The sequence below is a fragment of the Bubalus kerabau genome, chromosome 3 (genome assembly GCF_029407905.1).
Source record: "Bubalus kerabau isolate K-KA32 ecotype Philippines breed swamp buffalo chromosome 3, PCC_UOA_SB_1v2, whole genome shotgun sequence".
Classification (NCBI taxonomy): domain Eukaryota; kingdom Metazoa; phylum Chordata; class Mammalia; order Artiodactyla; family Bovidae; genus Bubalus; species Bubalus kerabau.
In genome coordinates, this window is record NC_073626.1 from 116171205 (window position 1) to 116315383 (window position 144179).

The 144179-nt window shown below is 41.4% G+C and overlaps 1 protein-coding gene across 2 annotated transcripts; it reads right to left on the reverse strand.

Moving 5' to 3' along the window:
* Positions 1–292: 292 nt before the first annotated feature.
* On the reverse strand, positions 293–61733 carry ACMSD (aminocarboxymuconate semialdehyde decarboxylase). Of its 2 annotated transcripts, XM_055572761.1 has the most exons (10): positions 61580–61733; positions 54210–54254; positions 44098–44194; positions 39400–39449; positions 37811–38047; positions 32697–32790; positions 30036–30131; positions 28770–28942; positions 5336–5434; positions 293–388 (listed from the first exon to the last, which is right to left on the reverse strand). In XM_055572761.1, the coding sequence occupies exons 1-10, from the start codon at positions 61634–61636 to the stop codon at positions 326–328; spliced, it is 1011 nt and encodes a 336-aa protein (XP_055428736.1). In that variant the 5' UTR covers positions 61637–61733; the 3' UTR covers positions 293–325. The 2 variants fall into 2 exon arrangements, with proteins under 2 accessions (XP_055428736.1, XP_055428737.1); XM_055572762.1 differs by lacking the exons at positions 39400–39449; positions 54210–54254; positions 61580–61733 and having other exon boundaries at positions 44098–44172.
* Between the last annotated feature and the right edge of the window lie 82446 nt (positions 61734–144179).

Consider the following 144179-nt stretch of genomic DNA (forward strand, 5'->3'; position numbering starts at 1 on the left):
CTCAAAGTAGAGAACCTACATGAACCCTCTAGGATGAATCTGTTATTTTTTTCATATGAATCATTAATGGCATTTTGCTTTTTATTTCTGCCATTAATTTTAAAGGCTGTAGGAAAATAATTTTTGATTTGCACATGAAATAATGTACTGCTTTTCAGAACAAAAACATGAAAATCATTTTTGTTATGAATAGTTTAGGGTATTTGGATATATTCTATTTCTGGATAAAAGAGTTCAAAATAGGATTTCAGTAATGCATATGTGATATGTATTTAAAAGCAAAAGTAAAATGTCTTCTTGAAATTTGCCTTTGTAGTAAATTCAGTCATTCAAATTGTTTCCTTTCAAGACCCAAAAATTCTAGGGCATTGCCAGCTTTGAGTTTATCCTGAAAAAGAAAAGAAAAGGTTTTACTTTAAAGCATTATTTAATGGCTGTTTTAAAGCTTATTAACTGTCTTCAGGTTTTTAAAAACTCAGTTCCCCAATGTGAGAGAAGAATATTAGGTGTTTAAACAATGATCTCTTGACCCATGTTTTGCCGTACTATTTTTAAAATTATATTCATGTATTTGTATTGAGCAATATTTTAAAAGCAAAAATATGAATGGTGGGTGGCATATTTATGCTTTAATTATTTTCTCTACTTCTCAAATATGTTGACAGTCATAGACAAAACATGGTAGAGGTTTTAAATTTTTGAACATGTAAATAATGTATTATTTACATTATAGCTAATGTAGAAAATGTATAATTTTATGTTTTTTTATAGCAGCAGTTTCTAATGAAATATTTCTGCAAATGCATTTTATATTAAATAGTAAGTACAATGATAGGTTTAAGCATATTATAAACAGAATTATAGTATGACCCAACAATTCCACTCCTAAATATACCCAAAAGAATTTTTAAAAGTATCAATCAGATACTTGAAAGGGAACGTTCGTAATAGTACTATGCATAGCAGCTGAAAGAAACAGCACAAGTATACATCAACAGATGAGTAGGCTTTTAAACGTGGTATACACATAAATGGAATATTCAGCACCCAAAAGGAATGTTTTTTTTTTCTTTCAGTTTTATTGATATATGATTAATATACAACACTGTATAAGTTTAAGATGTACAACAAATTATCCTTCAATTAAAAAATAAATTTAAAAAATTATGACAATAAAGTTTTAAAAATAAAATAACATAAAAGCAAAAAAAAAAAAGTACAACATAATGATCTGACTTATATACATCATGAAATGAATACCATAATAAGTTTAGTGGATATCCATCATCTCATATGGACACAACATTAAAGAAATAGAAAAAATATTTTTTCTCTTGGGATAAGAGTCTTAGTATTTAGTCTTTTAATAACTAACATATAGCAGTGTTAATTATATTTATCCTGTTGTACGTTACAGTCCTGGTGGCTCAGTGGTAGAGAATTCACCTGTCAATGCAGAAGTTACGGGTTTGATCCCTGGATTTGGAAGAGCCACTGAAGAAGGAAATGGCAACCCACTCTGTATTCTTGCCTGGGAAATCCCATGGGCAGAGGAGCCTGGTGGGCTGCAGTACATGAGGTCACAAAAGAGTCGGACACGACTGAATGACTGAGCATAAGAAGATTAAAATCCTAGTACTTATTTATCTTGTAACTGGAAATTTGTACCTTTTGACTGCCTTCTCTAATTCCCCCTTTGTCCCTCTATTTGAAATCTAAGTTTGAAATTTGGTTGTAGGAGGAGGGGAGGAGACTTTCAACAGGGAAAACCCTCCTAGGAAAATGACTTCTTTGGTAACCTCTACAGGACCCTCCAATGAGTTTTAAGAATTACTTGGAGTCAAATACAGAGAAAAGGTACAGCTTAGGTACCACTACCTTCTCCGTATATGTGTTGTCCTTTCACATGACCCTGAATAAGAGTCTCAGAATATTGTACAAATATGTACATTGATAAATTTCACATGAGAATGCCAAGTTTTTTTTCACCTACTCCCCAGCTATAGATTAGATCTGCTCCACAGAAAAAGCTCCTGTGATTTGAGAGTTAACTTTGTGATACCCTAATTGATACAGGTCTAGCTTGCAAAGGACAGGCATGCGGCTGAGGGTGGAAGGAAACATGTATGGGGTTGTGTAACATCCATACCATTAATGTGTATCTGTGTATCATGACCATGTCAGGGTTCTCACATAGGCTTGCAGAGTGGGTAATGTGAAGCAAGGACCTCTTACTTGGGGTTCTTCCGTGATTCATCCTGGGTCATCCTTCTCTAAAGGAAGACTTCAGAAATAATGGCTGCAGCTCTGAAAAACTATTTGCTTTACTTTTTAAAATACGTTGCTACCAAGTATCCTTTGAAGGTGATACATTTTGGTGTATTGGATAGAGACCTGATCCTGGAGTTAGGAGATTTGGAGTTGAGTTCATGTGCTATAATCCAGCAATTATATCCCTTTGGCAAATCACTTAACACCCAAGTCTTGATTTCCTCCTGTGCATCTACCTGGTGGAATGCATTTGCCTATCTCCCAGTGTTGTTGTGCTCATCAAATGGATTTATTTATTTCATTAAAATTTTTTTTAGTGAAATTTTACCTTCATGTGGCTCAAAATTCAAAAGATATGAAATGTATGTTTCCTTTTACTAGTACTGCCCAACCACTACTTTTTCTTCCCAGACTTATCAGTTTCTTATCTGTTCTTCCAGAGATATTTTATTCATATATAAGCAAATTCTTATATGTAGGTTTATAAATTTTTTTCACAAATGGAGAGTGTGCTATTTACAAATGAAAATATGTGCATTTTTGTACCTTTCTTAATATATCTTAGAAATTGATTTTTAATACTTTTTAATGGCTATACCGACTTGATGGACATGAGTTTGAGTGAACTCCAGGAGTTGGTGATGGACAGGGAGGCCTGGCGTGCTGCGATTCATGGGGTCGCAAAGAGTCGGACATGACTGAGTGACTGAACTGAACTGAACTGAATGGCTATATAGACTCCATTGTATAGACATACTGTTATTTATTTAACTATTCCCCTGTAGATTGTTTTTAGTCTTTATTACAATGTTATGATGAGTAACATGTAATGTTACAGAATGTCATGTATTTATGACTGCATAAAATTTTTATTCAAGATTTTCTGAAAACATGAAAGTGGTAGACATATAAAATTAAATAACAAAAGGCATATAATAGTAATTATTATTATTCCATTAAAGTCCTAATCAGGATATTTGACGTGGAGTTTGAGCAAACTCTGGGAGACAGTGAAGGGCAGGGAGGCCTGGCATGCTGCAGAGTCGGGTCTGGCTGCAACTGAACAACAACAACAGGAGCTTGGGGTAGTCTGGTTTTAGTTTATTTTCATTCATGTTATAGGGAGTTTTTCATTTTCAACTTTTGATATAAAAAGTAGAGAAAATCCTAGTATTGCTTTCTACTTTAATAAGTATATATTTAACAATTATATGAAGGCTTACCTCATAGCTCAGTCGGTAAAGAATTTGCCTGCAATGCAGGAGACCTGGGTTAATTTCCTGGGTTGGGAAGATCCCCTGGAGAAGGAAATGGCAACCCATTCCAGTATTCTTGCCTGGAGAATCCCATGGACAGAGGAGCCTGGAGGGTTACAGTCCATGGGGTTGCAGGAGTAGGACACGACTTAGTGACTAAACCACCACCGCCGCTGCTGCTGCTGCTGCTAAGTCGCTTCAGTCGTGTCCGACTCTGTGCGACCCAATGGACGGCAGCCCACCAGGCTCCCCCATCCCTCGGATTCTCCAGGCAAACCACCACTACCATTTAACAATTCAGGATTTTTATTTCCTTAAGGGGGGTAAGTGCCAAAGGAGACACTTCCTGTTTAAAGCAGTCTGAGGTTTCCCAGTTAATAACTTGCAATTAGTATATATCAAAATGTACTCTTCTTGGCATCTGTTAATGTGCTTCAAGCTGTCTAAGAAGATGTGATAAGCTGTATCCCTAACAATTAGAATAGAGAATTAGAGATGAAGATAACTTTTGGATCCTAGTTTAGAAGAAAGTCAAGTCTCATACAAAAGGGTTATGACAGACTTTTGTAAAATTTTTTAAGAATTTACATCTCGCTGTGTTTTCATTTTGGCATTCCTGTCCCCTAGTGGTGAAGTCTTAGGAAGAACTTGTTTCGTTGGGAGCAGGTGTGGAATGGGATTTGCATGCTCAGTCACTCAGTTGGTCTGATTCTTGTCTCCTTTGTCTCCTGCATTGGCAGGTGGATTCTTTACCACTGTAGGATGGGAAAGTCAAAGTGTTAGTTGCTCAGTCATGTCTGACTCTTTGCAACTCCAGGGATTGTAGCCTGCTAGGCTCCTCCATCCATAGAATTCTCCAGACAAGAATGCTGGAGTGGGTAGACATTTCCTTCTTCAGAGGTTCTTCCTGACCCAGGGACAAACCAGCATTGAAGGTGGGCTCTTTACCATCTGAACCACCAGAGAAGCCCATGGGATGTGAAGGGGATGGCAAAGGAGAGGAAATCTGGAGACACAGTGCCTCATTTTAAGCTCATGTTGTTTCAGGAACCTAAGGGGCAGAATAGGAAGTGTCAGCATTAAGACACATTTAGCTACCCTAAAAGTCAAATGCTGAAAGAAAAACAAAATCCAGTTGCTTGAGGGTTCTGCATCCTTGAGTCCTGTTAATCAAGACTTGAGTCTAAATATCCAAATTACTAGAATCATTACAACTTTGGAGATTGGTAGATATGTAATAGAAACATGTTTTCTTATTCATCTAACATGCACATCTAAATATATTATTAAATATGCTTCTTTACAGTTTTCTTTCTTGTATTTATGAATTTAGTTGTACTAGGTTGACTTCTAGCTTTTTAACTTTCCTTTGCTCTTTAATAGATCAGCCGTTTCTAAAGATCAAGTAACGGTTCTAGGAATACTGCTGCTGCTGCTAAGTCACTTCAGTCGTGTCTGACTCTGTGCGACCCCATAGACGGCAGCCCACTAGGCTTCCCTGTCTCTGGGATTCTCCAGGCAAGAACACTGGAGTGGGTTGCCATTTCCTTCTCCAATGCAGCAAAGTGAAAAGTGAAAGTGAAGTCGCTCAGTCGTGTCCAACCCTCAGCGACCCCATGGACTGCAGCCTATCAGGCTCCTCCGTCCATGGGATTTTCCAAGCAAGAATACTGGAGTGGGGTGCCATTGCGAATACTAAGTGCAACAATTTCTCTGTCCTTTGCTATCCCATATCAAAGTGCTCTGAAACCAAACACAGTTAGATCAGGGAGATTCAGGAATAAGATCATGAAGTAAAAGGCACATACCTTGGTTTCTGCATCAAATTCTCCCATGGATTCTATCAGTTTCCCAGGTTCCAACTCACCTAGTGGGAAGGGGTAATCAGTTCCCAAAATGACTTTATCCTAAAAAAAGAACAAATTTATCCCTACTTTTTTAAAGCATCAAAGAACCTCTTATAAACTTAATTGTATTTACAAACACTCCTATGATAAAATAACAAAATTTCCCCTGATTAATGGAAGCAAATTGATTTGAAGTTTTAGGATTTAATGGCTTCAAATTGTATTCTGACATTTTGTCCAGCAGGTGGTGATATTAGGTCTCTTAAAACTGCAAATAAACCTCTATCCTCCCTTGTTTTTTCTAAGGAACTGAATTGCAGAACACTCAAATCTAAGAAGCAGGCATTTGTTTAATAAAACATGCTAATGTCTTCAAATGAAATTAGTGATTCTATATTTCTTAAAATGATGCATTGCAATTGACTCCACAATTTTTGAAAATATACTAGAGTTAGAAAGGAAAACGTAAAAAACTAACAACTGGATGAAATGAATGAAAAGAAAACAAAAACTAACCAGTTCCCCCCCACCCCCACAAACAATTACTATCTCTGTAAACTAGATTGTGTTTTTCAATGATGTAGCTTTGAAGTTCTATTTGACACTTTGTATGATAAAGCACACAGGCTTGTCTGTCTACAAATAAATAAAGCACTATGTCAAGTAGTGTGCTAAAATCTAGATTGCCCTGGTCAACAAAACAGAAATGGGGACAGGGAGGGCTCAAGATGGCAGAATAGGAGGATCCCAAGTTCACCCCCTGTCACACCTGAATTACATTACTGAACAGGGCAACTATCTCTGAGAATGACCTGAAGGCTAGTAGAAAAGACATAAAGAACCACAACTTGACAGGTAATAGGGTGGAGACACTGGCTGTCAGGATTCACATTCTTGCCATGGTGACTCACAAACAGGAGGAAAATCAACTGTGGAGGTCCTACCTGAGGAGCCAGGTGTCCAAGTCCCACACTGAGGTCACCAGCCTGGTCCTGCACTGGGAAGATGAGCACCCAGAATGTCTAGCTTTGAAAATCAGTGGGGCCTATGTTAGAACTAGAGGCTGGAGGGCCATCCTTAAAGGGCATGTGCAAAAACTTCCTTGCTCCAAGTCCCTGTGCCGAAGCTGCAGTTTGAAAGGAGTCTGGGTCAGACATACTTGCTGATCTTAGAGTCTTGTGGAGAAACAGGGGGCAGCTGGGACTCCCCTTGGGAACTGACATGTTTCTGGCAGCTGTTTTCATAATCTCTCTCTACCATGCTGACGCTGGCCCTGGTGGTTGCTTTTTTGGAATTCTCCCTCTAGCCTGTTAGCGCCCGGGGCAGCCCCAATTACCGGCACATCTGCAACAGCCAGGCTTGCTACAATAGAAGGCCTCATGCAGCCCATGTAGGGGACACCCCTGGAGTATCTGACTCTGGTGATCAAAGGGGAACATGCTGCTGGGCTTCCTTCCCTAGGACAAGTCACTTCTCCAAGATTGGGAGTTGTAACTAACTACATAATACATAGGAGTAAACTTAGAGAATTAGGCAAATTCAGGAGACAGAGGAGTATGTTTCAAACAAAAGAGCATGACAAAACTGAAGAAAGAGACCTAAACGAAATGAAGATAAGTGATCTACCCGAGAAAGAGTTTAAGATAATGATTGTGAAGATGCTTACCAAACTCAGGATAAGAATGGATGAACAAGTGAGAACTTGAACAAAGAGTTAGAAAATATAAAAAGGAACCAATAAGAGTTGAAGAATACAATAACAGCAATGAAGTATACAGTGGAGGGCGTCACTGGTAGAGTAGATGATACTGAAGAATGGCTAAGTGATATGGAAGACAGAGTAGTAATAATCACCTAAGCCAAACAGGAAAAATAAAAATAATTTTAAAAAATGAGGATAGTTTAAGGGATCTTTGGGACAATATGAAGTGTACTAACATTTGCATTATAGGTGTCCCAGGAGAAGAGAGAAAGGGTAGAAGTAGTATTTGAAGAAATAATAGCTGAAAACTTCCCTAAGAAGGAAACAAGCATCCAGGTCCAGGTAACATCAAGAGTCCAAAACAAGATGAACCCAAAGAAATCCATACCAAGACATAATTAAAATGGCAAAAGTTAAGAGAATTTTGAGGGCAACAAAAGAAAAACAATTAGTCACATACACGGGGATCCCATAAGGCTATCAGCTGATTTTTCAGCAGAAAATCTGCAGGCCAGAAAAGAATGGCATGATGTAATTAAAGTGATGAAAGATATTCCTGAGATGAATATAGCATTGTAAGTCAACTGTACTTTAATTTTTAAAAATACAATGGATAAGAATATGATATATTTGTGTAATGGCATAGTATACAGTGTTCAATGAACAAATTTTGGAGAAAAAGACAGAAATGGTCCCTCTCCTCAGAAACCTCATGATCTAGTAAGAGAGACACTAAATCAATAATCAATAACAAATCCATCTATTGAAATAAAATAAGAGGAACATATTTTCAACTAGAAATTTTACTTCTGGTAAGTATCCCACTCATTATGCATGTAATAGAAATATTTCAAGGAAATTAATTGCAACAGTATTATAGTAGCAAAACACTATCAAATTAAATTATAGCATATCCCCAAATAAAAAGGAATGAAGGATAATTGCATATGCTGAAATGAAATAATCACCAAGTTATATTGTAAAGAGGAATGATCCTCACAGCAGATGCTAACACTACATTGTGAATGAATCTTGTAATTGACAAAATACAATATAATAGCTGTCAAATGGAATTTACTAAAGTTAATTCAAATATCATATGATACCGCTTATATGTGTAATCTAAATGGTACAAATGAACCTTTTTACAAAACAGAAATTGAGTCACAGATGTAGAAGACAAACATGGTTATCAAGAGGGAAGTGGGGAGGGATAAATTGGGAGATTGGGATTGACATATACACATATACACATTCTGTTCAGTTCTGTCACTCAGTCATGTCCAACTTTTTGCGACCCCATGGACTGAAGCATGCCAGGCTTCCCTGTCTATCACCAACTCTGGGAGCTTACTCAAACTCATGTCCATTGAGTTGGTCATGCCATCCAACCATCTCATCCTGTGTCATCCCCTTTCCTCGCCTTCAATCTTTCCCAGCATCAGGGTCTTTTCAAATGAGTCAGTTCTTTGCATCAAGTGGCCAAAGTATTGGAGTTTCAGCTTCAGCATCAGTCCTTCCAATGAATATTCAGGATGGATTTACTTTAGGATTGACTGGTTGGATCTTCTTGCAGTCCAAGAGACTCTCAAGAGTCTTCTCCAACACCACAGTTCAAAAGCATCAATTCTTTGGTGCTCAGCTTTCTTTATAGTCCATCTCTCACATCTGTACATGACTACTGGAAAAACCATAGCTTTGACTAGACAGACCTTTGTTGGCAAAGTAATGTCTGCTTTTTAATATGCTGTCTAGGTTGGTTATAACTTTTCTTCCAAGGAGCAAGCGTCTTTTAATTTCATGTCTGCAGTCACCATCTGCAGTGATTTTGGAGCTCAAGAAAACAAAGTCTCACTGTTTCCATTGTTTCCCCATCTATTTGCCATGAAGTGATGGGACCAGATGCCATGATCTTAGTTTTCTGAATGTTGAGTTTTAAGCCAACTTTTCACTCTCCTCTTTCACTTTCATCAAGAGGCTCTTTAGTTCTTTGCTTTCTGTCATAAGGGTGGTGTCATCCGCATATCTGAGGTTATTGGTATTTCTCCCAGAAATCTTGATTGTAGCTTGTGCTTCATGCAGCTCAGCATATCACATGATGTACTCTGCATAAAAGTTAAACAAGCAGGGTAACAATATACAGCCTTGATGTACTCCTTTCCAGATTTGGAACTAATCTGTTGTACTGTGTCCAGTTCTAACTGTTGCTTCCTGACCTGCATATAGATTTCTCAGGAGGCAGGTCTGATGGTCTAGTATTCCCATCTTCCGTACAGTCAAAGACTTTGGCATAATCAGTAAAGCAGAAGTAGATGTTTTTCTGGAACTGTCTTGCTTTGTCAGTGATTCAAGGGATGTTGGCAATTTGATCTCTGGTTCCTCTGCCTTTTCCAAATCCAGCTTGAACATCTGGAAGCTCATGGTTCACGTACTGTTGAAACCTAGCTTGGAGAATTTTGAGCATTACTTTGCTAGTGTGTGAGATGCGTGCATTTATGCAGTAGTTTGAACATTCTTTGGCATTGCCTTTCTTTGGGATTGGGATGAAAATTCCTTTCATTACTCTGTATTGTAATGACCTATATGGGAACAGAATCTAGAAAAGAATGGATATAGGTATATGTATGATGCATAATGTATATGTACATAATAAAATATGATTCACTTAATATACAGCAGAAACTAACATAACATTGTACATCAACTATACTCCTATAAAAATAATTAATAAGAAAAAAGAGAAAGTTATATCATAAAGAGGGGAAAACAAAGTCTAGGACAATGTATTTGCTATACTCATATTTCTGTTTCTAATAAGAAACCTATAGAAACACAAATATATTTGTATGGTAAAGTCTATTTCATAAATGGTAGCCAAGAAACAAGATAGTTTCTTGTTTCTTGAGAAACAAGATGGTGAGGAACAAGGATGCCTGCTGTGCTACAGCTCATGGGGTTACAAAGAGTCGGACACGACTGGGCAACTGAACAACAGCAGCCGCAGCGGCCAAGAAACAAGTATCATTAGGTGTCTCCACAAATGAAGACTAGGATTCGGGGGTGTAGGAGAGCCCCCTTTTTCTCTTTTGGAGATATAATTCACATACCAGAAAATCCACTCTTTAAAAGTGTACAGTTCAATGTGTTTTAGTATATTCGTGAATTTGTGTTATCATTCCCACTAATTTGAAAACATTTTTATCACCTTAAAGTAATCTGCATACTCAATAGCAGGCACTCCTTGTTACCTCCTCCTTCTGGCCCCTGAAAACACTAATTTATCTTCTGTGTCTATGGAATTGCCCCTTCTGACATTTCATGTAAATGGAATCATACAGTATGTCGCCTTCTTTCATTTAGTATATCATTTTCAAGGTTCATCCATGCTATAGCCTGAATCAGTACTTCATTCCGTTTTGGGCCAAATAATATTCCATTGAATAGATACACCACATTGTGTTTATCCATTCATCAGATAATGGATATGTGGGTTGTTTCTACTTTTTGGCTATTATGGTAATGCTTCTCTGAACAAGTGTTTTCATAAAATTTTTTTTATGAAAACCTTTTCCCTTCTCCTGGGTATATACCTAGGAGTGGAGTTGCTGGATCATATGATAAGTCCATATTTAACATTTAGAGAAACTGTTTTTCACAGTGGCTGCAGCATTCAACATTCTCAACAACAATGTGTGAAGGTCCCAATTTCTCCAAATCCTTACCAACGCTTGTTATTGTCCATTTTTTTAACTATAGCTGTCATGGTAGGTGTAAAGTGGTATCTCACTGTGGTTTCGATTTGCATTCTGTAACGAATAATTATGTTGAACATCTTTCCATGTGCTTATTGGCCATTTGTATGTCTTTGAAGGAATATCTATATGTCCTTTGTGTCTATTCAAGCCCATGTGTTTCCTTTTTATTGTTGAGTTGCCAGGTTCTTTATATTTTCTAAATACTAGAGATTTACCAGATGTATGATTTACAGATATTTTCTTCATTCTGTGGGTTGTCTTTTCACTTCATTGGTTGTATCTTTTGAAGCCCAAATTTTAGAATTTTAATGAATTTAATTATTTTCTTTGGTTGCTTGTGTTTTTGGTGTCATAGTCAAGAAATTATTGCCTAAACATCACGAAGATTTACAACTAAGTTTTCTTTTAAGAGCTTGTAGTTTTAGCTCTTCCCTCTAGGTCTTTGGTCCATTTTGAGTTCACTTTTTGTGTATTTTGAGTGTGAAGAAGAGATCCAACTTAATTATTATTCTTTTTATGCATGTGGATATTAAGTTATCCCACTACAATATATTGAAAATACTATTCTTTCTTTATTGACTTGTATTGGTACTTTTGTTCAGAATAAGTTATCTTAATGTCTGTCTTTAAGCCACCATCACCCAGTTTTGATTATCCTATATATCTGTAGAAAGTTTTGAAATTGAGAGTGTGAGTCCTCCAATTCTGTTCTTTTTCAAAATCATTTTGTCCATTCTGGGTCCCTTGTATTTCCATATGAATTTTAGCATCAACTTGTCAATTCCTGTGAAGACAAACAAAACAAACCCTGGATTTTTGAAAGGGATTGCATTCAATCTGTAGATCAATGTGAGAAGTATGGCCATTTAACAACATTAAGTTTTCCAGCAGATGAACGTGGGATGTCTTTTCATTTATTTAGGTCTTCTTTAATTTTCTTCAACAGTATTTTGTAATTTAGTGTCCAAGTATTCACTTCTTTAGTTGAATTTACTGCTAAGTATTTTATTCTTCTTGATGCTATTGTAAATGGAATTGTCTCCTCAATTTCATTTATGGATTATTCAATGCTAGTATATAGCAATGTGGGTAATTTTTGTCTATTTATCTTATATATTTGTATATATTTTATATATTTATTCTACAACCTTGCTGAATCTCTTTATTAGCCCTGATGCTTTATTTGTGGGTTCTCTAGATTTTATATATACAAAGTCATGTCATCTTCAAATAATTTTGCTTCTTTCTTTCCAGTTTTTATGCCTTTTATTTCTTTTTCTTGCTTAATTTCCCTGGCTACAATCTCTAATACAATGTTGAATGGAAGTGGTGAGAGCAGAACCTTTCAATCTTTTGCCATTAAGTATGATGTTAATTGTGGATTTTTCATAGATGTCCTTTATCAGATGGTGGAACTTCCTTTCTACCAGTTTTTGAGTGTTTTCATCATGAAAGACTGTTGGAGTTTGTTGAGTGCTTTTTCTACATATATAGTTTAGTATTCTTGATAAACTACTTGAGCAATTTTCTGATAGACTTTATAGAACTTAAAAGCCCCTCCTGCTGCTGTTTGTAGCTGTTTAATTGTGAATTTGTGTCTGACTCTTTTGTGACCCCATAGACTATAGCCCTCCAGGCTCCTCTGTCAATGGGATTTTCCAGGCAAGAATACTAGAGTGGTCTGCTATTTCTTCTCCAGGGGATCTTCCTGACCCAGGGATTGAACCCAGGTCTTCTGCACTGGTAGGCAGATTCTATACCACTGACCCACCAAGGAAGCCAAAAGCGCCTCCTAGGAAAGCCATTCAGTTGACTATTAGTCTTGAAACTAATCTAAGAACTTTAACCAATAATACAAAGAGGCTAATTGTCCTTAACTAGATAGTCATCTCCGTATTTAAAATATAGTCTAATAATAACTGTCTAGCCATTTTTCCCCTATAAAATGATTCTACTAAGATAGAATCTTTGAATTGGGCTTTTCAGAAAGCCTCTTCATTTGAAATAAAACTCTGACCTATGCTTATAATCAGTCTTGAGAGTGGTTTTGTGTGTTGATGGGATGAAGGCTTGAATATATGAAAGAGGGAAGTCAGATTGTTACTAGGCCTAAATATTAAATGTGTTTTTTCCATGAGTCCATAGTTATTATAATTAATATTAACTAAAGTCTGTATTCTACAGTAAGGCTCACTCTTTGTGTTGTACATTCTGTGGGTTTTGACAAACATGTTGTGACATCTGTCCACCATTCATACAGAATATATTAAATGTATTTTAAGTACTCTCAAGTTGAGTTATTGTAAGGATAAATGACACTTTGATTTCTACCAGAAAAAAAGATTTTCCTAGGTTTTATGATTACATTTACATGAAACAATGTGGAGAAGTATATACTAAAGTTTAGAGGAAGGCCTTGATAGATTCACAATTCTATCTCTAGATTCCTGTATTCATGTACTGTATAAAACGAAGCAAATAAATACACCTTCTGGTAGAAACCCTAAAGACCCAAAGTTATGTCTCCTCACATCTGTGCCAACAGCTGATCTCGTTCTGAACTGCCAGCTTGGTATTCACTGGAGGTTCATTCGTCCTTACCTCTACTCCTCTAGCTAAAGTTGTTTACAATTGCAAAACATAACATAATTTTAAAAAGTCCCATGCTTATATTACATTTGTCAACCACATTAACATGAAATTGAAACCTAGAAAATGATTTTTCATTCTAGTCAGGAATTCTTCCATTCCAAGTATTATGGCCTTCTCAGATACAAATATGGTTTAAGCATGGAGGAGTCTGTTCTGTTCTATGGCAAAGGAAGCAAATGATTTTAAAGCAGAAATGAACCACTCCTCTGCAATTCATTCTTCCTGGTTAGGGCACTTCTTTGTTCTCCCGCCTAACTTGATTTTGGAAGCCTGTTGCAGAACACCAGACTTACGGTTTGCTGTGTTAGTCGCTCAATCGTGTCTTGACTCTTTGCGACTCATGGACTGAAGCCTGCCAGGCTTCTCTGGCTGTGGAATTCTCCAGGCAAGAATACTGGAGTGGGTAGCCTTTCCCTTCTCCAGGAAATCTTCCTGACCCAGGGATTGAACCTGAGTCTCCCACATTGCAGGCAGATTCTTTACTGTGTGAGTCACCAGGGAAGGTACAACTTATGGTTTGGCAGTATTTAATTATTATTTAATAGCTATTGCTCACAACTCCTCTCTATAGGAGATTAATTATCCATTTGTGATAATCTAGTTTGTAAATTTTTCATACCTATTATCCAATTAAACACCTTTTATTGATACCTTCTGATAAACTTTTGACCATTTCTAACTTGTTAGTGATTTCTTAAGGGAGAGGGAAGTAGGCATAAAAAAACTGGAGGTAGAGTTCTTGTTAAATGGATTTCTTATTCAGAGAAGGGATAGTACAGGGAAGAGATGGGGAGAAGAGATTCCTTCAGAGTCAAATGGTCCTGTAGGATGAAGGTCACTTGCTCCCAGTCTTTGCTTGATAGATGCTTAATACTTACTGAGTTAAAAATAATTTTCGTATTGCTATTTCTTGTTTAGTTCACTAAGTCGTGTCCAACTCTTTTGCGACCCTGCAGGCTGTAGTCCTCCAGGCTCCTTTGTCCATGGGATTTCCCAGGCAAGAATAATGGAGTGGGTTGCCATTTCCTTCTCCAGGGGATTTTCCTGACCCAGGTATTGAACCTATGTCTCCTGCATTGGCAGGCACTTTCATTACCACTGAGCCACCAGGACAGCCCCTATTGCTATTTCTATCACCTACTATAACTGCAAATTGATTGTGTTCTAAATGGATGCAGAGTCTGGTTAAGGAAGCATAGAATATGGCCTTGGATGACTGTTGCCTCGTTTCCCACTGATACAAGCTCTGTGGGATATCCAAGGTTCTTGTGATACCTCAGGCTTCCAAGTAACATACCTGGTCCTAGCCTTCCAAAAGCTAGAACTTTGTTCTTTCTTTTTCCTTCTTGTCTGTGATCTAGACTTCTAGTCCTTTGGGACTGACCATAATTATGAACCAATTTTTTAAGGATATCTGTGATATTTGCTACAGTAATATTTATTAACATCTACATTTTAGTGGGCCCTTTCTAAAGACTCTACTAAACTCAGAGGAATAATTTTAATAGTTGACATTTTAGGTAGTGTGGCTAACTCTTCTAGGATTCTAAAATTAAACCTTCTCAACAGGTACTGGCTTTCCTTATTAGGCAGGAAAGCAGTGGCTAATCCTGATTGATTTCTCCACACTAACACCGCCCCAACATAATTTCCCTCCCCAAAGTTAGTGGCACACGTTCCCTATGAAGTCAAAGACTTCTGAGCGATAATAATAGTGATTAATATTCCTGCCAGGGAAAAGAAAGAAACTGCTCACCTGCTGGGACGCATTAACTTTTCACATTCTCAGGGAATGCAGTGAACACTGAAAGATGTGACTTACTAAAGAAACTCAAATAGTGGAAGAGAATTCATTTGTCTTCTGGAAAAGGAACAATTAACTCTCTTCTCATTAGCATATTTCATTAGTAGCATTTGCGGTAAATACAACACACCTCTCTTACAACATAGCTTATTACAAAAATCCTAGTATATCAAGGATTCACTTTGTTCTCTGAGACATAATTTCCTAGAGAAATAGCTTGATTTAATTCAATCAGTGCAAAGCAAGATTAGCCTTATATCCACAAGATCATTACACAACTCAGTTAAACAAATATTAACTTTACAACCACTGTGCAAAAAGCACTGACATTTGGAGAGTCCTTTGGCATTGTGTTATGTTAGCTCCTCACATCAACTCTGGCTATCTATCATCTGTGTTTTACAGTTGAGGAACTGAGGTTGAAGGCAATCGTGACCTGATACTGAAGTTCACCCAGCTGACATGCAGTAGAGCCAGGACTTGAACTGTCTCTCACTTACCATAACTTCTTGAGAAGGTAGTAAGTTATACTCTTATTCTCAGGAAGCTTACAGGCATCAAAAAGGGTTCCACTCTACTGAGGACTGCAGTGCACAAGAAAACATCACTTATCCAGAATACTTACAGACAGAAGTATTAAAATACATTTAATTTTCAAGTCAGAGTGGAAACATTTCTAATACATATGGTATACTCCACCACCTACAATAGATATAATCACATCTTTGGTGATAAAGGACCTTTTCATTGCTTTAGAATCCCAAAATAGAGCAGTCCTGAATGTTAAAGAGTCAGAAGACTTAGGAAATGAATGAAGAAAAAGCTTTGGCTTTTGGGCCTGACTGGTCTCTAGTTTTAGGTCCATTTTCTAACCCACAGATTCAAATGCCCAAGACAAGATCACATGCATGCCCACTGTAAAAACTGGTCCATAAAGTGCCCCCAAATAACATTGTTATTTCTATAAATGAGCCATTTATTTTACTGTCAGATAAAATATTTTATTTTGCAGAACAGGTGTTTCTGCTTTCTCTTTTAAAAATATACAAAATAACATATAAATAGATGCTTTGGTTTGGGTGGTTGAAAGTCTCTCTTGCAGATAGAGTCCTCTTCATTTAAAAAAAATTGAGGGGAAATTTGCAAATGTAAAATTAACCATTTTAAAGTGTATACTGTGATGACATCTAGTACATTCACATCTAGTACATTTCCACTCATGTTTTCTTGTGATGTACAACCATCATCTCTATCTTGTGCTAAGACATTTTTACACCCTCAAAGGAGACCTTGTACATATTAAGAAGTCACTCTCCATTCCTACCCACCCCCTGGCAACCACTATTCTGCTTTCTGTCTCTGTGGGTTTATCTATCCTAGATTCTTCAAAGAAATGGAATCATACAATACATGACCTCTGTGTCTGACTTCTTTCACTTAGCATGTTTTCAAGATCCATGTTGTAGCATATATTGGTATTTCATTTCTTTCTTTGGCTGAATATAATATCCCATTGTATGGGTATAAAACATTTTGTTTATTCATTCATTTGTTGATGGACATTTGTTTCTACCTTTTGGCTCTTGCAAATAATGCTACTACCAACATTTGTATACAAGTATTTGTTTGAATACTTGGTCTTAAGTCTTTTCGATATCTACCCAGGAATGGCATTGTTGGGACATGCTAATTCTATGGTTAACTTTTTGTAGACCTACAAAACTGTTTTCCACAGCAGCTACTGGAAGATAACCACTTTATCTTCCAACCATCAGTGTGCAATGTCTTCACATTCTTGTCAACATTTTCCATTTCAAAAAAATTATAGTCATCTTGGTGAGGATGAAGGTTATCTCATTATGGTTTTGATTTGCCTTTCCCTAATAACCAGTAAAGTTGAACATCTTTACCAGTGCTTGTTAGCCATTTATATACTAATATCTTTTTTTGAGAAAAATTTATTCAAATCCTTTGCTCAATTTAATTGGGTTATGTGCCTTTTTATTATTGAATTATGAGATATTTGAATTATGAGATATATGAGATTATTATATATTTGAATACAAGTCTCTTGTTGGGTGTATGACCTTCGTGTGAGTTTTTCATTAAAATTATTGTACTTTTTAGGTTCAGAATTTCTGTTTGTTTTCTTTTCATAATTTTTATATATTTATTGTTAGTCTCTTTTTGTTCAGACATTAGTCTCCTGGTTTCCTTTAGTTCTTGGTCTATGATTTTTCTTTATTTCTTGATCATATTTAAGGCTGTTGATTTAAAATCATTGTCTAGTAAGTCCAATGTTTCTCCAATGACAGTTTGTTAGTTTTTTTTTTCCCCCATAGGAATGGGCCACAATTTCTTTTTTCTTTGAATGCCTCTTAATTTTTTGCTGAAAACTAGACATTCTGAATACTGTGATATGGTAACTTTGGTAAGCAGATTCTTCCTTCTTCTCAGGGTTCATTGATATTTCTTTGTGTGCTTTGTATTGTTTATTTAGTGACTTTTCAAACTATTTTGAAAGACATTCTTTGTTATATATGCTCTCTGAAGTCTCTGTTACTTAAGCTTGTGTCAGCTCATGTTTGGATAAAGAGTTATTTAAATTCCCAGAACAAAAAGAGAATGAAAAAAGACAAGGAAAAAACCTCTCCTGGTCTTTGCAGATTGGCTCTGTGATGGACCTTCCTTGAAAACTTGGCCAGGCCATTTACAACCTCGTCTTGGCATTCACTTCCCGCTGATGCTGATCCTAAAGATCAGGGAGAGATTAAAGCATAGGGCCCTATCTTGTCTTTCCTGAGAATATCCTGCTCTGGGCATGTGCTTGGCTTTCTAGGTTCTTCCTTATTTTTATCTTGTTCCCTCTTCACTTTTGATGAAGTTGCCATAGAAGATCCAAGCCTTATTTTACATCATTACTTCAGAAAGAGGCATATCATCTTTCTTCTTTCTACCTTCAATCTAAGCCAGAGAGAGTACTAGAATATTCTTTAAATTCTGAAAATCTGGCCGGACCTTCTATTGCTGTAGTTTCTGCTAACCTGTTACTGCATGTAACCATGAATATGACTTCGGAGAACTGGAAGCTGGGCCATAGGAGGATGAGATATAAGTAAGATAAATTTCATTAGAGAAAGGGAGGAAAGCTCAAGACTAGTATTATTACATGTATCCAAACGGGTCTTCCACTTGTGCATGATGACATGAGGAACTTACCTTAGAATGTAAATCAATGCACCACTTCCTTTATGAAAAAGTCTTGCCATTAAAAACAGAATCAGGACTTCTCTAATGGTTCAGTGGTTAAGAATCTGCCTTGTAACGCAGGGGTTACTGGTTGTATCCCTGGTCCAGGAAGATCCCACATGCTGCAGGGCAGCTAATCCCATGTACCACAACTGCTGAGCCTGTGCTCTAGAACACAAGAGCTACAGCTACTGAGCCTGAATGCTGCAACCACAGAAGCCCACTTGCCCTAGAGCCTGTGCTCTGCAATTAGAAGCCACTGCAATGAGAAGATCATGCATCACAACTAGAGAGCAGCCCTTGCTCACCACAACTAGAGAAAGACCATGTGTAGCAACAAAGCCCCAGTGCAGTTAAAAATAAAACCCCAAAAGTCAGTTAAACTAAACTGTGTCATTAGTAAATCAGTTTACATTCTGGCACAAATTCTTCCTCTTACCATAGACTGGTAACAAAATCTTTGTGGGCTGGAATTGATCTAAGAATCACAGTTTGAAACCCCATGAAATAGATGGTAAAGTGGATTTTAAAAAGCGTACACCCACAAGGACAAAGAGAACAGGACAGAAGAAATAAGAAAATTTCAGAAACTGGAAAGCTGTTGGACAATAACTAACTTTAGAAGACCAAGAAAGAGAAATTCCTAGCTAGTATGAGATAGGCCAAAAAGTAATCTGGCTTATATCACCAAGCCCCCAAATATCTGTAACAGATAGCACCAGGTACCTCTGGAAGTCAAGACAAAGACTGAACTAACAACAGGAAGATTCATTGCAAGCCTGTGCAGAAGCAGTTAGACCCTAGACCACGTCCCTCACTGCTTAGTCCAGTGTCTGCTTTCCCCTCATTCAGACAAAAGATTGGTCAGCCTCAAAAGGGGGTGAAAGAGAGAGCCTCTAAACTAGAAGATACCAGGCACAGTTGAGAGCATGGAATGTTCTGAAAGCAAAAGTTTATTTATTAAAAATTGAGCATCCCAACCCTTATTCTCCACTCAGTTCCTAGAATACTGGCAACCAGGCCTTTACTGGTTTTAACCCATGTGGTGCTAGTGGTAAAGAATCTGCCTTTCAATGCAGGAGATGCAGAAGATGTAGGTTCAATCCTTAGATCAGGATTGCCTGGAGTAGGAAATGGCAACCCACTCCAGTATTCTTGGCTGGAAAATTCCATGGACAGAGGAGCCTCGTGGGCTACAGTCCATGGGGTCGCAAAGAGTCGGATACGACTGAGTGACTGAGGACTTTACCATTCAGATAAGAAATTGAAAGAACTTCTCTGGGAAAGTGATAAATCAAAAAGGAAAGACCAAATATCTAGAATTTCCAAAGGACATGGCCCAGTTGGATTACTCTGTAGAGAAAATCCCACTTGACAGGTCCCATCCATATGCAGAGACTTCCAATCATCTTTTTAGTGACCACTGTTAAGTATAAGTAGATAGCCGGGGATTATGGACATTTAAGGAAAGCATTTAATATGAAATACTGAGACTTAAAAGACAAAAAACTAATTGCAGGAAGGCTTGTGGGGAGAAGTATATTTCCCAAAATTATTAATATTTTTAGAGTATTAAAAGATATGGCACTCACTCAACAATAACAGGATGTTTTAAAAAGGTTTACAGAACAAGAACAGTAACATCAAGATCTTGCAAATTAAACATTAAACCCAATTACATAGAAGGATTTATTAATAAAATTGAGGAAATCTCCCATAAAGTAAAACAAAAGCTCAAAAAGGGGAGATGTAAGACAGAAAAAAAAAAAGATTCAACTTTAGAATAGGAACTCCAGAAAGAAAAAATGGGGGCAGAGGCGGGGGAGAAGGAAGTCATTAAAGAAGTAAACTAAGAAAATTTGCAGAATAAAAGGACTCACCAAATGGCTAGCATAATGGGCAAAAACAGACCATTACTAAGAAATTTCAGGACAAAAAGAAAATCTTTTAGTCTTTGAAACTGAGAGTGAAGGAGAGAGAAGTATGTTTTATATGAAGTTTCAGAGATTAGACTTGCATTTTATTATTCAATAACAACTCTAGAAGTCAAAATATAATGTGAAAATGTATTTAAAATTCATCAGGAAAACAGATTCCAAGCTAGAATTATATACTTAGCTAAACAATTAACTCTTTGCAAGGGAAGAATATGCTCAAAAATCCTTCAGGCTAGGCTTCAGCAAGTACCTGAATCAAGAACTTCCGGATGTACAGCTGGGTTTAGAAAAGGCAGAGATCTAATTGCCGACATTCTCTGGATCATAGAGAAAGCAAGGGAATTCCATAAAAAAATCTATCGTTTCATTGACTATGCTAAAGCCTTTGACTATGTGAATCAGCAAACTGTGGAAAACTCTTAAAGAGGTGGGAATACTAGACCATCTTACGTGTTTCCTGAGAAACCTGTGTGTGGATCAAGAAGCGAGTTAGAACCTTATATGGAACAACTGACTGGTTCAAAATTGAGAAATGAGTACAAGGCTGTATATTGTCACCTGTTTATTTAATGTATATGCAGAGCACATCACAAGCTGGAATCAAGATTTCTGGGAGAAATAACCTCAGATGTGCAGATGATACCATTCTAATGGCAGAAAGTGAAGGGTAATTATAAAAGCCTGTTGATGAAGGTGAAAGAGGAGAGTGAAAAAGCCAGCTTAGAACTCAATATTTAAAAAACTAAGATGGGGCATCCAGCCCCATCACTTCATGGCAAATGAAAGAAGAAAAGGTAGAAGCTGTGACAGATTTTCTCTTCCTGGGCTCAGAAATCACTGTGGATGTTGACTACAACCATGAAATTAGAAGATGATTCTTCTTGGAAGGAAAGCTATGACAAACCTAGACAGTTTATTAAAAAGCAAAGACATCACTTTGCCGACTAAAGTCTGTATAGTGAAGGCTATCTTTCCAGTAGTCATGTACAGATATGAGAGTTGGACCATAAGGAAAACAGGGTGCCAAAGAATTGATTTTTTTTGAGCTGTGGTGCTGGAGAAGACTCTGGAGAGTCCTTTGGACAGCAAGGAGATTAAACCAATCAATCCTAAATACTCATTGGAAAGACTGATGCTGAAGCTGAAGCTTCAACACTTTGGCCACCTGGTGCAAAGAGCTGACTCATTGGAAAAAAACCCTGATGCTGGGAAAGATTGAAGGCAGAAGGAGAAGAGGGTGACAGAGGATGAGATGGTTGGATGGCATCACCAATTCACTGGACACGAACTTGGGCAAACTCCAGGAGATAGTGAGGGACAGGGAGGCCTGGCGTGCTACAGTCCATGGGGTTGCAGAGTCAGATATGGCTTGGCGACCAAACAACAGAGGAAGAATAAAGAAATATTGAGATAACCAAGGCTTCAAAAATTTTATCTCCCATACTGTCTTTCTTAGAAAGTTATTAGAAGATGTTCTTTACCAAGATAAAGGACTGAAGCAAGAAATTGGAAAATTGTGGGTCTCGGGAAGCTGGGAACCCAGTGAGAGAGAGAGAGAGAGAGAGAACATGAGGCATGCAAAGGGGGATCTCAAGATGACAGCTGAGCAGCAGGTCTAAATAGCAACCCAGTCCATATTTGAGCAAGTCAGAGACTCCTGAGATATTTTTCCAAGAAGAAAGAATTAATAGACTACTGTATCTAATGTGTTTAAATGTTCTGAGAAGAAAGTTACAAAATTGGTGGAGAGTTTGGGGTTAATTTAGTGTAAAAAGTAATGGGCAAAAAAATTTAAAAGGTGAAAGAATGAAAGACAGATATTGTTGGGCTGTAGTGGTCTCACTGAACCTCATAAGAAAGCCTGAATCCGAATTGCCCAGCCATGGAATTCCTGGATTCCTGACTCAGAGGAAATGAATGAGATAATAAATGTTCATTGTGGTTTTAAACCTGACCTAGTTGGTTGGTTGTGCGTACTCAGTTGTGTCTGACTCTTTGAGACCTCATGGACTGTAGCCCACCAGGCTCCTCTGTCCATGGAATTTTCCAGGCAAGAATACTGGAGTGGGTTGCCATTTCCTTCTCCCGGGCATCTTCCCTACCCAGGAATCAAACTGACATTTCCTGCATCGCCTGCGTTGGCAGGTGGATTCTTTATCACTGCGCCACAGGGAAGCCCCAAACCTAATCTAAGTTTTAGGTTAATGTAGTATGTAGCAATAGATAACTAATACAGATTTTGGTGCCTGGAAGTAGGCCATTGCCATAATGAAAACTTAAAAACATGGGAGTGGTTTTGGAATGGATTGGTCGGAGGAAGTTGTAAGGATCTTGAGATAGTGAAAAGACTGGAGACTCTTGTTAAGACTGTTATTAAAAGTGTGATAACTTGTGAGAAAGTTACCAGCAAGGACTTTGGGAGAATAAGGAAAATGTTACTGGAAACTAGAGGAAAGGAGATCCTTGCTACATTGTGGCAAAAAAAAAAAAAAAAAAAAAAAGCAATATTGTTACCAACAGTAATATGCAAAGTAGAAATTATATTTATCAACTGGGTGACATTGCAAAGGAAATTTCCAGACAGTGCTGGAAGTGCTGCATGCCTGCTTCTTGCTGCCTATAGTAAAATGCAAAGCGGACTGCCTTAAAGGAAGGAATGATCGCTCAGTCAGTAAAGAATCTGCCTGCAGTGCAGATCCCTGGTTGGTAAGATCCTCTGGAGAAGGAAATGGCAACCCTCTCCAGTATTCTTGCCTGGAAAATCCTATGGACAATAGTCTGGAGGGCTACAGTCCATGGAGTTGCAAGAGTCAGACATGACTTAGCAACTAAACCAACACCATTATAAATAAAGGAATTGTTGGGTTTGAAATTTCTCAGCCCCTCTAATGGCAAATGATACTAAAATTAGAGATAGCTTTCCAGCAAAGGTTAAGAGCAGGGTGCAATCTGAAAGATATAGTCTAAAAATGAACCCAAGATGTAACTATAATATGTTTGTTATGACTTCAAAAGATTTAAGACAGTGCCTCAAAGAACAACCATCAGACAATAAGGGCTTCTAGGTAGCTTAAGAGTGTTGTCCCTCAGCAGCCTTTGCAGAAAATGTAGTGAAAGGCTTTTCTCAGAAATTTGTGGGTAAGGCTTTTGCACAATGGTATGAAGCTTAATGTTGGAAAAGGAAATGGCAACCCACTCCAGTATTCTTGCTGGGATATTCCCATGGACAGAGGAGCCTGGTGGGCTATAGTCCATGGGGTTGCAAAGAATCAGACACGACTGAGTGACTAACACACACACACCTGAAGCCTAATAAGATTCATAAAAGACCTGCAAAGAGAATTGTATTTGCAGAAACACTACCAACTTGGATTTAAAGGAACAGCTAGAACTAAATGAAGCCTTTGGGCCTCAAAAGTTGTGGAGAGCATGAAGCAGTCTGTAGAAACTGCTGCTGCTGCTGCTGCTAAGTCGCTTCAGTCGTGTCCGACTCTGTGCGACCCCATAGACAGCAGCCCACCAGGCTCTGCTGTCTCTGGGATTCTCCAGGCAAGAACACTGAAGTGGGTTGCCATTTCCTTCTCCATTGCGTGAAAGTGAAAAGTGAAAATGAAGTCGTTTAGTCGCGTCCGACTCATAGCGACCCCATGGACTGCAGCCTACCAGGCTTCTCCATCCTTGGGATTTTCTAGGCAAGAGTACTGGAGTGGGGTGCCATTGCCTTCTCCGCTGTAGAAACTACTCAGTCACAAACATGGACTACCTTTCATGGAAAAGGAGGGATGACTCAGAGAGTAGAACCAAGACTGGAGAATCATTCTATGCTCTGAGCTCTAATCAAGGAATTGTTAACATGTGCCTGATAGATTTCAGATTTGTTGGTGATGAGTAACTCCTCTAAGTCTCCTGATTCCCCCTTTTGGAAAGGAGGGTCTGAAGCAACTACCGTTTGCCTGTCTCACCATTTTGTAGTTTGAGTATGTGCACTCTCAGACTGAGAGAAACTCCACATGAGGAGCGCCATCCACAAGTTACTTTAAACGCTGAGATCCTACACTTTAAGCTTATGCTATAAATGGACGAGACTTTGAGGTGGTTGTGGGAGGACTAAAGATATTTTGCATTTAGGAGGAATTACTTAGTTTGTAAATAATTTGTCACCAGAGTGTATAGTGTGGTAGTTTAAAAATATGTCTTCAAATTCTTTGATACTCCTCCCTTCAAAAGGTGGAGCTGAATTCCACTCCCTTTGAATGTGGGCCAGATTTAGTGACTTGCTTCTGAGGGTAGGTCATAAAAGGGCAGCTTCTGCCTGGTACACACTCCATCTCTCTCTTGCTCTCTTTTCCTGTCCCACACCCATTTCTCTCTCAGATCATTCATTCTTTAGGAAATACAGGTGCCATGTTGTAAGGATACTTAAGGAGAGTTAGAGGGACCCAGAGGGAGAGTTAGAGGGACCCAGATGAGGAGGAAGTCAGGCCTCTTGCCAAAGTCCAGCACCCATGTGCCAGTAATGTATAAAAGTCACCTGGAAAATAAATCTGTCATCCCCAGTTGAGCCTTAAGGTGACTGAAGCTCTGACTGACAACTTGCCTGCAACCTTGTGAGAAATTCTGAGACTGCTCAGCTGTTCCTAAATGCCAGACACAGAGACCATATGAGATAATAAATGTTTCTTGTTGTTTTGATCCACTGTGTTAGGGCAATTTCTTCTGCAGCAAAGAGCTTAGCACTGGATCTAGCCAAAATTATGATGCAATCATAAGGGGAGGATAACAGACCTCTCAAAATCTATCTACCTAAATATATAAAGTGAATTTTCTATGATCATGTTAAAGTGAAAGTGAAAGTCGCTCAGTCGTATCTGACTCTTTGCTACCGCATAGACTGTACAGACCATGGAGTTCACCAGGCCAGAATACTGGAGTGGGTAGCTGTTCCCTTCTCCAGGGGATCTTCTCAACCTGGGGATCGAACCCAGGTCTTCCACATTGCAGGCAGATTCTTTACCAGCTGAGCCACAAGGGAAGCCCTGATCATGTTAAAACTGGGAAGCAATAAGTTTTTTCATATTTTTCACATTGATAGACCAGTAAAATATAACCAGTATTCTTTGCATCTGTCTTTAAAAATAAGTAGAGAAAAAGCAAAGAATTTTAGAGATGGGAGGAAGCTAAGAGATTATGTAATTTAAGTCTTCTATTTGGAGGGAACTTTAGAAGTAGTAGGGGTGCAATAAATGGTTTTGGTGTATATATGACATATATATATTTATCCTTAAGGTATTATTTAGAATTTTGAATTATCAAAATAACACCTATACATAGTTAACTGAAAGTGAAAGTATTAGTCGCTCAGTCATGTCTGATTCTTTTCAACTCCCTGGACTGTAGCCCGCCAGGCTCCTCTGTCCATGGGATTTTCCAGGCAAGAATACTGGAGTGGGTTGCCATTTCCTTCTCCAGGCGATCTTCCCGACCCAGGAATCAAAGCTGGGTCTCCTGCATTGCAGGGAGATTCTTTATTGTCTGAGCCACCAGAGAAGGTTTTTAAACTATGTTTAATACATAGTTAACAATCAAATATTACTAATGTCTTTATTATAAAATACAGTCCTGGGTCCACTTTCCCAGCTCTTGTTGCTGAAAGCAGCCTCTTTTATCTTTTATCATGAATCTTCTGATAATCACCCTCACAGATATAGATAATAAGATTATATATTGTTTCTTGATTTATTAGCTTTAGAGAGTATTTACTGACTTCCCATTATGATCATGGAGAATTTCTTACCCCAACTTCCCCTCTCCATTTTCCTAGTAGAATTACAATTTTCAATTAAGTTAATGCTTAATATTTACACTAGAAATATAAATATTGTTCACTGTTGAGTCAAGTAGTGTGCAGTGATTATCTGTCTTTGTATGGATGTTTGTTTTCTTGGAGTTATTTCCTTTGTTTCATTTGCTATATTTTTTATATATGTATAGCTTGTTTGTTCCTAATGCATTAATAGATCTGTTGAATGCCTGGCTGATGATCATTGTTTCAAATTCAAACACGTCAAATCATCCATCTATTCTTTCCTTTTGTTTCATCTGCTATATTTTCTATATACGTACAGCTTGTTTGTTCCTAATGCATAAATAGATCTGTTGAATGCCTGGCTGATGATCATTGTTTCAAATTCAAACACGTCAAATCATCCATCCATTCTTTCCTTTTGTTTCATCTGCTATATTTTCTATATACATACAGCTTGTTTGTTCCTAATGCATAAATAGATCTGTTGAATGCCTGGCTGGTGATCATTGTTTCAAATTCAAACACATCAAATAATCCATCCATTTCATTTTATCTGTCCTGGACCTCTCTCCACAGCTTGACAGCTCTAACCTCCCTGCTCTAGCTCTAATTTTGACAGTTTCTGTCTAGACTGGCTGTCATGCTAGGACTTTCCTTAGCTGTTATGGTTTGGGGATTGTTTTTGAAAGATTTTGCTAATGTGAATATAACCAAAATGAAGAAACATAAATATTTTAAAGAGAATCCTAAATTATTAATATATACTGCCTCTGTGTCCTAGATTCACCAACATGTGAAGTCACATAAAATGAGGTCACATTTGCTTTTGATGCCCACATTTCTGTGGCTCAGGTCTTCACAGTTTGAATGCACCTTTGCAATTTTGCAAAGTCCCCTCTGAGTTTTTCTAAGAGTCCATAAAAGGGATGTACTTACTAACTAGTTTATCCACTGGTTACCACAAGGCATTTTCCATGTTCTTCCTCTTCTGCTGTGACCTCCTGGCCAATGTATATCACCCTGAATTCTGTTTAAAGGTGCTAATGATATTCCTCATAGGATGGTTGTCATATTAATATTTGCCAAGGGTGTTTTTTCCTGAAGTTGCCATTGTCAGAAATACCAGGGATACTACGCTTGATGGGAGGTAGTGAGAATGACCCTTTCCCCAATTCCACATCAATTTCCTAGTCCCTGTCCTCTGTTGCCTGAAGTTCAGAGCTCACAGTATCTTTCAGTTTCTCCATTTTGTAGTTTCCTACTTATACACCTGCCCATAGCCCCTTTTTCCAAACCAGTAATAATCAGAAGTCACAACTAGCTAAGTTTCCATTTCAGCAGGGGCAACGCAAAAGCCAGAAGGCTCAGAAACAGAGCTCAGTCACATAATTTATTCCCAAACCAGAATGTTCAACATTTTTATTCTAGTGAGCTTCTCAAGCCAGAGAAACAGTCAGCTTTAAAGTGAGATATAGTCTCCATTTTGGAGATAGAACACTACTTGCAACTTTCAAATAGTGGACCTTTTTCTCTGCTAAACAAGATTGTAAATGCCTCGGAATCTACTCTCAATCCAAGTACCACATTGCCAGCCTTCAAATATGTAGATGCTATCAACAGGAGAGCTGCTAGCAGACCACAGCAGAGGAAGGACTTTCTCTTGTGAGATGTAAAGCACTACCGTGCTGATCTTTTTGGCCAAATGAGAGAATTGTTTTCAAAACAAAGGCCAGAGAAACATTTCAAATAGTGCCTAAGACCCTTCAGCATCTTCCCTTGCCTCCCTGACCAGTGCTGTCCCCTCCCTTCAATGTTCCAGTTTCCTTCATTTAGTGGATGAGGACAGTTAGAGTCCTCTGCATGAATGCTAAGTCGCTTCAGTCATGTCTGACTCTGCGACCCCATGGACTTGTAGCCTGCCAGATCCCTCTCTCCATGGGATTCTCCAGGCAAGAATATTGGGGTGGGTTGCCATGCCCTCCTTCAGGGGATCTTCCCAACCCAGAGACTGAACCCACATCTCATGTTTCCTGAATTAGCGTGAGGATTCTTTACCGCCAGCACCACCTGACAGAGTCACACTTAACCTAATTCATAAGACGTGGAGCCAGGATTTTAATTCAGGTGTATTTGACTTCAAAACTGGTGGCTTTTCCCTGCTTACCTCATCATGATGAGTCACTTCCTTAGGATCACTACACAGGTGACCGTAGGAAGAGGAACTTATCTGGGAGCTACCAGCCATGTGGGTTATCTGGGATTTCCCTGGCATACATCCATGACGGTTTCCTGGTGACACATGGTCTGTGTTGAAGGAGATTCTGGATAGGATACCCCGTGTGAGCAAACTTAATTCCATACTTTAATGTCCCTCTTTTTTCTTCTAATGCCTCTTCCCCCATACCCCTTTTATGGAGAGACACCAGGCAACTGGTTGTGGGTCCTGCACTCTACTCCCCGTAAGTTATCTGAATAGCAGTTCTGGCTTACCTTTCCTATGACATCTGTTAACAGTTTGAGGGCCAGAGGATCATGAACCAAGGAGTCTGTATAAAAGGAACCAAGGTATTTCTTTGGGTTGGTTGGATTGTCCTGTGCACACAGATCAGGACGCATGCTGAATCCATGGGAGATTCTTCCAACTGTGAAGGGGAAGGAACCACCTGCAAGTAAAACGCATTCCTGAGAGGTTAGTGTTACTTGAAAAGGATTCTTTTCAATCCTCATGTTGTATGCAAGGAGAAGTTCCTATAGCCCAGCTAATTAACTACATTTACAGAGGACCTACTGGGTTCCAAATGCTGAGAGATGACCTAGAATAAAGGAGCCAGAATATAGAATGAAGTTAACTCATTTAGAAATTCAGATTTAAGGAATGCATCCTAGGGAGAGAAGCCAAGTGTGTAAAGATATGTGGTCAAGATTTTAAAAATGAAGTGTCTTATGATAGAAAAATACAGAGGCAACCTATCAGTTGGGAAATATTTAAATAATGATGGCATATCCATAAAACATATTGCTATACATACAACCATCAAAAATGATGATGGTCTGTACTCACTGACATTGAAAGATGTCTCTATATGCTGATGAGAAGGAAAAGCAGATTAGAGAACAGTATGTACAGCTGGATATTGTGTGTATGTAACCAAGAATTTAAAACTCATTTACCTATAGAGACAGGAAAGCAGGAAATGTAAAGGAATGAAACAAGCCTATTTCTAAACAATAGTGAATGGTAAAGACTATTGCAAACTGGAGAGCTTATGGTCTAACAGACAAAGCAAAATCAAGTAAACTGTGCCAGCCAAACTAAATTTGTCTGCCAAAGTGGAATTTGGTCCTTGAAACATGATATATTTTATAACTAAAACAGTGACTAGAAGGACCAAATTGTATCCCTCCAAAATTGTGTCCCTGATCCCCAGTGTGGCTGTATCTGTAGGTAAGGCCTTTACTGAGATAATTAAGGTTAAATGAGGTCATAAGCTTGGACTGGTCCTCATAAGAAGGGGACGACACACCTAAACTCTCTCTCTCTCTTCCTGTGAACACACACAGAAAAGGACTGGTGAGGACATAGTAAGGCAGCCTTCTGTAATCCAGGAAGAGTCTCACCAAAAACCAACCCTGCTGGCACCTTGATCCTGGAAATCCACAACTCTGAGAAAACACATTTCTGTGGTTTAAGCTGCCCAGACTGTGGTCGTATTTTGTTCTGGCAGCCCAAGCTGACCAATACAGATAGGGTCTTACCTCCATGTGCAAAGCACACTTTCAGTTTAGGAAACTTCTCAAACACTCCACCCATGATCATGGAACAGATGGCTGCAGTGGTCTCAGCTGGCATTCCTGGAAGAGGAAACAGTCATGATGTATAGGGATTGTCACCACAAGTAAGAGGTTCAGTGATGCTAATGGCAGGGGAATAGCACCTTACTGTAGTTGTCAGTGCTGAGAAACACAGTTTCCCTGTGCCCCAGCATGGCTTGGTTTTATGCAGGCCATGACTTTGGCAAGCAGAAACCTTGGGACACCCCCTATTTGCCACTTGCAAGTGAAGTCATCTAATGGCTAGAACAGTTGAGGAGCGAGAGGACCTGGCTTTTGTCCTGATTCTTCCAGCTTCCATTTTGGATTCAGTGGGTCAAGTAGAGTACAGTGAGTCTAGGCTGAACCCTTCTTCTTTCACTTTTTTTGCTTCTTGGCCTTTGAAACTGATATAATACCCTTGAGTCTGGGGGTCTTCACCTGTGAAATGGGGACAGTACTGCCCATCTTGCAAGGCTATGCAAGGCCTTGCAAAGATGATATTGGGAAAGTTCTTGGCCAGAATTTCACATTACAGGTGCTCAACAAATATGAATTGCCTCCCTGTGTTTCAGTTTTCCTCATCTGTAAAATGGGAATTATAATGGTTACTTCTTGCCAGTTAGTAAGTGCTCAGAAAGTATCAACTAATATTAATATTCCTGCCAAATCTTTGCTGCCCCCTTAGAGCTGAGGTTGAAAGTAACTGGATTAAAATGAATGATTTCAAGTGCTTTGTGCTTCTAGAAGAGGTGGCTGGCTGGTCCACACCTGATGCTTTCACGTCCATGGAGTCAATCTGGGCAATATTTCCAGATGACTGTTTTTCAGTCTGTGATTAAGAACTCTCTGGGGTGGAGAAGTAAATGGCAACCCACTCCAGTGTTCTTGCTTGGAAAATCCCATGGCCAGAGGAGCCTGGTAGGCTACAGTCTATGGGGTCATTAGTAAAGAGCATGTTTCATGTTTAAAAAAAAAAAAAGAAGAACTCTCTGGGGGCTCTGTGACTGAGCCCTGGGCCTTCTGGAGAAGCTGACTCTCTGGCTGCTGAATGGGGCTTTACTGGTTGCTCATCCTGCCTTAGGCCTGTCACTGTTCCATAGACAGAGAGGCCTCTGGCTCCCTCAATCCTTAGCCTCTTGAGAATTCTGGAAGCATGGTGTATTCATCTCTATCTGGGAGTGGTTTGTGGGCAGAGTTTCCCTCCAGTGGGGAGATGAGTAGCATCACACGTGGACAGTAACCCCACGTACATTGTCCATATAGGAGCCAAAGTGGAATATTTATAATGTGAATTGGATCATGACCCCCCCCTCCGCCTGCTGGGAATTCTCCAGTCTGTTAAAGACTGCCTTTACATCCAGAATAAAATACTGAAAGTAGTCTGCTTGTTTATGATCTGTGGACTTGTTTGTCACCTCTGGCTTCAGAAGGGCAGAGGTTTTGCCCATGCTTGGTATATCCTTAGTGCCAGGTACAGGGCCTGACCTGCTGGAAAGGGTCAATATATATTTGTGTTGCAAAATAAGTTATGAGATGATCCTCTGGGTAAATGCTGTCCTTTGTTTTTCCTGTGGGAAGTTGCAATACAAATATGTTTGTGGGACTTGTCAAAGTGTGTTGTGTGAATTGAGAAGAGATTTTCTTTGAAGCTGCAGAGCACTGAGGCTTCTTAGGTTATCTCTTCTAACTGCTGCTCCAGAATTTGGTGGGGGATGGGGAGGAAGCTGCCTTACTAAATTCATTGGTCTCCAAAAGCAATGACAGGGGCATAAAATGTCAGGGCAGAAAGAGAATCCAGACCAAGTCTTATTTGAGTCTGGTAGGCCTAGTAGAGATCTCGCCTCCTTTTCCTAGTAGAAGTCTCTCCTCTTATCCTCAGGTGGAAGCATGAGTGAACAGTGCGGGTGGGGAAGAGCATGTACAGGGAACTTGAAGGCCTGGTCCTTCGATGGGGGAAGTTGACCTTCTACTCACAGTTCCAGGGTTCTCATTTGTAAAGGCTGATGCTATCACTGGCTTCTAAAAAATCTATTAGACAGGCATGGCTGCTTTTTTTCAGAGACTTTTTGGGAGTCCGTGTAGTGAGGTAGCTTTGGAGTCAGGCAGATTTGCTTTTTCACTTTTTAACTATGTGACTTGCACAGCTTACCTAACCACTTTGAGACTCAGTTTCTTCATCTTTAAAATAGATATTTTAGGGAATTCTCTGGCGGTTCAGTGCTTAGGATCCTGAGTTTCCATTACAAGGAGCATGAATTTGATCCCTGGTTGGGGAACTAAGATCCCTCAAGCTATGTGCATGGCAAAAAAAAAAAAAAGAAAAAAGGCTATTATAATGTTAACCTCATAAAGTTTTGTGTGAATAAGATTAAAATTAAATGAAGTAACCTAACTAAATCACTCTGCTATGCACTTGGAACATTATAAATCAACTGTACTTCAATTTAAAAAATTAAATAGATAATACATACAGCAATAAGAACTCAATAACTCACAATCCTGTCAATTATTCATATTTTCCCTCTTTGACATAATAGCATCCATAGATAATTGGAAAACACCAAGGGCTTGACTCTCTTTTCCAGATCACAATCTGACACGAACCTATGAGCCAAGGGAACCAGTATTTGGCCATCCGTCCATCCATCTGCATGTCCCAGGGGTGCACAAATAGGGAACAGTTCAGCCTTTCAGCCTCCTTCAAAGAAGCAATCAGAGGGTGAGGGGGTTATTGGGATGAGCCAGCAAATATAGGGCACTATTTTAGGGTATTACTTTTCTCTGGGTCTATATTGATCTGAATAAATAAACTATTTTTGAAGTTTTTTCTGATCTATATAACAGAATCATTGAAAAACTAACTAAAAAAGGACACTTAGAATTAACAAGGGTGTTGGTTAGAATCAAAAATAGCATTGGCAAAACACTCAAGGATTGATCTCACACCTCAAATGCCAAGGAAATTTCACCTGCCGGTTCCTATTTGGTCCACTCTTTCAGAAGGATTGCTCAGATTGTATCATTGGAGTCATAGTTGGAGTGTTCCCTCCTCTGCCCCTCCTGGAAACCCAATGATGTGGAAAGTGAGGAATTGATGGGCTGGGAGCCAGGGGCTCATGACTGTCCTGGAGCAAGTTGGCCTGACCTATATCATCTGGCCTCTCCGAGTCTGACATTAGGTGGGAATTTCTGGGATCTACAGGCACTCACAAAGCCTCAGGACCACAGCTGAGCGGCTGTGAGCAAGATGACTTGAGAAAGGGAAGAGCTCTCAGTGCTGCAGCAAAGCAGGTACTGAAAAGAATGTCATGAGCACAACTGCTCCAGGACCTTTTGGGAACTGGAAATACCATCTGGAGGTCATGACCTTTACTTAACACAATGTTTAATTAGAAAAGGTCCTCTCAACAGGTGTTTAATATTAGTGGCTTGCCATGGTTCAAAACAAATTTCCTTGGAGCATTTCTTTTCCAAATATATTAAGGTGCTGGGATGATTCATCCTACGTCTACATATAAACATTTGGGCCAATCAGGCTGATGCAATGTGACTTGTGTGCATAAACATTTTCAAAATGGAGAAATAGTCCTGGGACAACAGATGATTCTGAAAGTGGCAGGAAAAATGTAGATTGAAGAAAGGACTTCTAATTCAAAAGGTTCCAGGGAGTGGAAGAGACATAAATCTCTTGAAGGGAGAGGAGCTAGTTGGTTTCTACTAGTGGATGTAGGCTGGGGAGTATCAACTTCTTGGGATGGTTTGTGCTTGATAAAGGCACATGATCATGGTATCTTGGTGGGATTTCACTCTTCATGAGGATAAAACTTCATTCTGTGTAATTGTAATGGTTCATTTCTATTCAGTTAAAATTAGCACATATTTTTGATCACCTTTGGCATATGAGACATTGTAGAGAAAATAAAAATAAGTCACTTACACCTTCAAAATCATGATAACTCTAAATTTATTGAGCACTTACTATGTGCCAAAAGGATCACAATAAACTGGAAAATTCTGAAAGAGATGGGAATACCAGACCACCTGACCTGCCTCTTGAGAAACCTATATGCAGGTCAGGAAGCAACAGTTAGAACTGGACATAGAACAACAGACTGGTTCCAAATAGGAAAAGGAGTACGTCAAGGCTGTATATTGTCACCCTGCTTATTTAACTTCTATGCAGAGTACATCATGAGAAATGCTGGGCTGGAGGAAGCACAAGCTGGAATCAGGATTGCCAGGAGAAATATCAATAACCTCAGATATGCAGATGACACCACCCTTATGGCAGAAAGGGAAGAAGAACTAAAGAGCCTCTTGGTGAAATGAAAGAGGAGAGTGACAAGTTGGCTTAAAGCTCAACATTCAGAAAACTAAGATCATGGCATCTGGTCCCACCACTTCATGGCAAATAGATGGGGAAACAGTGGAAACAGTGGCTGACTTTATTTTTCTGGGCTCCAAAATCACTTTAGGTGGTGATTGCAGCCATGAAATTAAGATGCTTACTCCTTGGAAGGAAAGTTATGACCAACCTAGACAGCATATTAAAAAGCAGAGATATTACTTTGTTAACAAAGGTCTGTCTAGTCAAGGCTATGGTTTTTCCAGTGGTCATGTATGGATGTGAGAGTTGGACAGTGAAGAAAGCTGAGCACCAAAGAATTGATGCTTTTGAACTGTGGTGTTGGAGAAGACTCTTGAGAGTCCCTTGGACTGCAAGGAGATCCAACCAGTCCATCCTAAAGGAGATCAGTCCTGGGTGTTCATTGGAAGGACTGATTTTGAAGCTGAAACTCCAATACTTTGGCCACCTGATGAGAAGAGCTGACTCATTTGAAAAGACACTGATGCTGGGAAAGATTGAGGGTAGGAGGAGAAGGGGACAACAGAGGATGAGATGGTTGGATGGCATCACCAACTTGATGGACATGAGTTTGGGTAAACTCCGGGAGTTGGTGATGGACAGGGAGGCCTGGCGTGCTGCGGTTCATGGGGTCTCAAAGAGTCGGACATGACTGAGTGACTGAATTGGCTGACTGACCATGTGCCAAAACTGTTATATTTATATAGATGTATATTATATATATAATATTATATATGGGCTTCCAGGTGGCGCTAGTAGTAAAGAACCCGCCTGCCAAGGTAGGAGTCGTAAGAGATGCGGGTTTGATCTCTGGATTGGAAATATCCCCTGGAGAAGGGAATGGCTGCCCACTCCAGCATTCTTGCCTGGAGAATCCCATGGACAAAGGAGCCTGGTGGGCTATAGTTGATAGGGTCACATAGAGTTGGACATGACTGATTTGACTTAGCACGCATGCATATATGTATGTATTATATATATAGCAATTTCACAATTGTTAACTAGTTTAATCTTTAGGAGATGAGTACTTTTTATTATTCCCATTTTACAGAGAGGGAAACTAAGGCAGATAGAGGCTAAGTAAGTTACTGAGGTCTTCTGGCTAATAAATGGTAGGCAGTTTTCCACTGCCACTCTGCTTCATACAACAAAGTCATTTTTATACCTGAAAACTGATGTGAGCATGTTGTTGGGTTCCTTCACTGAGAACAGAGGTCTAGGAGATTAGGGGGACAATCAGGTGCTCTGGAGCTTTGGCTGACCTTGCAATGACAAAGCCAATTTGGCTCACAGAAACTCCTCTCGTTTGTTTCAGCAAGTTAGTGGTGAGGCTGGCAAGTCTTGCTAACCAAACAAATGTGCTGTCAACCCCAGGACATCACAAGTCAAATGGGGCCAGGATGCTTTCTTGAATCCCCACAGAGACTGGCAGACCCCAAAACAGCCTAGTTAGAATGATTAATTGAACTGATCACATAAATGAAAATATTTATTTGGACCCCAACTGGCTGCTGTTGCTTTCTGAGCACCTTAGTAATTCATAAAGCTAAGTCCAATGAATAATAAAATGACTTATAGCTGAAGGCTTGCTCACACTGTGCTGAAACAATTTTATACACAAGTAAATATATCCTCTTTTCAGAGCTCATTAAAGTTTCTAGAAAACTTTTGCTGGATCAGTTCAGCCACTGCAGCCAATAATCTTCTGGGAGTGCAATATTTAGAGGAGCATTAAATCTTTCAGGTTATTAGGAGGCAATTTAACAGGCAGTCCCCCAACTGGTGGGCAGTGTCCATAGGCACAGACATGGAAAACATCCTGCATGTAGTCAGAGCTCAATAAATAATAAATGAAATAAATGATCAGTGATTATAGTACCTGATGGGTCCACCAACATGTACTTGATTCATTACTGAAGATTTTGTGTTTACAATGAAAATAGCCAAAAATGATACTATTATCATTCTAGGAGAGAAGAAATTTTTTAAAATGCAATTGAATAAAGAATTATGCATCTTGAATTCTGGAATTAAGGAAAGCAGATTTAGGTACAGAAAGAACCTCCCAAAGTAGAGAGGACCGTGGGATTGTGGACTCTTCTGCTGGATATTTCAGAAATGGCTGCCACTGCATTTTTGAAGATATATTTTATTATGCAATGTTTCAAATATAGAAAGTTATAAACAATAGTGCAATGAACAGCTATACATTTACTATCTAGTATCATCAAATATTAACATTGTGGTGGTATATTTTTGTTGCATATTTTTATTATACTACATTTAAAAATAAATGGTTTAAAAAGTATCTTAATTGCGAGTCGGTTAAATAAAACAAGACATATTGCAATACTATGCAGTTACTTTAAGTCACGCATTGGGAGAATTTTCACTTAGGTTAGAAATTCTCAATTAGAATATAAAATCACATGTATAATAGAATTCCAATTCCATTAAAATATAAAATATGCAGATGTATGCACATAAAAAGATAAATGTACTGTTAACCATGGTTAATCATCTTTGGGTGGCAGAATTATGGGTTATTTTTGTTTTCCTATTTATTTAAAATATAGTCAATTCACAATATTGTGTTAGTTTCAAATGTACAGCATAGTGATTTTTTTTTTTTTTTTGCAGACTATATTCCATTATGGGTTATTACAAGGTATTGGGTTTAATTCCCTGTGATGTACAGTAAATCCTTGTTGCTTTTTTTAGTTTATGTATAGTTATTTTTCTCCTTATGCTTTTCTATATTTTCCACAATTGGATTACTTCATAGTTTTGAAAAATGATAAGAATTTTTTTTCCAAAGCAAAAGTAAATACTTTGGGGCATGTCATTAACCTGATCCTTTTGCACAGTAGCTGTGATGTGGGTAATAATTTGGCTTCCAAATGAAACCTCTTTATTTAAATTAAAAAATTTTTTATTTTATATTGGAGCACAGTTGATTAACTATGTTGTATTTCAAGTGTATAGCAAAGTGATTTGTTTACACATATACATGTGTCTATTCTTTTTCAAATTCTTTCCCCATTTAGGTTATTACAGAATATTGAGCAGAGTTCCCTGTGCTTTATAGTAGGTCCTTGTTGGTTATCTATTTTATTCCAAATTAAACTTTAAAAGGAGAGCAAGAGGGCTCAAAAGAAGAGAGATTTCACTGAGTTAAGGCTGCCCTGGGAAGCATTTTCACTTGTCCCTTTTTTAGTATGCTGGCCCTTCCTGTGGGGGAGCTCTTTCCACAGTCCCCCTGCATCCAGCTTGTCATCAGGCATTTCTCCAACCCAGGGACACCCAGCACGGTGCCTGCTCCACGTTGGCTGAGTGGGCACCTCATACTCACCGCGTACACTGGGAAGAGTTCCCGTGCGTTCAGGTCCCACTCGTTGATGTGGGAGCCGATCTGAACCCCGGGAAAGCCCAACTTCCTCACACAGCGCTCCATCTCCTTAACCGCCAGCTCAGGGGCCTGCATGGGCAACGTCCCCAGACCCACAAACCTCCTGGGGTGGCTCGCAATGGTGGCAGCTAGGTCGTTGTTCAGAAGCTGGCACAGGTCTAAAGTGTCCTGAGGTTTGGCCTGGTGGAGACAGGCAAGGGAAAGCACATGGTTCAAAACCTACTTTAGATATTTACTCTGCTCAGCACCTCCTCTAGGCTCAATCATTTGTCCCTCCCAGTGGCTTTACACCTCATAAACCTGAAGCACAGTTTGAGATAGGCACTTGGCCACAGAAGACCCAGAAGCCAGTCATTACCAAGGTAAAGAAAACTGCTAGGATATTGCTGATTAATTAGCATACTGATGTAATCAGGGCCTGGAATCCTACACTAGACATAGAATGAGGGCAGACCTTCCACCAACCCAGATAGGAGCCTGCAAGGCTCCCCCCACCCACACCAGGAACTGAGCCGGATATCAGGGCACCTCCTTGTCACGCCTCCTTGGGGATGTCAGGCTGCTCATGAACCTCTCCTGTCCCTGTCTTTCTCCTTGTCCTTCCTGTTGGCGGTAACACTCAAAGAGTTACCTTATTAGCAAGATGCTGATGCAGACAACGTTTGCTTTCTGTTCTCCTAACTCTCCCTCCTTCCTTTCTGTCTTTCTTTTCAACATCATCCCACCCCACTGCTAAGAATTTGGTACTCTCCAGCAATGCCAGTTGTCCAGTTAGAATAGCATGCAATCAGGTAAATTCAGGTATCTTGAGGTCTTAGGGTATTTTTATTTTAAGCGGTGAATTTTATCATAGGAACAGATAAGTATTGAATCACTGATACTGGAATTATGAGCATAGGTGGCGGAGGTGAGAATAGGTGGTATTTCCAATGCTCCTTAAATCACCACATGCCTGAATATTTATTTGGTTGAGCGGGTACTTACTGTACCTCCAACTACTTACAAAAGTGTCCTTTTGCAGGCTTGCCATCATGCCTGAAACTTTTAGCACTCAAGATTTAATCACTTGGGGAAAGACATCCAACTCAAGGAATCCTGTTTCAAATTGTGTGTATTTCCATGGGAGAGGCAACATATTAGGCCATCATCATCACTCCTGTCACCTCAAAATCTTTATCACTTTAGAATAAACTGGTTTGTCAGTTACTGAGCCTCGCTTGGCAGGAATGAGTCAATAGGTCATTCTGATGGAGATTAAGATTGAGTCTAGAATTGTGCTGTCTAGTGGAAATCCAATTCAAGTTACATAGTAACGTGCAGCTATTGGCTACCATACTGGACTATGGAGTTCTAGAGCAAGGACATGACTAGGAAGACGGGCCTGGGAGAGAACAGTGCAAGTGTGAGGGGTCTTGCTGATCTCTAAAGGAGAGTTGGGTGGGCAATGTCAAGACAAGGCATCTGTCTACTTGCTAGGGAACTGGATGTGAACCTTTTTTCACCAAGGAGATGGATTGAGATTTCACACTCACCCAGTAGCTAAACATGACGGGAACCGTGGAAAGGGCTTGCACAGTCACCCCTAGACACAGAACCAAAGGCAAAGCCAGTGAGAAGAATGACCCAGGCACCTCTGCATTTCCCAGGGCCTTGGAGCCTAGGAAGTCTCCATCCCACCTTCCTTCTGCTCTCCCCTCCCTCACTGTGTCTTCCCTGTCTCCTTCTCTCAGGGTCTCTGTCCTAGGCTTCTCTCATCCCTCAGCCTCAGTTCTAAGAGGAGGAGGAAAGACTGGACAAAAATGAGATCATTGAAGAAAAACTAAAATGCCTGTTTTTCAAAGGTTATTTCAACAACTGTGAAGTTGTATTTAAGCAAGGCATTTCCCCATCAGTTTTTTTAAGGTGTTTCATCTTAGGTCATGCACGACAGAGTATATTTCTCAGTCACCTTCCTGGCCCTGTAATTCATCTCCTAAGTGAGTCTGGGTAGAGTCCCACTGTCTGGAATGCCCAGAATGAGGCCCTGAGTGTGGTTCCAGATTCCAGCATCCAGGATGCCTAAACTGTCTGATAGTCACACTCCTGGAGCTGGGGTATTGGGAGAGATGCTGCCAAACCAAGGATGGGCCCTCTTTCCCTCATACCCACATCCAACTCAACAGTAAGTCCTGTTTGCTCTACTCCAGTTCCTTTTATGCACTCACCTCTCCCCATCTCTTGCCACTGCCTGGTCCAAGCCACCAGCATTTCCTATGGGGACTGCTGCAGAAGCCTCCAAGCTGGTCTCCTACCATCACTCTTGTCCTCTTACAGTTTGTTCTCCACTTGGAAGCCAGAGTAAGTGTTAAAACTTAGATCAAGTCACTCTATTATTCAAAACTTCCAAGTACTTTTAGAGTAAAATCACACTTAGAGTAAAATCCAGACTTGAACATGGTATAAGGCTCCACACAGTCTCTCCTGCTCACACTGAGCTTCATTTGCCTCCTGCCTGTTCTTTGGAGCTCTTTCCTGCCCCAGGGCCTTTGCACGGCTATTCCATCTGCCTGGAATGCTCTTCTTTTGGCTCATCACAGGATGTGCTCCTTTTCACCCCAAGAGCTCTGTTCAAACACCAGATTCTTGGCGAGGCTTTCCCTAACTCCATGCATTCTCTGTCTCACTGTTCTGTTCTTTTAATGTTCTGTGACTTATTACAGTCTGTCATGACTGTAGTTAATTGTTTATTCTGTGCCATTCCTTACTTGATCATAAACACCACATGAACCTGTCTGTCTATGTCCCATCCCTAGTGTCCAGAATAGTGGCTGGCATGTTGAACATACCCATATATGAAAACATAAATCATTGTTTAGTGAGGACTAGACCCTACAGCTTTTGATTACAGAGCATCGTTAAACATTGCCACAGATAGGATTTGTGTCCATTGATTAGTTTGCAACAAACAAATCCCTTTCAACTGTAAAATCTTCACATTTTACACAAATGCTTTTGCTTACATTATTCCGCTTAATTTCTCCACTTTATAGATTGGATCTAAGGTCACATGGCCTGCCAGAGGTGGGATGAAGCTCCTGTCCAGCTTGGCTCCTTCCCTATACCCCAGTGGCCATCACTTGTCACTGCATTTCCTATTAACATAGTAAATTGCATTATTTATGTGCTGATTTATTTGGATAGCTATTCTTTAGTCTCTAGGAATTGAGAGGGGAAAAAACAAGTCTAATCCAATTAGAGCTGATATTTAAAAAAACAAACAAACAGGTGTTTAAAAGTTTGGCATAGCACAGCGTTCCCCAAATTTACCACTTTACCTTGAGTAAAGTGGGCAGAGGCCAGGGGTAGAGAGAAGTGACATCATAAAAACAAATTCAGAGGCCTTCCTTTAGAAACTCTGACTCAGTGGATGGGGCCTAAAAAACATTTCTAGTAAGCACCCCAGGCAATTCTTATCCTGAGGGAGGCTTGGGAAAAGCTCTCTTGGAAGAGTGAAGGAATGGGAGAGACAGTCCCGAGTACAGTCCCAGCTCTACCATTTACTGTTGTGTGTTCCCAAGCAAATCATTTAAACCCTTTGCATCCCTCAGGTGGGAATAGTTACAACAATGCCTGCCACGTAATGTGATGAAGTAACTCAGGAGCTACCAATTACATTTGTCTCCCGGTGAAAGTGGCATGGCATGCTGAGATCTTCTGTGTTGTGCCTTTTCATTTTATTTTCTTACCTTGGCGGAGGCAGAAGGATACACTGTTAAGCCCTTGTGGCCAGACTGCCTGGGTTCAAATCCCTGTTTTGCCCCCTATAAGTTATGTAATCTTGGACAGATTGCTTAACCTCTGTCCCTAAGTTTCTTCATCTGTAAAATGGGTATAATAATAGTTGCTACTGCCTATGGTTGTTATAGAAATTGACTTAATACATGTTGGGTGCTGAGAACAATGCCTGGAAACAAAATAAATGCTCAGCAAGGGTTAGCCATGACTGTTCTCTTAAGGATAGCCATGGAATGAAACACACAACCAAAACCAAAGGGGACATTCTTTATCTAACCTGCAGTCTTGAACAATAGTTCTGACACTAGTCATCATTTCCACTAGTTTTCCCCTTGAGAGGTGGGAGCTCTGGTTCAGCTTGGGCTCTGCTATCAGTCTGGGAAGCCAGTTCTCTCTCCAGTGCCCCTCCCATCCCTGTTCTAGAACAGGGGCATGTGTACTGTTTTCTCTGGAATGGCCTATAGAGGTGCTTCAGGCTGTCCACAAAGTTCAATGTCAATGCAATTTAGACATGCTTTTAATTATTTTTAAAAAATCTATAAAGCAATATCTGGTCTAGAGTGCATGGATGCGTGTGTGCATGCTAAGTTGCTTTAGTTGTGTCCCAGTCTTTGCAACCCAGTGAACTGTAGCCTGCTAAGCTCCCCTGTCCATGAGATTCTCCAGGCAAGAATACTGGAGTGGGTTGCCATGCCTTCCTCCAGGGGGATCTTCCCAACCCAGGGATCTCTTATGTCCCCTGCATTGGCAGATGGGTTCTTTACCACTAGCGCCACCGGGGAAGCCCATATAGCTTAGAGTTGCCAGAGACTGCCTGCTCATTTTGGGGCTGATGGTTCAACTCAGTTTGTGCAGACCTTAGAATAAAATGTCTCCTGCTATCTCTGTGTATGTACTTGAACTTCTCATGCATTTGTCTTTGGTTATAAAGGTGGTAGATACAAACTCTTTTGTTTGTGTATATGACCTGTTTGTTTTCTGGATTAAATCTAGACTACTGATGTTAAAATTTAGGCCTGACAGTGTTATTGTGGGGGCTCCTCATCACAGCCCCTGGGCATGGCCCATGGGTGTACAGAAGGCTGGGTGCCCTTGTTAGAGCACGCTCTCCTTGGTGGCACAGCCAGCCAGGTAATAACAAGTGAAAGCACAATGTGGCTGTCATGCCATACTTTAAAAATTAAATTTTATTTATTTTTCATCCCCGTCCATCATATCATATTTTAGATAGGCTTTCACAATTCTTTTGAACTGGGGGGACTTGTTTGATTTTTAAATATAGGATAAGGAATGCAAGCAGTTATTAGAAATTGTTATTGATTTAGCTAGGAAATAAAAATTTCTTAACTCTCCCCTTTCAAATGTCTGGATTGGTTTTATTGTAGAGTATAGTGGGACTATCTGATTGCTTTTTTGTATCTGCTCCTGCTTCCACCCCATGTGTGTCCGTGGGGATGTTCTGGGTACTGTGCTAAAGCAAACTGCAGGAACAAGTTGAATCCTGACTCAACTAAGAAAGCAGTTGACATCTTTAATCTGTGAATTCTAATATTTACTGTTTTTGTTTGTTTGTGTGTTTGGCCATGCCATATCATGTGGGATCTTAATTCCCTGACCAGGAATGGAACCCAGGACCCCTGCCCTGGAAACCCAGAGTCCTAACCACTGGGTCACCAGGGAAATCCCTAATTCTTACTGTTTTAATTGGCTCTATAAGTAAATACTATGCATGTGAATTTAACATTTTTAAAAGAATAAAATACTACTTTTATCTTTTTGATAATATAGCATGTGTGCATGTGTGCTACGTTGCTTCAGTCATGTCTGACTCTTTGCGACCGTGTGGATGGTAGCCCTCCAGGCTCCTCTGTCCATGGGATTTTCCAGGCAAGAATACTGTAATGGGTTGCCATGCCTGCCTCCAGGGGATCTTCCCGACCCAGGGATTGAACCTGAGTCTCTTATGTCTTCTGTATTGTGCAAGAGGGTTCTTTACCACTAGTGCTACCTAGAAAGCCCCGATAACACAGCATTCTACTTTAAAACAAGTGTACCTAATTTGGGGGCTTCCCTGGTGGCTCAGACGGTAAAGAATCTGCCTGCAATGCAGGAGACCTGGGTTCAATCCCTGGGTTGGGAAGATTCCTCTGGAGAAGGAAATGGCTGCCCCCTCCAATATTCTTGCCTGGGAAATCCCCTGGACAGGGGTGCCTGGGAGGCTACAGTCCATGGGGTCTCAAAGAGTCAAATACAACGGAGCACACACATATCTAAATTTTAAATCCACACTCCAAAAACATTATAGTGGAGGGTGCCATCCCTCCCCCAGTGAAGCTGGAACAGTGGAGAAAATGGGATCAGAGGTTGCCATCACATAAATCATGTAAGGTAATCAAAGGGCAGACTTGCCTCTAACATCAGATGGAAACATTGATACCTTTTCTCATTGTAAGTACCTGTTTGGTCCATTTCTCTAAGACGAGCTTCTGGATCCCAGCAGTTCTCTTGGACCACTCTGAAGACCTTCCCATCTTTCAGCATCTTTGCTTCTCCCTATGACAGAAAACTCACATCAGCAAAAGGTGACCTAAGCTTGCTTAGCTGGAGAAAGGAACGGTAATCCACTCCAGTTTTCTTACCTGGAGAATCCCATGGACAGAAAAGCATGGTGGGCTACAGTCCATGGGGTTGCAAAGAGTCAGACATGACTGAGTGACTAACACACACACACACACAAGCTTACTTAGATTAATTCTTCCTTGTATGCTTTGGAATGTGGTTCTCCCCTAATCTTTTTAGGCATTTTTCCTTAATCCTTGAAGAAGTACAAATTTGTTTGTTTAGCAGAACTCAACTTGTTTTCCCCCTGCCTTAATATTGACTTGGATTTGAAGGGGTGTGCTCTGTGGGTGTCAGAGGCTGGATACAGAGAGAACCAGGTCATGGTCATGACCTTTTGGGACTATACAACTGAGGATTGTGTAGGTTACCTTGCCATTCTGAACTGCTGGCTCCAAAAGCTAAGAGGATGGCCCAGGATCTGGAAAACTCTAGATTTATAACATTTTAGAACTGGTAAATGGCACCCCACTCCAGTACTCTTGCCTGGAAAATCCCATTGTCGGAGGAGCCTGGTGGGCTGCAGTCCATGGGGTTGCCAAGAGTCAGACACGACTGAGCGACTTCACTTTCACTTTTCACTTTCATGCATTGGAGAAGGAAATGGCAACCCACTCGTGTTCTTGCCTGGAGAATCCCAGGGACAGGGGAGCCTGGTAGGTCTATGGGGTTGCACAGAGTCGGACACGACTGAAGCGACTTAGCAGCAGCAGCAGTAAGGACTTCTGAGGTAGGCCATTTTGTCCATCCCTGTTTTTTGTTTTTTAAATATTTATTCACTTATTGATTTTTGGCTGTGTTGGGTCTTTGTTGCTGCACTCAGGTTTTCTCTAGCTGCAGTGAGTGGGAGTTACTCTTCTTATTGCAGTGGCCTCTCTTGATGCGGAGCATGGGCTCTAGGCATGCAGGCTCAGTAGTTGTGGTACATGGGCTTAGTTGCTCCACGGCGTGTAGGATTTCCCAGACCAGGGATTGAACCCATGTCCGCTGCATTGGCAGGTGGATTCTTAACCACTGGACCACCAGGGAAGCCCCAACTTCTTGTTTTATAAAGAAGCAACAGATGGATAGTGAGAGGAAATAATTTGTCTGGCAGAGCAGGGCCCGCGGATGTCAGGACCTGCAGGGGGAGGCAGGCCATGCGGTGACCCAGTCTAGATGTGCACGTGAAGTTTGGTGCTGAGCTGCTGCTTCTCCCAGGCATCGTGCCTGCCTTGTACACTACCTTTTAATACTCAGGGAAGGCGGGCCAAACTAAATGGCTTCTCAAAGCATGGCTGCTGCTGCTGCTTAGGCTCTAAATTGAGCTTCAGGTTGCTGATCCCTAAAGAAAGGGAAAAGTTCTGATCAGGTCCCTAAAATCATACTGCTCAGGTTCAAATCATTATTCTGCAACTTATTGTATAGCCATAAGCAAGTTAAACATCTCTGAACCTCAGTTTGCTCTTTTTTTGTTGTTTGTTTGCTCTTTTTTTCATTATAAAACATGTTAATTTAGCACCTACTTTACTTTCACTGATGTAAAAACTTTAAGGATATACGGTTGGAAAAAGAAAGGATATACACTTGAGGAAAAAAGACAAGTTAATAATCTACCACTAAAATTTAGGTCATAAGCATGGAGATTGGAAGGACTGAGAAAAGGAAGAAATTAAGGCACAGATTTCCATCCATGGAGACAAAGAACAGAGTACTTGAGTTGATTGGGCAGAGGTTCCATAAGCCTACTATTTTTGTAGATATTAGTAGTTTATTATTTAAAAATGTGTTTTATTGAAAAATAGTTGATTTACAGAGTTTATTAATTTCTACTACACAGCAAAGTGATTCAGTTATCCTTCCCAAGATGGTATAATGTGCCACCAAGATCCCCCTTCAAGAATAGAGGAGTTGGGAGTTCCCTGGTGGTCCAGTGGCTAGGACTCTGTGTTTTCACTGTGGGGGTCTGGGTTCAATCCCTGGTTAGGGAACTAAGATCCCTCAAGTTGTGCAACATGGCCAAAAAAAGAAAAGAGGATTTCTTCTCCTAGCTTCTGAGAATTGCCAGGGAGTATTGCTGGCAGACAGCTCTCAGTTGTCAGTCCCTATGGAGAAAATAGGAAGATTGCCTTGGGTGAAGAGAACCACTTCCCTCAAAGTCCTGCCTCATTTCCAGGGAAGCCCATTTCCAATGACTGATTACTGTGGAGCAAAAGGCCCCTCTTCTTTGCCCCCCACACCCAACTTGGGACCCCTGTGGAGGTTAACTCTAGAGCTTCTTAAGGGTCAGCTTAGACCTCTGTTGAGAACATCACAGCTCAACATTGCCCTGTTTTACCCTACTTCCTCCTTTTCCCTTCCACTGATGTCCATTCTGAGAGCACTTCCTATTAAACCTTCTGCATGCTCATCTCTATCTCAGAGTCTGATTCCCAAGGAACCTCAGAACCTCACCTGTGACTCTTCTGATTCTTAAGTTCTAGTTTTAATACTGTCTACAAATGAGTCTAAATATAGCTGATATTTCAAATGTCTGGTATTGTGTATCACTAAAAAGTGTATTTTATAGAATGACCATGTTATCCAGCAATCCCACTCCTTGGCACATATCCAGACAAAACTTCAATTCAAAAAGATACAAGCACCCCTATGTTCATAGCAGCACTATCCACAATAGCCAAGACATAGAAACAGCCTAAATGTTCATTGACAGATGAATGGATAAAGAAGATGTAGTACAATGAAATACTATTCTGTCATAAAAAGAATGAGATAATGCCATTTGCAGCAGCATGCATTCAACTAGAGATTATCATACTAGGTAAAGTAAGAAAGAGAGACAGAAATACCATATAATAGCATGTATACGTGGAATCTAAAATTTGGCACAAACGAACCTACCTATGAAACAGAAACAGACTAAAAGACATAGAGATCAGACTTGTGGTTGCCAAGGGGGAGGACGATGGAGGAGGGATGGCCTGGGAGTTTGGGTTTAGTAGATGCAAGCTATTACATATAGAAATAGTGGACAAGAAGGAAAATAATAGCGCAGGGGGAAAAAGAAAAAATATGTATTTTAAAATTCTCTTTTATCAACAGATTTCCATTCTCTTCCCCCTTCCCCAGGTGCCCACTCAAGCTCTACCTCTAGACCATGCAAGCTGCTAGACTGGTTGGGCTTGAGGTGCAGAGCTGGCAGAAATGACCCAGACACTGTCACCAGGAAGCAGCCTCTGTCATCACTGCAGCTGTCACTTTAAAGTTTCTGAAGGACAGCTCCATGGGAAGCTATGTTACAACCCTTCCAGCTGTATTCACTCAACCTGCTACTGCTCATCTCTTGCTCAGACCTGCTTGTCCTCCTGGCTCTATTGCATCTCTCCTTGAGGTCAGCATTATCTTTCTCACCCCTCTGAGACTACATCATTTTTTTCACTTCCCTCTGCTTGACATGTCACCATCCCATCCACTTTCCAATATGTCTCCAAAATAGACCCTGCAGGGATCCACATTTCTCCACCTCCACTGCTCCAGCCTTGGTCCGAGCCCTATCTTCTCTCATCTGAATGATGCTGCAGCCTCAAGCCTGATCTCTTTCTGCTTTCATTCTTATTCCTGTCTAACCCAGTCTCCACAAAGCAGCAGAGTAAACTCTTAAAACCCTAAATCAGATCTTGCTAGTTCCCCACCGGAAACTCTTGAATGGATTTCTATTGTCCTGAAGATGAAATGCAAACCCCTTAACCTGACCTAAGGGGCTTCATCATCTAACCCCTGCTTGTCCCCACAACTTAATCATGTGTCTCAGTTCAGTTCAGTAGCTCAGTCATGTCCGACTCTTTGCAACCCCATGAATCGCAGCACGCCAGGCCTCCCTGTCTATTACCAACTCCCGGAGTTCACTCAGACTCACGTCCATCAAGTCAGTGATGTCATCCAGCCATCTCATCCTCTGTCGTCCCCTTCTCCTCCTGCCCCCAATCCCTCCCAGCATCAGAGTCTTTTCCAATGAGTCAACTTTTCGCATGAGGTGGCCAAAGTACTGGAGTTTCAGCTTTAGCATCATTCCTTCCAAAGAAATCCCAGGGCTGATCTCCTTCAGAATGGACTGGTTGGATCTCCTTGCAGTCCAAGGAACTCTCAAGAGTCTTCTCCAACACCACAGTTCAAAAGCACCAATTCTTTGGTGCTCAGCCTTCTTCATAGTCCAAATCTCACATCCATACATGACCACTGGAAAAACCATAGCCTTGACTAGACGGACCTTTGTTGGCAAAGTAATGTCTCTGCTTTTGAATATGCTATCTAGGTTGGTCATAACTTTCCTTCCAAGGAATAAGTGTCTTTTAATTTCATGGCTGCAGTCACCATCTGCAGTGATTTTGGAGCCCCCCAAAATAAAGTCTGACACTGTTTCCACTGTTTCCCCATCTATTTCCCATGAAGTGATGGGACCAGGTGCCATGATCTTCGTTTTCTGAATGTTGAGCTTTAAGCCAACTTTTTCACTCTCCCCTTTCATTTTCATCAAGAGGCTTTTTAGTTCCTCTTCACTTTCTGCCATAAGGGTGGTGTCATCTTCATATCTCAGGTTATTGATATCTTTCCCGGCAATCTTGATTCCAGCTTGCGCTTCTTCCAGCCCAGCATTTCTCATGATGTACTCTGCATATAAGTTAAATAAGCAAGGTGACAGTATACAGCCTTGACGTACTCCTTTTCCTATTTGGAACCAGTCTGTTGTTCCATGTCCAGTTCTAACTGTTGCCTCCTGACCTGCCTATAGGTTTCTCAAGAGGCAGGTCAGGTGGTCTGGTATTCCCATCTCTTGAAGAATTTTCCACAGTTTATTATAAATAGGCTCTTTGTTAACTCTGTTCAAAATATTCTAAGTATTTTGTTTGTTTTCTGTTTGGAAACTGATTGACTGAGCTAAAAATATATATATATATAAATATATTAAATAATCCTATGTCCTTTTATACAGGTGCGTGTACATATAAGTAAAATCATAGGAAAATGTCTGGAAAGATACCCACCAAACTGTTAATAGGAATTACTTTTGAGGATGGGGAATGCTGATCCAATGAAACTGTAGCTTTATCTTCAACAGCTTAAATTTAAAAAGAATTTACTCAGATTCTACTTATGTAATGGAAAATTAATCTTAAAAATAAAAACATGAAATGAGGACATTGGGCAAAATGAATGGCTTTCAGTCAATTTTGGTTGAGAACCCCATATTATAAGGAATATTTTCCATTGTGACCCAGTACATCTGTATATATCTATTTATAAAGATACAAACTTGAGGCAAAAGTTTCATGAAACAACACTTACCCTCACCGTGAACAGTTCAGTTCACTCGCTCAGTCGTGTCCGACTCTTAGCGACCCCATGAATTGCAGCACGCCAGGCCTCCCTGTCCATCACCAACTCCTGGAGTTCACTCAGACTCACGTCCATCGAGTCAGTGATGTCATCCAGCCATCTCATCCTCTGTCGTCCCCTTCTCCTCTTGCCCCCAATCCCTCCCAGCATCAGAGTCTTTTCCAATGAGTCAACTCTTCGCATGAGGTGGCCAAAGTACTTGAGTTTCAGCTTTAGCATCATTCCTTCCAAAGAAATCCCAGGGCTGATCTCCTTCAGAATGGACTGGTTGGATCTCCTTGCAGTCCAAGGGACTCTCAAGAGTCTTCTCCAACACCACAGTTCAAAAGCATCAATTCTTCAATTCTTTGGTGCTCAGCCTTCTTCATAGTCCAACTCTCACATCCATACATGACCACTGGAAAAACCATAGCCTTGACTAGACGGACCTTTGTCCTTTGTTGGCAAAGTAATGTCTCTGCTTTTGAATATGCTATCTAGGTTGGTCATAACTTTCCTTCCAAGGAATAAGTGTCTTTTAATTTCATGGCTGCAGTCACCATCTGCAGTGATTCTGGAGCCCAAAAAAAATAAAGTCTGACACTGTTTCCCCATCTATTTCCCATGAAGTGATGGGACCAGATGCCATGATCTTCGTTTTCTGAATGTTGAGCTTTAAGCCAACTTTTTCACTCTCCACTTTCACTTTCATCAAGAGGCTTTTGAGTTCCTCTTCACTTTCTGCCATAAGGGTGGTGTCGTCTTCATATCTGAAGTTATTGATATTTCTCCCGGCAATCTTGATTCCAGCTTGAACAGTACATTCTGCTATTTTCTTTTGTAATGTATTTTATTTTTAAAGCTGTCCTAACCCACTGAATTGATATTATTACTCATTGTTAGGTTGCTATGCTATGCTAAGTCACTTCAGTCATGTCTGACTCTGTGCGACCCCATAGACGGCAGCCCACCAGGCTCCCCGTCCTTGGGATTCTCCAGGTAAGAACACTGGAGTGGGTTGCCATTTCCTTCTCCAATGCATGAAGGTGAAAAGTGAAAGTGAAGTCGCTCAGTTGTGTCCGACCCTCAGCGACCCCATGGACTGCAGCCTTCCAGGCTCCTCCATCCATGGGATTTTCCAGGCAAGAGTACTGGAGTGGGGTGCCATTGCCTTCTCTGCATTGTTAGGTTGCAACCCATTAAACACTGGACTAGATGATCCCTAGGCCTACAGTCCTATGGTTTTTTATCTTCATAAAAGTTGCCCGCTGTCTTGCCCTTCCCACCCTCTGAATTCGCTCACTCTTTTGCTCAGCACAATTTTGTCACTATCTGTATGTTCTTTATTCATCTGAGTGTCTTCTTGGCTCCCCAGTGAGAGGGAAATCATTTTGAGAGCAGGAACCTGATGATTGAAGATCACACAGAATAGTGTGGGTGAAAATACTAAGTGTGATCGCAATGGCGAGTGTGTTTGTATTTCAAGGGCCTGAAAAACACTCAGACGTCGATGGCCCATGTATTTGAACTGGGCCGTGGATCTGGCCTCCCTTAAACGCTGCGGGTTGTTCCTGCCATCAGCACTTAATTCTACCCTACCCCATGCTGCTCCTGAGAGGAGGGCGTACATAGTTTTAGAAATTTTCAACCAAATATTTCAACCCAAGGACAAATGATGTTTTTCAGTTCTGAACAAGGCTTTGCCATGGGAAACAATACCCCTTGATTCATTCCAAAAGCATTGAAAAATCAAAGGTTAAGAAGAGAAACAAATAGGGCAGACCAAAGGTGTGTTTGGGAAATACCTTTCAGGAAATAGGAATCTCTGAGGTAAATCGGTCATGGATGGGGGACAGAAAATATTCACAAAAGGAATGTAGGCAAATAAAAAGGAATTGCTCTAAGCTGAATTTGCAATTTGTATGTATTTATATGTCATTTTCCAGTGACTGTGATCCCTGACCACTGTAATTATAAAAAAAAAAATACCAATTTAGTTCTGCTTTGGTTTGCTTTGTTTTGTATTTGAAATGGAGGAAAGGAGAATATCACTTTGATTAGACTACTGTTATATCCAATTTTGCTGGAACTATGCAAGTGGTAGTTGTTTGAGTTTTTTTTGTTTGTTTTGTTTTTGTTTTGAGAAATGCTGTTATGTTTACCAAACTTCTCTTGACACAAAAATGAAATGAAGGCCATTCAGATCTAGTTATGAAGGGTAGAAACTGCAGCCTGGGACATGGAGTAAAAAAAAAAAAGTTACAGGCTGCTCATCCTTCACTTGGGGCTTCCTAGTAGCCTTGTCATCATCTCCACTCAGCTTATTTTCTCTTTTGGGCAGACTTGAGAGCCAGCTTAGGGCTTCCCGGGTGGCTCAGTGGTAAAGAATCCACCTGCCAATGTAGGAGATGCTGGAGACACAGGTTCAATCCCTAAGTTGAGAAGATCCCCTTGAGGAAGAAATGAAAACCCACTCCAGTATTCTTGCCTAGAAAATACCATGGACAGAGGAGACTAGTGGGCTATAGTCTATTGGGTTGCAAAGAGCTGGACACGACTTGATGACTGAGCACGAGCAGGAGGCCAGCTTAGATCACCAGCTCCCAGGCTAGGAACTGGCACTTTTCATGGGAGAAGTGCAGTCTGGTGTCTAAACTGGCACTTAGTGGGCAGTCTTTGATGAAGGTGAGAATGAGCTGCCCCATAGATTCTGATGTTTAAAAAACTCTTTAATGATTCCTCACTGCCTTCAGGATCAAGTACAAAGTCCATCCCCCAAGGCCCCGTTTGATGAGGCTTCTGCCTACCTCTCCAGCTTCTTCCTACCACCTTGCCCCCAAAACTCTTATATGCCTCTATCTGACCCCTACAGAGTACACTAGGTGACCTTTTAATGCTTTTCCTTTTTTGGCCATGCCGCATGGCATGAGGGATCTTGGTTCTCTGACCAGGGATCAAACCTGCACTCCCCATATTGGAAGTGCAGATTCTTAACCTCTGGACTGGCAGGGAAGTCCCCAGGGGACCTGTTTAAGCTATTAAGACCTTTCAAGGAAGTTGCATTGCATTGAGGCTAAAATCTGGCCTCCTTAGCATGTCCTTCAAGTCTGTCCATAATCTGGTCCCTGCTCGCCTCTTTTCCTGCCATCTCCCCTTGCACCACATCTTAGCCAAACTGCCTTCCTTCTTGTTCTTTGAACACAGCCCTTCCACACATGGCAGCCTTTTTAACTGCTATTCCCTCATCCAGGGACACTCTTCCAGGGTTTTCCTTCTCATCATCTTAAGTCTTTGCTAGCTCCCCAACCAGCCAGCCCAGACAAATCTCCCAGTCACCCCTTGTTCCAGCACTGCTTTTTATTCCATCCTCTGAAGTGATTATGTTTGTTTGCTGCCCCTAGAATTTGAGCAGGGAGCATGTCTGTCTGGTTCACCAGCATATTCCATGTGTCTAGCCTGGTGGGCCTGGCATCAAATAGGTGTCATAAAAATCAGTGAGTGAGTGAGTGGATAGAGCCAGTGGTTTTCAAGCTTGAGTGAATATCAGAGTCAACTGGAGACTTGTCAAAATACAGATTGCTGGCCCAATCCTCAGCATTCCTGATTTTGTAGGTCTGAGGTGAGGCCCAAGAATTGGCCTTTCTCCCAAGTTCCCAGGTGACACTGAACTTGCTGGTCTGCAGACCATACGTTGAGAAATGCTGATGCCAGCCCTAGCCAAGTGCATGAGTTCTGGGCTTACGGATGTTTAATATCCCCATGCCTTCGCTCCCTGTTTTTGTTTTATTTTTTCCTTTATTCCTCAGGCAAACCTTCACCTCTGCTTCCAGACTCAGGAAGAGCATCACTTCTTCCAGGAGGCCTTCTCCAAATCCTTGGTGCCCAAATCTATATCCTCCAGTACCTGGTCCTTATCTTGTCACAGTGCCTTGAATTATCCCTGGTCTTCCCATACCCCCAGTCCTTCAAGGCTAACTTAGTCATGTTTGTGCTTTGCTGGAAGCTCAGGAGGGTTCCCCCTGCCCTCCATGAGGGCATGTGATGCCTCTGAAAATGAAGTTGGCCCAGACCCCTAGTTGGCAGCTCACTGTCAGGCCTCATTATGTGCTAAATGCTTTGCCCCAAGTCTTCCTCCTCTTGCTCTTTCCTCAGACTAAACTCCACCCTTAATAACAGTGGCTTCTTCTTGGTTTTGTCTCCATGTTTAATTTCTCCACCTGCGCTCAAACCTAAACTCTTCCATGTATTTGGTCGGCCTTACTATACTGTCATAACTGTTGAGAGAGCTAGGTCACTTCCTTGAGGCAGAGTAATGCTAAAATTGGTTCCAGGGCAAAAAATAAAAAAAAAAAAAAAGAGAGAGAGAGAGAGAGATTTCTTCATGGCTTCTCCAATTTCAATTTTATCTTTCTAAATGCTGCTCTTTGAAGTTACACCCATTTTCCAAAATACTTTGGAGAAACCTCAGTGCTGCCTACTATAAAGCTCAGTTGGAGGGCAAAAGAGTTGGGGGTCCCTGGAGGACCGAGTGCAGGAAGGTCTCAGACTCAGTTTGTCCAGGGGTCTGAGGCATAGTTGTTCTTTGGGAGACACTCACCTTGCCATTGTGTTGGAGCTGCACCCAGCCTCCATAACCGAATCTCTGTGGGGAAAGGGGAGAACAATCAGACTAGAAGACCACAGCAGAGAGGACTGCAAGAAGGCGGAGTCCCTGGGCCAGAGCATCCAAGTGCCATCCTTTCAAACAACTTCCCATTTCCTTTCCCATGCCCATGACCACTTATTCCATGTTTATATTCCAATCAGGTTATTTTTTCTGGAAATTTTCAGGAAGAAAATTCTGTATCACAGAAGTGCTAGTTTTATTATTTTTTTTCCTAATGCATGTTATAGCATGTTAAAAATTTGTTTTATTTTTTATATTTTTAATTCATTTATACATATTACTTTATTTTTCTGGCCATGTGGTATGTGGGATTTTAGTTCCTCAATCAGGGATCAAACCCATGCCCCCTGCAGGAGAAGTGTGGAGTCTTAACCACTGGACCACCAGGGAAGTCCCTGCAATTTCTGGATAAGGATGAACATTAAAAAATATTTGCTTGTGTACCACCTAAAATCCTTTTCAGACCACTAGCAGTACAGGCTGGAAGGACCACTCTTTAGGAAATACCATCTTAGAACATTAACCCTGCTCTTCAAACTGTGGGATGCAATCCGTGAGTAGATCATGAAATCAATTTAGTAGTTAATAACCCAGATGTTCTGAAAACCTGAAATAGTATGTGTAACAGACACCACTGGTATCCTACCCATATTCCTTCCCTGTAGTGCTTCTGTGAACGCCAGCCCTCTTTCAAGCAAAAGCGCTCACATTTTTTGGACAAGATTTTCCCTTTTGCCATTGGAGCCAACTTTGATTAACCAACCTCTGACTTTTCACTTTCATGCATTGGAGAGGGAAATGGCAACCCACTCCAGTGTTCTTGCCTGGAGAATCCCAGGGACGGGGAAGCCTCATGGGCTGCCGTCTATAGGGTCGCACAGAGTCAGACACGACTGAAGTGACTTAGCAGCAGCAGCAGCAGCAGAGGATCAGAAAGTGAACACTTTCACTTTTCACTTTCATGCACTGGAGAAAGAAATGGCAACCCACTCCAGTGTTCTTGCCTGGAGAATCCCAGGGACGGGGGAGCCTGGTGGGCTGCCGTCTATGGGGTCGCACAGAGTCAGACACGACTGAAGTGACTTAGCAGCAGCAGCAGCAGAGGATCAGAAATACTAGGAAATTAGTGACCCCTTTCTTGCCTGTCCCCCAGATCCCTCAGTCATGACTGAGGGCATTTGTATATAAACAGCATACACTGTTTTCTCAGCCCCTTGGGCAGGGTGGCTCTGAGGTGAGGCACACATTCTACACTTTGATGGGCTATGTTGCTTTCTCTGTCTCATCTCCCCACTCTACTAGTGTTTCCTGGGATCACCTCCAAAGTAAACTAACTGCATTTAAACCCTTATCTCAAGGTCGGCTTCTTGGAAAACTCAAGCTAAGATAGTAAAACAATGGAATATAATGAAATAGAATAGAATAAAGAAGGATAGAATAGGATAGGATAGGATAGAATGCCTTCTATGCCTATTAGTTTTGGAAACTCTTATTTCCATTATGTATATGAATGTTTGTACTGAGTCACAATATGAAATATATTTTTTCTTGGGAGTCATGAATAAAAAGATCTGAAAGACTTCGCCTAAGAACATAGGTATATATGACTCATGTTAACAATAGGTTTTAAAATCTCATTCTGTGTGTTCATTCATTCATTCATTCATTTGTCAAACCCTCATGGAGTCCCACCATGACCAGCCTTTCTAGGGCAGAGAAAATAAAAAAGAAGGGAACACAGTCTTGAGAGGCCAACGCTGGGCTGGGCTGGGCAGATGACTGAAGAGCCTTATCATGTGTGAGACCTGCGGTGCCAGAGTGACACACAAGTTCCCTGGGAGCCTGGAGGAGCATGCTAACACACACCTGGGTCAGGCAGTGTCATGGGAGGGAGCCTGGAAAGGTAATCTGGGATTGGATCAGAGTATAACCTCCAGTGTTCAGTATTTCCATGCTCTAAAGCAATGGTTCTCAAAGAGTGAGGTCAGAGGGAGGGCATGGAGGCCAGAGACCATGATGTAAAGGGCTTAGTAAACAGCTCCTGTCAGCAAAAATGGGTAGAGTTAATGAACTCCACAACGACTCCTAGCTTGCTGTGGTTGGATGAGAACAGGTGACGGTAGTTTGGTTCTTATGTCATGGTGCAGGGAGGTTGTGTAGAGGGAGCCAGGGTTTGACAGATCTCTTCCTTCCTGGCTTCCATCTCACCTCCAGACTGAGAGGGGAGGTCTGGGCTTAAAGCACAGAGGCATTCGTGTGTTCCTGAGTCTGTCCCTGGATTTTTCCCCAGTAGACTTCAGATTTGGTTAATTCTCTACCAACTTTATTCTACCTGGGTAGAAGGTCTGTTCTTGAATTTTAGCTCCAAATATTCACATTAGCTCTGGAAATCTACCTGCTGCTTCCCAAGTGACGCAGGAGGACCTGGCTTAGTAGGCTATGCGTACAAGGGGCCCTGTCTACCTTGGACCCCTTGCATGCCTCCTTCCTGCAGCCAGTTTCTCCTCTGTGGTGCATGCCCACCCTCTTCATGCGTTCGGTCCCCTTGTGTTTTACTTCTCTCTTCCCCTGGATAAAGCTGCCCAGAATGTGTTGGAGGAAGGGCTGGAATGGCCTCAATCAGTTATGCTTTAGAGTAAACTTAAATACACTCTTGAACTGGAAGGTTGCCATTGAAAGCTTACTTTAATGTGAAAGAAAAGATTTTATTTCCTTCTTTCTTTCCTTGCTATTTCCCCTCCTTCCTCACTCTCTTACTTTCCTTTCATTCCCTGTGGAATGTTAACCCGTTAGTTCACAGGTGAGAGAAACATTGCATTGGGGAAGGGCAGAGAGGCAGGCAGAGGCAGAATGGAGGGGTCTTGTCACACATACAACACTCCTCTTACAAGATCCTTTTCTTTCTTGGAGCAACTTACCATCTTGAAGTCACTGTTTTCTTAGGTGTGAAATGAGGCTAACGGGAGTCTTAGTGACATAAGGTTTTATGGGAAGTAACTGAAACAATTCAGAGAAAGCTATCGACACCAGACCCGGCTTATAGAAAGGGGCTCATCGATGGTAACAGTGATAATGATGGTAACAGTGATAATGATGGTAACAGCCGTGAGGGCGGCGGGCGGCAGAGGCGGCGGCGGCGGTCACGGCAGATGTGGCGGCACTGGAGGCTATGGCGCGGCAGTGGCAATGGTTGTGGCAGTGAGTTTTTAGGAGTGGTGGCGCCAGTGATGATGATGGTGGTGGTGACAGGCAATAATGGCGGTGCGGGTGGCATGGTGGCGACAGCCTGTTCCGTTCTGAGCTTTTGAAATAAGGCACACCCTCCACTAAGGAGAGAAAGAAGGAGCCCTTTGTCACTCTGTGTTCCTCCCTTCCCTGTCTTGGAAAGCACTTGGAACACTTTGGAACACTTTATACTCCCCTTGAACTTTACAAAGGCTTAATCTACTTGGGGCAACTTTATCTGTTCCAAATCTGGGCTGCACACAATCCCCCAAGTCTCATCCTAGGTTGAAAGAGGCTAAAATTGAAATTTATGACCTTGGGAGTAGTTTTTGTCAGAGCAAATGACAAGGAGGCATTTACCATCTGAAAATGTTTGACTTTGAACAGTGTCCCATAGGCATTTATGGCCATGACAAATTAAAAAAAAATATTTAAAATTTAAGGAAATTAAGTTCTATATACAAGAGTTGTGTTTCTGAAGTGGCTAGGTATGAATCAGAGACTGATGAACTGAATGACACTTTTAATGTCTTGGGGACCTTACACTCATGAGGTGAATAATGAATTCCCAAGTGATGAAACCAGATCTCTATTTTCTCAGAGGAGACGTTTAAAAGTCAAGTTTTGTCTGGGATTTTCTCTCCTAAAAACGTTACAGTGATTGAGTGCAATTGAATCATTACTAATGAAAGCAGATGTAAATATGTAATTTTTAAATAAAGGCCCCCTTAAAATTAAAAGCGTCTTTGTAAGCCCTACTGTCAGGCAGAGAGTAGGTGGGCAGTAAAGCCTTGCTGAAGGAAAAAGCTGAAATTTTGTTACCTTCTTGTTGTTACAAATAATATCATTGTGAATCAACCCCACAAAACTTTTACACAGGTTTCTTCGGCCAGAGTGTGGTTCCTGATTCATCAGGAACAATTTAATCAAGTGCACCCTCCTGAATCTGCTCTCTCTCCACCTCGGATTCCACCCACCACCCCCGCCAAGGATCTTAACTCTAACTCTGACTACACTCATTATTAGCAAGTGAAAATGAAAAAAGTTCTCAAATCCCAGTCCTTTGTAATCATTGGTTAATCGTCAAGCCAAGCGTTGATTCTGCTTTTCTATTTCTTCACTGACTAAGGAGGTCAAGGTATTTGAAGCGTGTCTATTAATATTTAACAAGAAAAGGCAGATTTGAAAAGAGATATCAGTTCTTCCAGAGGGGCTTCATCTTCTAAAATGAAACTAGGGCTGGCTTATTTTTTTCATTCTTTATTGGAAAGCTTGAAAAAATGCTAAGAAAAGATCAGAGATTGATGCTCTGAAATAACATTTTACCTACAAGAAACTATTTGAAGACAAAGAAAAATCTTCTAGAACTGTTGAACTCTATGAACACCAAGGCATATCTGCTATTCACTCATGTCACTTTAATATTCATATAGACTGATGATATAGTTGATCATATAGACTGGAAATAGGGAGAGAGAAGGATCCCAGGATGATTTAGATGTATTGATCTCACTCTTCCCAGTTCGAAAATACAGAAACGGTTTTCTGCAAATTGTTTCATGACTAACTTGCCTACATTCCAATAGAAACGCCTACCACATAACAGATCACCTGCTGTGAGGAAGCCCTCAGTGATTTACGTGAGTGTGGGGAATTGGGAAGGGGACTGGTGTCAAGAGTGGCCTTGGAAGGGTGGGGCGCAGAGGAAGCAGGGACATCCCACCCAGCAGTAATGCAGCCCTGGACCAGCTCTCTGAGGGTGGGTGGGTGTGGATGAAGAGCTATGGAGTGGCCGCCACAGCCCCATGAAGCTCTGGGATTCTAGGCTCATTTCTGAGTCTCAGTGACCTCATCTGTCCAGCCAGGTTAATGATAGAAATCCTATCTGCAATTCACAAGATGTTATGTGAATCAAATTACATGTCTCTGTTGCTCTCTGGAAGTGTAAGAGTATTATGATTATTATTACTACCACCACCATCATCATCACATATATCAGTTATCAAAACAAGAAGAGATTCACAGAGGACAGACTTGTAGTTGCCAAGGCAGGGGGGTCGGAGGAGGTAGGGAAGGGAAGAATTGGGAGTTTGGGATTAGCAGATGTAAACTGTCATGTACAGGATGGATAAACAACAAGGTCCTACTGTATAGCTCAGGGAACTATATTCAGTATCCTGTGATAGACTATAATGGAAAAGAATATGAAAAAGCATATATATATATAACTGAGTCACTGTACTGTATAGAAGAGATTGATGTAACATTGTAAATCAACTATACTTCAGTAACTTTTTTAAAAGTGTATCAGTTATCTGCTTGCAGGCTGTGAGACTGCTAGATAAAATCCTGGTTTATGAGCATAGAATGCCCCCTCAAGAGCCAGTGGAACTTGTGTGTAGGGAGCCTACAGCGCATGCATTTGTGGTTATAGCCTCTCCATGCTCTGCATCCTGGAGCTTCCGGAGCAGTTTTGGCAGTGCCTTCAGCACCCGGCATTAGGCGGGACACCTAGATATTTGCGGCTGTTGGTGGCCAGTTCTCTGCTGAAACTGGAGGCAGTCTTCTGGTGGGAGGCAAGTCATGGGAGGTGGGGTTATGACATGGGATACTAGGTAGAAAGTTTTCTCCCCTTAGCAAAAAGGAGGTACACTTTTAGGCTACTACAATTGTTCATCACTAACATTGTGAAGTGATGTCTACACTTTAATAATAAAATATAACGAGGACAACAGCATTCAGAACAGCAAGTTCCCATGTAGGCACTTAGGCTCCTTTTGGAGGGGTTAGTTCAATCGGGTTGTTGTTTAGTCACTAAGTCATGTCCTACTCTTTTGTAACCCCATGGACTGTAGCCCTCCAGGCTCCTCTGTCCATGGGAGTTCCCAGGTGAGAATACTAGAGTGGGTTGCCATTTCCTTCTCCAGAGGATCTTCCTGACCCAGGCATTGAACCTGTATCTCCTGCATTCGCAGGCAAGTTCTTTACTGCTGAGCCCATAGGGTTGGTTCTTACCATTAACTGCAATAGGAAAACCTTTCAAAGATGATTTAGTATCACTTGCGTTTTTTGATCTACAATGTTCACTATCCATCTTACCTAAAATACCAATGGACAAAGAAACACTTAAGATGACCATTCTCCCAGGAGACAACTATGGGAAGAAAATAGTTTCTTCTGTCTGCACAATGAAACAGTGAAACCACATTTTAATTAGAGTTTGGGTTCATTCACTTTTCCTCACTTGGGATAAAAATAGATGAAACGTTATGAGTCATCTAAAAGTACTAGAGAAGTCTGAATGGGTAAAATCGGATACTTAGCCTGAGTAAAACTCAAACCAATTTTAAATTTCTTTCATGTTCTCCACTTTCTTTTTTAGTATTCATTTAGAAGTTTTTAATGGCAAAAGGAAATTGCCATCTTTTGAGAAACACAGAGAAAAGTCTTGAGAGACATTCATTGTGCAAAGGTTTTATGTCATTTCTGCTAGATTTTTTTTTTCTTTATGTTCCTACTCTCTAGTTCATAACAAGAATTTACAGCTTAGAAATCAAAAAGGAAAGGTTTTAGACAGTGTTTTAAAATAGATTAAAAAAAATTCTACAAAGCTATCATTTGGTGCTTCCAAAACTTATTTTCAACATCTTGGAAAGGAAATACATTTTAGAAGTCCTGGGAACCGATCACATTTAGTTTTTAATGCTCTCTTACTGTAACTTTAAATTCTGTAAGTGGCACCTATCTTCCTAGCAGCTGAATATGTGACTTAAATGGAAGCAAAATTGCTTGACTTATATTGTCCAGAAGTTTTAAAGAATGCTTCATTTGGGGGGAAAAGGGATTTTTAAAGAACATTTACTTTTAAAATCAAGTTTCTTTCAAAGTAAATATGAAATCAGTTTAAAAAACTAGGAAATAAGAGCTACCAAATAACTTAAAAACTTCCTAAAGCAGAGAAATTTAACATCTAATTCCCAAAAGAAGACATCATTCTGTAATAGAGGCATTGAGAAACCCTAGAAATAATTCTAGGAGAAGCTTTAGAAATAATTCAGCAAATTAATCACCATTACCTTTTTTAGGTCTGGCCATTCTCTTGGTAAAATATGAGTGTGGATGTCAATCTTCATTGCCACAGGATCAGAGGAGATGCATATAAAGAAAGAAGTTTTGATATGAAGAGGTCTTCATGAAAACCATGGATTTAATTGATTTACTTAGTCTCTTTACGGCTGCCACACCGCTCGGTATGCCTGCTTAACTGGTCTAGATCCACTGGAACTGCCTTCTTAAAGTCCACTGCTCTGTTTGTTTGTCTACTTGGCTTTGGGTCAACAACTCTTTGGTAATCAGGACTCAGGGCACAAAATTAAAAAAAAAAAACAACTACTAAAGCCTGTGAGGTCAAACATACTTACAGGCTGCTTTTGAGTACAGGAGATCTAAAACTGACTAATCTTTGTTTTTAAATATTTTAATTTTTATGAAGATATACATACTTAGAAATCAAGTATCAGAAAGCTTTTAAAGGAAACTAATAGATCCCTGACTCATCTGTTCTTATTCTTGGTTTCATTCCTTAGAAGAAACCAAGTAATGCTTTTTGCTTTTTGTACCATAGTTACCTCCAAGTCTTTAAACCATACTTAGCAATTGTCTTGTTCACAATAATCTAGGATGTTGCAAAGTTGTGAAGGAAGTTTCATCTTTACTTTTTTTTAATACTTGATTAGTCAATATTGATATATTTTTATTAACTAAAATCCATAGTTTACATTAGGGTCCAGTCCTTGAGTTGTGTATTATGTGGGGTTTTGTTTAGCTTTTTATATTTTATTGGAGTATAGCCAATATAATTTACTTTTAAATCATAGAAAGAACTTAATACTTTGTATATGTAATTTCCTTCATTGCTTTGTTTTCATTTTTTTAAAAAACTTATTTGGTCATACCTTGTAGCATGTGGGATATTAGTTTCCCAACCAGGGATTGAACCCACATCCTCTGCATTGGAAGATGGAGTCTTAACCACTGGGCCACCAGAGAAGTCCTCTTTTATTTATTCATTCATTCATTTAACAAATTTTTATTGAGAACTACTGTGTGCTGAGGATATAAGGCTGTATTAGAGTTAGAATGATACATACATTGTTATAGGTACTTGTAGAGAGTGTAAGTATTGGGAGAAATAGAGGGTTGTCAGAGCAGTTTGGGGAGGGCTTCCACTTCTCTTTCCTTGATTTGACTCTGCCAATCAAAGAGATCAAGCTCAAGGAGAAGCAGAAGTGCCAGTTTAGGAAGGAGTAGAAAAGACCATGTGTTCACTTTCAGGAAGAGAAGGCAAATCTTTCAATATGAGGATTGAAGAGATTATTAATATATTGTACTGGACATTTTTACTTCTTCACCTAAGGATGGGTTTGCAATTTAAAGTGGCTTTAGGAATTTTTATTAGCTAAAAATGAGTGGAAATGTCAAGGAGACTGCCTAGGTTTTCATCCAGAGGGAGGAGAAAGACTACCTTTACCAAGCAGTAGTCTTTCCCAAGCAGAAGGGAAAGTAAGAGATTTAAAATGTTGCATGTGCAATACATCCAGTGAGTCCTGTCAGCATACATGTAACAGAAGAACAATGCATTTTTAAAAAATTAATTAATTAATTAATTAATTTTTGGCTGCACTGGGTCTTTGTTGCTGTACCCGGGCTTTCTCTGGTTGCGGCAGGGGCTACTCTTCATTGCAATGAGGGCTATTCTTTGTTGCAATGAGCAGGCTTCTCTTGTTGTGGAGCATGGGCTTTGGGCACTCGGGCTTGGTAGTTGTGGCACATGGATTTAGTTGCTCAAGGCATGTGGGATCTTCCCAGACCAGGGATCGAACCTATATCCCCTGCACTGCAACGTGGATTCTTAACCACTGGGCCACCAGGGCTCCAGAAAAGAGCAATGCTTTTACTTCTGCTCATAAAGACAGGCAAACATTTTGACTTGAAAGGGCAGGAGGTCACAGTGTCCTCATGAACTAAAGAAAGTACTCTTTAAGTTTCTACTATAACACTAAGGAAAGCGACAGCAAAAGGAAAATTGTATAAGATCTCATCTCATATCTAGAAAATGAATTATGAGTCAGATGAGCTTTATACTGGCATTACTTTGTGGAAGAAGGCAAGAGATCCTTAAATTATTCAGTAGTTTCATTGTATAAAAATAAAATACGGCTTAGACCAAGTCTGAGTAGTTGCTTTCTCCTGGCCCTAATCTTATGGCTATAAATCAGCTCAAATATTTACCAAGGTTCAGTTCCTGACTCTACTGATTTTTACCCAGATATCACTGGGGAAAGTTACTTAGTCTCTCTGTGGATGCTTTTGAAATGTGGTGTGGGAAAAGACCCTTGAGAGCCATTGGACCACAAAGAGATCAAATCAGTCAATCCTAAAGGAAATCAACCCTGAATATACATGAGAAATACTGATGCTGAAACGGAAGCTCCAATACTTTGGCTACCTGATGCAAAGAGCTGACTCATTGGAAAAGATGCTGATGTTGGGAAAGATTGAGGGCAGGAGGAGAAGGGGGAAACAGAACATGAGATGGTTGGATGGCATCACTGACTCAGTGGACATGAGTTTGAGCAAGCTCTGGGAGATAATGAAGGACAGGGAAGCCTGGTGTGCTGCAGTCCATGGGGTTACAAAGAGTTGGACATGACTTAGTAACTGAACAACAACAAAAATAGGGATGATAGTAGAAGAACTGATTCATAAAGTTGTGTTAAGCATTAACTTGAATAACATAAAACTGTCAGCTATGAATTAGATGATGACATGTAATCCAATTATTTCTTAATCTACCATATGCAGAATGACAGGAAGTCTGATGGTGGATTATATAAGAACCCTGGGTTTATGTGATGCAGGACTGTGGGGTGGAAACACCCTCTCTGTGATGGTCCTTATTGTATTTCTCCGTGGCCAGGCCTGTGATCCACTTGAAGTTAGGCAGCTCCACTGGTAGAAAAGGACTTCTCCTGGAGGCTCCCACTCCAAATTAGAATTCTTCTTTCTTCCTGTACCTGCTCTTCTTCTTTGTGTTTCCTCTCTCAGTGGATGACACTGTCCAAACTGAATTTTTCCGTCTTTGCCTCTCTCTTTCTCTTCCCCACAATCAATAAGGCTTCAACTCCTAACCCCATGGATCTCCCAACCTTGTTCCTTCCTCTCCAGTGTCACTTTCAGGCCCTCATCGTCTCTCTCCAGGACTGTTTAATCGTCCAGTAATGGTCTCTGACTCCAGTCTTGGCCCACTGTAATCCATCCCCAGGACTCTAGGTCAGTGTGATCTCTCTAAAGTTCTATGTGATCTCATTTCCTTACAGCTGAATGTTTTCCATGGTTTCTCACTCTAAGTTCAAGTGTGCATGGGAAGCAAGGTCCCATATCTACTTTTTACCTCTGTGCTGTGCCACTGTTCTCTGTGCCCTAGGCTTAGGGAGCACTTTATGCCTCCCCAGATGGAATGCATTTCCATTTTTGTCTTTACTTATGGCTTCTCTGACTGTCACTGAACATTTAGCTTAAATATCACTCCTCTATGAAGCCTCTCCAGACTACTTCTATCCACAAATGGTAAAGGAGGACTACCCACTCCTGGGAGACTTAGTTAGTTGAGGGAGTGAGTGAGTAGAAATGACCCCAGTAAAGCTGTGGCAGATTTAAAGTTCATCTTCAAGGGTAACAGAATCCCTTTCTGCTATCTTTTACCCAGCCTCTTGCTTCTGGCACCCAGAGATGTCTTTACCTCTTTTTCTTCCTTATCAATATTTGCTATTTGAAGAGGATCTGGCTTCAGTCTTTTGCACTTGAGTTTGAATTTGTCTACATTGGGAAACTGTTGAATTAATGAATTTTTGAGAAAATATCATAGGGTCAGGGACCATGTTTGTCTTTTCTGTTATAACCTCAGTGAAAAGCAACTGAGTAGGTGATGTGATGATTAATTTTATGTGTCAGATTGGCCACAGTGCCCAGATATTTGATTGAACACTTTTTTAGAAGTTTCTTTGAAGGTTTTGTGGGTTTTGTTTCATTTTTTTTTTTCTGGATGGGATTAACATTTTTTTTTAATTTTATTTTTAAACTTTACATAATTGTATTAGTTTTGCCAAATATCAAAATGAATCCGCCACAGGTATACATGTGTTCCCCATCCCGAACCCTCCTCCCTCCTCCCTCCCCATTCCATCCCTCTGGGTCGTCCCAGTGCACCAGCCCCAAGCATCCAGTATCGTGCATCGAACCTGGACTGGCGACTCGTTTCATACATGATATTTTACATGTTTCAATGCCATTCTCCCAAATCTTCCCACCCTCTCCCTCTCTCACAGAGTCCATAAGACTGTTCTATACATCAGTGTCTCTTTTGCTGTCTCATACACAGGGTTATTGTTACCATCTTTCTAAATTCCATATATATGCGTTAGTATACTGTATTGGTGTTTTTCTTTCTGGCTTACTTCACTCTGTATAATCGGCTCCAGTTTCATCCACCTCATTAGAACTGATTCAAATGTATTCTTTTTAATGGCTGAGTAATACTCCATTGTGTATATGTACCATAGCTTTCTTATCCATTCATCTGCTGATGGACATCTAGGTTGCTTCCATGTCCTGGCTATTATAAACAGTGCTGTGATGAACATTGGGGTACACGTGTCTCTTTCCCTTCTGGTTTCCTCAGTGTGTATGCCCAGCAGTGGGATTGCTGGATCATAAGGCAGTTCTATTTCCAGTTTTTTAAGGAATCTCCATACTGTTCTCCATAGTGGCTGTACTAGTTTGCATTCCCACCAACAGTGTAAGAGGGTTTCCTTTTCTCCACACCCTCTCCAGCATTTATTACTTGTAGACTTTTGGATCGCAGCCATTCTGACTGGTGTGAAATCGTACCTCATAGTGGTTTTGATTTGCATTTCTCTGATAATGAGTGATGTTGAGCATCTTTTCATGTGTTTGTGAGCCATCTGTATGTCTTCTTTGGAGAAATGTCTATTTAGTTCTTTGGCCCATTTTTTGATTGGGTCATTTATTTTTCTGGAGTTGAGCTATAGGAGTTGCTTGTATATTTTTGAAATTAGTTGTTTGTCAGTTGCTTCATTTGCTATTATTCTCTCCCATTCTGAAGGCTGTCTTTTCACCTTGCTAATAGTTTCCTTTGATGTGCAGAAGCTTTTAAGGTTAATTAGGTCCCATTTGTCTATTTTTGCTTTTATTTCCAATATTCTGGGAGGTGGGTCATAGAGGATCCTGCTGTGATGTATGTCAGAGAGTGTTTTGCCTATGTTCTCCTCTAGGAGTTTTATAGTTTCTGGTCTTACGTTTAGATCTTTAATCCATTTTGAGTTTATTTTTGTGTATGGTGTTAGAAAGTGTTCTAGTTTCATTCTTTTACAAGTGGTTGACCAGATTTGGGATTAACATTTGAATCAATAGTCTTGAGTAAAGCAGAGTACCCTCTATAATGGGGGTGGACCCTTCCAATCATTTGAAGGCCTTAATATAAAAAGACTGACAACCCTGGATGAGGAGGAAATTCCACCAGTAGGTGGTTTTCATACTTGAACTGCAGCACCTACCCTTTATTGGCTCTCTAACCTATTGGCCTACTCTGCAGATTTTGGATTTGCTAGCCTCCACAATTACGTCAAGTTAATTCCTTAAAATAAATCTCTCTCTGTATATACATACACACACATCTTGGTTCTGTTTCCTTGGAGAAACCTCAAAAAATACAGTGTTTTATAGGTGTTTCATTAAATATTTGATTAACTAATTCATCATTAATTAAATACACATGAATAGGTAGATGTATTTTTCTGGAACATTACTGTCTGAGCTTCACGTTATAAGTATGAACTGTTATGCGAAAGGTTTCAGCCTTTATTCAATGGCATGCAGCAACAGGTGTCATTCCCAGTATTTCTGTGAATTCTCTGGCACTTTTTATTTTTGGAAAATGAAGGTATTCAAGGGTAAAAACAGAAGCCAACTCTTGGATTTTGAGCTTTTTCTTTAAATTAAAGCATAGTTAATTTAAAATGTTGTGTTAACTTCTGCTCTACAGCAAAGTGATTCAGATATGCATATATATATATATATATTCTTTTTATAAACATTCTTTTCCATTATGGTTTATCATCGGATATTGATTATGGTTCTCTGTGCTATACAGTAGGACTTTGTTGTTTATCCTATGTAGAAGCTTACATCTGTTAACCCCAATCTCCCACCCTGTCCTTCCCCCAACCCTCTCCTCCTTGGCAACCACCAGTCTGTTCTTGATGTATGTGATTTTGAGTTTTAAAAACTTCGGTGGTTGACTTTTCAATGGTTGACTTTGAACCATAGACTTAGGAGGATCTGGAGTTGAGATGAAATTTTCACCCATCTCTGATTTAATAAAGACCTCCTCCCTGAGAAATAAAGACCTCCCAGAGCAGGCAAAGGGGAATCAGAGAAGGAGAAGGAAGTGTGTTGATACTGTGGGTCCTGAGGAGATCATCCCTTTGCCCTGCCTCCCATGGCCAAGCCTGGGAGTGGGATAGGAGGAGAAATCTCAGATTGGTTGTGAGATCTTGATCTGGTAGGACAGGGGATTCCCAGGCATTGCTTGGGAAGGCAGCAAGAAAATGTGATAGAATGTTGTAGCTGAGCAGAGAAGGCGTTATATACGTAAGCAGAGTGCCCAAGGCTCAGTAAGGCAAGAGAGCTGCAGAATGAACCAAAAAGGAGGGTGGAAGTAGCTGAAAGCAAGCCAGTCTTGAAGGGGCCTTGGGGGAAGAAGGTGATGAGTCAGCAGGCGCCTGTGTGTGCTGACGATGGAACATGTTTCAATATACATCAGCATGAACAGTGACCCAAATGAAATACCACTGAAACTGAGTTCCCCTGCTGAGTTTATAATTAACCTCTCTATTCAAAACTTTACTCTCCTGCTTATCCTGTTCCTGTTCCCTTCAGGACTGAAGAGTATCAAAGAGAAGGGGAGCCTGAAACCTAGTAGGACCCTGTGGGTCACTCCCCGCTACAAAAGCCCCTTTGTGTCCCCTGTTTCTTGTAGAAAAAGACCTCAGCTTCCTAGGCCTCCCCTGAGTTCCAAAGAGTCATTGGGATCACTCTTCATGCTCGTGTATATTGATACATGTTCCTTCCATTATCAGAGCACACAGGTGCCTGCTGATCACAAACACATAGAACCCAGACTGGTTGGAACCAGAAAGTGACTAAAACACTTTAATGATTAAACATCACCCTGTCACCTCACCACCAATCAATCAGAAGAAAGTCAACCCTGATCCTTAATTTTGCTCTTAACAACTCTTCGCTGGGACTTCCCTGGTAGTCCAGTGGTTAGGACTCCCATGTTTCCATTGCAGGGGCACAGATTTGGTCCCTGGTCGGGGAACTAAGATCCTGCATGCCACACAGTGTGGCTGACAGCAGATTCTTCCCTGAAAGCCTTCAGGGAGTTCGGGTCTTTTCAGTATTAGCTGCCCATTTTCTTTGCTTGGTGCCCTACAATAAACTCTGTACTTTCCTTTGCCCCAACCCAGTGTCAGTACATTGGCTCTTCTGCCTGGCAAGTTTGGTTTGGTAATACCTCTTCAGCCTGCTAATGCCTTGGGCTACAAAAGAGAGTAAGGAGAGTCTGGGGTAATGGTTTACAGCATGGACTATAGCATAGAAGACACAAACTTTATTTCCTTGAGTAGATCACTTAATTTTCTATGTACTCATCTCCCCATATTTAAATAGAGAATAATAAAACCTACCTTGGGTCGTTGTAAGATTAAAATGAGTTAAGACATGGAAAGCATATAAAACAATGCCTACAGACTTTCCTGATGGTCCAGTGGCTAAGACATCACACTTTCAATGCAGGAGACACAGGTTTGATCCCTGACCAGGAAGATCCTACATGCTTTGGAGCAACTAAGCCTGTGCACCACAATTATTGAGTCTGTGCTCTAGAGCCCAGGAGCCACAACTACTGAGCCCATGCACCCTAGAGCCCGTGCTCACAAGAGAAGCCACTGCAGTGAGAAGCCCATGCACCACAATGAAGAGTAGCCCCCCTCGCCACAACTAGAGAAAACCCCACTCAGCAATAAAGACTGAGCACAGCCAAATAAATTATATAATATAAATATATATATATATATATAAAAGATCCAACTTGCTGCATGGCATGGCCAAAATTTTTTTTAAAAAATAAAATGAAAATGCAAGTCTCTTTTAAAAAATAAAATAATAAAAGAAAATAATGCCTAGCATAGATAAAGTGAAAGTGAAAGTGAAAGTGAAGTCACTCAGTCATGTCCGAATCTTTGCAACCCCATGGACTGTAGCCTACCAGGCTCCTCTGTCCATGGGATTTTCCAGGCAAGAGTACTGGAGTGGGTTGCCATTTCCTTCTCCATAGCATAGATAAGTGGTATATAATTGTTAGTTGTCATTTATCATATTATTGTCATCACATAAGCCCTTCAGAATTTAGACAAAACCTCAAGGAAAATGTGTGGATAAGAGAAAACCTGAAATAACTTTGATTAAGTTTCTGCCATCTGATGGCATTAGGATTTGTATTAACAACTGAGAGAGATTATAGAAAAGTAGAGAAACTTACATTTTGCATACATTTATATGATGACACATGAAATTTTTGCAAGTTCTCCTCAGAATTCCAGGTGTTACATGTGAAGGGAGGTTTTTGGGTGCAAGATGGGGTTGATAATCCCTTGATTTATAGGCCATATTATCAATGGATGCAAGCTTCCCTGGTGGCTCAGCGGTAAACCTGCCTGGAATGCAGGAGATGCAGCAGGAGACAGGGGTTTAATCCCTGGGTCAGGAAGATCCCCTGGTGAAGGAAATGTCAACCCACTCCAGTATTCTTGCCTGGGAAATCCCATGGACAGAGGAGTCTGGTGGGCCACAGTCCATGGGGTCACAAAGAGTCAGACAAAACTTAGTGACTGAGCACATCAGCCACCTGAGGAGGCCTGGAGCAATGGAGATCAAAGTTTAGGAGGAAGTTTAGCTCAGGAGGACAGGAAGAAATAAAGACCAGAGTACAGGTAGAGGGTTAGCTTTGAAGAGGGGGAATCCCTTCTTCTTAGGGTGAAGGGAGATAGGAAGGGATACAATGGGGCTGTGATGTCCAAAGCCTCAGCCATCAAGGGCTGCTAAAATACATGGTCTTTCTGAGGTGAAAATTGAGATCATCTACTGAGTTAGGGCTAGAAGTTTGAAAAGAAAGGAAAGGAACAGCTTTAAAATGGCATTTGAGTTGTTGCTAGGGGATGAACAGCAGCATAGAGGCTATAGTGAATTTGGACCTTCAGAATATTTAATGGAAAACCACTTGAAAACACACAAAGGAATTTTTAGTCTGGAAGAAAATACAGCTATAAATGCACACAGTGAGGGGGGTGGATAGATTGGGAGACTGGGATTGACATATACACACTGCTATATATAAAATGAATAACTAATAAGAACCGACTGTATAGCTACAGGGAACTCTTCTCAATATTCTGTAATGAACTATATGGGAAAAGGATCTAAAAAAGAGTGGGTATAGGTATAACTGATTCTCTTTGTTGAATAGCAGAAACTAACGCAACATTCAAAATCAACTATGCATGCGTGCTTGCTGAGCCGCTTCAGTTGTTTCCAACTCTTTGGGACCCTATGGACTGTAACCCGCCAGACTCCTCTATCCATGGGATTATCCAGGCAAGAATATGGAGGGGGTTGCTGTGCCCTCCTCCAGGGGATCTCCCCGACCCAGGGATTGAACCCATATCTCCTGTGGCTCCTGCATTAGCAGGCAGGTTCTTTACTGCTAGTACCACCTGGGAAGCCCATAAATCAATGATAATAAAAATCTTTTAAAATAATAAAAAAAGATTTTTAAAAAGCATTAGAGGGAATTCCCTGGTGGTCCAGTGGTCAGGACTCTGAGCTTCTACTGCCAGGGGCTCAGATTCAATTCCTAGTCTGAGAACTAAGATTCCACAAGCCGTGTGGCATGGCCAAAAAAAAAAAAAAAAAAAGGCATTAGATCAAATAAAGATAACCCTGTATGCGAGACAGCAAAAGAGACACAGATGTATACAACAGTCTTATGGACTCTGTGGGAGAGGGCGAGGGTGGGCTGATTTGGGAGAATGGCATTGAAACATGTATATTATCATATGTGAAATGAATCGCCAGTTCAGGTTCGATGCAGGATACAGGATGCTTGGGGCTGGTGCACTGGGATGGATGACCCAGAGGGATGGGATGGGGAGGGAGGTGGGAGGGGGTTCAGGATGGGGAACACGTGTACGCCTGTGGTGGTTAGTGGTGATATATGGCAAAACCAATACAATATTGTAAAGTGAAAAATAAATAATAAATAAATTGCATGATTATTAGAAAATAAAAAGACACTCCTCAAGGTGAGAAAATATAAATGCACAACATGGTTCTATTAGAGTAGTGAAATTCTGAATTTTTTTTTAATTTCTGTATTTTCAAAATATTTCATAATGAAGTTATAATACTCTAATCATTGGAAAGGTTTATAAAAATATATTTTAAAGGAATTTATAATGTGGTCTCAAAAGTCACTATAACTAATGTCATCTTTTTCTGTGAATCACAATGGTTTGTCTTGTCTAGGGAGTTTTATAATAGGTTATCTAATGTTTTCATCTCACTTTGATAACCTTAGCATGTAGCTTACCTGTTTACTTAAACGATTGAGTCAGTAATCCCACAGTGCTGTATGTTCTACTCCAGTTGCCCCTTGAATTATTTTTTAAATCAACTGCAGAAACCAAAAATTAAGCTTCAATCCAGGATCTCCTCTGATTACATTAGCTTTTGCCAGATCAGTGTAACCTAGTAAGATTCTACATTCATGGAGAATTATGTCTCACAGAAGTCAGGAAAAATGATCGGCTCGCTCTAAATTAGATTTATTGAGTGTCAACCTAACATCTAGTGGTACACTTGGATTTTATTCTTTTTTTTCCCCACTGTGACTTTGACTCAGAGATCAGCTCTCCTCTCTCTTCATTCACAATTGCCATAATTGATGCCTAATTCAGAAATGAGGAGGTAGGCATTTCCGTAATGGGAGATTATGTGTTATTCACTCACTCATAAAGACAATGCTACGGCTGTCAGTCATTGCATGCTTTCACAGTGCTATGGAGGGGAGAAGCAGAAGTGAATGAATGTGAAATCCATAATCTAAAGTATATTTTAAAAAGAATAATTCCATTCTAGACTTACTCAGAGCTCTAATGATAGAAAATAATAACTTTTATCCCACGACGTTGAGGATGGATTGAGAAAGACCAGAGATTCTCAATCTTAATTCCCAAGTGGTAATCACTAGGGGAACTTTAAAAATGTTGCTCTTCCTCCCTCCAACCCCTGCCCTTGTCCCTGGTTTCCCTGTCCAGAGAGGCCTAGTTAAATTTGAATTTATAATATTTATATTATAAGTATTTCTCAAATATTGCCTGGGGCATACTTATATGAAAAAATTCATTATTTATCTGAAATTCAAATTTAGCTGTACACCCTGTCTTCTTACTTGCTAAATCTTTCATACAAACACCCTTCCTCCCAAATCCCCAAACAAGATTCAGAAGTGAAAGGTCTGGTAGTTTAAAAAGTTCCTCAGGTGATTCTAATGTGCACCAAGCTTCAGAAACACTGGACTAATAAACCTTAAAAGGTTTAAGCTGTAAAACTCTGGAAGCTGACTTTTGGTAGAAGGCAAACTAAAATAGGAAAGAGGAAGATGAGAAATGATTGTTAAAACAGCTCGGTCGAATCCATCACGACTTCTTTGAAGTCTTCTGTTTTGTTGTCCTATATTCTATATTTGTTATAATTTACTGAGGAGGACATTCATGCTACACATATAGTCCCCTTCTAGATTACTATACCCTTGACTGATGCTGAGTAGGGAATTCTAGGTGTTTATTCTAGGCATGTGTAGCCATGCTCCGTGTCACTGATCATTTCTGCCCCCTCCAAACTGCATCCTCTGGAAACAGGGCTGGCTGAACCTGGAGGAGACACATGGCCCAAGACAATCAGTTTATGGTCTGGACAGTGGCCTATAAAGTATTGTGGTATAAGAGTTCTACCCAGTAGATTGATGGTGATTCAGTTGGACCAGACAGATTCTTTCTGTGTTTTATTTCTGTATACAGAGCGCCAGATAATGGAAGGAAGCAGAATCAAACGGGATAGGTTGGGTCAGTGGTGCTCAGACTTCAGTGAGCGTTAGAATAATTTATAGGGCTAATTGGGCTAGCTTCTGCTATAGTAACGAACAAGCCCCAGATCTCCATGGTTGAAGGAAACAGAGGTTTCTTTCTTGTTTGGGCCCTGTGTTTGTTGTAGGTTGTCTGGGTGCTCAGTTTCCAATGTTAGTGTTAGCTTCCTCACTCTGAGACTCAGCCTGATGGAGCAGCCACTGTCTGGGACATCCTGGCCGTGATCATAGCAGAGGATACAGGGAGTGCGTGGTGAAGCACACCCTGACTCTTAAAGTTACCCCTGGAGGTGACATGTGTCACTTCTGCTCAATTGCGCTGGCCAAAGAGAATCATATGGCCCCACATAACTTCTAGTGGGCTGGTAAACACAATCTTATTTTCTTAGAAGGAATAGAACTAGAAGATTTGCAAACTGCTTTAATTATCAACCAATGGCTGGAACCAAAAAAATACACACAAAAAGAGACTAGCATGCAGAGGGCATGAAATCATCAGAGCCAGGGACTGAGGAAAACCCTGGCTGGTCAGTTGGTAGTGGCAGGGGTGATTAGAGACAAGATGTGGGTATATAGAGTCATATAGTAGTTGATGATAGTTATTGAAGCTGCTTTTGATCCTAAACCACCTCTAAAATTGTTGCATTATGTTCTGATAACCATGGATGTATTAATATAGACGTTCCCACATCAATACCTCTAGGCCCAAAGTGTGACCAAGGAGTGGCTATTTGGAAGTGTGTAAATGGAGCCTAGGCATGTGGGCTAGGAGTCTGAGACCAGGAGGGGACCTAGAGGTAAGAAGAGATAGGGGCATATTTAATGGTCTGGGGACCAGGGCTCTCTGCAGTATCATGATTGGGCACAGAACCTTTAAGAACCCAAGAATTTTAACTTCAAACTTGGCTTTCCACATGGTTCTGAAGGTATATTTGTAAAAGTAGTTTGGATAGAATATATTCCAGTTTCTTGGGTTGGTTTGTCCTTATAAATATTCATAATTATGGCACATAGATCTCCATTTGTTTTTTTAATTTTAAAATTATTTATATATGTATTTATTTATTTAGGCTGCACTGGGTCTTAGTTGCAGCACATGGGATTTTTTTTTTCAGAATCTTTTTTTTTTTTAATTGCAGCATGTGAACTCTTAGTTTCAGCATGTGGGATCTAGTTCCCTGACCAGGGATGGAAACTGGGCCCCCTGGGTACCACTGGGAGTGTGGAGTCTTAGCACTGGACCAGCAGGGAAATCCACATAGGTCTCCATTTATATCCTTGCCATGTGCTGTGTGTGCTAAGTCGCTTCAGTCATGTCTGACTCTTTGCGACCCCATGGACTGTAGCCCACCAGGCTCCTCTGTCCATGGGATTCTCCAAACAAGAATACTGGAGTGGAATGCTATGCCCTGCTGCAGGAGATCTTCCGTCTCAGGGATCAAACCTGAGTCTCCTTGTCTCCTCCATTGGCAGGTGGGTTCTTTAATACTAGTGCCACCTGGAAATTCCCTTGCCCCAGACCTTGTAAATGTTAGAGACTGACCTGGAGGGCAGGTGGAGAACTCAGGAGGTCAGGACTCAGATCGTGGCCTGGGGCAGTAAGGAAGCACCTGTCAATATAATTCTGTGGTGCAAATACTGATGAATCTGCTTTGACTATCAAATTTTACAGATTTAAGAAACAATGAATTGTCCCCAAATCAGGTTCTCCAAAGCCTCGCAAAAGAGCTTGGCAGAAAAAGGGTAAATGCTTATATTTCCCTTAGCCAATTTGGCTCTCACTTTAATCTGTCAACAATTTGTTTACAACAAGCTATGTTGTCATATTAAGAGCACTAGTGCAAGAATTAAAACACGTGGTTTCTAGACACTGCAGCCTGGTGGCCAAGAGTGTGGGCTTTGGAATCAGAGAGATACCAGCTGGGAGGCCAACTCTTCTGCTTACAAGCTGAATGATCTCAAGCAAGTATCAACCTCTCTGAGCTTCAGTTTCTCCATCTATAAGTAGAATAAGGATCCCTGCCTGACATGGGTATTGTTAGGATTTAATAAGACACACCTGAAAGTGCCTGGTGCCTAAGGGGTAACTGGTGCCACTGTGGTTTTGTTGCTTTTATTGTTATAATTGCACAACCTTTGACCAGCTAGTTATTTAAACTCACTTCAAAATTAATCAGAAAAAAATACCAATACAGTATACTAACTCATATATATGGAATTTAGAAAGATGGCAACAATAACCCTATATACGAGACAGCAAAAGAGACACTGTTGTATAGTACAGTCTTTTGGACTCTGTGGGAGAGGGAGAGGGTGGGAAGATTTGGGAGAATGGCATTGAAACATGTAAAATATCATGTATGAAACAAGTCGCCAGTCCAGGTTCGATGCACGATACTGGATGCTTGGGGCTAGTGCACTGGGACGACCCAGAGGGAGGGTATGGGGAGGGAGGAGGGAGGAGGGTTCAGGTTGGGGAATACATGTATACCTGTGGCGGATTCATTTTGATATATGGCAAAACCAATACAATATTGTAAAGTTAAAAATAAAATAAAACAATAATAAAAAAAGAAAAAGAAAAAATAGGGTAGCACATTCACATAGTTAAAATCAGATATGAAAAAATATATATATATTGAAAAAAATTATCCCCCACCTCTCTCCCAATACATTCCTCATTTCACACAGCCTTATCTTCTGTATTTTGGAGAAGGAAATGGCAACCCACTCCAGTATTCTTGCCTGGAGAATCCCATGGATGGAGGAGCCTGGTGGGCTACAGTCCACAGGGTTGCGAAGAGTTGGACACAACTTCACTTTCACTTTCACTTTATAGTTTGTGTTAGTTGTGGGTGTGTCCTTCCAGTATTTTATTCAAAAATAAGCAAATAAAAATAATATATTCTTGTTTTCTCCCTTTTCATACACAAAAGGTAGCATACTATATTTTTTTTTTCACTTAGCAGTGTCTCTTAGAGATCTTTCCATATCAGTATGTAGAGAGCTTCCTCATTCTTTTCTACAGCTGCATACTATTCCACTGTGAAGTTTATTTCTTTACTCCCCTCAGTTCAGTTCAGTTGCTCGGTCATATCCGACTCTTTACAACCCCATGGACTGCAGCATGCCAGGATTCCCTGTCCATCACCATTTCCTGGAGTTTACTCAAACTCATGTCCATTGAGTCAGTGATGCCATCCAACCATCTCATCCTCTGTTGTCCCCTTCTCCTCCCTCCTTCAATCTTTCCCAGCATCAGGGTCTTTTCCAATGAGTCAGCTCTTTGCATCAGGTGGCCAAAGTACTGGGGTTTCAGCTTCAGTATCAGTCCTTCCAGTGAACACCCAGGACTGATCTCCTTTAGGATGGACTGGTTGGATCTCCTTGCAGTCCAAGGGACTCTCAAGAGTCCAACACCACAGTTCAAAAGCATCAATTCTTCGGTGCTCAGCTTTCTTTATAGTCCAACTCTCACATCCATACATGACTACTTGGAAAAAAAAAATAACTTTGACAAGACGGACCTTTGTTGGCAAAGTAATGTCTCTGCTTTTTAATATGCTGTCTAGGTTGGTCATATGGTCATAACTTTTCTTCCAAGGAGTAAGCATCTTTTAATTTCATGGCTGCAGTCACCATCTGCAAGTGATTTTGGAGCCCAGAATAAAGTCTGTCACTGTTTCCATTGCTTCCCCATCTATTTGCCATGAAGTGATGGGACCAGATGCCATGATATTAATTTTTCTGAATGTTGAGTTTTAAGCCAACATTTTTACTGTCCTCTTTCACTTTCATCAACAGGCTCTTTAGTTCTTCTTCACTTTCTACCATAAGGGTGGTGTCATCTACATATTTGAGGTTATTGATATTTCTTCTGGCAATCTTGATTCCCGCTTATGTTTCATCCAGTCTAGCGTTTCTCATGATGTACTCCGCATATAGGTTAAATGGGCAGGGTGACAATATACAGCCTTGAGGTACTCCTTTCCTGATTTGGAACCAGTCTGTTGTTCCATGTCCAGTTCTAACTGTTGCTTCTTGACTTGCATACAGATTTCTCAGGAGACAGATCAGGTGGTCTGGTATTCCCATCTCTTTAAGAATTTCCCACAGTTTATTGTGATCCACACAGTCAAAGGCTTTGGCATAGTCAATAAAGCAGAAATAGATGTTTTTCTGGAACTCTCTTGCTTTTTTGATGATCCAACAGATGTCGGCAATTTGATCTCTGGTTCCTCTGCCTTTTTACTCCCCTAGAGATAAACAACTGGATTGTTTCTTTTAAAAACAATCTTATTGAAGTGTAGTTGATTTATAGTGTGTTAGTTTATGGTGTATAGCAAAGTGATTCAGCTATGTATATATGCTTTTCACATTCTTTTCCATTATAGATTACTGCAAGATATTAAATATAGATCCCTGTGCTATATAGTAGGACCTTGTTGTTTATCTATTTCATATATAGTGGTTTGTTAATCCGAAACCTCCTGATTTATCTCTCACTCTTTTTTCCTCTTTGGTAACCATGAATTTGTTTTCTATGTCTGTGAGTCTATTTCTCTTTTGTAAATAAATTTATTTGCATCATAGATTCCACATATAAATGGAATATGATATAAGAGAAATATGATATTTCTCTGACTCACTTCACTCATATGACAATCTCTAGGTCCATCCATGTTGCTGCAAATGGTGTTATTTCATTCTTTTTATGGCAGAGTAATATTCCATTGTATATATTTTCCACATCTTTATCCACTTATCTGTCGATGGACGTTTAAGTTGTTTCTATGTCTTGGCTATTGTAAATAGTGCTGCTATGAATATTGGGACACTTGTATCTTTTTGAATAAGAGTTTTCTACAAATATATGCCCAAGAGTGGGATTGCTAGATCATATGGTAACTTTATTGTTAGTGTTTTAAGGAACCTCCATGATGTTTTCCATTGTGACCACACCAATTTACATTCCCACCAACAGTGTAGGAGGGTTCGCATTTTATACTCTCTCCAACATTTATTATTTATAAACTTTTTAATGATGGCCATTCTGACCAATGTAAAGTGGTACCACAACATAGTTTTATTTGGATTTCTCTGATAATTAGGGATAATGAGCATCTTTTCATGTGTCTATTGACCATCTGTAAGTCTTCTCATGAGAAATGTCTATTTAGGTCTTCTGCCCATTATTTTACATTGGTTTGTTTGTTTTTTGTTATTGGGTTGTATGAGCTATTTGTATATTTTGGAAATTAAGCCTTTGTCAGTCACACTGTCTGCAAATATTTTCCCCCCAGGTCATAAGTTGTCTTTGTTTTCCTTTGCTGTGCCAAAGCTTATAAATTTGATTAGGTCCCATTTGGTTACTTTTGCTTTTATTGCTACTGCCTTGGGAGACTGACCTAAGAAAACATTGCCATGATTTATGTCAGAGAATGTTTTGTCTATGTTCTCTTCTAGGAGTTTTATGGTGTCCTGTGTTATATTAAAGTCATTAACCCAAAGAAAGAGAAGCTCTATACAGTCAGCAAAAACAAGACCAGGAGCTGACAGTGGCTCAGATCATGAACTCCTTATTGCCAAATTCACACTTAAATTGAAGAATGTGGGGAAAACCACTAGACCATTCAGGTATGACCTAAATAAAATCCCTTATGATTATACAGTGGAAGTGAGACATAGATTTAAGGGACTAGATCTGATAGACAGAGTACCTGATGAACTATGGACGGAGGTTCATGACATTGTACAGGAGACAGGGATCAAGACCATCCCCAAGAAAAGAAATGCAAAAAAGCAAAATGGCTGTCTGAGGAGACCTTACAAATAACTGTGAAAAGAAGAGAAGTGAAAAGCAAAGGAAAAAAGGAAAGATATTCCCATTTGAATGCAGAGTTCCAAAGAATAGCAAGAAGAAATAAGAAAGCCTTCCTCAGTGATCAGTGCAAAGAAATAGAGGAAAACAATAGAATGGGAAAGACTAGAGATCTCTTCAAGAAAATTAGAGCTACCAAGGGAACATTTCATGCAAAGATGGGCTCAATAAAGGACAGAAATGGTAGGGACCTAACAGAAGCAGAAAATATTAAGAAGAGGTGGCAAGAATACACAGAAGAACTATACAAAAAAGATCTTCATGACTTAGATAATCACGATGGTGTGATCACTCACCTAGAGCCAGACATCCTGGAATGGAGCCAGACATCCTGGAATGTGAAGTCAAGTGGACCTTAAGCATCACTACGAACAAAGCTAGTGGAGGTGATGAAATTCCAGTTGAGCTATTTCAAATCCTAAAATATCATGCTGTGAAAGTGTTGCACTCCATATGCCAGCAAAGTTGGAAAACTCAGCAGTGCTCACAGGACTGGAAAAGGTCAATTTTCATTCCAATCCCAAAGAAAGGCAATGCCAAAGAATGCTCAAACTACCACACAATTGCACTCATTTCACATGCTAGTAAAGTAATGCTCAAAATTCTCCAAGCTAGGCTTCAGCAATATGTGAACCGTGAGCTTCCAGATGTTCCACCTGGTTTTAGAAGGCAGAGGAACCAGAGATCAAATTGCCAACATCCACTGGATCATGGAAAAAGCAAGAGAGTTCCAGAAAAACATCTATTTCTGCTTTATTGACTATGCCAAAGCCTTTGACTGAGTGGATCACAATAAACTGTGGAAAATTCTGAAAGAGATTGGAATACCAGACCACCTGACCTGCCTCTTGAGAAACCTATATGCAGGTCAGGAAGCAACAGTAAGAACTGGACATGGAACAACAGACTGGCTCCAAATAGGAAAAGAAGTATGTCAAGGCTGTATATTGTCACCCTGCTTATTTAACTTCTATGCAGAGTACATCATGAGAAATGCTGGGCTGGAAGAAGCACAAGCTGGAATCAAGATTGTTGGGAGAAATATCAATAACCTCAGATATGCAGATGACACCACCCTTATGGAAGAAAGTGAATAAGAACTAAAGAGCCTCTCAATGAAAGTGAAAGTGGAGAGTGAAAAAGTTGGCTTAAAGCTCAACATTCAGAAAACGAAGATCATGGCATCTGGTCCCATCACTTCATGGGAAATAGATGGGGAAACAGTGGAAACAGTGTCAGACTTTATTTTTTTGGGCTCCAAAATCACTGCAGATGGTGATTGCAGCCATGAAATTAAAAGACACTTACTCCTTGGAAGGAAAGTTATGAACAACCTAGATAACATATTCAAAAGCAGAGACATTACTTTGCAACAAAGGTCCATCTAGTCAAGGCTATGGTTTTTGCAGTGGTTATGTATGGATGTGAGAGTTGGACTATAAAGAAAGCTGAGCACCGAAGAATTGATGCTTTTGAACTGTGATGTTGGAGAAGACTCTTGAGAGTCCCTTGGACTGCAAGGAGATCCAACCAGTCCATCCTAAAGGAGATCAGTCCTGGGTGTTCATTGGAAGGACTAATGATGAAGCTGAAACTCTAATAATTTGGCCACCTAATGTGAAGAGCTGACTCATTTGAAAAGACCCTGATGCTGGGAAAGATTGAGGGCAGGAGAAGAAGGGGATGACAGAAGATGAGATGGTTGGATGGCATCACCGACTCAATAAACATGGGTTTGGGTGGACTCCGGGAGTTGGTGATGGACTGGGAGGCCTGGCATGCTGCAGTTCATGGGGTCACAAAGAGTCGGACACTACTGCGTGACTGAGCTTAGACTGAGAAGGCATTTTGAATTTATTTTTGTGTGTGATGTGAGGTCTGTCCAGCTTTCCCAACATTACTTGCTGAAGAGACTGTCTTTTCTCCATTCTATATTTTTGCCTCCTTTGTCAAAGATTAATTGTCTGTAGATGTGTGGGTTTATTTCTGGTCTCTCTTAATTGGATTGTATCTGATATTTTGCTCTAATGAATGATGCTTCTGTGAATGGACTTGAACATGTGCCATTTCATGCAAGTAGGTGTATCTGCCTTAGGCAGGTAACTGGAGTAAATGCATTGGTAATTTTGATAGATAATATTAAAATGTCTTCCATGGGAGTTATACCATTATGTACTTTCTCCACAATGTATGTGGTTTAAGTCATGTGAACATCTCTCATTTTTTTCGTCTGTCAAACAGGGCCAGTAATGATGTCCAACTGTATTAGTTTCCTGCTGCTGTAATAAACTTACCACAAACTTAGTTGCTGATTTTTTCTGTAATTTTTGTTGGAGTATAGTTGATTTGCAATGTTTTGTTAGTTCCAGGTGTACAGCAAAGTGAATCAGTTATATATATATATGCATATATCCACTCTTTTTTAGATTCTTTCCCCATATATATCATTACTGAGTATTGAGTTCTTTGTGCTATACAGTATGTCCTTATTAGTTATTTTATATATAGTAGTGCGTATATATCAATCCAAATCTCCCAATTTGTCCCTTCCCCCTTTTTCTCCTGGAAACCATGTTTGTTTTCTACATCTGTGACTCTGTTTTATAAATAAGTCCATTTTCTTTTTAGTTTCCACATATAAATGATATCATGATATTATCTTTCTCTGTCTGACTTACTTCACTCAGTATGACAATCTTTAGGTCCATCCATGTTGCTGCAAATAGCATCATTTCATTTTTTTATATGGCTGAGTAATAATCCATTGTATATATTTACCACATCTTCTTTATGGACTTTTAGGTTTTTCCGTGTCTTGGCTATTATAAATAGTGTTACAATGGACTTTGGGGTGCATTGGTGTATTTTTGGTGATATAATATATTGATATAATACAATACATTATATCAATATATTGATATAATACAATACAATATATTGGTGTATTTTTCCTAATTATGGTGTTCTCTGGATATATGTCCAGGAGTGAGATTGTTGGATCATATAATAGTTCTATATTTAGTTTTTTACAAACTTAGTTGCTTTGAACAACACATATCTTACAGTTGAACAACACAAATCTTATCTTATAGTTGCTAGAGATCAAAAGTCCAAACTGGGTCTCAGTGAGCTATTGACTGGATTGCATTCCTTGTGGAGGCTATGGGAGAGAATTTGCTCCCACATTCCTTGGACCATGGCTCTGCATTACTCCAAATTCTGCTTCCATGGTCACATCTTCTCCTTCTAACTTTCCTGTCTCCTTCTTATATGGACCTTTGTGATTATATTGAGCCCACTCAGATAATCTAGGATGATTTCACATCTCAGGATCCTTAACTTAATCACTGTTTGCCATGTAAGGTAACATATTCACAGATTTGGGGGGTTAGGATAGACTTCTTTGGGGAGGCATTATTCTGCCTACTACAATTGCCTACTGCATGGGATGTCAGGAGAGTCAAGACAGAGAAATTACCTGTAGAAAGTTATAAATTTGCTGTTTCCTTGTTAATCTCCCCAGCTGGAATGTAAGAATGGAGGTGCTTTTGGTTGAACTATTTAGTCTCTGTTTATGCTTGATACTGTGGTCACTGAGCAGAGCTTCAATATAATTGTTTTATATTTTATAATTATATTTAAGTTATAATGTATGAAAGAGTGAATGAAATTCTTAGAAGAAATATAAAACATATGCAAAAAAGCCATTATTATTATTTTTTTAATTTTATTTTATTTTTAAACTTTACAAAATTGTATTAGTTTTGCCAAATATCAAAATGAATCTGCCACAGGTATACATGTGTTCCTCATCCTGAACCCTCCACCCTCCTCCCTTCCCATACCATCCCTCTGGGTCGTCCCAGTGCACTAGCCCCAAGTATCCAGTATCGTGCATCGAACCTGGACTGGCAACTCGTTTCATACATGATATTTTACATGTTTCAATGCCATTCTCCCAAATCTTCCCACCCTCTCCCTCTCCCACAGAGTCCATAAGACTGTTCTATACATCAGTGTCTCATTATTATTTTTTTTAAAAGAGTATGTATATCCCATTCTTTGGAAAGAAAGCTTGTCTTGCTAGACAGAGAATGGTGGTAAAGACCACCATGAATTATTGAGCCATTATTTTGTCAAATTTTGTGAATCAGTAAAACAATATGTACTTATTCAAAATGTGTTTTATCTTTCAATGAAGAAAATATATCTGCCCATATCTAAAAAAAAATGATTTTCAGTTTTTCAGTTTAAACTTAACATGCAGATAGTCTGTCCATGCAAAAAGTCTGTCCCACTTTTTCTCGGCTTGTGTCACCGAGTCCATGGATCAAAGAACAGACTGGATTAAAGTTAAAACACACAAACACTGAGGAATTCAGTTAATATGCACTGATAGTGCCAAAGTAATCACAAGAAGAACTGCTGAGACGTCAGTAGGAATCAAGGCAAGGGCACAGAATTACGTTAGCAGTGATTGTATTTTCATCATTACACCCTTGCATTAAAAAAAAAAAAAGAGTCAGTTTAACTTGAAGAATGTCCTTAGTGAAACAGTAGAAATTATTAATTTTATTAAACCTCAACTCTTGATTATACACCTTTTTAATATTCAGTGTGGCAAAAAGAAATATCTTCATAAAGATCTGGGCCTGCATATCCTGAAGGATGCATATCTTAGGTGACTATCTGAGTTATTAGCTAAACTAGCCACCTTCCTTATGAAATGCCATTTTTACCTGAAAGAATAACTGTCAGCAAACTGTGGCTAGTGAGGCCTGGATATCTGACAGACAGTTTGTTGAAAACTAGCAAAATGGATTTGCTACTTTAAAGTAAACAACCAGCAGTATTTATTGCTAGTGGTAAAATTCTAGCTTTCAAACTTTTCAGAAATAGAACTTTGAAAAACTTGCATCCACGTCCATGAATTCAGTAGCTTTCCATCAGCAGCTTTTCTGATGAAGTTGGTGGTGACTGTTACTTTTTAAATATTGTGTAATGAATTGGGTCAACATTTGGGAGACCTGCCTAATTCAGAAAACCAGTATTTTCCAGGTGTTGGAATGCATGACGATACAAAATCTTTCCAAATGTGAGATAAACCAATGAATTTTAATGTGACAGAGTACAAAAAAAGTCATTGATGTGATTTCAGATTCTATACTGCAGCTAACGTTTTATTTTTTATTTTTTTTAATTTTATTTTATTTTTAAACTTAACATAATTGTATTAGTTTTGCCAAATATCAAAATGAATCCACCACAGGGATGTTTTAAGAAAGTACCAATTGTCAAATTTTAGTGTAGTATCAAAGAAGAATATCCAAAAATCATCTGAAAAGGCTATTATAACAGCCCTCTCTTTTCCAACTCTGTATCTTGAGGAGCCCAGGTAATCTTCATATCCTTCAACCAAAGCCATCACAACTTATTTAGCACACAAACAGATGTAAAATCTGCAGTGTTGTACTATGCCATGTACTAAAGAGATTTGAAAAATTAACTCTCTCTCTCTCCCCCTCTCTCTTGTGGTTTTGGAAAAGATGGTTATTTTTCAGAAAATGTTATATTAACATGAAATGGAATTGTTGTTATTTCTATGTGAATTGGTAAATATTGATAGATCTAACCTATATAACTAAAAACTCTTTGAGGTCCTCAACAATTTTTAAGCATGTAAAGAGGTCCTGAGGCCAAAAAGTTTGGGAATTACAATATAATGCAAGATAGGTAACATAACCCTAACCCAGAAAGTCAGGGCATACTTGGGTCAGTGAAAAGGCTGTAATAAGATTCTATTTCATTGTCAGTGGGCAACCTTTTGCAGATAAATACATTTAAATAATATGTTTGACTACATTGGTAACAGAGCAGATAATCAATTTACCCAGAAACTAGCAGGCAAGTAATTGTCTAAATATATTCTTGTTCTGACCATCCCTTTATTTTTATCACCCTCTTGGGGAAAATCAAATTGGAATTATGATAAGGCCAAAACTCCTACTGTCCATGCCTAGCCTCCCATGCCAGGTCTGCCAGTGAAAATTTCATACCAGGCCTCAGGATATGAGTGGGATATATTCCAATTAAAGAATAGTTGTTGATTTCTCTAGGGGAAAAAAAAAAGCAGTGGGATCAATGGATATTTAGCTACAGTAACAAATGGGATTCAGCTGGGGCCTGATGGGTCTAACTGGGTATCAAGGTCTTTACCTATTTTTGACAGACTGAAACTCCAAATCTTGTCCACTGATATTGGTGTGCAGCTGCCTACACAGATTTATTCCTTCTCAGCTTTGATTTGGCACTGTCAGTGGTCATCTGGTCAATGTTTAAGTCCAGCCTTCAAAACCAAAGACAGTCATACAAGGATGGCTGTTGTTGTTCAGTCCCTAAGTTGTGTCCAACTCTTTGCAACCCCATGGACTACAGCATGCCAGGCTACCCTGTCCTTCAGTATCTCCTGGAATTTGCTCAGATTCATGTCCATTGAGTCAGTGATGCTATCTAACCATTTCATCCCAAGCTGCCCTCTTCTCCTTTTGCTTTCAATCTTGGCCAGCATCAGTCTTTTCCAGTGAGTCAACTCTTCACATCAGGTGGCCAAAGTACTGGAGCTTCAGCTTCAGCTAGTCCTTCCAATGAATATTCAGGGTTGATTTCCTTTGGGATTGACTGGTTTGATCTCCTTGCAGCCCAAGAGACTCTCAAGAGTCTTCTCCAGCACCACAGTTTGAAAGCATCAACTCTTTGGTGTTCAGCCTACTTTATGGTCCAACTCTCATATCCGTACATGACTACTGGAAAAACCATAGCTTTGACTATATGGCTGCAATCACTGTCTGCAGCAATTTTGGAGCCCAAGAAAATAAAATCTGCCACTGCTTCCACTTTTCCCCCATCTGTTTGCCATGAAGTGATGGGACCAGATGCCATGATATTAGTTTTTTGAAAGATGAGTTATAAGCCAGCTTTTTCACTCTCCTCTTTCACCTTCATCAAGAGGCTCTTTAGTTCCTTTTCACTTTTTGCCATTAGAGTGATATCATTTGCATATCTGAGGTTGTTGTATTTCTCCTGGCAACCTTGATTCCAGATGGTGATTTATTCAGCCTGGCATTTTGCGTAATATACTCTGTATAGAAGTTAAATAAGCAGGGTGACAATATTCAACCTTGTTGTATTCCTTTCGCAACAATGGCAGGCCCAATAAAACCAAAGTCAGCATCATGTCAAGGTTTAGGCACTCCTGTTTGCAAGCAGTCTTCATTTGATCATTTTTCTTTCCTGCGTTTGTTGAGAAATTAATATCAAATATTGGCTGACAAATCTAGTCATTGCAGATAATACCCCTCTAATATCAGAAAGTGAAGAGGAACTAAAGAGCCCCAGTACTGTATAAAGTACAGTAATACAGTATCTTTATATCAAGCCCAGAATGTCTGGAAGCAAGCAAAAAGCAGCAGTGATGAGAAAAATGCACTGACTCAGAGAAAGGACAGTGAGAGACAATAAGAAGAAGTAACTGAAGAACCAAAGAAATTCATGATGCGAGGAAATGGCAAGGGGATTTTCTTTATTTGAGGAGGCACAGGACCCAAACATAGAACAGAACACAAAGGCTGCAGCAGCCATTTAGAATGCAGCTCAGTGCTACCATGTCATCTATGATGAGAAAAAAGGAGCCTGGACATCACTGGATTGTTTGTTTCAAGAGGCTAGGTAGAACTGAATCCACCAAGGAACCAGAACCTGTGCTGTCAACGTCAGGCATGAGTGAAATTGCAGCTTGCCCTCCGTCTCCTATTGCTGATGATCCTTCAGCTTTACCATCTCCCAGTCAGTAACTCTTCTTGGCAGTTCACTCGATGCCCATGGTTAAGAATCTGCCCACCAATGGAGGGGACACGGATTCGATCCCTGGTCCGGGATGATTCCATACACCTTGGCTCAACTAAACCCGTGTCCCACAACTACTGAACCCGTGTGCCTAGAGCCTGTGCTTTGCAACAAGAGAAACCACCACAATGAGCCCCCACTCGCCACAACTAAAGAAAGCTGGTGCACCGCAATGAAGACCCAAGGCAGACAAAAATAAAGAAACAAATAAGTAAAATTTAATAATACTTTATTACCAAAAAAATGCTAACCATCATCTGACAATGCCGGGTTGACAAAATCTTCCATTTGTTAAAAGCACAGTATCTGCCAAATACAATAAAGTGAGGATGCCTTAATGAGAGATGCCTTGGTCACTTACAAATGAAACAGTCCTAATAATTTATATTTTAGTTCTTTTTCCTATAAATTTGATTAAAATTCCTGGTCAAAACAAGTGGGAGTCCATTTTACTTATAATGATAATAATAGCTGATGTTTCTTGAGCCTCTTCCATGTGCCAGTCACTGTTCTAAGGGCATCACGTACACTCACTCATTTAATCCTCACAGAAACCTACAAGGGGCAACATCTCCATTCTGCAGATGAAGAAACTGAGACACTTGGTGAGCCCCATTTCCATCAACCCCATGTTCAACACACTTTCTGCTCACACGTTAGGAAAAACCTATGAAGACCTTGCCTTCTATTTGAGAAGTCACCAATTAAGTGAGTTATTGTATTTGGAAGGGTCCAAAGTTTATTTCTGTTCCCAGAAGTGTCTCACGGCAACCTTGGAAGGATAAGACAGAATGATGGCAGCTTCAATGCGAGGTCCCAAAGGAAAAGCCAGTGGCAGGCTGCTTCCACATGAGGAGGCCTCTTTGTGCAGAAGGGGGGTTGGAAGGAGTCTTTTCTCTCCGCAAGATTAACTGAATAATCAAGGGTAGCATACTACTCTCAGAAATATGGACTCCCTCAGAAAGAAGATGGATCAGGAAATAATGGCGTGTTACCATAGCAGAGGAGATGGGGAGTTGGCTCTTCTGCTATTTCCTGGCAACCGTGTGACAAGGAGCTGCACTAGGCATTGAAATACAGGAGAGAAAGCTCCCACTCGGGAATCATCTGAAAGAGAACTTTAATCAAGCTTACCTTGGTGCCTCAAGAGAAGCTCAGATTTATTAATAGAAAATAAATATGTCAGGCCCCCCTAATGTATAACTCCGTGGATCTTCCTGATGTGTCATGAAAGCAATGAAAGTTTACCTCATGAAAGAGCCTTCTGCTTTATAGTTTTTGAAAAACATGCCAAGGAAGGATTAGCCCTTGTTTGCAATTGCCTTCGCTCAGGGGCCGAGTACTTGTGGAGGTGAGTACCTACTGGAACAGAGCTGCCAATAACCTTCTTCTCTCTAACCACTAAATCTTTTAGGTATTCCCAAGCTACCGTGTCTTTGTCTACTTCATTCCTTTAAAAAAAATTTGACCTATTTATTTTTTAAAAGGTTAGACTTTATTTTATTTTTGGGGTGTGCCATGTGGCTTGTGGAATCGTAGTTCCCTTACCAGGTAGGTATTGAACCCAGGCCGTCGGCATTGAGAACTCAGAGTCCTAACCACTGGACTATCAGAGAATTCCACTACTTTATTCTTTTTAATTGCTGTCTGGAATTTTGTAAAATGGATGTTCTATAGTTTAGTTTGTTGTTGTTTAGTCACTAAGTCGTGCCTGACTCTTTGTGACCCCATGGACTGCAGCACTTCAGGCTGCAGTTTAGTTGACCATTGTCTAATTCATGGACAGTTAGGCTGTTTCCAGAGTTTTGTTATAACAAGCATGGCTCTCCTCACTGTCAGGTTAATGCTACTTGTGCAAATAGGTTTGCTGGGTTGAGGAGTGTGCACATTTAAAATATTATAGCAACTTCCTAGGAATACCCTGGCAGTACAGTGGTTAGGATTTCACACTTCTACTGCAGGGGGCACAGGTTTATTTCCTGGTCTCTGGTCAGGTAATTAAGATCCTGAAAGCCAAATGGCATGGCTAAAATATATATATATATACACATATATATATTTATTATAGTAACTTCCAAATTTCCCCTCAAAACACTATAGATTTTACATTTTTGTTAATGGCTCCCTGTGAGCATCCTGCCCCCTTCCTTCTCAGCGCCTTTGTACATGTTCTTCCCTCTGATTGGGCTGCTTGTCTCTTACTCGTCTTTCAGGGCTTATCTTAAGCTTTCCTTTTGGGGAGCCTCCCCTCACTCCCTGTCCAGGTCATGGTCTTGTGTCCTTAGCGGTCAGAACATCAAGCTCTTTTCCTTCAGAGCATTTAGGATGTGTACATTAATAATTGTTGTTGGCAATATGATCTCTGCCTCCTTGAAACCCAGCTTCTACACCTGGAAGTTCTTGGTTCACATACTGCTGAAGCCTAGCTTGAAGGATTTTGAGCATAACCTTGCTAGCATGTGAAATGAGCGCAATTGTGTGGTAATTTGAACATTCTTTGGCATTGCCCCTCTTTGGGATTAGAATGAAAACTGATCTTTTCCAGTCCTGCAGCCACTGCTGAGTTTTACAAATTTGCTGACATATTGAGTGCAGCACTTTAACAGCATCATCTTTTAGGATTTGAAATAACTTAGCTGGAATCCTGTCACTTCCACTAGCTTTGTTTATAGTAATGCTTCCTAAGGCCCATTTGACTTCACACTCCAGGATGTCCAGCTCTAGGTGAATGACCACATTGTTGTGGTTATCCCTCGAGAGATTAGAAGACCTTCTTAAATGAATATTAATGATGGGATTGCCTAGTTAAATCTGTGCTCTATTTACAGATTTAATTTTCTATTTGTCCCTCCCTTAGATCCATTCTTTGACCTTCTCCAACTCCAGAAGTTGTTCCTAGGCTCCTTTGTCAGCTGGTTTCCAGCTAGGTTTGGCCAATGCCAGCTGTGGAGACTGTGACCAGTACATATTCCCATTCTAGAAAGCATTCTCCAATAGGAAATACTAAAATTTCACCTAATTTAAAAAATCATACACAAATTCCAGTATATTATTATGGGTCCCAAGCGATAACCCACCATATCCTAGAAGTCCCATGAGAGAGAACGCTGAGAACTTTGAGTACTAAAATAGGGTCATCAAATGAGGGCTCCCAAATGGATAGCCAAATGAGGGGTTTCAGATCCAGATGATTTACTATTATTGGTAGTTATAGTCTATGGAGTTGCAGCAAATACTGAATCGTTGCTCCTAGGGGAAATGCAGGGTTAGGTTCCTGCAAGCCTCTGATCACAAAATTTCCATCAGTGGTGAAGATATAACTTTATTTTATGTGTGTTTCTGTTTAAAGACACCTTGTATTTCATTGCTCAGTCATGTCCAACTCTTTGTGACTCCATGGACTGTAGTCCACCAGGATCCTCTGTCCATAGGGATTCTGTAGGCAAGAATGAATGGGTTGCCATGACCTCCAGGGAATCTTCCCAACCCAGGGATCGAACCCAGATCTCCCGCATAGCAGGCAGATTCTTTAATGCCTGAGACACCAGGAAAGCCCTAAAGACACCTTATCTAGTTAAAGGGAAGTCATCACAAGGCAGCATTACCTATTCTTTATTCGAAGCACCCAGTTAGTCACTCAGTCGTGTCCTGCTCTTTGTGACCCCATGGACTGTAGCCTGCCAGGCTCCTCAGTCCATGAGATTTTCCAGGCAAGAGTACTGGAGTGGGTTGCCATTTCCTTCTCCAGGGGATCTTCCAGACCCAGGGATCGAACCCGGGTCTCCCACACTGCAGGCAGACTCTTTACTACCTGAGCTACCAGGGTAGACACCTTATTTAATGTATATTTTTGACTCATTAACATTGAACTCATGGCCAGCAGCACTAAACTTATGCTTGAATGAAGCTAATCTAACAGATACATTTTCTCCATAAGACACATCACAGCCATTTTGAGTTTAGGAAAAGACAGCACTTCAACATTATGCTTGGGAGTCATTTTAAATAGCCAAGTGTATGAAGGTTAGTCACTCAGTCATTTCCAACTCTTCACAACCCCATGGATTGTAGCCCACCAGGTTCCTCTGTCCATGGGAATTCTCCAGGCAAGAATAGTGGAGTGGGTTGTCATGCCGTCCTCCACTGTATCTTCCCAACCCAGGAATCGAACCCGGGTCTCCTGCATTGTAGGCAGATTCTTTACCATCTGAGCCACCAGGGAAGCCCCCTTAAATAGCAAAATCACCAACAAAAAGCTCAAAATTTTGAAAAGTGTGGCACTAAATAGCCTGTGCAAATGATGCTGTTTACAGTGTGAGAGCTGAAACAAGAAGGCAGAATATCAGATTATTTAATCTCAGCTAACTGCCCAGAGACTCAAATTTCTCACTAAACTGCATTTATGTACAAATGACTACAAAAGTGCTGCAAGTACAGTCAGTCCTCTATATCCGCAGGTTCAACCAACAGTCGTTGAAAAATACCAAAAAAAAAAATTTCCAGAAAGTTCCAAAAAGCAAAAGTTGAATTTGCTTGCAATGACAACTATCTATATAGCATTTTCATTGTATTAGGTATTATAGGTAATCTAGAGATGGTTTAAAGTATACAGAAAGATGTGTGTAGATTCCATTTAAACACTACACCATTTTATAAAAGGGATTTGAGCAGCCATAGAATTTGGTGTCTGGTGGGGTGTCTTTGAACCCCTGTGACTACTATCCTCCCTGGTGGCTTAAACGGTAAAGAATCTGCCTGTAATGCAGGAGACCCAGCTTTGATCCCGGGGTTGGGAAGATCCCCTGGAGAAGGGAATAGCAACCCACTCCACTATTCTTGCCTGGAGAATCCCGTGGAAGAGGCGCCTGGTGGGCTACAGTCCATGGGGTCGCAAAGAGTCAGACACGACTGAGTGACAAACACTTTCACTTTTTCACCTGTGACTACTGAAGGAACCCTTTATTGCTTTAGGGGTTACAAATACATATACATTTTAGTGAATAGGCAAATTTGCAAATTCAGACCTCCAATGCTGCTGCTAAGTCGCTTCAGTCGTGTCTGACTCTGTGCGACCCCATAGACGGCAGTCCACCAGGCTCCGCCGCCCCTGGGATTCTCCAGGCAAGAACACTGGAGTGGGTTGCCATTTCCTTCTCCAGTGCATGAAAGTGAAAAGTGAAAGTGAAGTCGCTTAGTCATGTCTGACTCTTAGCGACCCCATGGACTATAGCCTACCAGACTCCTCCGTCCATGGGATTTTCCAGGCAAGAGTACTGGAGTGGGGTGCCATTGCCTTCTCCTATAGTGAGGATCAACTGTATTTTGTTTGACTAGGATGATGACACCAAGAAACGAACTTTGAGCTGAAATGACTGGGATTACAGGATGTCCCCACTTCCAAATGTTGACAGGAAGCTGACTGCTTCACACTTACTTTTCCCTACCAGCCAGTAGAGGCAGGAGAGTCTGGAACTCCTGGCGTGGTTTACCTCTTCCATCAAGGGCAGGTCTGAGAAACCATCCTCTGTGTGCTGTTTATCCCAGTGAAGTGGGATGAATGAGTACCAGGGGCAGGCTTGGATGGGAAGGAAATCACAGGAAACAGAGACGTGTCTGATGGAGGGGAGGGCAGAGATATTCTAGTGTCTATCCAGGTGGGGGTCAGGATTGTGGACCCCCAGTTTCCAGTGCCTTGGGTTTCTCAAGGAGCGCGCAGGGCACCACGGGAGGTACTGCCCACTTCCTCCAGCCCAGCCTCTCCTCTGCAGGCCATTGGGTGGGGCCTGGGCCAGTCCACCATCTTATTCTGCCCTAAGGACATTTCTCTGCAGTTTCAGATAGGTGGTCTCTCCTTGGCCAGAACCGGGAGAGAAAAAAAAGGAAAACAAAGAACTTCCCGAGTGGTCCAGTGGTTAAGACTCCATGCTTCCAATGCAGGGGACACAGGTTGGATCCCTGGTCAGGGAACTAATATCCTACATACAGTGGGGAGCAGCCAAAAGAAAAAGAACTGGGAGAAAGTGGTAAATAGACAAGTTCCCAGCATCTATTCCCAGCATGCGAGGAGTGAGTTTTCCAAGGACCTGAAATCTATGCATTAAGCACACAAATTAGGCATCTGGGTGGAAATTTTTTGGATAAACATTTTGTTTCACTGCCAGGTAAAATGATAATATTAACCATAAAGTAGTTTGTGGCATCACCCTTACTACACTACAGTTTTTCACTGAAGTGACTTCCTTAGGGCTCAAAGACTTCTATACTGAACACCAACAGCTGTCTTCCTTTTGTTTATCATTTGTTGGATTTTGACTATTTAGCTGGCCAGTAATTACTCTGCTCCTATCAGCATTCTCATCAAGTCCAGAAAACTGTCAGGTTCAGACTTAGCAGGGTAGATCTGAGCTGTTAAGCCAGAAAAAATCGTCTGGAAACCCCAGAGTAGATGCTGCAGTGAATCTGTTTGCTGACTCTGAGTTCCAGAGAATTCTACAGAATTATTGCTGTAGTGGGTTCCCTTGTCCTGGTCCTGTGTCTTGGTCAAGATTTTCAACTCTGAAACAAAGACCTATTACTTCTGCAGTTTTTCCCAGGCCTGGCCTCCTAGTGGCAAACTCGCTTGCTTTTGCCATGCTGTGGTCTTGTAAACTGATAATCAACCTCCACACCCACTCTGTGACCACTTTTTATTTTTTCATTTAAGTGGTTACATAGTAATGAATTTTAAAACAATATTTATATATTGATTTATTTATGGCTGCTTTGGGTCTTAGTGTGCAGCCTTCTCTCTAGTTGTGACACACAGGCTTAGTTGCCCCAAGACATTTGGAATCTTAGTTTCCTGACTAGGGATCAAATCCATGTCCCCTGCATTGGAAGGTGGATTCTTAAGCACTGGACCACAAGGGAAGTCCCCATGGCCCCTCTTTTCTTTATTGCTTCCTTGCTTTCTGGTCCAGCTGTTGAGGTTGGTGCTGCTGGCCAGAGAAGGGACATTACCATATGCAGGTGATCAGCCATATCCCAGAATTAGGTTGTTTGCTCAAAGATGGGTTGATAGGAAATCTCAGTGGGCGGAAGATTTCAGGCATGGCAAAGTTTTCCCCTGAGGGGCTAGAGAAAGAAAGGAGCAGAAGAGTAACTTCAGAATGCCTGCACTATCTGAAGGAGTTTCTAGAACTCCTAATGAGAGGCTACTTCTAGAAAAGTAAAATTTCTAGCCATTCCACAGTCAGTATAACAAAGACAAAAGTTTTTTGTTTTGTTTCATTTTGTCTGGACTGAGCAAATGTTGAGATTTTACCAAGCATCAGCTCCCTGTCACAAGCAAACTCCAAATGGGAAAAAAGTTTCCTCCCTACCTCTGGGGATGCCATAGGTGCCCAATACTCCCTCCCCCAGCCCATCACCCAGACCAGAAGCCAGGGATGCATGACCGAATGCCCTTTTCCCTCTTGTTGCACAACAAATCTGTCATGAATTTCCATCATGCTGTTCCATCCCACCAGTGTCATGAGTATGTGTCAGTCCTCACCACTGCTTCATTCCAGGTTCTGGTTTCTGCTGTTCCACCTGCCGCACCATCACCCGAGAGAACTTCCCGAAAGGTCAGCAGTGTTCTGTGCCCCCTTTGTTGTTGTTCAGTCACTAAGTTGTGTCCAACTCTTTGTGACCTCATGGACTGCAGCATGCCAGGCTCCTCTGTCCTCCACTGTCTTCCAGAATTTGCTCAGATTCATGTCCATTGAATCGATGATGCCATCCAACATCTCATCCTCTATAGTCCCCTTCTCCTCCTGCCCTCAATCTCTCCCAGCATCAGGGTCTTTTCCAGTGAGACAGCTCTTCACATCAGGTGGCCAAAATACTGCAGCTTCAGGACTAGAAGGCATCAGTCCTTCCAGTGAATATTCAGGGTTGATTTCTTTTAGAATTAACTGATTTGATCTCCTTGCAGTCCAAGGGACTCTCAAGAGTCTTTTCCAGCACCAAAATTTGAAAGCATTGCTTTCTTTGTGGTCCAATTCATATGCTCCTTTGCACATCACCAACAGTTTCATCGCATGGCAGGTGCAGCCTTTCTCTACTTTGCTGACGAAGCATGTGTTTGTTGTCAGCTCAGAGGCTTTTCACCAGAGTCCCCAGTTTGCCTGGTAGTTCCACCTAGGAGATGGACCCAGAAATGTGCTGAATCCCAGATGTCCACCTGATAACTCAGTAACCCCAGACAAGTTATTTAACATTTACGAGACTCACTTTTTCCATCTGTCAAATGGGGATAATTATCAATACATCTAGCATCAAAACTCATCAATGTAAACTGGCATTGGAATCAGGGGATATGTGAAGAAGTAACTTACATTTTACACAACTTTAGATTGTTGGCTTCTGTGGTAAGAATGCATGCATGTGTAGTCATGTCCAGCTCTTTGTGAACCTTTGGACTGTAGTCCAGCAGGCTCCTCTGTCCATGGGATTTCCCAGGGAAGAATACTGAAGTGGGTTGCCATTTCCTTCTTCGGGGGATCTTCCCAACCCAGGGATCAAACCTGCATCCCCTGTGTCTCCTGCATTGCAGGCAGATTCTTTACCTGCTGAACCATGGGGGATATGCACTACTTTCACCAGTAAAAATATTCAAGGGATGAAAAAATAGTCTGGTAGAATTTCTGTAGTGTCTGGTTTAATCCAGCTTGCCCACTTATTCACTGTGTGACTGTGGGTGAGTTACTTAACTTTTCTGTGCTTACTCTGCCAATTTGTAAAATAAGAATAACTATAATACTTACCTTGCAGAGTTGTTTATTGTAGTCATTAAATGAGTGACATACATTAAGTATTTGGAATAGTGCTGGCACATTAGAAGTGCTGTGTAGGGGAATTCCCCTGTGGTCTAATGGCTGGTACTCCACGTTCCCAATACAGGGGGCCGTATCGGGGAACTAGATCCCACACGCTGCAACTAAAGCTTATGTGTGCTGCAATGAAAATCTCGCATGCTGCAGCCAAGACCTGGCACAACCAAATAAAAAAGAGAGAAAAAAAGAAAGACCATGAGAAGTGCTGCCCAGGACTTTGCTGATATTAGTGATGAATGATGAGACAGTAAAGGAATCATACCTGTCTGATGTCGTCTGCCCTCCCCACATATTTCCTAGGATTGCTGTAAGGATCCAGTGAAGCGATATACGAGTGACACCTGGTCCATGTCGAGCGCTCAGTGCCTGCTAAATGAATACCAATTTTCCTCCCTCCTGCTCTCCTTGCATTTCATGCCTCAGTTGGAGGCCTTTTCCTTTTCAAAGGCTTTCCCGATACCTAGGCTGTCTGGGCCAATCCCACATGTTTCTATTTTAGGACACTTTCCATACGACCATGTCATTGTTGGTTTACTTCTGTGTCCTGCGCCAGACTCTTAGAAATTTACAACAAAATTGTCTTAATTTACCCTTGCATTTCTAGTCCTTGGCCTAGTACCTGGCAAAGAGTAGGAGCTCAGTATACATTTGCTGATCTCTACCTTCATGCAGTTTATAATGCATCTAGGGTGAAAAGAATGCAAATATCAGAAAGGTCAATCCCATCAACAAATGTAAAAGTCTATTTTTGGAATATGATGGCACAAGGGGCAGTGAGGGTGGAGGAGAGCTCCAGCCCTGGAAAAGGGTCAGGAGACATGGGTGGAGTGCCCAGGTTGGTTGCTGAACATCATAGGAGACTCAGCAACAGGTACCTAACTCCTGTGAACAGAGGTCCTGTAAGCTGGAGAAGATGACAAAAATGCCAGGCTCCAGGCAAGCCCTTGTGGCTCAGATGGTAGAGTCTGCCTGCAATGCCGGAGACCTGGGTTCTGATCTCTGGGCCCTGGAGAAGGGAATGGCTACCCACTCCACTATTCTGGCCTGGAGAATTCCATGGATGGAGAGCCTGGCAAGGTATAGTCCATAGGGTCGCAAAGGGTCGGACATAACTGAGCACTTTCACTCTGAGGGCATGGGCAGAAATTAGGCTTGTGGGGAGGAGGCTGGAATATTTCAGGTAGGGTAACAGCTTGAGAAGAAATAGTTTAAAGGAAATGAAGAGACAGACAGGAAAGAATCACATATCTTTATTGTCCACAAAGAGGAATTAAAAGACTCGTTTGCTTGTGAATGCTGGCATTTTACTTCATCTGTCAATTTTGAAGGAAAGCAGGAAAAACATGACCTGGACTATGAAAGAAAAGCTGGGGGACAGAGGGGTCTGCTCAAATCTGGAGAAAACTGACTATAATTTCAATTACATTTTAAAAAATAGCACACTCTTGCATTTAAAACAAAAGCAGTAGGTATGGAGATAGTTAAGCTCATAACCAAAAGTTTTTATTGCTTTGAAGTTTAATTTAGTTGTTTAAATGAATTTTAATCTTCTAAATCCACAACTCAGTAAAAAGGTCTTTAAAAAAAACCCTGGCACCTAGTTGTTTTGTATTTAGCTTTGAAGAACCAGATGGGACATACAAATAACACTCTTTTTATTACTGCTTAACTGTATTTTCTAAATGTTTTTTTTTTCCAGTGTGGTATTACTTGAGGAACTTTAAAATTTCTGAAATAAAAACAGACACAAGTTAGAATAACCTCTGAATTTTTTTGAGCTCATAATCTCCCATCTCTGGCTCATTTCCCTTTTACAGAGCAGCAGCCCAAGAGACAGTGATCGAAAGGAAACATGCAGGTTCTTTGGTGTCTATTTATGTGTACTTTGCACCTTATCTACATTTTTGTGATGCTTAGACTTGAATAGTAACAGGCTAGCTGGAAACCATCTCTTCTTTGGTTAACCTTTGGCTATTGCCAGTGACTGAGTGACAGATCCTGTTGCTAATGGATGTTGTCCTCTAAGTGGAAAATCACTGGTCCACACACACTGGGGGCAGCTACAGGCACAGTGCAGTTTTCAAATCACTCCACCTGTAATGCAAGAGAGATGATCCTCCCCCCATCCACCCCTGTTTTAAGCTGTTTTGTCCAACCTGGCAATGGGGTGATGGTAGAAAGAATAATGGTTTCCCTAAAAGATGTCCATGTCCTAATCCCCAGAACCTGTAAATTACTTACATGACAAAAGGGACTTTGCCGATATCATTAAATTAAGGATAGTGAGTTACCGTGGATTATCAAGGCAGACCCAGTGCAATCTCAAAAGTGTTTGTTAAAAGAGAGGCAGGAGTTTCAGAGGCAGAGAGGGCAACTTGAAGATGGAAGCAGAGAGAGAGTTTAAGATGCTATGCTGCAGGCTTTGAAGGTGGAGGAAGGGGCCATGAAAGCAGGCAGTTTCTAGAAGCTGGAAAAGGCAAGGAAGCAGATTCCTGCCTAGAATATCCAGAAGGATCTCAGGCTTGGTGACACCTTGATTTTAGCCCAGTGGGAACCATCTTGTATTCCTGATCTTCAGAACTGTAAGATAGGAAGTTAGGGTTGTTATAAGCTGCCATGTTAGTGGTAATCTGTTACAGCAGGGATGGTTCACTAAAGTGCTGGTCTTGAGAAAAGGAAAGTTACTCATGGACAGGCACTAATCACTCAGGGATGGCATGAACTGGAGTCTTCAAAGTCATTACACTATGAACTGCATGTGAAAGAAGGAAAATATTACTCTTTCGGGCTCAACAGGTCCACCAAGGTGGCAGCCCTACAAAAGCCCATGATGATGAGCATTGTTACTTGGCAGATAAGAATATACATTAAGCTAGAAAGGGGGATTTTTTTTAAGTTCCAGAAGCACTATTTAAAAATGGAGTTGTAAATACATAACAAAATAACATAAGTAATAAAGGTAACAAAAATAAATAAAGAGAATAATGTATCCATGCAAAATAAAAATAACATAGTAAAAGTCCAAATATTTGTAACTGAACAAAACCGTATAAACACTTAAACAATACCCTAAGCAGAACAGATGTTAATATTTTCCTAAATAGCTCCTCACCTTCTACATCCATGTTGATATGATCGTACCCAAACATTAAACAAAGAGGAAACAGTGGTGATTATTTTGTTCTACTTTTTCTTCGCATGGATTTGCCCTGTTTTAATGTTTCATTTATCGGGGGAACTCTTTTGGAAAGAAATACCTCTTTTCATTAGACAGTAGGTAGGCTACAGGTGCACTGTAGAAACATAAAATGTAGAAACACAGAATAAAAATAATCTGTAACCCAACTCAGAAAACCACTATTTTAGGATTTTTCTTTTAACAAGTTTTGCAGTTCTTAAGATTACAGAGTATAAGTTTGATCCTTTTATTTAATATAAGCATTCCCCACGTCACTATAAATTCTCTAAAAATGTTGCTTTTAATGATGATACCATGCTCAACTACCATTTATATTCTAAAGTGACCTACCAGTGCTGTTATTGAGCATTTAAGATGTTTGGGTTTCCCAGTACAATGAATAACAGTGCAGTGAATATTTCTATATAATAATCATTGTCTGAATTTTGGATTCTATGCTTAAGATAAATATCCAAAGATAGAATACCTGCTTTAGAGGCTGTGGATAATATCAAGGTCTATGAAATTTATTGAAAAATTATTTTTCCATTAGGTGTGTACTAATTTCCCCTTATTAGTAGTTATATTGGCTGAGAAATATGCATATTGTAATCTTGGATCAGTGGCTTTCAAATATATCTTATTGGTTCACTCTAAAAATAACCCACTATGTATCATAACCCAATACACACATACACACATACAGAAACAAAGATTTCTCTTTCAACGTAAGATGCCCTACCACTATGATGTTATGCTTTCTATTATCTTCCATTTTTTAAATGCTAGTTTTGGTTCATAAGGTGAATTCAATGCCAGTGAATGAGCCACGACCCAGTTTGAAAAAATTGCTTTAGATCATGGTGGTAGATCTAGCTGAGTGTAATTCATATTTGCGTCTAGAAGGTTCATAGGAACTATGCCTTCTAAAAGTATCTCAAATCTCAAGTTTCCTGCCATTTCAAGAAACATACTTATAATGATGAGGTGATCATAGCAGTAGATTAAAAACAATATTTGTATTAAACAGCTGATCAAACTTTGGAAAACCTGAATTAGCTCTACCTCAAAGCCTAAATGTCATCTCCATTATAACATCCATTATAGATGTTTGTTAATTCACAGAATTCTCACAGGTATACACCTTGTGATTTCTATGCATTTAATAATGGAAGATGAAGTGGCAACAACAGATCCTTAAAATTGTGAATTCTGTGAAATTTTGATGTAAGTTGCACCTTTGGTGCTATCAACACTTTTGTGTGTCTGTGAATTCTTCTAGATAGGCTTTAAAAAAGATTTCCTTTTCCCAGCTAACATCTGGGGAAGGCGAATGAGCAAGTAATGGGCGTTTAAAAATAGAGAAAAGGGCATAGAAGAAAGTAACCATCTCTATTTTTACACAGGTGTTAGATTAATTTTCTGGATTCAGGTCTAGAGAAATTCCTTCACACGTGTTGAATGCTACCACTGTGATGAAGTTTTTAAAAAGTCTACCAGCAAATATATCTAAAATATACTGTAGGCCATTCAGCTCCAGATTTTATGAGTGACTTAAATGCCAAACATTTCATGAAACATACTGTATTTGTGATGACTATTCTTTCTCTCTCTCTCTTTTTTTTTTTTTTTTCAGGCAGCAAGTCAGTGGAGAGCCCTGGAAGAAATGCAACAATGATGAAACAGTTGATTGTCAAAGATGGTGAAATAGTGCCTTAAAAATTACATTATTTTTTATTCACTTTTCCTTTAAAAAATTCAAAGCACTTCACAGACTTTTGTCCTCATTAATTTTCACAGTCCTTTAGTATCACAAACAGACAAAACACTTCTTTTTTTTAATTTAAATTTGGCCGCACCGTGTGGCATGTGGGATCTTAGTTCCCCAACCAGGGATTGAACCCACAGTCCCTGCATTGGAAGCGTGGAGTCTTAAACACTGGACCACTAGGGAAGTCCCTGGACAAAACAATCTTCTATCCACTGAATAGACAGATTTAGAGAGAAAGAAGGGCTATGGCCAAAGGACCTGTCCAGATTTGGAATTCTGGATGAAAAGCTGACATTTGTTATTCTAAGTCACCATCTCACATGTGACCCTGCCTTCAATCACAAGTCCCTCAAGAGTTTGACATTCCGAGACCAGAGTTGCATGAGGGATCTTAGCTACCCAATCAGGGTTCAAACCTGTGTCTCCTGCATTGAAAGGGCAGGGTCTTAACCACTGGACCACCAAGAAAGTCCTCAGAGTTGGTTTGTTAAACACTAAAAGAGCATTACACATATGCCAGGAACTGTTCTAAGCGCTATCCAGATAAAACGCAGTTAGTATTCATATCAATCCATATAAAGTGGGCATGATTGTTATTTCCATTTTCCTGAGGAGGAAACAGCGTCACTGAGATACAAAGGACTTGCCCAAGTGAAACCTGGGTTTGAAGACTGCACACTGGGCTGCGTGGTCTTAACCACTGCACTTGGTTACCTCCCATACTATAAAGTAAACGAATCCTCAACCTTTCCCTTTGAAAGCCAACCTTCCCTAGGATCTTCTGTTGTCTACTACTTTGGAGCATATTTTTTGACATGATGATTTTTTTTTCAGAGAAGGAATTCAAAAACCTGTGTGTGTGTGTGTGTGTGTATGAGATATACAGAGATGAAGCAGAATAGAAGTTTACACACTACAACTCAGATGCAAAATAGAAAACCAAGTAACCTTATATACATGAAATTAGTCCATCCTGCTTCAGACTAACTCCTTTCTTGCTCATGCTGATGAAGACATCTATAATTTCTTTATTAAATTTAACTCAATCTCTTCTAGTTTAAAACTGTCAGCTGGGGGGTAAATAGTGGATTCAAATTCACTTCCTATCTCAGGGCTTTGTCTCCCTTCTCCTCAGGCACTTAGGTGCAGAAAGGAGGGTCCTTTGGGTCTCTCCTGCCTTCCACAAGATGGCCCTCAGCTTGCAGGGTCTCTGGGCCTTCTCTACCCATGATGCTGAGAAGTAATGGGTCTTGGCTGGAATTTTGGGTGTCATTGCTAAAGTCGAAAGTTCCTGATACAGTTCCTTTAGTCACAAGGCTTTATACTCTGTGGTCTCCTCCTGATGCCAGGCTTCCTCTGGTACACCAGTTTTCGTAGCACTCTCTCATCCCCTACTGATACTTATGGGTTTTCCTCAAGCCTTACATGTAGCATGTAGATGGGGGTCCACTGGGAACACTGACTCTCCACCCTTTCTTAGGAGCCTCAGTGCAGTGCCATTGCCCAGTATGGGACTTCTTTGAGTGCCCTGCAGTCTCCTCTGACCTAAAACTCCAATGTTCTCAGGTTTTTCAAAATGTAAGAGTGGGTTCCTTATGTCCCTTCTGGAAGTTTCCACCCCATAAGACAAGCTAGGACATTTGCATATGAACTTTTTGCTCCTTCTCCCCTTTTCCCTTTCAAATATTTTGCCCTTATCCAAGCTCTTCCATTCTCTATCATCCAAACTTTACTTCTTCTTATTTAAGGGAAAGTTTCCAAATTTAGAAAATCACTTTTTGTCACTCAAGACAACCCAGCGTTCAAGATTATTATCTTTGCTGTGGACTTCAAATCAGTTTGAAACTTAAAGCTGAGATCAAAGCTGATTTCTTTGATCCCAGTGGTGTCACCTTCTCTCTGAAGCAAAGAACCATTGAAGAATGGTTGAAGCAACAGATGGAGAGTTGCCCAGCAACATGATTTCCCAGGAATGAAAAATAACATTCCTGGACTCAGGTATGAGTATTAGAGAATAATGAGGCTCCAACTTAAAAATCTTAATCTATAGACTACCTATAAGAGTAAACTGATGTTATGAATAAATACACCTGAATGGGCTCTTTGTTTTTTTTTTTTAATTTATTGGCGTATAGTTGCTTTACAATATTGTGTTGCTTTACAATATAGTTGCTTTACAATGTTGTGTTTAATGTTTGTTGTATAGCAAAATGAATCAGATATGCATATACACACATCCCCTCTTTTTTGGATTTCCTTCCCATTTAGGTCACCACAGAGCACTGAGTAGAGCTCCCTGTGCTGTGCAGTAGGTTCTCATTAGTTATGTATTTTATACAAGGTTTACACGTATACAAATGTACACTGCAAGCCACCATAATGGCCCTGTCCCTTTCTTCTCTACTTCAGGCTCTCCTCTACCTCCTTTAACAAAACTATATTCTGTTTCTTCTCTGTTTTAAATCCTTTGACTCTCTGTCACCTTCAAGATTAAGTTCAATTTCTTCTGTGACCCAGGCTCAGCCCAGTGCTCCAGCTTGCTTTGATGCCATCCTTTTTCCTAATTATCCTATGTCCTGCCCACTGAAACCCAAATTCCCTGGACCCTTCTCGAGCCTCCTGCAGTCCCAGCAGCAAATGCTGCATGTGCTGCCATCTGACTTGATGGCTTTCCACTGGCTTCTCCACCCTGGCACTTGGCTTGTCCTTTAAGACCTAGCTCAAGTGGCATCATCTCCAGGGAGCCTATTTATGGCTTCAACATATTTTCTGAGTTTGATATGTCTCTTTTGAGCTACCTGAGGCCTCACTAGCCTAGTATTTATCAAGCTGGGTGGCTTTTATTTTTTATTTTATTTTTTTGGTGCACAGCAGCTTGTGGGATCTTAGTTCCTTGACCAGGGATTGAACCTGCTCGCTCAGCAGTGAAAGTGCAGAGTCCTAACCACTGGAGTACCAGGGAATTCCCTATCAAGTTGTATCTTAATTGTCTGTTAATCTTTTTCTTTCTGCCACCACCCTCCCATAGACACACACACACACACACAGGATCATGAGTTCCAAAAGGCCGTAACTTGTGTTTTTATCTCTGTATTCTCAAAATCTAGCACAGGTGCCTGAAATGCATTATATGCTCAAAGTTCTTCATTACTGGGAAAAAGAAAGGGAGGAAGAGGGAATTTAGAGTACATCTAAATTAACTTGAAGTTGTTGTAGTTATTAGTACTAACGAATTGGCTAGCATGACAAACCCGAAGGCATCGGCTTTCGTTCCCCCTCTTTATTTGCGGCTGCTAACACGTTTTGTTTTGCCTTTCCTGTTAACGACACTTTTCCTAGCAAGCCTGGGTCACAGTGACTAGCACAGTGCTGCCGAGCACCCAACAAGACCTCAATACCTTATCGGCGAACTGACTTGTCCAACTTTTCATTTTGCCGTCTAGGACAGAGGCAACCAGGGCCCTTCTGTCAAGCTGTGGTTGTGACCCCCTCAAAGGCCTGTGTAAACGTTCTCATTCCATGCGGCATCCATGCTCCTGAAGTCACCCCATTAAAATGGCCTTGTAAGGTAAAACAGAAATCCAAGAATCCCCAAATCTCCCTGTTTTCTAAACAATTGTTATGTGATGCCACCAGCGAGAGGGTCCCCACGACAAGACTTCGACAACAGGTGTTACCATCCCTCTTCCCTCCTCCACCTTTCCCAGGAAAATAGGACCTAAAACTATCGGAAGTAGTAGATAAAACTTCTTCACAAGCCCAGTACAGGAAAAGGAACCATGTTCCCATAAACCTCACAGAAGCCATATCTTGGATAAGACCTCTGCTTTTAGATTATTACAACTGTTTTTTCTCCCCAGGAGGCAACCATTACCCACTTTACATGATGTGTTGTATACAACTGTGCTTAGTTTCACTGGATATAACTAGTATTTCAAGCTTTTCCAGTGTGTAGGTAGGAAATAAGGTTACATTTGCTTGTGATGCCCAGACTAAGATAGTTTGAGCCTTAGCCAGCTGTACTGTGAGATATCAGAAGCTCTTACCTTCTCCGTATTTCTGGAGGTTTTTAAAGGAGTGTCTTACAAGTGCTGAGAGACCTGTTTGTCCACTAGGTGACCATGCAGTGTTCACCATGTTCTGTCTGTCACGTTCTGGTTGGATTCCCCAGGATGAAACCCATTGCTCTCAAAACTTCCTAAAGGAACCTCACTCTATATTGCCATTGAGGATAGTGCCTATTACAAACTAAGCTCAGGGATGGTTTGGGGAGATTTCAGTGGACGCTCACAATCTTATTATAATAAAAACAAGCTTCAGATCAACTCTGCCACCCCTTCAGACACTTATTACATGAACATTTATTAGCAAACAGCAGGGACCAAAACGGTCCCCAAAACCACTTCGGTAACTTCAGTGGAGGTTCCAGCTCTCTGCTATTAAAGTTGCTCTGATGAATCCAATATCCCAGAGGCTGAATTCAGTTTGGGTTAGAGTGGGCTTTGGCAACCAATAGTGCTCAGAAACAGTGGCTGGATATCAGATCATTTTGGAACAATCATTCCTCATTGTGCAAGATTCTTCCTTCCTGACTATTAAGAGTGGGAAATGTCTCTAAAATACTATGTCCAGCCTCATGCTCCTGCTCAGTCACCCAATTGTGTCCAATTCTTTGTAATCCCATGGACTATAGCCCACCAGGCTCCTCTGTCCTTGGGTTTTCCCAGGCAAGGATACTGGAGTGGGTTGCCATTTCCTTCTCCATGGGATCTTCCCAGCCTACATATCTTAAATGTAATTTCTTTTACCAAATGAGAATGCATTTCTAGGCATGAATCATATTGATCAGCAAGTTGCTAATTTCATCCTTGAAAAGCAATTTCTGATGTTCACGGTTGTGATCAGCAAAGTATTGAAGATAAGACTGACGTCAGAAACACTCTGTTTTGGTCCTTCTGATGTAAGGCCAACTCATCACCACTGGAGTGTGTATTGTTTCTTTGAACAGCCAATATGCTTAGAGATGATGCCTAAATCAACTAGCACACATGTAATCACACAGTGATGAAATATTTAAAGGAAAGACACAGTGGTATGTGCCTGGAATTATCAAGAACATCTGTTTCAAAGAGCTCTCTCCTGCTGTTGTTAAAGTCTGCTTCCTGGACTTCCAGAGCATCTGTGAGCAAAATATGGCCATGGATCCTCTTATCTGCTTCATGACCTCTAGACCACACTTTGTTACTGGCCTTGAACAGTATCACCCATAAGGCTATCACTAGCCATTATGGTGCCTTTGTATGGATTAGGAAAAATGCATCCCTTCTCTCAGGTGGGTGCAGGCTGTGCCAGAAATAGATTGGATTATTGTGACCACTCACCCCCTTGGCCAGGTGCTCTTGGGCAGGGCAAAAAAAAAAAAGGCCTTGACTCTCCAAGTACAGACTTCCCAAAAACCTCTCACAAAAAACAAAAACAAAACAAAAACCCAAACCAAACAACAACAAAAGTACTCCTTTAGCTCTTCCCTCGTGTCCTCACTTTTACAAAAAGTTGTCCAAGTGTATCCTCATCTTCAAAACACACACATACACACATCCTAGTAAAATGTAGAAAAGTCACCACCCATCTCCAGAGAAACAAACAATCATTCAGGCAAACGCTGGTCTCAGATTATGGACAGTCAAGAGAGACTGTGCTTTCCTTCCCTCACAGTGCCCTCAGTTTCTCCCAACCCTTCACAAAGCAAACTAGAAGATTCGGAGAAAGACAATTTAGCCTTGTGACTATTTATATGATTAAATGAGAACACTAAAAATTGACTTTGAGTCATGTATCAGTATGCTTTTAGTGGCAATGCACAGAAAACCCCAAGTAGCTACAACTATAAGGAAAATGTATCATCTCACTTAGCAAGAAATCTTGAGACAGAATAGCCACCAGGGCTGAGTATTTCATTGCCTTCAAGAGTGTTGTCAAAACCCCAGATTCAGGACTTCCCTGGTGGTCCAGTGGTTAAAAATCTGCCTGCTACTGTGCTTTGATATCTAGTCTGGGAAGATCCCACCTGCTGTGAAGCAACTAAGCCCGTGAGCCACAACTACCGAGTCCATGCTCTAGAGACCACAAGCCACAGCTACTGAGCCCCCGATCTAGGGCCCAGAAGCCGAAACCACTGTGCTTTGTGCTGCAGCTAGTGAAGCCCACGCACCTAGAGCCTACACTCTGCAGCAAGAGAGTCCACCACAGTAAGAAGCCTGAGCACCACAATAGAGAGCAGCTCCCACTTGCAGCAACTCGAGAAAGCCCGCACACACCAAGAAGATCCAGTTCAGCCAGATAAATAAATAAATTGTTAAAAAAAACAACTCCTCATCAAATCCTCCCAGGTTGGAACATGTAGTTAAAAAAAAAAAAAGGACTTCCCTAGTGGCACAGTGGATAGGAATCCACCTGGCAATGCAGGGGGCTTGATTTCCAACCCTGGTCTGGGAAGATTCCACATGCCTCAGAGCAACTAAGCCAATGTGCCTCAACTACTGAGCCTGTGCTCTAGAGCCCGAGAGTTGCAACTACTGAAGGCTTCACACCTAGAGCCTGTGCTCTGCAACAAGAGAAGCTACCACAATAAGAAGCCTGTGCACCACAACGAAGCATAGCCCTTGCTTGCTGCAACTGGAGAAAGCTTTCACACAGCAACGAAGACCCAGTGCAGCCAAAAATAAGTAAATTAATTAAGGAAAAAAAAATAAAGATTCTGTCCACTTTGCAGTCCTTTTCATATTAGCTTAGCTCCCTCCCTGTCACAAAGTGGCTGCCATGGTTCCAGGTTTCACACACAGACATGACAGTGTCTGGCAGAATAAAAGAAACTTTTTGTTTAATGTTCTTTTTTGTTTAATTAGTGGGAAAAGGGAATTCCTTGTCTGTCCAGTGGTTAGGGCTCTGTGCTCTCACTGCTGAGGGCCTGAATTCAATCCCTGGTTGGGAAACTGAGGTCACAAGCCTGCAACACAGCCAAAAAAAAAAAAAGGTAGATAAATAAATGGAATTTAATTAGTGAGAAAAACTTTTCCCAGAACCTCCTCTTCCTCTAGCACCTTTTTCCATCTTTCTTTCCATCTTTTTGTGAGAACTGTGTTACACGCTCACACCCACATCAATGGCCAGCATGGAATTGGGACACCAGGATTGACCTTGGATACAACCACTGTTCACACTGGGAGCTGAGATCAGGAAGAATGAAGGGCTTTTGTGAAGGGCTTTTGTGGGGGTGCACGAGTGTGAAAGAGACACGTATTCTAGGATGCGAATACAGTTCTGTATTGAGTCAGCCTTTATCCCACCTGTCACATTGAGGCACTTAATACTCATTTGCAGAAATTTTCTTGAAACTAGAAGCTTTAAGTTGAAATTGCTTTTATATTCTGCACTGCTCTCTGCTGTGTATCCTCTAATGATGCCTAAGTGGAAAAGGATGAGGTGGCTTATCTCTTGCTTCCCCATTTCCTCTGGGAGGACTCTGTGAAGAGTCAGTGAGATATCTGATGGAAGCCATTCATAATAGCAGGACTCAGGCATTTCTCTCGGGACCACACACATGATTCTTCTAGAGGCCTCACCTGGACCCAAGCAGCAGTTCTCACCCTACGAGACCCCTCAGACCCCAGGATAGGAATGACTTTTCTATACCTAGACTGCTGGCACGCCACCCTCTTCACCAACTGTCACGGTTGGGACAACTTGGGTGGAAACCTACACTTCCCCCCAAACAGAGTTACTCACATTTTCCCAAATTAATTTTTTCCCCCAGGTCATTTTCATTTTGAACCCTCTTTAGGCCCTGAACTGTGACTGTGAGTCTTGGCACTTCACTTTACGTCTATTTTAGTATCAACAAAAATGTCAAGGTTGTGACGCGTGATTCCCTTTCTAGAGCCCGACTGAAGATGCTAAAGAGGAAGTGTGTTGTCAGATGACCTCCTGAGGTCCCCAGAAGGAGCATGCAGAGAGAAAGAGAGTGTCCATGTCAGCAAGGCAGGTCTTCATGAACAGAAACAGGAAATACTTTTGCTGTGACCCCCTATGGGCCAGGGGATCTGTAGACATTTTATTTAGTCTTGCAGCACAGACTTGTGGATATTATCATGCCAATTTTGCAGGTGTGAAAACTTAGTCTGGGATTAAGTAACTTGATCAAGGTGGTATTTAAGCCCAGGTGTATTGCTTTTAAAACCTGTGCTTTTACCAGCACATCCTGCTGGCCTCTAGCAGGATTGAGTGAGGCTAAGTGTCGTGCGGGCATTGTGGCAAGAGCTCACTGACCTCCATGGTGATAAAATCCTTGACTCTGGGGCCCCTGTGGTCACAGTTTCAGCTTGTCCTGGCAGGAGCAGCTGGAAGGATGGGGGAGGGAGTGGGGAGGGTTAGGGTAGGAGAGGGGCCAGCAGGTTTTGCCCCACACCCTCTACTCCCTTTGCAAATCAGTATTTGGAGCAGCTGCTCTCTCTTTGGGTCTCACATTTTCCAAGATTTCAGGCAAAATGCAGGCAGGTCATTAGCTCTGAGCCTTGTACCAGGTCAGGAATAGAAAGATGACAGTTCCTCTCTGAATGAGATGTTCTGGGAACTAAAAAGACAAAATGAATTCCCATGGGTTTTGTCTTTGCACTATGAAACCACTGCTGAATAACTTTCCCTGAACCTAACAGTTTGTATAAGGAAGTAAATTTCCTGCTGCCACAGAACCAGCCTCTCACCCAACTGTGGGCGGAAGTCCTGTGGTGGTGAGGCACGTTAACCATAAGACAGTCACACCAACCAAATGCCCATTTATGTGTTTATCCACCCGGTGCCACAGCTGCACATCAGAGAACTAGGCTCCTTGTCTGCTCTATAGATGGCAGAGCTGAGTGGTCGGGCGAGGCACTTCTGCAAAATGAAGCGTCTTTGGCAGAGAGCCTGCAGTAGGATAGTGACGCTATTTCATGGATGGATATTTGCCAGGTGACTCTCCCAAGGGGCCCTGCGTTTCCTTTCTCATATTTCTTTGTTGTTGTTTAGTTGCTAAGTCATGTCGAACTGTTTTGCCACCCCCTGGACTCTAGCCCACCAGGCTCCTCTGTCCATGGGATCTCCCAGGCACCAATACTAGAGTGGGTTACCATTTCCTTCTCCTGGGGATCTTCCTGACCCAGAGATTGAACCCACATCTCCTGCTTGGCAGGTGAATTCTTTACCACTGAGCCATCAAAGAAGCCCCATATTTCTTTATTAAAAGGTAAAACTGACTAATACTTTTTGGGCATCATGTGGCATACAAAATATAGACATCATCAAGAGTCTGAAAGGAAATCTATCAAATGGCTAAGAGTGATTATGCTTAATAAGATTAGAGGTTATTTACCTTTTTGGTGTTTATTATCTGGTTTTTGGCCTCTAAATTTAACATGAAATGCTTTCCTACTAAAAAAAAAGAAAAATAGAAATGAATTGTTCTAAGCAAGACAAAGGATAATGAAAACAGCCAGTTCTCCACCTCAAATCTCCAATGTAGAAAGGCAGAAGCAAGATCTGGGTTCAGACATTTGCTTTGCCAATTGGTGGACCATTGTTCAAGCTTGTGTTTTTATTTATTTTATTTAAAAGATATTTATTTATGTATTTGGCTGTGGCAGGTTTTTAGTTGCAGCGTGCAAACTCTTAGTTGCAGCGTGTGGGATCTATTTCCCTGACAAGGGACCGAACCTGAGCCTCCTACACTGGGGACTCAGTCGTAGCCCCTGAACCACCAGAGAGGTCCCTATTGCGTGTTTTTATTTTTAATTTATTTATTTTAATTGGAGGCTAATTACTTTACAATATTGTATTGGTTTTGCCATACATCAACATGAATCTGCCACAGGTATACACATATTCCCCATCCTGAACCCCCCTCCCACCTCCCTCCCCATACCATCCCTCTGGGTCATCCCAGTGCACCAGCCCCAAGCATCCAGTATCCTGCATCAAACCTGGACTGGTGATTCGTTTCTTATATGATATTATACATGTTTCAATGCCATTCTCCCAAATCATTTCACCCTCGCTCTCTCCCACAGAGTCCAAAAGACTGTTCTATACATCAGTGTCTCTTTTGCTGTCTCGCATACAGGGTTATCGTTACCATCTTTCTAAATTCCATATATATGCATTAGTATACTGTATTGGTGTTTTTCTTTCTGGCTTACTTCACTCTGTATAATCGGCTCCAGTTTCATCCACCTCATTAGAACTGATTCAAATGTATTCTTTTTAATGGCTGAGTAATACTCCATTGGGTATATGTACCATAGCTTTCTTATCCATTCATCTGCTGATGGACATCTAGGTTGCTTCCATGTCCTGGCTATTATAAACAGTGCTGCGACCAACATTGGGCTACACATGTCTCTTTCAATTCTGGTTTCCTCGGTGTGCATGCCCAGCAGTGGGATTGCTGGGTCATAAGGCAGTTCTGTTTCCAGTTTTTTAAGGAATCTCCATGCTGTTCTCCTTAGTGGAGGTACTAGTTTGCATTCCCACCAACAGTGTAAGAGGGTTCCCTTTTCTCCACGCCCTCTCCTATTGCATGTTTTTAAATGCCATTTCTCTGACTCCCAGTTCGTATCTCTAATTGGCCTTCTTTTCTGAACTCAAGATTTGGATTTACAACTGCCCATTCAGCAGCTCTACTTGGAAGTCTCAAAATTAACATTTTTATTAACATTTATTAATATTAACATAGACTCTCAAGATTAATATTCCAAGACTGAACTAATTATCACCCTCCAATCTGCTTCTCTCACGAACCTCTTTCTCCAGTGATGGCAGCTCCATCTTTCCAATGCTCAGACCTAAAGCTTTAGGGTCATCCTTGACTTCTCCATTTCTCTCACACCCTACAAACTGTCTGTAGACCTGGCTAGCATATGTGTCATATCCTGTCATATCATAAAATCAAATTGCTTCTCTTTACCTCCACTGATATACCATGAACCACGTTATCACTCTCTACCACAATTACCATGATAGCGTCTTCGCTTCCTCCCTTGCATTTGAATAGAATTTTAGGAGGCAGATCTTGTTACATCTCTGCTCAGATTCATCCAGAGGCTCTATCTTACTTGGAGGAAAAAGATTCCCCACTGTCTCTGGCCTTTTTCCTTCACATCTCTCTGACCCTCCCCCAGTTACACTGGTCACCTTCTGCCCTATGAACGTATTAGATACACAGCAGCCTCCAGGCCTTTGCACTTGCTGCCGCTCCACCTGAAATGCTCTTCCCCAGGTGTGTGCACAGCAGCTCCCTCACCTTCTGCAGCTCTTCATACCAGTGTCCCCTTTCCAGTGAAGGCTGTGTGTGCATGGTTAGTTGCTCAGTTGTGTCTGACTCTTTGCGACCCCACAGATGAGCCCACCAGGCTCCTCTGTCCATGGGATTTCCCAGCAGGAATTCTGGAGTAGGTTGCCATTTCCTTCTCCAGTGGATCTTCCTGATCCAGGGATCAAGCCCAAGCCTCCTACATTGGCAGATGGGTTCTTTACCACTGAGCCACCCAGGAAGCTTCCTGGCTCTAAATCCCTCCACCAAGCTTCAACTTGCCTTTGAATCCTTTCTTGCTCTGCTCCTTTCCATAGAACTAATCACCATTGCACAGGATTTATTTTATTTGTGTTTATTGTCTCCCTCCCTGCGACCCCCTGAGGGAATGTGAACTCTATGAGGCCAGGGTCATGTGTCTGTGGTCCTGCTGTATCCTTGGTGGCTGGGACAGAAGAGGCATCAGCTTAGTGGTGGGTAGAGTAATGACCCCCAGAGATGACTGAGTCCTACTCTGCATCCCTTTTAAATTTTTAAGAAAGGAAGAACTTTGTAATGGATATATATATTTTTAAATGTATTTGGCTGTGCCAGGTCTTCTTTGTGGCCTGTGGGATTTTTAGTTGCAATATGCGAGATCTAGTTCTCTGATGAGGAATTGAGCCCCAGGCCCCCTTCCTTGGGAGCTCGGAGTCTCAACCGCTGGACCACCAGGAAAACCCCTGATTTGTTTTTTTTTTTTTCCAAATAGAGGTATAATTGTTTAACAATGTTGTGTTAGTTTCTACTGTACAGTGAAATGAATCAGCTATATGTATACACATATCCCCTCTTTTTTGGATTTCCTTCCCATTTAGGTCACCACAGAGCACTGAGCACATTCTCATTAATTATCTATATATATATATTGGTGTATAGATGTCAATTCCAGTCTCCTAATTTATCTCAACCCCCCTCATCCCCTAGCGTCCAGATGTTTGTTCTGTACATCTTTGTCTCTATTTCTGACTTGCCTCCATTCCTTTATTATAAGATATTCTTTCATACTTTATCCTAATACTTTTAGAGTTTTTCTCTTTATTGTTTATATCTAGAGTCATCTGGAATTTATTAGGTATAGGGATCAGATGAGAGACTCAGTTCTTTTTTGCTCCCTGACAACCCAGTTGTTCCAATGCCGTTCCCCACTGGCTTGAATGGACATCCTTGATCCAATAGCAATTTTTCACAAGCATTTGTGTTTATTTCTGGGCTCTTGCCTATTGAATTGAACTGCATGTCTGTTCACAGGTTACTCTCCAGGTAATTCTGTTAATTATTATAGTTTTTTAAATATATTTCTATTGGAATATAGTTGACTTAATTATTGTAGTTTTAACAGTGCATTTTAATATCTGCTAGGGTTTGTCTCTCTCATTTCTTCTCATTTTCAGAAAACTTTTGTTTTTTCTAGTATGTTTATTTTTCCATGTGAACTTTAGAATCAGCTTGTTAGATTAAAAAAAAAAGAAAGAAAAAGAAAAGGTCCTTTGGTATTTTCACTGGGAGAGTAATCTATTTATAGTTAATTTATGGTGCACAGACATATTTACAGTACCTAATATCCTTTAAAAATTAGTTTAAAATTTAAAATTGTGCAGGTATTTTAATAAGGTAGATTTTTAGCAACAGAACTGCTAGGTCAAACTCTAAAGACCCTTTCATTGATCAAGCATTATAACATAGAAATGACCTCTCCACCAAAGAGAGATTTGCCTGAGAGTGTGCCCTTCTCCAACAGTGCAGTCCCCAAGCCTGAGTGAGGGCGTTGTCTGTAGTGTGCAATTCAGAACTCCTGGGGGAGCTCTTGGTCCCTTTACAAATGCATACCGTCCAGTGCCTGGTCAGTGAATGCAACTAACAAGTTCTGGGTGCATAGAGGTTTCGTTCTACCAAATGGGCTGGCCCTGACCAAAACTCTCACTACACGTTAGGCAGGAATACTGTGGGAAAGACTCAGAGATGGATAGTGGACAGAAGTGTTCCTGGCTTACTGTTCTGTAACTTGGAATAATACCTTTTCCCTTCCCTTAAAAGATTGTTAATTCGCAATCATGAGAGGTGACATTCAAGTACTAATACAGCATTAGCTCAGGACTTCAGGGACCTTAAAGGATAAATGGGCTTTGGCAGGTTGCTGGCTGGAGAATTGAACCAGTATAAACAATCATTCCAATAGGACAATGCTTTCTGAGTCCTGATAACTTACTTTAAAATTAGTTTTGAAACCATTTGTAGATCAGAGGTTGTGATGGAAGACACCCTTCTAGCCTTCACCACTTAATCCTGGTGCCTCCTTTCCTTTCTCTGTGATGATCCCAGGTCTGCCAGGGCCCTCTGTTGGTGCTGGACCAGGTCCATGATCCTTGAAGAGTAGCTCGGGGTTTAGTTACATCCTTTTACTTGTCTTTAGTCAATTTCCTCTTCCCTTCCAAATCCTCATCACTTTCCTTAAGCTTTTCACACAACCCAGCTCCCTCATAGTCAGGTGGCTTCTTCTCCTATGTGACCAAAAAATTAGGTTGTTTGGCAGAAACTGTTCTTATTTCCTGCCTTTCAGTTTATCCCTAATATATTTGTTTGTCCAATCTCAAAGGATGAGTACCCCAATTAGGGCTAACCTGTGCTCTAAGCCTTGGCTCTATCTTTTTTTCCATCAGTAATCGCATCTTTCTTATACGCAGCTGGGCTGCTGCATCACACAGCCATAGGAGGTGTCATCCGCATGAAATGCCATGTAAATGATGCCACCTGGGGTTGGCCATAGACAGTCTTGATTTGAAAATCCTATTTCTGTCCCATCCTTTTCTCCCATCTGTCATATTAATGGTCTCGCTGTTCTCTTTGTCCTTTGTAACCACTACTTATTCTCTCTCCTCTAAGCCAGTCTTTTTAAAAGAGTTGTTACACTAGTCTCCACTTCTTTTCCTTCCTTTCCCTCTCTGTTATACTTTAAGTAATTTATTCTTTTCATGTATATTTATTAACTACCTATTAAATGCCAGGCACCACGTTAGCTGCCCAGACCACAATAGCAAGTAAAAAGAAATATAAGCTCCCTCACACTCATAGAGCTTATAGAATGTTGAAAAAGAGAAACAGATAACAAGAAATCATGTTTAAAAAGTATGTAGTTTCAGAGACAGATTCGGCTTTGCAGCCTGGTGCTGCCACTTCCTAGCTGCATTTCCTTGGCAAGTTACTTCTGTGTCAGGATGCGCTGAGTTCCATGTGACAGGATTTTCAACTTGCCTGGCTTCATTCATAAGGATATTTGTGATTTGCTGGAGAAAAAGCCCAGAGATAGGCATACCAGCCTCAATGAGACCATCAACGACCAAACGTATCCTTTCCTCCTGCATCCTTAGATGCGTCCCATCTCTGCCTCTTGCTTGCCATAGACTGACGACGCCTCCAGCTTCACTTCTTTTCCTGATAATATCCAAAGCCTGAAGCAGTAGGAGCGAGGCATAAAGGGCTTTCTCTTCTACTCCTTTTTCTCTCATGAAGGAGAAAACACTTTCCCAGGAACCCTCAACAGTCTTGTCTTTGTATCTCTCATGCCTGCATCAGTACCAACCATGAGTAAAACAGCATATGGTCACCAAAACTGGTTGTGACTAATCTTGACTTGCTGATTCACTAGGACCTGGGCTCACTGTCATCCCCAACAAAATCAGGCCTGGTTAATGAGGAGGCAAGTGGTGGAGGCCCTGGTTTGGCAACCAGAAGCATCAGTCTCAGTTGCCTCATCTCTTCAAGGGGGGGGATAGTGATACCTGCCTCATTGCATTGGTAGAAGGATGAATGAATAACAAAGGTAGAGCACCTGGCACGCGGTGCACACTTGCTCAGTGTCCACTCCCCTCTGTGATTAGGCATCTAGACTCTGGGGTCTAGCAGGGACCTCAGAGATTAGCTAGGCCAGCACCCTATGGGTCAATTCTAAAGGACATTGAGCCTGAATATTCATTGGAAGGACTGATGCTGAAGCTCCCATGCTTTGACCACCTGATGCAAAGAGCTGCCTCATTGGAAAAGACCCTGATGCTGGGAAAGATTGAGGGCAGGAGGAGAAGGGGACGACAGAGGATGAGATGGCTGGATGGAATCACCAACTCAATGGACATGAGTTCGAGCAAACTCTGGGAGATAGTGAAGACCGAGGAGACTGGTGTGCTAAGTCCATGGGGTCTCAAAGAGTGAGACACAATTTAGCGATTGAACAACAACAACAAAGAAAATGGGTGTTGAACCAGATCCAAGAAAGAGATGTGCTTAAAAAAGACTGGTGAGAAAAGGTCAGACTGGGGCTATATCATGGAGTCTTGCCAACAGGATTTGTTGATGGCTTTGGCATATAAAAAAACAAGACCAAGAGCTGACTGTGGCTCAGATCATGAACTCCTTATTACCAAATTCAAGAAAGTAGGGAAAACCACTAGACCATTCAGGTATGACCTAAATCAAACCCCTTATGATTATACAGTGGAAGTGAGAAATAGATTTAAGGGCCTATCTGATAGATAGAGTGCCTGATGAACTATGGAATGACGTTCATGACATTGTACAGGAGACAGGAATCAAGACCATCCCCATGGAAAAGAAATGCAAAAAGGCAAAATGGCTGTCTGGGGATGCCTTACAAATGGCTGTGAGAAGAAGAGAAGTGAAAAGCAAAGGAGAAAAGGAAAGATAAAAACATCTGAATGCAGAGTTCCAAAGAATAGCAAGAAGAGATAAGAAAGCCTTCCTCAGCAATCAATGCAAAGAAATAGAGGAAAACAACAGAATGGGAAAGACTAGAGATCTCTTCAAGAAAATTAGAGATACCAAGGGAATATTTCATGCAAAGATGGGCTCGATAAAGGACAGAAATGGTATGGACCTAACAGAAGCAGAAGATATCAAGAAGAGGTGGCAAGAATACACAGACGAACTGTACAAAAAAGATCTTCACCAGATAATCACAATGGTGTGATCACTGACCTAGAGCCAGACATCCTGGAATGTGAAGTCAAGTGGGCCTTAGGAAGCATCACTACCAACAAAGCTAGTGGAGGTGATGGAATTCCAGTTGAGCTATTTCAAATCCTGAAAGATGATGCTGTGAAGTGCTGCACTCAATATGCCAGCAAATTTGGAAAACTCAGCACTGGCCACAGGACTGGAAAAGCTCAGTTTTCATTCTGATCCCAAAGAAAGGCAATGCCAAAGCATTCTCAAACTACCACACAATTGTACTCATCTCACATGCTAGTAAAGTAATGCTCAAAATTCTCCAAGCCAGGCTTCAGCAATATGTGAACCGTGAACTTCCTGATGTTCAAGCTGGTTTTTGAAAAGGCAGAGGAACCAGAGATCAAATTGCCAACATCCACTGGATCATGGAAAAAGCAAGAGAGTTCCAGAAAAACATCTATTTCTGCTTTATTGACTATGCCAAAGCCTTTGACTGTGTGGATCACAATAAACTGTGGAAAATTCTGAAAGAGATGGGAATACCAGACCACCTGACCTGCCTCTTGAGAAACCTTTATCCAGGTCAGGAAGCAACAGTTAGAACTGGACATGGAACAACAGACTGGTTCCAAATAGGATAAGGAGTATGTCAAGGCTGTATATTGTCACCCTGCTTATTTAACTTCTATGCAGAGTACATCATGAGAAATGCTGGGCTGGAAGAAGCACAAGCTGGAATCAAGATTGCCGGGAGAAATATCAATAACCTCAGATATGCAGATGACACCACCCTTATGGCAGAAAGTGAAGAGGAACTCAAAAGCCTCTTGATGAAAGTGAAAGTGGAGAGTGAAAAAGTTGGCTTAAAGCTCAACATTCAGAAAACGAAGATCATGGCATCTGGTCTCATGGGAAATAGATGGGGAAACAGTGGAAACAGTGTCAGACTTTATTTTTTTGGGCTCCAAAATCACTGCAGATGGTGACTGCAGCCATGAAATTAAAAGATGCTTACTCCTTGTAAGGAAAGTTATGTCCAGCCTAGATAGCATATTGAAAAGCAGAGACATTACTTTGCCAACAAAGGTCCATCTAGTCAAGGCTATGGTTTTTCCTGTGGTCATGTATGGATGTGAGAGTTGGACTGTGAAGAAGGCTGAGCGCCGAAGAATTGATGCTTTTGAACTGTGGTGTTGGAGAAGACTCTTGCGAGTCCCTTGGACTGCAAGGAGATCCAACCAGTCCATTCTGAAGGAGATTAGCCCTGGGATTTCTTTGGAAGGAATGATGCTAAAGCTGAAACTCCAGTACTTTGGCCACCTCATGCGAAGAGTTGACTCATTGGAAAAGACTCTGATGCTGGGAGGGATTGGGGGCAGGAGGAGAAGGGGACAGCAGAGGATGAAATGGCTGGATGGCATCACTGACTCGATGGACGTGAGTCTGAGTGAACTCTGGGAGTTGGTGATGGACAGGGAGGCCTGGCATGCTGCGATTCATGGGGTTGCAAAGAGTTGGACACGACTGAGTGACTGAACTGAACTGAACTAGGCATATAAGCATGAAAGAGCAGGGTTGAGGATACTTTAGGGTTTTTAGATGGTGTCCTGTGCTGAGGTGGAGAACATCACAGGAAGTTTAGAATCATTTTGGCTAAAATGGGAAGAAGGCAGTTTGTTTTATTGTATTTATTTTTATTTATTTGGCTGTGCTGCACAGCCTATAGGATCTTAGTTCCCCAACAAACCCTCAGCAGTGAAAGCACAGAGTCTTCCCTGAACCTCCAGGGAATTCCAGGAAGAAGGCAACTTGAAGCTTTCACACTCTGTCTTTACATTCTTTGTTTTACAGATCTGGGGATTATTCATAACATAAAGAATAATGGGTAATTTCTAAATCCATAGAAAAGATAGCTAAAGATTTCCATATAATTTAGCTTCGTCAAATTTCACAGGATTCTGTTGCCTAATGTTGACATCTGATCAATCCAAAAAGTCAAATTAATATTTAAAAATAGTCTTCGTTTTGCAAAACCAATGTACTCTCCCCTTGCTTCACTTCACTGGGCAGAAACAAAAGACGAGAAAACAGCCCATTGTTGCCTTTCTGTAGTATTTGGAGACTTCTGGACAATGTCTTTAAGAGACATAACTCCTGATCCCCATAAAGTGGTAGTTCTTCTTCATTTAGGGCAGAGGTCCCCAATGTCCAGGGTCTAATGCCTGATGATCTGAACTGGAGCTGATGTAATAATAATAAAGTTCCCTATAAATGTTATACACTTGAATCATTCTGAAACCATCCACTGTCCACCCATCCATGGAAAATTTGTTTTCCACAAATCAGGTCCCTGATGCCAAAAAGGCTGGGGACAGCTGATTAAGGAGATACTAAAGGCAAGGTCTTAAATGCATCCATGAAAGTTGGTTTTCCTTACTTGCTCAAAAATACACTTTTAATACTTACTGGTTCTTCAGCAGCCAGGCCAGATGTGGTCCTTGTCAAACTGAGTGGATTCACTCCCTGGGTACTGGCCAGTCACAGACTGCTACTTACCTTGGCCTTGTAATGGTGGTCGGGGGGAAGATGGGGAAGCCAAGGAAAATATAGATCAAAGAAAGAGCTTCAAGAACCTTTAATGATCACACAGATCAATGATTCTGAGCCTTGGCTGCAATGGGAATCACCTTGGGGATCTTCTAACAACACTAAGGCCTGCCTCCTACCACTCAGATTTTGACACAAGTATCTGGGAGTGTAGCCAGGACATCAGTAATTTTTAAACACTCCTCCAGTGTTTTTCATATGCAGCTAGGGTTAAGAACCACTGACTTTGTTCCATTCTTCCTTCACCGATAAGCTCATTGAGTCCCAGAACTTCTAGGCCACGTGGTTTGTGAGGTAGTATATGAGGTTTCAAACTCAGGCTTGCACATCTTCTGTCAATAGTCTCGAGAAGAAGGAGGCATAGCCAGAGAGAAAAGGGAGGAAGACTTATTTAGAAGGTTTGTGGGAATGCTTGTGAATTCACTGAAAGTAGATAGTTTCTGTGGTTCATCTAAGAGTTGTGATTAGATCACTTCAGTATGTTCCCCAGTGAGAGGGCATGGCATGGGCAACCGCAGACAACAGCCCTGGTTAGTCTTTCTCCTCCAAAGCCATACCCTCCTTTGGGATTGGTGCTCACCCCTCTGGGCAACAGAATTCAAGTGAGAAAGAACAGAGCTCATGGAGAATGCTGGTTTTGGTCTTGGTAGTCCCAGGGCTGAAGAATGTGAACGGGAACAGGACACCTTTGCTCATGACATTTAAGAGGATCACTGGGAAAGTTTATAGGAACCAAAAACCAAAGTTAAGCATTCTAAAACTTTATTTTTTTCAGTTTCATTTAATTAAAAATTTTTGGAGTATAGTTGATTTACAATGTCGCACTAGTTGCAACTGTACAGCAAAGTGAATCAGTTATTCATATACATGTATCCATATGTTTTTAGATTCTTTTCCCGTATAAGTTATTACAGTGTGTTGAGAAGAGTGCCCTGTGCTATTCAGTAGCTCCTGAAACAACTAGCTTTTTGTGTGTGTGTGTGTGTGCTTAATAGGCTTTTGGAAGTCTTTTCTGGTGAAATGTCTATTCAAATTCTTCGCTCATTTAAAAATTAGAGTATTAGTCATGACTGTATTAGCCGTAGGAGTTTGAGTTTGTTTGCTTGCATGTTTGTTTTTTGATAGATTCCTTAGGATTTTCTACATACAGAATCATGTCATCTGTAAATAAAGAGAGTTTTTTACTTCGTTCTTTCCAATTTCTTCGTTCTATCCAATTTCAGTTGAGTCGCTCAGTCATGTCCGACTCTTTGCAACCCCATGGACTGCAGCATGCCAGGCTTCCCTGTCCATCACCAACTCCCGGGGCTTGCTCAAACTCATGTCCATTGAGTCTGTGATGCCATCCAACCATCTCATCCTCTGTTGTCCCCTTCCCCTCCTACCTTCAGTCTTTCCCAGCATCAGGGTCTTTTCCAGTGAGCCAGTTCTTTGCATCAGGTGGCCAAAGTATCAGAGCTTCAGCTTCAGCATCAGTCCTTCCTATGAATATTCAGGACTGATTTCCTTTAGGATTGACTGATTTGATCTCCTTGCAGACCAAGGGACTCTCAAGAGTCTTCTCCAACACCACAGTTCAAAAGCATCAATTCTTCGGTGCTCAGCTTTCTTTATAGAGTTGTTTTATCTCTTTTTGTTGCCTTACTGCAGTGACTAGAACCTCAAGTACATGAAATAGGCCGATGAGAGGAGACATCTATGCCTTGTTCCTCATCTCAGGGTAAACCAATCAGTGTTTCATATTAAGTATGAAGTTAGCTGTAGGTTTTCCACAGATACCCCTTTACAGACTGAGGAATTTCCCTTCATTTCCTATTTTATTGAGAACTTTTATCATGAATGGTGTTGCATTTGTCAAATGCATTTTTTACAAGTGTTTGAGATTTGATAGACCTAATATTGGAAATATAATATAGACCGTGGGTGGAGCTGGAAGAGGAAGGTCTCAAGGCTGCAGCTGGAGGATCAGAGGAAAAGTCATTAAAGGCATATTACTGGATTCAGATTGCTATTGTTTATTAAGAATTTTTGCACTGATGTTCATGTGGATCAGTCTTTAGTTTTCTTGTGATGTCTATCTGGCTTTGTTGTTAGGATAATGCCAGCCTCATCTAATGAAGTGGGAAGTGTTCCGGTATCCTCAATTTTCTGACAGATATGTAGGAGGTATTATTACTTTAAATACTGAATGAAATTATCCAGGTGAACTTTTACAAGCTTATTTCAAATTATGTCTCTTTTTGGCTTAAAATCCTGTTGGTTTCCTTTCTTTTTTTTTTTTTGGTTGTGTGACTTGCAGAGTCTTAGTTTTCCAACCAGGGATTGAACCTGGGCCCTCAGCAGTACAAGTGCAGAGGCCTAACCACTGGACCACCAGCAAATTCCCCAAATCCTGTTGCTTTCTATTCCATTTAGATCAAGACCCAGCCTCGTCACCTGACTTATAAAAGTCCTAAGTGGCCCCTTCTGTCTACTGTTCCAAACTCACCACTTACCTGTCTGCCACCTTCCCTTATTGTACTTCAGCCACCTGAGATGTGTGTGTCCCTCAAACATACTGAGCTTGCTCTAACCACACACAACTTGTTTCCACCTCTGGACCTTTGCATCCGTTGCCTTCTGGTCCTGAAACTTCCTTTTCTCTACATGATGTCATCATTGGTACCATCCTGTTTTTAGATCTCAGCCTGAACCTCACCTCCTCAGGGAGGCCTTTCTCAAGACTAAAGGATCTAGTTCATCACTCTCTATCCCATATCCTGTTTTAATTCCTACATGACAACTACCTTGGAGTTTTTCTTGGTTATTTATTAACCATTTCTTGGTTATATTATTAACCATTTTTATTGGAATGTAAGCTCCCTAAGAGCAGAAACCTCATGTTTTTTTCCTGGCAAAGACTTCCCACTACCAAGAACAGGGCTGACACATAGTAGGCAGTCAGTAAACGTTAATTGAACAAATAAACATCCATAACAACAACAGCAGCTGCTCTTTGGGAGCAGGCACTGATTGAAATGTTTACAAATGTTATTTAATTATCATAACCCTAGATGCAGATATGATTTTCTGCCATTAACTGAGAAGGAAATGAAACTTAGAGGCACCAAGTAACATGGTCCTGGCCACCCACCTGTTAGGGTGCAGCGTGAGGGCACACCCCACTTTGTCTGATGGCAGAGCCTGAGCTAATCTGTACCTAGACACACCTCCTCTTCGGTTACAGACAGGAAAAGCTGATCCACCAAATGACAGGTAGTGACCTCAGGCTGACAAGTCTTCTCAGAAGCCCAGGGTGAGGCCCCTTGGTTCCGAGCAGTGATCTGTGTGGACCAGAGGAACTGCTACCAGGGCCCCCTTCCCCCTCCCCAGACAGGCTCAGGCTGTGCTCTCGCATCCTCTTTTTGAGAACAGATTCGCTTCCTTAATCACAGCTGGCTTCATCTTGTGCATAATGCAAATTCTTACTCCTGTCTTTTGTGAAATCAGTCAGTGACCTCCACATGTCTGTAAGCTAAAGCATTGGTCTTTTAGACAGGCTGGTCCCAGAAACTAATAATAACTAAGAATCACTTGAGAGCTCTTCTGTTTCAAGCACCAAGAACATCTCAGAGGTGACCTCACATCATCCTTGCAACAGCCCCAAGAGGTAATTCTGACTATTATCCCATTCTATGGATTAGAACTCTGAGGCTAACAATATTATGATTTATAAGAAATATATACAATTAGGTCCACCAGATGATCAGAGTATATTTCTCAGATATATTTGGTCTTCATCCACAGCTCCCCAAACCCTTGACATTTCCTGAGCAATAAGAGGAATGGGAACATCTTTTGTTATAATATTTGGTCTCTTGTCCTTAATTCCTGAAAAAAAGAACGTCTTCAGAGCCAAGAAGGTTAAATTGGTGCCTTGTTAGTTATAACAAGCCCTTTCTACCACAACTAGGTTTATGTTAATGAGGCAACTTCTGTAAAGCATCTAAGTGGGGAGGGTGTTGCCATAGCAACCACATAGGAAGAAAGGGTTGGAACTTTCAGTCTCACCCATGATTTCCAGGGAGGGAAGAGGGGCTGGAAGTTGATTCAGTCCCCAGTGGTCAATGAGTTAATCAATCATGTCTATGTAATGAAGCCTGCATAAAACAAACAAACAAAAAACAAACAAACAAACAAAAACAAAAAAAAGAGGGCTTTTGGAGAGCTACCTTGGTAAACCAGAATACTTCGATGTTCTGCTGGGCCAGACTCCAAGCTTCCCAAGGACAGAAGCTCCTTTGTTGGGAACCTCACCCAGTGTATCTCTTCATCTGGTTGTTGATTCATATCCTTTGATATCCTTTGTAAGAAATTGACAATCTAGTGAGTAAATGGTTCTGTGAACTCTTCTAGAAAATTCATCAAACCCAAAGAACAGGTCATGGGAGCTTCTGATTTATAGCCAGTCAGTTAGAAGCACAGGTAACAACCTCAGCTTGCACCTGACATTTGAGGTGAAGGGCAGTCTTGTGGGACTGAACTCTTTACCTGTGGAATCTAATTGTATCTCTGTAGATATTGATTTTGTTGGTGTGGGAAGCCTACACACACACACACACACATTGGAATTGGAAGCAGGAACCTTTTCAGGCTCAAGAAGGTTAAATTACGTGCCCCAAATCACATAACTAGTCCAGGGCAGGGCTGGCACAGGATATGAACCTATGTCTGTCTAGACTGCTACTGCCTACACATGCTTACATCACTGAGTGCAGTATCTGGCAGAGAACCGTGAATTATGTGATGTTTTCTCTTACCTTTATACAACAGAGAGAAAATGATGGTGATGCGAGTTTGCGGCGTTTTGATGGCTACATTATCTCACTAGAGCCCTCTAGGGGGTGCTGTTGGGTCCACCCTCATCACTTTTACTTGGCTACCCTCCCCCACAGTTGGGAATGTTGGCTGCTCACAGCTCTCAGCTGTTTCCTCCTTCTGAGCCCTGGGCTGCCTAGAAATGATTGCTTCCCTCTGTCAGCCAAGGACTGACAGATATGGGCTGCAGAAGCCCAGTCCCTTGTCTCAAGGCTGGATAAGTCTGGTGCCATCAGAGCTACAGAGCTCCCTGCGGGGTCAGACTGAGGTCAGAACTCAGATGCGCCACTTCCTTCTCGGTTTCTTCCTCTATCCTCTCCCACTTCCCTCATTCCTGTTCTCCCCAGAGCGTTCCTACCGAGAATCTCCATCTCAGGTCTTGCTTCTATAGAACCTCGGACAAGCCCTATGAGTGCAAAGCTACTCTTTGTATTTTTTCAGAGTGAAATTGTGGAGGTGCTGTCCGCAGTAAAGTTACCTCACATAGCTTCTGGAGGTGTGACATGACTCTGGGCTCCCTGTCCATGGAGGGGAGGTTTCTCCTCTTTGAAACTACTGCTTCCCAAGTATAAGAGGAGAAATTTCACCTTCACAGGCTCTCCACCCTCTGGGTTCACACTTATTTCATCCTTTCCCTGGCTTCTGTCTCAGCGTTGTCCTGCATCATCCGCCGTGGACCATGGCTATCGGACACATGCAGGCAAGCTGGGGGCTGAGGCAGTCATGGATTTTATCTGATGGCATGATTTTCCTGAAAGATGATGCTGTGAAAGTGCTGCACTCAATATGCCAGCAAATCTGGAAAACTCAGCAGTGGCCACAGGACTGGAAAAGGTCAGTTTTCATTCCAATCCCAAAGAAAAGCAATGCCAAAGAATGCTCAAACTACCGCACAGTTGCACTCATCTCACACGCTAGTAAAGTAATGCTTAAAATTCTCCAAGGCTTCAGCAAAGCTTTACTGAAGCTTCAGCAATACGTGAACTATGAACTTCCAGATGTTCAAGCTGGTTTTAGAAAAGGCAGAGGAACCAGAGATCAAATTGCCGACATCCACTGCATCATCGAAAAAGCAAGAGAGTTCCAGAAAAACATCTATTTCTGCTTTATTGACTATGCCAAAGCCTTTGACTGTGTGGATCCCAAGAAACTGTGGAAAATTCTGAAAGAGATGGGAATACCAGACCACCTGACTTGCCTCTTGAGAAACCTGTATGCAGGTCAGGAAGCAACAGTTAGAACTGGACATGGAATAACAGACTGGTTCCAAGCACGTCAAGGCTGTATATTGTCACCCTGCTTATTTAACTTATATGCAGAGTCCATCATGAGAAACGCTGGGCTGGAAGAAGCACAAGCTGGAATCAAGATTCCCGGGAGAAATATCAATAACCTCAGATATGCAGATGACACCACCCTTATGGTAGAAAGTGAAGAACTAAAGAGCCTCTTGATGAAGGTGAAAGAGGAGAGTGAAAAAGTTGGCTTAAAACTCAACATTCAGAAAACGAAGATCATGGCATCTGGTCCCATCACTTCATGGCAAATAGATGGGGAAACAGTGGAAACAGTGGCTGACTTTATTTTTCTGGGCTCCAAAATCACTGCAGATGGTGACTGCAGCCATGAAATTAAAAGACGCTTACTCCTAGGAAGGAAAATTATGACCAACCTAGACAGCATATTCAAAAGCAGAGACATTACTTTGTCAACAAAGGTCCGTCTAGTCAAGGCTATGGTTTTTCCAGTGGTCATGTATGGATGTGAGAGTTGGACTGTAAGGAAGGCTGAGCACCGAAGAACTGATGCTTCTGAACTGTGGTATTGGAGAAGACTCTTGAGGTCCCTTGGACTGCAAGGAGATCCAACCAGTCCATCTTAAAGGAGATCAGTCCTAAGTGTTCAATGGTGGGACTGACGTTGAAGCTGAAATTCCAATACTTTGGCCATCTGAAGCGAAGAGCTGACTCATTTGAAAAGACCCTGATGCTGGGAAAGATTGAGGGTAGGAAGAGAAGGGGACAACAGAGGATGAGATGGTTGGATGGCATCACTGACTCAATGGACATGGGTTTGGGTGGACTCTGGGAGTTGGTTTTGAGCAGGGAGGCCTGCGGTTCATGGGGTCGCAAAGAGTTGGACATGACTGAGTGACTGAACTGAACTGATGATTTTCCTCCTGTCCTTCCCACTGATAACACAGCTTGCCTCCCCAGCCCCACCCGATTTCAACCATATGTGGGCATATGACATGGCTGGCCCAGTGCACCATCTCCTTTGGGCTGCAAAGACTTGTTCAGAAGTGAGTGCATGCTCAAGCCAGGCTAATTGGCCCCAATAACATCCAATCAGAACACTTATTGGGGCTGTTTTGTGGAAACCAAGAGAAAAATCTGCTTCTGAGATGCTGGAAGGGTTTGAACCTGGGTTCTGTGAGGGGTCATCTTCCCTGCTATGTGGAAAGAGCCCTTCTGAGGTCAAGGAGACTAAGCCAGCATCCAGGGAGAAGCAGCAGCACTAAGAGGTGGCTGGAGAGAAAGCAGTGGTCCTGACAACATGGTGCAGTCCTGGATCTGTCATGCATGATACATCCTGTCCTTCCCAGTTACACAAGCCGGGGCAGGCCTGTCATCGATTTCTGTTTGTTGCACTTGAAAAACTTCTCAGCTGCACTGAGCACAGCTAGCTGTCACTTGCAGGAGGAAGCATTCCAGGAGACAGGCTAGATTTCCCAAGGGCATATCACCAGCTCCATCATCAGAAGGTGAGAATTAGCACACCAGAAATCAGTTTCTCCTGATTCTGGGTCCTATTCCTTTTATTCCAACCTTCCAGCTTTTCCAGTGAGAGAATTACCAGCCCTTGCACCTGGGTAATGAATGACCAGGACGCAGATCAGCTAGAAAGAAGCTCTGAAGATGTAACTATGTCTAGGTACAATGGTTCTCAACCTTTTTTGACACCAGGAACTGGTTTCATGGAAGAGAGCTTTTTCATAGATGGGGCGGGGAATAGTTTTGGGATGATTCAAGTGCATTACATTTATTGTGCACTTTATTTCTATTATTATTACATCAGCTTCACCTCAGATCACCAGGCATTAGATCCCAGAGTTTGGGGACCCCTGGTCTAGAGAATCTGATCCAGCCAGAAATCCCCCAGCAGAGCCGTCTTCCCCCAGGTCTTTCCAGCAGGCAAGGATCTGAAGTCGGGAAAGGAGCTTGCTAAAAGGGGTATCTCAGGGATATTTTTGACCTTTGCTGAACCCCAGCAAGGCAGGGTGTCTTCATGGGACTTTCTGTCTTATTGTAGTTTTTGCTACTATGTTTATTCCTCCAGGGAAATTTTAGGAATCTACTCACTGTGGGTTGGGAGTTCTGATGAGTTCTTGCAGATATGAGCCACCCCAGGTCTGGCTGATTCTGGGGGACATGGGGAAGTACACACCAACTTTCCTCTTTGTCCTCCTCCACATCACCTGACTGCATCTCATGTGGCCACGCCCCTCCCTGCAGTAAAGTCTCTTCTCAGGAGGGGATTGAATATCCTGTAACTATGCCTTCATGTGGGTTTTCCTGGTGGCTCAGATGGTAAAGAAACTGCCTGCAATGTGGGAGACCTGGGTTCGATCCCTGGATCAGGAAGATCCCCTGGAGAAGGGATGGCAACTCACTCCAGTATTTTTGCCTGGAAAATTCCATGGATGGAGGGACCTACAGTCCATGGAGTCACAAAGAGTAGGACACAGCTGAGTGACTAACACTTACACATGCCTCCATGTGAATATGACATATTGCAACTTCTTCTCTAGGGCATTTTGGAAGCTAGATACATATTTGGGTAATAAAAAATATAGTTTCCCATTAAAAGACTTCAGGGAGTGATGGGTATAGGAGGCATTTTTTTTTTTTTTTTTTGGTGGGAATGGAGAAAAAAGCATCTCTCCAGAACCTTCTGTTTTCATACGTGAGGATGGTGGTATTGGTGTTCAGTCATGTCTGCCTTTTTGTGACCCTATGGACTGTAGTCCACCAGGCTCCCCTGTCCATGGGATTCTCCAGGCAAGAATACTGGAGAGGGTTGCCATGCCCCTCTCTAGGGGATCTTCCTGACCAGGGATTGAGCCTGAATCTCCAGTGTCCCCTGCATTGCAGGTGGATTCTTCACCACTGATCCATTAGGGAAGCCTCACATGTGAGGCAGGGGGTTTGGGTTTGATCCCTGGTTGGGGAACTAAGATCTCACATGCCATATGGTGCAACCAAAAAAAAAAAAAAATCCTCATCTGTATCATGGAACCTCAGCCAAACTTAGATAACCTCTGTGGCCTCATCTAACTCTCTCAGTTTTGCACAATTATTAGTCTGGCTTTCTTTTTGGCTAGACACAATAAATACATATGTCTTTTACACAGAAGTCAAAGTCACTCAGTCGTGTCTGACTCTTTGTGACCGCATGGACTGTAGCCTGCAAGGCTCTCCTTCAGGCCAGAACACTGAAGTGGGTAGCTGTTCCCTTCTCTAGGGGATCTTCCCAAACCAGGGATCGAACCCAGGTGTTCTGCACTGCAGGTGGATTTTTTTACTGTCTGAGCCACCAGGAAAGCTCAAGAATACTGGAGTGGGTAGCCTATCCCTTCTCCAGGGGATCTTCCAGACCCAGGAATCAAACTGGGGTCTCCTGCATTGCAGGGAGATTTTTTATCAACTGAGCTGTTAGGGAAGCCCCAATGTCTTTTGCAGATATTAAGAACTCAAGGTCTAGAGATGTATTAGGACACTGCTCTGGCTAAGGGTGAACTAGAACCCAGTCACTTGTCTCTTCATTTCCATTAGATCAAAGAGTCATAGAAGAGGTCTTTCTTAAATGTGTTGTGTTTGGATATAGAACAATCTGAGCCTGTTTCAACAGTGTTGGAATCTCGAGATGAAAGCTCAAGGTCGGACCAAGACTTGAAAGTCAGAGTCAAGGTGATGAGCAACAGCTCAGGGTGATGAATTAGACTCAATTTTCAAGTTTAAAAACAGCTACAAAGCCTCATGGCCCCATGAGGTAGTGCCGCCGGGATTACTATTTTGGAGTGAAAGTGGTATCAGGACATTTTTTTTTTTTTTTTTACCTACTAAGGGGCTTTTTATCAGAAAATTTCTGATTTCTACCCTATCAGTACTTACAATTTTCAGTCTCTTCATGAGAAAAATGGAAGAATATATCATGAAGGAGAGAGAAGAACAAATACTTCAGCCATTATAGATGGGTTGCTCGGAGAATTGGCTTCTAAAATCCTGCACAGTTCAGAGAAAAACTACATTGAGTTCTTTTAATAGAGTGGTTGTTCATTCACTCTTTCTTTCATTGAACCAAGGAATATATACGTGTACATATTTTTAATTTATGTTATTTATTTTACTGTCGGCTGTGCTGGGTCTTCATGGCTGCGTGCCGGCTTTCTCTAGTTGCGGTGAGCAGGGGCTACTCTTCATTGCAGCGGGCAGACTTCTCACTGTGGTGGCTTCTCTCGCTGTGGAGCACAGGCTCTAGGCACATGGGCTCAGTAGTTGCCTCATATGGGCTTAGCTGCCCTGTGGCATGTGGGATCTTCCCAGACCAGGGATGGAACCTGTGTCCCCTGCACTGCAGGGTGGATTCTTACCCATTGGACCACCAGGGAAGCCCCCTAAGGAATATTTTTATTAAACAACTACCTTATGCCAGCTACTATCCTAGACCCTTGGGATACATCAGTAAACAAAATGGGCAAAAGCCCTTGTCGCTATGGATCACACATTCTAAATATATTTGATGGAGGGTGGCTCCAATTACACCACCCTCAAATTACAGGTCACCCTGTAATTTGGTGACTCAAATTTGCATACGCCATGACCAATGGCAGAAACACTGAGGGCTGTGGAACAGGGGGACTGCTCAAGGACCATTCATGGGAGCTGAGTCACTGAGGCTGAGTCTTGGGCAGCTGTTTCTCCTTCCCACCTACACAGCTGCCTCTCCTTTCAGTGGTTGTACACATGGTCCAGCTGGAAGGGTGGACACTTGTGGTTCCAGATCAGATTCTGTGGTTTCAGGCCTGGCTAACTGCTCCCAGCCCTTACCCCCCATCTAGGTGGTTGTGGGAAAGTCACTTTCAACTTCTCTGAGCCTCAGTTTCCTCCACTGTAAAATGGAGTCATGTGATGATGACTTTGTATAGTGGTCATGAGTATTAAGGGCTTCCCTGGTGGCTCAGTGGTAAAGAACCCGTCTGCCAACGCAGGAGACGTGGGTTTCACCTTTGAGTTGGGAAGATCCCTTGGAGAAGGAAATGGCAACCCACTCCAGTATTCTTCCCTGAGAAATTCTTTTGTGGACAGTTCAGGGGTCAAAAAAAGAGTTGGACATGACTTAGCAACTAAGCAACAACAACAACATATGAGTATTAAAGACTGGAAAATTCTTGCCCCAGAGTATCCCTGATTCTGTTACCTGTTCTCACTTCTAGAGCTGGGCTGGGATGAGGCCTGGGGCAAATAGCCTGAGATTTGAGCAGAACTGAGGAAGACAAGCCTGTTTGTGGATGGGTTTGAGACAGCGGACAGCGGGCACTGGGGCTAGCTGGGAAAGGGCAAAGCATTCATTCATTTGTTTATTCAAACAATGTTCACCAAGCCCTCCTGTGTACCTGTACACTGTGTTGAGACCCAGAGAGGTTGAAAGGAAAGATGCTCACAGTCAGGTGAAAGAGACAGACAAGTAGCAATTCCAATACAGGGTCACACATGCTCTGATAGAGGCAGGCACTGGTGGGCTTCCGAAAAGGAGGCTCATCTCCCAGCCTTGCCATGGGGAGGGTGTTAGAGAAAGTTTTCCAGGCCACATCATCACGGAGCTGAGGGCATTAGCCAGATGGAAACACATTCCAGGTAGTGGGAAAGCAAAGGTAAAGGCAGAGTGGTGAGGGAACATGGTGATTCGGGGGAACCCAAGATGTGAGTGTGGCTGGAGTTTAGGCATTGAAGGGGGAGAGGCCCTTCAGGGGTCAGAACATGGAGCACTTTGGTTGTCAGGTTAAGGAGCTAGGAAATACTAACCCGACATAACGAGGAGCTGTTGATGGACTTTTCACTGGGGAAAGACATGACTAGACTCATGTTTTCTTTTCTTTGGTGTGTGTGTGTGTGTGTGTGTGTGTAGAGCCACGTGGCTTGTAGGATTTTAGTCCTCCAACCAAGGATCAAACCCAGGGCCCTGGCAATGAGAGCTCCAGGTCCCAACTCCTGGACCACCAGGGAATTCCCTTAACTCGTGTTTTCAAGCTGTTTCTCTGACTGCATTGTGGAGAGTGAGTTGGGTGGGAGACATTAGGAGGCTCTTGCTCAATTCTGGTGACTATGAGAGTGGCCAGACCTTAGGGAAAAGCCCATGGGGCTGGACCAGTCATTCTGCCTTTGACTGCATAGAAATCACCTAAACGAATTTTAAAAAGACACTATGTCAAGGCTCTACCCCAAATTAATTAACTTAGATTATCTTGGGTGGGCTTGGCCATAGGTTTCTAAAGTTCCTCCAGTGACTGTAATGGGCAGTCAAGAGGGGAAGACCACTGGGTTAGAGAGATAGGGGAGAGGAAATATCTCTGATGGGGTTTCTTAGAATTACCTGGGAGCATTTATTAGAAGTACAGGCTCCTAGCCCCATCACTCAAGAGTGAATCTGAGTCTCCGGAGTCCTGATCTGGGACTCTGCATTCACAAAACAGTGATTCTTAGTGCTCCGAGATTGGAAAAGCACTCTACGGGATAGTAAGGGCGGTAGCCAACAGAACCTGGAAGGAGCAGAGGTCTTCCTGCTCCTGGGATCACTGCCATCAGAAGTCCAAGAGGACACAAGGGAGAAGGGACCTAGGGACACCCAGACAGGGATGGAAGGTCAAGGGAGCTCCATCCAGTCCAGTCAGGAGTTTCCATCGCATGCTTGGGCTTGGGCATTGTATTTGTTAGTTAGGGCTGCCATAACAAAGTACCATAGACTGGTTGGCTGAAACAACAGACATTTGTCTTCTCTCAGTACTAGAGGCTGGAAGTCTAAGATCAAAGTGTCAGTGGGGTTGGTTTCTTCTGAGGCCCTTCTCTTTGGCTTGTAGATGACTGCCTTTTCCCTGTATCTTTCATGGTCTTTCCTCTGTGTGTGTTTGTGTGTGTGTCCTAACCTCCTGTTCTTGTAAGTACCTGGTCATATTAAATTCAGGTCCATGCATGACTGTTTAGTTGCTCAGTCATGTCTGACTTTTTCTGACCCCTTGGACTGTAGCTTGCCAGACTCCTCTGTCCATGGGATTTCTCAGGGAAGAACACTGCAGTGGGTAGCCATTTTCTCCTCCAGGGGATCTTCCAGACCCAGGGATGGAACTCATGTCTCCTGTGTCTTGGGTCCACCCTAACTTAATTACCTCTTTAAAGGCCCCCACCTCCAGTCACATTCTGAAGTACTGGGACTTAGGTCTTTAACAAATCAATTTTGGGGCAACACAGGCAACCTGTAACAGGCATCTCAGAGCTGGAAAGGGAGAGGAAGACAGATAGGCTCTGACACCCATAAGAAATGAGAGCACAGAAATAGATCCTTTTTCTCAAAGGCAGGCTGAGAGAACACAGGCCCGAGCTATAGCAAGGTTTTAGATTACACCTCAGAAAGCCTCTGACAGAAAGGAGCAGATCACCGGGAGACCTCATTCAGAGACTGAGTCAACTCATCAGGGTCATGAATAAAAGGGACAGAGTTATGGTTTGGGAAAAAAAAAACTAGAAAAATATTAGGGAGGAGAGGACAAAAACATTGTGCTTATGGTTGATGGCAATGGGAAGGAAAGTTCTTTGTATTTGTATCAAATGTTTTGCATTAAGACTTCAAATCCCTTCCAGGTAACCTTCTAGCAAAGTGTCTGGGTGTGTTTGAATAGATTCTGGTGTGAAGACAGGGGGATGGCTGGGTAACTCCTGGGCTTCATTTCAATCCTCCAGTTTCATCAATTTCAGGTTCCTCTTTGGTCCAATAACAGTTTTACATCTCCCAGTCTGAACTCTGTTTCTGCATCTGACTTTTATTTCCTTTCAATATAAATCAACAATGAAATATTTACTATGCCCTTGACAGAGACAGTATAGCTTGTATCTATATTAAACAAAGTGATAAAAGAAAAGGAAATTGTTCTTTGGATAGAGACTGGTAGAGATGTACCTGCTGACCTTTAAAGAACACTGTGTCCTCTTGTGTTTATAAAAATCATTTAAAAAATAGCTTTCAAAAATTATGGCTGATTCATGTTGATGTATGGAAGAAACCAATACAACATTGTAATTATCTTCCAATTAAAAACAAATAAATTTTTAAAAATTACATCTTCAGTTTACGATATTGTTCAGAATGAAATGGTCAACATAGAATTTTTGTAAAAGAAATGTTTAAAACAGTTTAAATGTTCACCAATTAAAGAAATGGTTAAATAAATTATTGCTTACCTATAATGGCACCCCACTCCAGTATTCTTGCCTGGAAAACCCCATGGACAGAGGAGCCTGGTAGGCTGCAGTCCATGGGGTCGCTAAGAGTCAGACACGACTGAGAGACTTCACTTTCACTTTTCACTTTCATGCATTGGAGAAGGAAATGGCAATCCACTCCAGTGTTCTTGCCTGGAGAATCCCAGGGACAAGGGATCCTGGTGGGCTGCCGTCTATGGGGTCACACAGAGTCGGACACGACTGAAGTGACTTAGCAGCATGATAGAATATCCTGTAATTTTAAACCTGAGGTAGCTTTATATGTATATAAAGTTGCAGAATAATGTGTTACAGAATACTGTGATCCCATTTTTTTCTTTTTATTTTCCCATTTTATTTTAAAATTAGATAAGTTTATGTATAGTTGAGTGTATGTTTAGACCAAAAAAATAAAGGAGACTCAAAGAATTTTTTTTTCAAAGGATGTTCACTGTAGTGAGTAACATGGTGTCCTCCCCAGCATCCACCCATGGCTGCGTGCCCCATTGTATAGTGACTTGAGTTTGAATGGAAAGGACCCCATGTCCACCTCTAGAAATTGGCCCTATTCATGGAGCCGACTAGGACAATTTCATACTTTCTGCCACAAAGGTTGAATTCAGGAATCGGAATTGACCCAGTCAATACTTGGCATTCCCCAGGCCTCAATGGTGTGTTCATAAATAAGCATGTGGCCAGATTTGGTCAGATCAGAATGAAGCCTGTGATGTTCACTCCATGGTTGTTGAGTTTCTCTCTGCTTTGCTTTCCTTTCCCTCCCTTCTCCCCTCTCTGAAGAAGCACGTGGCCCTTTTGGCAGTGTTGGGGAGAAAGAATTTTCCTCTACCCTTCAATGGTTCTTTTGGCTGGTCTAATAATCAAATGGATGTGAGACAGATTAATACAAGAAAAAATAAATTTTGCATATCCAGGAACCCCAAATACATGGGAGATTCAAAGATAGAAAGGCAAAATGAGGGATATAGCCATCCTGAGCTGAGGAATGGGGTAGGTTCTGGGGCTTCCAAGGACAGGAGTGTCATTCACAGGATGATAAGAAGGGGAGCAGATGGTGGGTGATTACCTGTTTGCCCTCTCATACAGATGGGTCACTCAGATGATGATACCCATTTTGGGAAAGATCTCCAATTTAAATTCTTCTAGGGAATTCCCTGGCTGACCAGTGGTTAGGACTCAGTGCTTTCACTGCCAAATGCCTTTTCAGTCCCTGACTGGGGAGCTAAGAGCCCACAAGCCACACGGTGCAGTCAAAAATAAACAAACAAATTCTTCTAGGTAGTTAAGGGAGGGTAAAAGTTTCTCTTGACCCCACAGAGTCTCCATTACTTTAACCTCAAAAGAAGCCACATGCCATGGGGACTTTCCTGGCCTTCTAGTGGTTAAGACTCTGCACTTCCACTGCAGGAGGCTTGGGTTCAATCTCTGGTCAAGGAACAAAGATCCCACATACCACTTGACACAGTCAAAGACAAATAAACAAAAAAGCATAGCTTCTATGTATAACTGAATCACTTCACTGTACACCTGAAACTAACACACTGTAAATCAACTGTGTTGTTGTTCAGTCTCTAAATTATGTCTGACTCTTTGCAACCCCATGTACTGCAGCAGGCCAGGCTGCCCTGTCCTTCACTCTCTCCTGGAGTTTGCTCAGACTCATGTCCTTTGAGTCAGTGATGCCATCCAACCATCTCATCCTCTGTTGCCCCCTTCTTCTTTTGCCCTCAGTCTTTCCCAGCATCAGGTTCTTTTCCAAAGAGCTGGCTTTTTGCAAAGCATTGTAGCTTTAGCTTCAGCATCAGTCCTTTCAACGAATATTCAGGACTGATTTCCTTTATGATTGACTGGTTTGATCTCCATGAAGTCCAAGGAACTCTGAAGATTCTTCTCCAGCACAATTTGAAAGCATCAGTTCTTCAACGCTCAGCTTTCTTTATGGCCCAGCTCTCACATCTATACATGACTACTGGAAAAACCATAGCTTTGACTAGACGGACCTTTGTTGGGAAGGTGATATATCTCTGCTTTTTAATATACTGTCTAGGTTTGTCACTTTTCCTTTCATCCATTGGAGAAGGAAATGGCAACCCACTCCAGTGTTCTTGCCTGGAGAATCCCAGGGACGTGGGAGCCTGGTAGGCTGCCGTCTATGGGGTTGCACAGAGTCGGACACGACTGAAGTGACTTAGCAGCAGGTTTGTCATAGCTCTTATTCCAAGGAGCAAGTGTCCTTTTCATTTAATGGCTGCAGTCACTGTCCACAGTGATTTTGAGCCCAAGAAAATAATCTGTCACTGTTTCCACTGTTTCCCCATCTATTTGCCATGAAGTGATGGGACCAGATGCCATGATCTTAGTTTTCCTAGTTTTCCCTCTTTCACCCTCATCCAGAGGCTTTTTAGTTCCTCTTCACTTTCTGCAATAGAGTGGTATCATCTACATATCTGAGGTTGTTGATATTTTTCTTGGCAATCTTGATTCCAGCTTGTGATTCATCCAGTGCAGAGTCCTAACCACTGAATCATAAACTATGTGGCTGATGGTGGACAGTGGTGAAACTTTGAGGGGACTGATAATATTCTGTTTATTGAATTGGCTCCATGTGGGACTTTGCTTTGTGAAAATTGAGCTTCCACCTTAGGATTTGTGTACTCTCCTGCATGTAATGGGTTGAACCAAAAGGTTGTTCAGGTTTTCCCACAACATTTTACAGAAAAACCAGGATGACCTTTTTGGCCAAAGCAATATGTTGAACTTCAGTAAAAGATTTACATAAAAACAATGCAGGCTTTCAGAAGAGGGTCTGCCAAGTTTAAAACCATGTAAATTCAAAAGCATCTGCCATTGAGACCAAGGTGTGAGGGGGTGTCTGCCATCTTTTAAGGGGATGGTACAAATGATACATTCCCCCCCCCCCCATTTTAGCCGTTAACTAATGCTTGATATAGGGCTTCCCTGATAGCTTAGTTGGTAAAGAATCCACCTGCAATGCCGGATCCCTGGGTTTGATCCCTGGGTTGGGAAGATCCCCTGGAGAAGGGAAAGGCTACCCACTCCATATTCTGGACTGGAGAATTCCATGAACTGTATAGTCTATGGGGTTGCAAAGAGTTGGACATGACTGAGCAGCTTTCACAAGCGCTTGATATGGGAGTAGCTGAGTTTATTCATTTATTCCTTCAACACTTTAAAAAAAAAACTCTCTGCATGCATTGTGATAAATGCCTAAAACACTAGGATGAAAAAACTGTGTTCCTGCCTTGAGAAATTTCCCATCAAGCAGAGAGAAGTAGGTGTATAATCAAAATTAGAGAAATAAAGTGTTATTCAGGCTATAACAGAAGTATGGATAGCGTATGAATAGTGGGAGAGAAACAGGAGGAAAGATCAGAACACCTTAGCAGGTGGGTGTATCAGGAAAGGCACACAGAGAATGGAACTGTAGAAAGAACAGAAGGTAACTGGGTGTGCCTGTATTTGGCTGGGATTGAGAGAGTGTCTAGAAAGCTCTTCTAGGAAGAGAGAATCACAAAGGCAAAAGCACAGAGGTGTGAATGAATTATCCAGGCAAGTTTGGGAACCCAAGGAGATTTTGCCTAGTTGAAGAGATAGGGACTAGAGGAATGGGGAGAGTCGTGAGAGAATGGCAGCAGGACACAGATGAAGAGGGCTTTCCCCACCAACTGAACAGATTTTTAAAACCTTTATTCTATAAACAGTAGCAGAGGAGCAGCATGGTCAGAGTAACTTTTTGGAAAAAGTGCTGTATAACAGAAGGTGGAAGGAGTTGGATCAGAGGAAGACACATTGGCAGGGAGACCACTGCGATGATACAGGCAAGAGATGGTGGGGGCCTGCAATAAAACAAGAGGAGCCTGATAGAAAAGGTAGGTCTGATATAATAGATGTCAAGAAGGTGGAATCCACAGAGGTCAGTCAACAATTACCTGCTGCTTGTAAGGAGTGAGGGAGAGTGAAGTCAAGAGGAGGTATTTTTAGGGGGCTGGCTCAAGCTGACAGTGAATGGAGCTGTAATTATCCAAACTCAGCATGTCCAAGGCAGAACATGCTATCTTTCTTCCCCCAAACCTGAGAATCTTCAACCTACCTTTATTGACTTGGGGGCTTGCATCTTAGGGCTCTGGGGAGATGAGAGGAGAATTGGGGGAAAGTAGACACCATTCCAGTTTCAGCTAAAGCTGAAACTCCAGTACTTTGGCCAACTCATGCGAAGAGTTGACTCATTGGAAAAGACTCTGATGCTGGGAGGGATTGGGGGTAGGAGGAAAAGGGGACGACAGAGGATGAGATGCCTGGATGGCATCACCAACTCGATGGACATGAGTTTGAGTGAACTCCGGGAGTTGGTGATGGACAGGGAGGCCTGGCATGCTGTGATTCATGGGGTCGCAAAGAGTTGGACACGACTGAGCGACTGAACTGAACTGAACTGAGACACCATAACTTTTATTTTTACATTAGCAAAAGAAAATGCAACAGTGTTTTTTTTTGTTTTTTTTTGAGTTTATGTGACCCCATTTTCCCCTTTGTACTTCATTCTTTTTAATTCCCTCTTCCTCCCTATCTTTGATGGCCCATTGAGCTGTGATGTCTCATTAATCCTGCTCAGTGTCCCCTGGCAACTTCTGATGGGGTTCAGTACAGTACAATCTGCTTCTGCCAAGGAAGACCTACCCTCACAATCTAGATGGTTATTCTGGAGAGAATTTTTATAAATATTTTGATTGCAAAATAAAACACACACATTGCATACCACACAAATAAAAAAAAAAGTGTGGTGTAGCAAATTACTATAAAGCAAGTGCTCCCCAGGTCAAAAACTAGAACTTCCCCAGCCATGCCAGAAGCCTGTTCAATGGGACCTGTCCTCATCCTCACTCCAACCCCCTTCCTCCCATAGGTAAGCACTATATGGAGAGAATTGTGGGTCTGTATACATTTACACAAAGTTTGAGCTAATTTTATCACAGAATCTTCATGCCTATATTTGCCCTTTCCTGCAATGAAGTGGAAGTGTTAGTTGCTCAGTCATGTCCCTCTCTTTGTGACCCCATGGACTATAGCTCACCACGCTCTTCTGTCCATGGAATTCTCCAGGCAAGAATACTGGAGTGGGTAGCCATTCTCTTCTCCAGGGGATCTTCCAGACCCAGGTATAAAACCCAGGTCTCCCATATTTCAGGCAGATTCTTTACTGTCAGAGCCACCAGGGAAGCCCTGAATATTCTGGTGACATAGGTAGGCCTCAGAAAATTCCCACAAACAGGCAAGGTATCAATACCTGGCTAGGGAATTAGCTATGTATGGATGTGAGAGTTGGACCATGAAGAAGGCTGAGCACTGAAGAATTGATGCTTTTGAGTTGTGGTGTTGGAGAAGACTCTTGAGAGTCCCTTGGACTGCAAGGACATCAAACCAGTCAATCCTAAAACAAATCAGTTTTGAATATTCATTGGAAGGACTGATGCTGAAGCTGAAGCTCCAATACTTTGGCCACCTGATGTGAAAAACTGACTCATTGGAAAAGACCCTGATGCTGGGAAACATTGAAGGCAGGAGGAGAAGGGGACTACAGAGCATGAGATGGTTGGATGGCATCAGCAACTTGATGGACCTGAGTTTGAGCAAGCTCTAGGAGTTGGTGATGGACAGGGAAGCCTGGTGTGCTGCAGTCACGGGGTTGAAGAAAGTTGGACATGACTGAGCGACTGAACTGAACTGAAAGGAATTAGCATGAGATAGTGGAAGCAGTGTGTGTGTGTTAAGTCATTTCAGTTGTATCCAACTTTTTTGCAACTGTATGAACTGTAGCCCTCCAGGCTCCTCTGTCCATGGGATTCTCTAGGCACTAGAGTTGGTAGCCATGCCCTCCTCCAAGGGATCTTCCCAACCCAGGGATGGAAGCTACGTCTCCTGCATGGCAGGCAGATTCTTGAGTGCTGAGTTACTGGGGAAGCCCTTTCCTGGGATGCCCCTCTATGTATCACTGTTAGTATTCATCCTCCTGAAACTTGTCCAGATTGCCATTTTCTCTGTGTTGAATGACCACAGTGTGTGTGTTGAGCATTGATGAATCCCAGAGGGTAATGCCCTAGGTCCTGCTCCCTCTCTGTACTGTATTACTAGTTACTCATGTTTTGTTGATTTGACTTTTTCCCTTTTGTCAGTTTTTTCCCCATATGTCCCCCATTCCTGACTATATTGTGAGTCTTTTGAAGTAGAAACCAAACCTACTGCTCATGCATTCCAGACCCTTGACCCTTTCTATTCTGAGGGTGGGTCATATGCCAGTATTGGCATCACCTAGGAGTTGATAGGCTGCAGTCCATGGGGTCGCTAAGAGTCGGACACGACTGAATGACTTCACTTTCACCTTTCACTTTCATGCATTGGAGAAGGAAATGGCAGCCCACTCCGATGTTCTTGCCTGAAGAATCCCAGGGATGGGGGAGCCTGGTGGGCTGCCATCTCTGGGGTCGCACAGAGTCGGACACGACTGAAGTGACTTAGCAGCAGCAGCAGGAGTTAGTTAGAAATGCAGAAAACTGGGGCCCACACCAGGCCTATTGAATGGAAATCTGCAACTTACCAAGATCACCAGGTGGTTCTTGTGCACATTCCAAGTTAAGAAGCACTTTGCTGGAGAAGTGCTTTCTCAACTTGGCTGCACGTTGGAATAAGCTGGGGGTCTTCCAAAAACACTCATGCCTAGGTTCCACCCTTAGTGGTTCTGTTCCAATTGATCAGGGAGTTGATTAGGACCTTAGGATTCTAAAGTATATCCTTACTGTCCCATTTTTCCAGAACTGTTTTTTGTTGTTGTTGTTGTTGTTGTTGTTAAGACCAGAAATATCCTTAGCAAATGAGGGCAAGTCAGTCTCTCTAGCCCAGAAGATTATAACATGCAGGTAGAGTTAAGATGCATTGCTTAAGAGCAGATGTCAAAGGTAGGGATGCAGGACTAGACCATTCTTTTAAGTCCCTTAAAAGCAGGCTTCCCTTGTGACTCAGTGGTAAAAAAAATTTGCCTGCCAATGCAGGAGATGTGGGTTTGATCCCTGGGTCAGGAAGATCCCCTGGGGAGGGAAATGGCAACTTGCTCCAATATTCTTGCCTGGAAAATTCCATGGTCAGAGAAGCCTGGTGGGTTATAGTCCATGGGGTTGCAGAGTTGGACACAAATCAACAACAACAACAACAGCAGCCAAACAGTGTATTGGTTAAGAGCAGGGCTCAGGGAGCTCCACTCCTGGGTTCATTAGCAATGGTACTTAACCTTATCCCTAAGATGGAAATACTGTTAATACCTGCTTTACAGGGTAGTGAGGGCTAAGTGGACTCTTTCCTGCCATATCCTAAGAAGTCATGAACTTAGCAAGTGGCTGTACCAGAGGTAACTGCAGCTGAGGCTCTTATTGCCTGCTTTGTTTTTTTGGGCTTCTTGTCCTTCACTTTCTTGCATAAATACCTAGGATTAGGGATCTGGCTTCAAACTTTTCTTATGCACCTTCCTTACCTCTCTTAACCTTCATTACATTGAAGAGAATTAGGGCTTTGTTCTGAGGGGGTTTTGGCTTAAGGGAATATTGTGTTTGGTCTGATTCTCTATCCAGACCACCGAAGCTTTTTTCATATCAGCAGTAAGGCTGTTTTGCTTTCTAACCATTCACGTGTTCCCTGGAGTAACACTTAGTTCCTTCAAGAACTTTTCCTTTGTATTTGCAAGGAGGCTAACTGTTTAGGGTGAGAGGTCTAGCTTTTTGGCTTATCTCAGCTTTTGTAATGCTTTCCTCACAAGCTTACTCATTTCTAGTCTTTGACCTACAGTGAGAGAAGTGTGAATCTTCCTTTTATTTGAACACTTAGATGCCAGTGTAGGGTTATTAATTGGCCTGATGGCTGGTGACAGAGCAGTCAGAACACACACCACATTTATCAAGTAAGGTCACCATCTTATGTGGGCTTGGTTTGTGGAGCCCCAGATGGTAAAGAGACTGCCTGCAGTGCGGGAGACCAGGGTTTGATCCCTGGGTTGGGAAGATCCCATGGAGAAGGAAATGGCAACCTACTGCATTACTCTTGCCTGGAAAATCCCATGGATGGAGGAGCCTGGCAGGCTACAGTCCATGGGGTTGCAAAGAGTCGGACATGACTGAGCGACTTCACTCACTCAAAACAATTACAATGGTAACATCAAATATTACTGATCACAGATCATAACAAACCTAATAATAATTTTTAAAGTTTGAAATATCTTGAGAATTAGAAAAATGTGAAACACAAATGAGCAAATGCTTTTGAAAAATGATGTCAATAGACTTGGTGAATGGGCTTCCCAGGTGGTGCTAGTGGTCAAGAGCCTGCCTGCCAATGCAGGAGACATAAGAGACATGGGTTTGATCCCTGTGTCGGGAAGATCCCCTGGAGGAGGGCATGGCATCCCACTCCAGTATTCTTGCCTGGAGAATCCTATGGACAGAGAAGCCTGGCTGGCTATGGTCCATAGCTTTGAAGAGTCGAACACTGAAGTGACTTAGCATGCACATACACGCAGACTTGCTAAATGCAGGGTTGCCACAAACCTTCAGTTTTTAAAAAAATGCTATCTACAATAAAATGAAGCATGTGATGTGAAAGTCACTCAGCTGTGTCAGACTCTTTTCAATCCCATGGAGTGTAGCCTGCCAGGTTCCTCTGTCTGTAGAATTCTCCAGGCAAGAATACTGGAGTGGTTTGCTTTTCTTCTCCAGGAGATCTTCCTGACCCAGGGATCAAACCCAGGTCTCCTGCATTGCAGGCAGATTTTTTACCATCTGAGCCACCAGAAAAGCCCCCAAATGAGGCATGCCTGTATTGAACATGTAAAAGGGAATAAATAGCAAAAAAAGATACCACTCAATCTGTATATTTCAGTAGTCAGGTTACATGTTCATGTGCTTTTACCCAAATGTGACTTTCCAGAGTGTCCTGGTGGAAGCCCTGTTTTAAGAATTTGAGATTTCACAAAATTCACAAAATTTCCAAAATCCTTAAATATACTGACAAGTCCCAGGAAAAGCTAGTGGAACTGGATTAAAATTGTGACTATTAGTTTAATTCTTGGCTGAGTACCAAAGAATTGATGCTTTCAAAATGTAGTGTTGGAGAAGACTATTGAGAATCCCTTGGGCTGCAAGGAGATCAAACCAGTCAATCCTACAGGAAATGAGTCCTGAATATTCATTGGAAGGACTGATGCTGAAACTGAAGCTCCAATATTTTGGCTACCTGATGTGAAAAACTGATTCATTGGAAAAGACCCTGATGCTGGGAAAGACTGAAGGCAGGAGGAGAAGGGGACTACAGAGGATGAGTTGGTTG

Excerpts from the sequence above, each read along its gene's own strand:
- ACMSD (XM_055572761.1), bottom strand. The coding sequence starts at position 61,636 with ATGAAGATTGACATCCACACTCATATTTTACCAAGAGAATGGCCAGAC. Across the intron at positions 54,255-61,579 it reads AATGGCCAGACCTAAAAAAG|AGATTCGGTTATGGAGGCTG; the intron begins GTAATGGTGATT and ends CTTTCCCCACAG. Across the intron at positions 38,048-39,399 it reads CCGTCATGTTTAGCTACTGG|GCCAAACCTCAGGACACTTT; the intron begins GTGAGTGTGAAA and ends TGTCTCCACCAG.